The sequence below is a fragment of the Sciurus vulgaris genome (genome assembly GCF_902686455.1).
Source record: "Sciurus vulgaris genome assembly, chromosome: 8".
Classification (NCBI taxonomy): Eukaryota; Metazoa; Chordata; class Mammalia; order Rodentia; family Sciuridae; genus Sciurus; species Sciurus vulgaris.
This window is the reverse complement of record NC_136468.1, coordinates 61,921,365-62,065,543: the sequence shown is the minus strand read 5'-3', so window position 1 is coordinate 62,065,543 and position 144,179 is coordinate 61,921,365. Positions and strand designations below refer to the sequence as shown.

Below are 144,179 nucleotides of genomic sequence, written 5' to 3'. Positions count from 1 at the left end.
ATAAATCTAATGCATTTCTATTCATAAGTGATGGATCCTCTGAAAGGGTAATTAGGAAAACCACTCCATTCACAATAGCCTCAAAAAAAAAAAAATGCTTGGGAATCAATCTAACAAAAGAGGTAAAGGACCTCTACAATGAAAACTGAAGAACACTAAAGAAAGAAATTGAAGACAATCTTAGAAGATGGAAAGATCTCCCATGTTCTTGGATAGGAAGAATTAATATTGTCAAAATGGCCATTCTACCAAAGGTGCTATATGATTCAATGCAATTGCAATTAAAATCCCAATGACATTTCTCATAGAAATATAGAAAGCAATCATGAACTTCATCTGGAAGAATGAGAGACCTCAAATAGCCAAAGTAACCCTGAGCAGAAAGAGTGAAGCAGGAGCTATCACAATACCAGGCCTTAAACTGTACTACAGAACAACAGTAATAAAAGTGGTGTAGTATTGGCACCAAAATAGACAGGTAGACCAATGGTACAGAATAGAAGACACAAAGACAAAAGCACAAAAATACAGTTATCTCATAGTAGACAAAGGAGCCAAAAACATACAATGGAGAAAAGATAGCCTGTTCAACAAATGGTGCTGGCAAAACTGGAAATCCATATGCAGTAAAATGAAATTAAACCTCTATTTCTCACGCTGCACAAAACTCAAAATGGATCAAGGAACTAGGAATTAGACCAGAAACCCTGCACCAAATATAAGACAAAGTAGGCCGGAATCTTCATGATGTTGGCTTAGGATCAGACTTCCTTAACAAGACTCCCAAAGCATAAGAAATTGAAGCAAGAATCAATAAATGGGATGGACTCAAACTAAAAAGCTTTTTCTCAGCAAAGGATACAATCAAGAATATGAAGAGAGACCCTACAGAGTGGGAGAAAATCTTTTCCACACACACTTCAGATAGAGCACTTATCTCCAAAATTTATAAAGAATTTACAAAATTTATACCAAAATACAAAGACCCCAATCAATAAATGCACCAAGGATCTGGGCAGACACTTTACAGAAGAAGATATACAGATGATTAATAAATATATGAAAAAGTGTCCCACATCTCTAGTAAATTTTTTTTTTTTTTTTTTTTTTTTTTTTGTGGTGCTTGGGATTGAATTCAGGGTCTTATGCTTACAAGGCAAGCACTCTATCAACTGAGCTATTTCCCCAGCCCCATCTCTAGTAATTAGAGAAATGCAAATCATGTACAAACAGAGAAACAACATGTATCACATTTGTTTACAATAAATAAAAATTTAAAAAATTAAAAAAAAACAGTCTAAGATTTCATCTTACTCCAATTAGAATGGTTATTAACAAGAACACAAACAATAAAAAATTCAGCCATAAAGAATAATAATATTATGGTATTTTCAGATAAATGGATGGAATTGGAGAATATCATGCTAAGTGAAATAAGTCAATCCCAAAAAATCAAAGGCCGAATGTTTTCTCTGTTCAGTGGATGATGATACATATTGGCGGTTGGGAATGGGGGGTGAGAGAAGAATGGAGGAACTTTAGATTATGACGTAGAGGGAAATGAGAGGGAGGAGGGGGCAGGGGTATGAAAGATGGTGGAATGAGACCAAAATCATTACCCTATGTATATGAATGATTATATGAATGGTGTGAATCTATATTGGGCACAACCATAGAAATGAAAAGTTATACCCCACTTTTGTACAATGAATCAAAATGAAATCTGTAAAAATAAAAGAAAATAATAAAAAAACTAAAGAAGCTGAAAGGAAAAAATAAAGTCAATTTTAGTTTACCATGTAATAAAGAATTTCCAGCACTAATGACTCAGTAGTGGGACCACATTGGGAAGGAATGACAGACATCAGGGTGGCTGCTCAATTTGTAAGGTCCAAAAATTCTTAAATACCTAATTAAATTGATATGAAAGAAAAGATACAAGCCTACATTCCAACAATTATTCCAGATATGACTTCATTAAATTTGGTAATTTTATATTTCTATCTCCCAGCCGCTAAGAAACATTTAAATTTGTATTCCAAACTGTGAGGACTGGAATTGACCCACTTTTGAGGTATTCCTTTCTTGAGTGAATTATGTAAAGGTCAGGATTTTTTTATAAAAAAAAAAGGACAAAAATCGTTACCAAGGAGCATTTTCAGGCAGTGCACTGCTTAACTTGTCTGAAGAAATTCGTGACTGCCTGGAGGGAAAGCAATTCTCATTCTTGCTGACCCTCTGCTGTTGTTGGCCTTAACCTGCTAGCAGGCTTTTGGAGGTAGGAAAATTTGATCCCAGAAATATATTTGGAAATAGTATTATTCTGACTTCAAGGAATGAATTCTGTTACTTAAATCGTCACCTTGTCCCTGCCTGTTAAGACGAAGGGCGCAGGATCTATCCTAAGTCACTCACCTGCTTGCTGACCTATTTTATTTAATACTATCATCTAAAGAGGAAAGAAACCCGGGACTTTGCTTTGTGAAAGCTTTAACATCTTCTTGTTAAGGTCTTGGGATTTACAAATATCTCAGAAGTCAAATATCAAATGTAGTTTCTAAAATGTATTAAGAAAATAATTTTCTCTATCAGTTATTCCTCTACCAAAAATTTCTACTTGTCTGTTAATTTGTATCCTGTTATTTTTAAAAATTGCATTTAATCCCCACAGTGTTATCTATACCTTCTTTCCTGAGCTTTCTCTCATTTCACTCTTGAATTGTAAAATTGTTTTGAACAAGCATCCCTACTCCCTCAAACACCTTACACCTGCTCACATTGACTGAAACTCGCCCTCTTCCTCTTACACCTGTCCCTCAAAGACCCAGGCAGGGAGAGTGCTCCTTTTCTACCTTTTCCACCTTCCATAAGCCACCAGGTCTCAGAACAAAGGTGATACCTCCTAATTCCCTAAGGAACCTTCCAAACCATGTTTTTTTCCCCTCTCAAAAATTATGTTAAATATAATTATTTTTATCAAAGTGATTCAGAGACAATACTTTGAATTTTTAAATACTTTTACCAAACTTATTCAGAAAGAAAAAAGTAATCTTAACACACCCAGGCCCGTCCTACACCCCAGAGATAAAACTTTCAATTCTTAGCTGTCTCTTTTTGGAATTTGACCTAGACTGCTAAATAGCACATATAAGCAGATTTTCCTTTTTTTTTTTTTTTTTTTTTTTTTTTTTCAGTTTTAGATATTAGCTTTTGGCTTCCTATAGAGGAAGAAAGAGGACTTACCTTTATTACATTCTTTTATTCCATCTACCCATGCATACTCAATCCCTTTTCTTCTATAGATTTATGAGTTATTTAACATGTTATTTCATCTTTAGATTGCAATTTACTCTTTGTATTATTATGACCATGTGATTACATTCGTAGCTGAGTCGTGTAGCATACTACACTTATTTTCTTTGTGTATTTCTCTTGTATAATTTTTCTTTCCCCTGTACTTAGTTATTTGGTCGATCTGCCTGTCTCATAGGTTTTCTATGTGCCTGGCACTATTTCATCAACTGCCTATCATAAGTGGAAGTCATATCATTAACTCTGCTCACAAGTTTTTATTCTCTGAGGCTATTATGGAACCTAATCAGTTCTTCAAGCTGTTTTCTTGTCTGGTCCCAACCATCTCTCCCTAGAGGTGCCATGTGACTTAATACCTGACTATATGCAGAAAGTCAGATTGAGAGGCCATAGTAAAATTCTAACCTCTTGATTACCACCTCACCTGCTTCCCACTAGCCCCAGTAGATAAGCATGCTTTTGTCTGACATCATAATTCAAAGTCCTTTGCTGCAGATCATGTCCCTTCAGTAGGTGCATAAACTTCATATTTAAATAGATTCAGGCCATTTCTTTTTAAAAATTTTTTTGGTAATTCTAGTCCCTTAATAATTATTTGTTGGATATTATTATCCTTAATAATTATTTGTTGGACAAAGATACAAATTAAACAATACATAATTTTGAGTAAAAAACAGTGCATGAGAAAATATCAGATGCATGAACAACAGCTAAGGACAGCAACTGGGAAATCTGACTACCTGGGTACAAATCTGGTTTCAACTGCATATTATTTTGGGATTATGGGAAAGTTATACAACATAAAGGTTACTCAGTTTCCTAATATGAATAAGGACATTCATTGCACTTATCTCATAGGTCATTAGACATTTAATTTTTTTTTCACCAGGGATTGAATCCAGGGGCTCTTAACAACTGAGACACAGCCTCAGCATTTTTTTTCTTTTTCTTTTTTGTGAGACAGGGCCTCGCTAAGTTGCTTAGGGCCTTGTCACGTTTCTGAAGCTGGCTTTGGACTTGTGATCCTCATACCTCAGCTCAGCTTTCCAAACTGCTGGGATTAGAGGCATGTGCCACTGTGCCCAGTTCTAAATTTTAATTTTTTTTAAATCTCTTTTATTTAGTTCAGAACACTTTCTGACATCAAGTAAGCTTGCTCAACCTTATTGTTAATACTATTTACATGATCAATTATTGTTGAATTTAAAGTTATTTTTCATTTATAAGATGTTATATTGAAATATTTAAAATTTCAGCTAATGTAAGGGGGATTAAATATTAGATCTTATAGAAACCACTTAATTTGATTAACTAGGAGTCCCTTTCATGTCATCTCTTATAGAAGTTAAGAAGAAAGAAGTAAAATATCAAAATCCTTATATGACTGAAATAAAAATAATTCCAGATTCCTATAATCAATGTTGATACACATGTGTTTCTGTGCACTATATGTGTATTATATATGTCATATGGATGTTTCTTTTTTATTGCCATTGTTATTATTTTATGGCTACAATTTCATTACTACCTCATACATAAAATTTGGTGTAGCAAACCAAACTTAAACCCACATGTTCAGTATTGGAGATGACAAGCAATCATACAGGTACATATGACAGAAATTACATAAGCAAATTTAATCATTCAGAGCATTTCAGAGATGTATAGACAACTGATCAGTGTTTGAAAAACAAGAAGGGTAAAAGATTGGGAAAGTAAACCAAAGATTGTGCCTGATTGAAAACATGTGGGATTCAAAGAGAATGCCTTCCAAAAGGAGATGCTGATTGGATGGGATATTCTTTATAGTCCAGGTCTGGTGGTAGTTTGTTTTTAAAAGTGATTCTTTTAAAGGGCTACATAATCTAACTGATGGAAAAATAATGAGTTTGCAGTCCATTCAAATGGAAAATTGTTGTTAATCAAAATAACTTTTTTTTTCCTATTTAACACACAGCAGAATTCTGCTGCAATGTATTTTTGTGTCTGTTCAACTAAAAATAAAATCAGGATGGAGACTGCAGCTTTGTTTTTTTTTTTTTTTTTTTCTGGGTATAAGCTGAATCTTTAGATTTTGAAATACTGTAGCTTTATTTCTGCCATCTGGTGGTTGAAAAATTTGATGTTCTTGCAGTGTGTGAAGCTATATTAATTCTACATACACACATTAATATACATTACCTTCCCCCAAATAATTTGGTATACTTTTCTGTACTGTATATCATTGCTCATGGAAAATTGGGATATATATATTTCCTCTCTGAATTCATCTTCAAATTTATTTTTGAGCATTTATTGGTCTCTCACTTTGGTAACATCCATTTTACCCTACGTCTTTCTAATTGTGCAAAGTTTATCATGTAGCAGAGTGCGTGTATCAGGAGTGAGGGACAAGAGACTACAGATATTTAAGTTATTACAGTGGAAATAAGCTTAAGATAACCCAGGCTACATAGTCAAACAAAATGTCTCTTTCCCCAGAATTAGGGTGAAACTTAATAGTTTACCTCCTTAATAGTTTACCTCCCTGACTCTGGGCTCATGATTGCTCTTAGAACATTTTGCTTTTACTGTTGTCAGGACCCCCTCCTGTCCTGTGGGTAAGAAAGAGGAATTGTCAACTCTGTGGGGGATGTCCTTCTCCTAGAATGGTCCTGAGGGACTTCTGTTTAAATCTTTGCAGCTGCATGTGCAACTGGAGTGGTCAGCCTGGACAAGTGCATTTTCAATACTGCCTGATGTTTTCTTTGCTGTTTCCTTTGAAAAACCTTTGGGACTTTTCTGTTTTGGTGGGAAAAGGATGTGGAATTTTGAAGCAAATTATCTGGATTCCAACCCTAGTTTTTCTGGTAGTTGACATCACCCAATGATTAGGGTTCCAGTAAACTCATCTCTAAAATGGGGTTGATGGGAGCACATACCTTACCTGCACTAGAATATTCTGATGATCCGTAAGTATACTGCTTATTAACGATTTGAAAAACTAGACCACTAAAATATGTAAATAACACTATTCTTTGTCAATATTTGTCCCATGTGCTTTTCTCTATCACTCTTTCCACCCAGTTCATAAAGGAGGAGGCAATGACATTTAATAGAGAAAGAAAATGTTGATTGAGAGAGAAAATTTTTCCACAAAGTTTCCTTTTATGTTGTAGCCTACGTGTTGGGAGCTGCAGAATGTGCTTTAAGAGTAACAATGAGGCCCTCTCCAAATAGCTACCACCATCTATTTATAGCTGCTCAACTCAAGTTGAAATTTTGCATTTAAAAATATATCCTTTTTAGGTCTTGATGACACCTCCTCTTCAAAAGGTCTCTACTACAGTGGAAGCACTCTCAAGGGGTCCGACATTACCAGTTATCAAAAGCTCCTTCACAAAAATGGAAATGAGTTCTGTGGGTTGGAGGCCAAGCCATGGGTGTGGGTAAGGAAAAGGAGGAGAGAGACCTGCTTTGTGTTTGTCTTCCCCTTCTTAATGGATTTTCCTAACTCTGTGTGCATGTCTTTTTTCCAGAAATTACATGTCTTCACTAAAATGCAATTAAGTATTCACAAAGGATATAAATACCCAGGTTTGTTTTCCTTTAATGTTTTTCAGACTACCCAATTTTGAATCTGTTTTTTGAAGCATTTTTTGAATTTGTATGGTATGCAATTATCACCGTGGCTACCTTACAAATAAAAATATCCCTAACACATGCTATCTAAAAACATATCTGTGGATAACCTTGATATGTTGGTGATAGCACAGGAAATTTTCCATTCCTATTTAAGAAATCAGGGTGATGATTTTTTATCTTTCCAAAATTATCCCCCACCAAATATATTTTGTTCACAACCATGAAAATGATGTTTAGGATGGTGACAGGTGGTGATCACAATTTTCTCTATGCCAAGGATGAATTTTTAAAAATACCATTCTTGCAAGATTGCCAATCATCATTTTATGTTCCTTTCTGAATGTATTTTTGAGAACTAGGTCTATGAAATGCTTCAGATATAAAGAAAACAACTACATCTCAAATGATATTTCTTCATAGTAAAATTCTCTTAGAACTTCAAATTAGAAGGGCACAAGAAATTATAAATATGGTCCTTCATTAAATACCCTCAGAATATCTGTTGACTCATTCATTCATTGTTAGTGCTCAGCCAGGAGTTCTGCTCTGTGCTACATATGCAAAGAAGAACCAAGTGCAAAGTACAAAGATGATATAGGTTGAAAACTTGGAAGATACATGTGGATATTCAACATGGATCCTGCCTTTAAGGAGTGCATGTATTTTAAGAGAACATCTAGGAGAGAGTCTACTATGTAGCATGATAAAAATGATATGATAGATATGTAAAGGGTAAAGCACAATCACAAAGAATGGTAAATTCTTGAGAAAAAGAATGAAGGAAGGCTATGCGTAATAGGAGATAAAAAAGAGCTGATCTGTGAATGGTGAATAGAATTGATGCAGTCTCACCAGATAGATGTGGTTTAGAGATGTAAGAGTTGGTATTCTGGATAGATAGGGTGACATATATAAGAATTATACATACCAATTTTTTAAATAATAGATTCCAAAAGGATAGAAATTGATTAATATGACATTAAATGTCTAATGACTCACAAGGTTTTATTGTAAAAATTCTGTCATTGGAGAATCAGCTACAAAAAGCACGAAGTTGGGCTGGGGTTGTGGCTCAGTGTTAGAGTGTTTGCCTAGCATGTGTGAGGCACTGGGTTTGGTTCTCAGAAATGCATATAAATAAATGAATAAAATAGAGGTCCATCAACAACTAAAAATATACATATAATTTTCTTTTTTAAAAGGATGAACTCAATGTAAAACTGAATCTCTAAATATTTTGCCTATCTGGTTTGGATCCAATATTTAAATGTCAGTGTGTTATAAATGGTTATATATATATGCAAGAAAGTGTTTGACTACTGAGGATGCATTTGAGAATTTATGAATCTTATATTCTCTCTTCAAGTTATGTTGCTATGTTATAAAATTAACTTTGATTTTTTTTACATTATGAATGTTTTTGTGTTTAAAAATTGTGATATGTGTTTTTTCAAATTTTAGGTAATTATGAAGAATATGATAAAGTTTTATAGGTGAATAGTAACTACCAAAGAATTTTTAAATCTTGCATGCAGGACTAAAGGGATCTATTTTATTAACAGAATAATTATTTATAATAGTAAAATACCAAACCAACTTAAATAGTCAACAATAGTAAAATAACTAAATTAATTAAGGTACATTCATAACTTGGAAGTACTATGCAACTACTAAATGCTGGTTTTCAATAATAATTGTTGGAAAATATTCAGGGTTAAATATGAAATTTTAACAAATTTCAAAACAGTTTTGAAATTTGTGAAAATAAATTTACCTATCTATTTTTCAGACAGTAAATCACAAAAGAAGGAGTGGCAATAGCATTGCATTGAGCTGGGACTTCACAGACAGCTTGGCTCCAGGGAGGTATTCTTACATACAGCCCAGTACTGCCCCTGGGGCAAGTTACTAAAATGTTAGTGGTTATTATCTGTTAATATGCAGTCATAACCACTGTTAATATTTTCTTCTTGTTTCACATATTGGCTGAACTTTTTGTAATTAGCATGTACTAACAGTGCCACTATAATAAACCATTATTTTTTGGACAAACACAAGTATAACAAAGAATTCATCAAGTAGAATAATTGAACATTTCTCCTTGTCTTTCCCACCTACATCAGTTACATTAGGACTAAAGAAGCAAAAATTACTTTTATTCATGTAAACATTACTTTTATTCATAAAATAGGCAAATGAAAAGAATCTGATCCATTCATCATTCATTGTGGTAGCTCAGGACTGATCATTGCATTTCTTATAGTTATTTGGTATAAATTATGTAAGTAGATTATACATTCAGTGTACAGTTTTGCAAAGAAGATATGTCCATTGTTCTTGGTAGTATCCTTCAAAAGGGGCACTATTTTTTACTACAGGGTTTAATATCTAAGTAAGCAGTAACATTTGTAATATTTAACTGCAAAGCTAATTTAAGCATATTTTAATCAGCAAAGATTTAGAATAATAAAACTAGGCTAGGCCAAATTAAGGAATTGTAGTTTCATCTTAAAGATGATATAATTTAGCAGCAAAATTACCAAACTGCCCGTGCACGCGCACACACACACACACACACACACACACACCCCATGCACATACACATATTTCTTAAGTGCACTGTGAGTATAAGGTCTTTGACTAGAAACATCAGAGGGAGAATATGTTACTTGGGAAATTTAAACAAGCAATAAAAGTAAACTTGGTAGTTATTATGCTTAATATTCATAGTTTTTAGAAAAATTGACACATTTTTCTTCCTAACAATTTGAGAATTCAATAATGACTTTATCAACTGTCTCAATTTTAAAAATTATATTTTCACTCTCACTATGATTAAATTAAGTACTGTGTTATATATCCTGGAACTCTCTTTCAATACAGATATATCTATGAATGATTCACTAAAATCAGTTTAGGAATTTGTCAGAATTCCTGATGCTCTAACCTAATCTCAAGACCAAAAAAAAAAAAAAAGAAAGAAATCCTTAAGAATATTGCCTTTCCTCTAGACAGGTCTCCATAATATCATTTGGCAACTGAACGTTGAGAAGTATTGAATGATGGTGTACTTTACTTTTTATTTCTCCCTGACTTGTACATACAGTAACACTTTTCTAGTTGCTGGTGAGTTAGATATGGTCATGCTGTAATGGACTGTTGTGTAATATAGAATTTAACTCTTGGTAGGTAAATGCCTACCAAGCATAAGCTTCTGAATAGAAGTGACCCCATTTGTTCTAGAAGGCCAGTCTAGACAGGTAAAGAATCGTGACTCATTGGTTCACATGTACTATAAGAACAGAGTTTGATGAGATTATTTTGGGAAAGCATCCAGAGGACCAGAAAAGTGAGATATGCAGTGTACTTGGAAAAAGCCAGAAGCTACTAATCCCCAGGGGGAAAAGGGAGACTTTGGTAGTCAGAAAGAAAAGGATTTCAAGAAATAACTGATCTAAAATATTAAATGTCAAAGAGGAACCAAATGGAGATTAGCCATTATTCAGGTAATTAGGAAGTGAAGATGGACAATGTCTTTGGCAAAGAAAGAGAGAATGCTATGCATTTCACTCTATGAAAAACATCAGTAAGTTCCTAGTTTTGAAAGAAATTTACCCTGGAGAAAAATAATTTGATGAGCTCTAGAGTAGATTTAGGACAAAGGTGCAGAAAATAACTATAATCTTAAAATGGGAGGGGTTTATGAAGTTACAGAAGGCAGAGAAGAGATTTGATGGAACAAGTCCTAGGGAGGTAGAGGAAGATATTCAAGATTACAAGCAGAAGACCTAACCCTGAGGAGCAGAAGTCATACCTCTGAAGGTAGACAAGGAGGATGGCTGACTGTAAGGTAAGTATGGAGGCAGTGGGAGAGGTTTTTTAAAGATTACCCTATAAAATTACCTATTAGTTTAGGGTGATTGGAGTGAGAACACAAGCATTTGCAGTAATGCTCAAGATTTTGAGTAGATGCTTTGAGAAAAGAGTTTTTGTGCTGATTAGAGTAAACCAGCAGAGTTCTGGACACATTACAGGCTGAGTCAAAAGAAAATATATGTATCAGTAATGATGATGAGATGCACATCTTCTGATTCTCCCCAGACTGCTTAGCAGCCTACTATTTGTAGTGAGCAAGGAGATGGTTAGATTTTCCTCGAGAGGCATTGTCAGGATCACTGTGAGGGAAAGGCAAATACAGTAAGGAGTTGTAATTGAACTGGAAAAGGAGACTCTTAGGATAATTTAAATGAAACTACAAGTGTAGGGATGCCAAACTAAAGACTGAAGGTTTATTGTGTTGGTTCCAGTTTATGTTTTGTACAATTTTTTCTCTATCATTTGATCACAATTTATTTTATCTCAGTTACGGGTTGATTTGTTCCTTAACTGAAATGCTGGGGACCAGAATGGTTTTAGAGTTCAGAATATTTAGGATTTTGGGATATTTTCATAGACTTTGCCTAAAGATCATCTCTAATTTAGAAATCTGAAATCTGAAATGCTCCAAAGTCGCTGGTCCCCCAAAAGGGACCAATGTGGCTGGCTATGACAGGTCAGAAGGCTGGAAGGGAGGGTGTGAGGGCATTTTGCTCTCAACTCACCCAGTCAGCCAGTGTGGCATCCACTGGATTTCTGGGACCCCCCCCCCCCCCAGGCCAGAGTTTGCTGGGTCTCAGCACCCTGGTCCCAAGATTGCTCCCTAGTCTGGCCACTGTTCCCCAGGATTCCCCAGGTCTGACACCAGTCCAGCACCCACCAGGGCACTCTGGCTTCTTACTCCCCAGATTCCAAACTCCTGGCCCCTGACCTGGCCCACCCTTTTGCTGACTAGGCCCTGCAGTATAGCCACCAGCCCACAGTCCTGTACACTAGACCACTGCTTGGCTGCCAGATCTGTCCCTTCTCGCACACAGCTTTACCTTTGACCTACAGGACCCAGTGCCTAGCCCTGACCCACCTAGGGCAGTCCAGATGGTTCTCTGGAAATGGATAGTCCCCAACGTGACCCACATACTACTTCGCTGCCAGACCTGCCTGATCCAGCACACAGCCTTGCCACTGGCCCACAGGACCCAGTACCCTGCCCTGACCTACCTGCCCCTCTACCTTGCGGCATGGACAGCTGCTTTGCCACCTGCCTGCAACCCAGCTTCCCAAGTTTTCCACTTAACCTACAGGCCTGCAGCCTGGCCCACCCACACTAATCTCCCAAGAAGAGAAATTGGAAAGTATTAAACCCCCAACCTTTAACCCAGTGACCAACACAATAAAAATGAAAGACACACAACCCATGGCACATACTCCTATGTTTAGATCATACCTCAAGAAGAAATGAAAAGAAAACCAGGTGGACACAGACAGTGAACACATGTACTCACTGACTACATGTATCCACCATAGTAGATAAAACTCCTTAGTTTCTTAACATTTCACCAAGATTTTTTGTTATTGCAGTTGTTGCTTATTTGTTGTAGTTGTAGTTTTGTTTCACTATTTGTTTTTGGATTTCTATACTGGGTGTTTGTTTTATTTGAATGTGTACTGACTGACTCAAGGATCATACACATATTCACATTTGTTTCTCCTCATTCTCATTTCTACCCTTTCTTTTCCTTTTTCTTTTATCTTTTCTCCCTCTTTCATTTTCTTTCTTTCTTTCTTTCTTTTTTTTTTTTTTTTGTTTTGTTTTTGGTGTTTTGTTTGTTTGTTTGTTTTGAAGATGTTATTTTCCCATACTCTCTGTATTTTGAAGGTCAGAGTTTCTGATTAGCTTATTTTGATTTTGTTTTGCTTCATCTTTATCACTACTCTGTCTCCCCTGTCTCCCTCTCTCTTTTCTCTATTTCCGACACCCAAATCCCATTCTCACTCTCTTCCTTTATAGTCTTCTCTTTTTTCTTCCCTTTCAAATGAACAACACATCTTAATTTACCACTGAATTGCCCTATTCATCCTTTGAAATTGCAAACACTTTGGTACCCCCTTTCTCTTCTTCTTTCCACATACTCAAAACTATCCTTAACACTTCTTAATACTAATTGAAGTATATAATGTCTACCCTGACTGCAAATATCACAGCAATAATTAATATGGCTGAAGTCATAGACATATCTATTGTTTGATTTTAGGCTAGACATAATGCTTAAATATTTACTGTTTTTACTGATGAAAGTTACTGATCCTACCAACCCTACATATTATACCAATTAACACTGGATATTAAAATAGGAACTAAGGACCTAGTCTACTGCTATATATTGTTTGCATACATTGTTGCTAACATTGGACTCCTCCTCCCCTGATCTGTGAGGTACACTATAAACTCATAAAGTAGAAACTCTACAATGTCAGATCCATCCAGATAGATGGAGAGACACACAAACAATATAAAAAAGCAAGGGATCAAACCAACCCAAACAACACAGAATACTTCAAGAGTAGATCCAATTGACATCACAGTGGAGGAAATGTCAGAGATGGAATTCAGAAAGTTCATGATTAAACTGATCTACACGGTAAAAGATGAAGTAAGAAATGAAATCAGAGAGAAAATACAAGAAGTGAAAGATCATTTCAATAAGGAGATAGAGATCCTGAAGTAGAATCAGTCAGAAATCCTCAAAATGAAGAAATCAATAAACCAAATTAAAAATTCAATAGAAAGCATGAGCAACAGACTAGACTACTTGGAATACAGAGTTTCAGGCAGTGAAGACAAAATATATAATCTAGATAATAAAGTTTACACACAGGGAAAATGTGTTAAGAGACCATAAACAGAACTTCCAAGAACTATGGGATAACAATAAAAGACCAAACTTAAGATTTATCAAGATAGATGAAGGCTCAGAGATAAAAACCAAGGGAATGCACAATCTTTTCAATGAAATAATATCAGAAAATTCCTCAAACCTTAAGAATGAAATGGAAAAAAAATACTGGAGGATTACAGGACCACAAACATACAAAATACAGCAGACCCACACCAAGGCACAATATTATGAAAATACCTGACATACAGAATGAGAATAGAGGTTTAAAGACTGCCAGAGAAAAATGACAGGTAACACATGAAGAGAAACCAATCTGGGTCTCAGCTGATTTCTCAAACCAGACACTCAAAGTTAGGAGGTCTTGAAAGAATATACACCAAGGTCTGAAAGAAAATGGATGCCAGCCAAGAATACTATACCCAGGAAAATTAAGCTTCAGAATTGACAATGAAATAAAAATCTTCCATGATAAACAAAAGTTAAAAGAATTCACAACTAGAAAGACTGTATTGTAAAAAATACTCTAAGATATTTCATGAAGAAGAAATGAAAAATAAAAGTGAAAAGAAGCAAAGGGAGGAACTACACTAGAATAATAGTCAATCAAAGGAGAAACTAATTCAAATTAAAAGCCAGAAATAAATCAAAATGATAGGGAATAAAAATCATATCTCTATAATAACATTGATGTAAATAGCCTAAACTGATCCATCAAGACATGGACTGGCAGATAGGATTAAAAAACAAGACCCAACCACATGTTGTCTCCAGGAGACTCACCTCATAAGCAAAGACACCCACAATATGAAGCTAAAAGGACGGGAAAAAATCATATCACTCACATTGATCTCATTAACAAGCAGGGGTTTCTATCCTTATATCAGATAAATTGAACTTTAAGCCAAAGTTAATCAGAAGGAACCAAGAAGGGTCATTTCATGCTGCTTAGTGGAATTATATATCAATAAGACCTAACAATTGTAATATTTATGCCCCAAACATTGAAGCACCTATGTATATTGAACAACTCTATAATGATGGCTCAGGAACAGTCTGTCTGTAAAACTCCTATAGCACAAGAAGTAAAATCAAGAATCTATAAATGGGATGGCATCAAAACTAAAAAGCTTCTTCACAGCAAAGGGAACAATCAAGAACATGAAAAGAGAGCCTACAGACTGTGTGAAAATATTTACCATATGCACCTTAGATAATGCCTTAATCTCCAAGATATATAAAGAACTCAAAAAACTTAACATCAAAAAAAAAAAAAAAAAACAACAAAACAAATAACCCAATCAATAAATGGGGAAAGGAACTGAACAGGCACTTCACAGAAGAAATGTGAATGGTCACAAAATATGTGAAAAAAGTTCAACATCTTTAGCAAGGAGAGAAATGTAAATTAAAACTACATTGAGATTCCATCTCACTCTGATCAAAATGGTAATTATACAAATACAAGTAACAATAAATGTTGGCAAGGATGTGGGGGGGAAAATGTTCACTCATACATTGCTGGTGTAACTGCAAAATGGTGCAACCATGCTGGAAAGCAGTATGGAGATTCCTTAGAAAACTTGGAATGGAACCACCATCTGACCCAGTGATCCCACTCTTTGGTTTATGCCCAAAGAACTTAAAATCAGTACACTACAGTGATACCACCATATCAATGTTTACAGCAGCTCAATGCACAATAGGAAAGCCATGGAACCAACCTATGTGCCCTTCAACAGACAAATGGATAAAGAAAATGTGGTATATATACACAATGGTTATTACTTAGCCATAAAAAAGAATGAAAATATGACATTTATTGGTAAATGGATGGAACCAGAGAATACCATGCAAAGTGAAATAAATCAGTCCCAATAAACCAAAGGCCAAATGTTTTCTCTGATATGTGGATGCTAACCCATAGCAAGGGACGGCAGGGTGCAGAAGCATAGAAGTTCATTGGATTAGACCAAGGGGAATGAAGGGAAGGGAGGGGAGATGATAATAGGAAAGACAGTAGAATGAACTGGACATAAATTTCCTATGTTCATGTAAGAATACATGACCAGTGTAACTCTACATCATGTACAACCACAAGAATGGGATCAAAATTGGAATAGGTTGCACTCCATATATGTATAATATGTCAAAATATATCCTACTGTCATGTATTTTAAAAACAACAAATAAATAATTTTTAAAAGCCACTTGGAAAATGACCCTAAGAGACTCCATGGACAATCCTAGGCAACATGCTCACATGAAAGAGGTCAGCACCAGGTACAGAAACTCATAAGAACTTTGATTCAGCTTGCAAAAAGATTTTGAAAATGTATGACATTGAAGGACTTACCATCCAAAAAGAAAGCAGAACAATTTGAGAAGGACTTGAATCTTGAAGTTATAAAATTTCTAACTAATTCCTATTAATTTGGTACTGGACTTATTAGATTAATCCTCTGCCTCCTCTTACAGCTTCTGCATTTCTTTTTTTCTTTTTGCATTTCAGTATATTTTCTGGAAAATTTTTCTGAGGATTATTTCCATCTGATAGGTAACAGACAGACATGAGCAATAGGAACATGAGGAACGAGGATATCACCCTAAACCTGGCCCACTGTGCTAACCTCCACATACTTTCTTTTAAAAAGCAGTTTACCCACATCCCTGCCTGGTCAAGTCAGTAGGGCATGCTACATACCTCAGCAAACAGCACACAATCTGTTATCTGAAGGAGATATTCAGACCCAAAGGACTCCTGTCAATATGAATACAAGTGTGTGTGTGTGTGTGTGTGGGGGGGTGGTTTGTGACATTTACACAGGCCAGATTCCCAGATTCCAGGTCTTGGGGAGTCAGGATAAAAACCCCCAGCCATAAAATCTCTAAGAACACATTCCAGTTAGAACCAATATATTTAGACTAGGGCGACTGAGAGTGACCATGAATCTTTATTTAAAATGTCATTTAGTAACTGATCTCCCCTCCATGTGGTAAGATCATGTGCAGTGAGTACTTGAGGAAAGTCTGAGGCAATATTGTTGTCGGTCAAAAATGAAGAAGGAGACCTTGGGAGGACGCTCTAGAAACTTCACTGGGACCTCCTATACAGCAGGAAGGGAGGGGGATTGCACCATACCTCTCTTCACTTGCTTCCTTGGGAGTGTCCCTGTTTTGTCTTTTCCTATCTCTTCTAATAAATTCATGCCTGCGACCTTTTGTGATTCACGTGAAAACCTTTTGACATGGCCACAAGGTAACAGAGGACCCCTCTGCTGCTCATCTTCCTAGAGGGACCTTGCTTTCTAACACATCTTACTAAATATTTAAAACAAATCTGCAAATATAAATTTAAACTCTAACAATGGCAGGTTCAGTTGCAGTTCCTTCTTACAGTGCTCTAGGTGAAGGGTCCCTCCTCTCCTATGTCAGCTGACACCATTCTCCCTGGCTTCTACCTTTTTGTGGTCCATTTGAATCTGCAGAAGCTCCCTATCCTTTGGCTTGCGTTGCTATGTGGGTACGTCCTTTTTCATTCCTTTCCTATCATGTTTTTGTGATATTTGAAAGTTCTCAAATGTGTGTGCTTGGTCCCAAGATGGGCACTAAGGTCAAAATGTAAACTTCATAGCTGAACAAATGTATTCTATGAGATACTTTGTGAAAGAATTCAGAAGTGGCAGGGAGCAGAGCAAAAGTGAGAAGTCAGATCTACTATTTTAACTTTAAACCAAATGTCATTTGCCCTGAAGAACAAAAACAAAAGCAGGGAAACCCAAGATAGTGAATGGAATGAAACCAAATATAAATAATTGATTTTTAGTTAGCAATATAATACATGTAACTGGTTAAAGCCTAAACACAAGTGGGCAGCCCCCAAAATTAGCTAGGAACATGCCTGCTGCCTGCCATGTGAATCAGGAAACTTGCCATTCCCTGGAAAGCAGTAAATTTGTATCTAATAGTTGGATTTTTGTGATTGTCCAATTTCTTTGATTTCTTCATGTGCCAATAATTTCTTGGATCTCTTTTTGTTCTTCATTTTATTATTATTATCATTATTTTGAGAGGGTTGTCGTTGTCTTGCTATGTTGCCAGGGCTGGCCTTGATCTCACTGTCTTCCTGCTTTACCTCTTGAGTGACTGGTATTACAGGTGTGCACCACCACACCTGACTTCTTGGATATACTTATGTGCTACAGGTGTTTACCTTGATAATTCCATCAAATCAATGGAGCAAAGCATCGTGATGAAATCTGGGGTTGTTTTGCATTTTAGATCATCACTGATTATGAGATCTTTGGATTAGGGTCATGATTTCATTATGGCCTCAAAGAAAAGGAAAGAAAAGAAAGGAAAAAACTGATCATTTCTGATTTAAATGGAGACTAGATTATGCATTTAGGCATCCTGGATGTCATTAGCTAGTGGTTTGGTCTTCTGCATGTATATGGGACATATGACTGGTACTGCAAAAAATAAAATCTGTGTCTAGTAAGTAATTTATAATTAAGTCTTACATTTCCTGAAATGCTGCAATTAACGGACTAGAGATTATTCTCTAATTGTGCTTATTAAGTAAAAGGATGTAATAAGTAATATTTTGGACTATCTGTTAAAAGTGTATGTAAAAAAATCAAATAACTATATAACTTTAAAACCATAGTACTAAAACAATTACAATAAAATGTATAAGCAAGTTGAAAATGGAAAATGCATATAGTTTTAAAATTCATAATAGGCAAGAGATTATAATGAATATTATAAAGAATAACATTACCTTATATCACTCCCCTGTGTCAATTAACAAGGTAATACGATATATAAACATAAAAAAATTTTAAATGAGATATAGTTTATACACCACAAAATAGACCAATTTACCAACTGAGCTATAAACCAAGTCCTTATATTTTATTTTGAGACAGGGTCTCATTAAGTTGTTTGGGCCTCCCTAAATTGCTGAGGCTGGGTTTAAATTTCTAATCCTCCTACCTCAGTCTCCTGAGCTGCTGGGATTTCAGGCATGTGCCACCACACCCAGCTAATTTCACGTAATTAATTATAAACACATGGGATGTGATTTGTTCTAATTCAGTACCCAGCACTTTCCTTACCTTCACAATTCTCCCTTCCCCATTCCCATTTCTCTACTGAACTTTCTGCTATTTATTTATATTTTTTTTTAATTAGTGTCTTGTGGATATACACAATGGTGAGATTCACTGCTGTGTATTCATATATGTACACTAAATATTTGGGTCAGATTCATTCCGCTTTTTTCCCCTTATCCTGTTCCTCCTCCCATCCTCTCAACTTGCGTCGCCTGCTCCACTAATCTTTCTTTTATTTTGTTGGAATCCTCCCTCCCCAAGTTTCTTTACTCTCTCTTTCTTGTTTTAGTCTATCTTCTACATATCAGAGAAAACATTTAACCTTTGACTTTCTGCATTTGACTTATTTTATTCAGCATTTTAGTCTTCAGTTCTATCTATATGGCAGCTAATGTAATAATTTCATATTCCCTTATGACTGAATTATGCTCCATTGTGCATACATATAACATTTTCTTTATCATTTATCTATTGAAGGGTACTTGTGTTGGTTCCATAACTTGGCCACTGTGAATGATGCTGCTGTAGAAATTGATGTCACTGCATTCCCAGAGTATGCTAATTTTAAATCTTTTGAATATATTAAAAGGTGTGGGATACCTGAGTCAAATGGTGGTTCCAGTCCCAGTTTTTGAGGAATATCTATTCTAACTTCCAAGTGGTCATTCAGGATTTTTTAAAAGGCAGCATCTGATATATATGTTAAAAAAAAAAATTCTGTGAACATTTTTGTGAACACCACATGAGAAAATTTTTCTTAACTAGGGAGCATAAGACATAACAATGGAGGGTTCTATTTGAAATTATGGAGAGATGTAATCAGACAAGGAAATAATAGGAATTGCTATAGTTGCATGTTATGTAGTAATAATAAGCTGTATTTGGTATTTGCCTGGACTTGTAAAACTAAAATTATAAAAAGCCCCTGGTGACATACCTGCTGTGTGGCAGGATGACACTCCTGAACAATTCTGATATGAACCTTTATCTATGATTTGAGTGGTGGCTCCTAGTATAGTCGTGTTTTGGTTTTTATCAATGAAGACCAGAGCATGTCTTGGCTGAAAAACACTATTTAAACCCCTGGACTTTTGGAGAAAACTGTCAGCAGCACCATGACCAGAGCACCCTATGTTGCTTTGTCTTTTGACTGCCCTGGCTGCTGTCCACACTATTGCTGATTGCTAATCAACAATTGTCACCAAGACCAAATGGCTAACCACCTCTCCCATGATGACAACTACCATCCAACCTCCAGCTTGTCAGTCACCTGAGGACATCCAAAGACATCTAAGGTGCTGAGAGAGGCTATGGCTGACAAAAATCTCCTTGGTCTTGTTGACTAAATTCTGGGCTAAGAGATGTTGCATTGAGTAAGTCCATGGGGATTGGACTGTAGGTGAATAAGGGAGTGAAACTTCTATGTATTTGTGACTTGCTATTATTAGGAATGTTAAGTTGAGTGTGCATTGCATGAATAAATTCCACTTGTTGGAACCAAAAAAAAAAAAAAAGTGTACAATTCAGGGTTTTTAGCTTATAATATCTGTTACAAGGTTGGGTTCAATCATTGCCATTATCAATTTTTTAGAATGTTATTGTCATCTGTGCTGTGATATGGATATGAGGTGTCCCCAAAAAGCTCATCTGTGAGACAATGCATGAAGATTTAGAGGAGAAAAGATTGAGTTCTGAGAGTCTTAACCCAACCAGTGAATTAATCCCCTGATGGGATTTACTGAGTGGTAACTGGAGGCAGGTGGGTATGGCTGGAGGAGGTCGGTCACTGGGAGTGTGCCTTTGGGGTATATGTTTTGTATCTGAAAGTGAAGTCTCACTCTCTATTTCCTGATCATCATGTGAGCTGCTTCCCCCTGCCACACTATTCTGAAGTGGAAGTGATGTTCTGCCTCACCTTGAGTCCTGAGGAATGGAGCAGGCCTTCTATGGACTGAGACCTCTGAAACTATGAGCTCCCAAATATCTTTTCCTCCTCCAAAATTGTTCTGGTTGAGTCATTAAGACACAGCAGTAAAAAAGCTAACTGAAGCATATGCCCCTTATATAGTCCCATAAATTCTGGGCCAATTAACTAGTTAAGTGGTCACCTCCTCCTCCTGTCTCTATGGATTTGCCTTTCTGGACATTTCATGTAACAGATTCATATGATGTGAATCTTTTGTATCTGGTTTCTTAATATTTTCAAGATTCATTCCTATTGTAGCATGTATCTATTTCATCACTGTTTATAGATGAATGATATTCCATTGTATAGATTTGCCATGTTTTATTTACAAATTTGGGTTGCTTCTATTTTTGGCTATTATGAATAATATTGCTATGAACATTCAAGTACACTTTTTTGTTTGAGCACATGTTTTCAGTTCTCTTGGGATATGTATTTAGAAGTATTATCATTGAGTCAGATGGAAATCTATATTTAGCTTTTCAAGTAATTACCAAACTCTTTTCGACAGGCACTGCATCAATTTATATTCCCACCAACAGTGCATGAAAATTCACATTTCTCCATAACCATACTAATGAATGTAAAGCGATATCTCATTGTGGTTTTGATTTCTGTTTACGTTATGATTAACGATGTTGGATTTTTTTTTCACGTGCCTGTTGGTTATTTATATATCTTCTTTGAAAAAATGTCTATTCAATTCTATTTCTATTTGCCCATTTAAAGATTGAATCATTTCTCTTATTGTTGGTTTGTAAAATCTCTTTATTTATTCTGGATTCTAGACACTTATTGGATGCACGAAGTAAAAATATTTCTCCCATTTCAATGATTATTTTTTTATTCTCTCGTTATTTCCTTTGATTCACAAGTTTTAAATTTTGATTCGTTTGTTTTTTCTTCACTTGTGTATGCTTTAGTTACCATATTTGAGAAAGCATAGTCTCACAAAGATTTACATTTACTTTTTATTCTAGGAATTTGATAACTTTAACTCTTGCATTAAGTCATTGGATCTATTTTGAATTAATTTTTGGTTATGGTTTGAGACATGGATATAACTTCATTCTGTTGCCTTTTAATATCTACCAATTCCAGCACCATTGTTGAAAAGACTTTTTCTCATTTAATCTACTTGATTTCTTGGTAAAAATTAGTTCTACAGCAATTTGAAAATATTTATGTAGAATGTTAGATTAGAATGTTAGATTCAGAAAGTCCACTTCATTTTTTATATCTCTATCTCATATTTAGTTATTTTCCCTTTCTGTAAAACTTTAGTTGATGTTTTAAAATTTTACCATAAGTAAATTGAAGTAGGATTTTTACAAAATCTCTATGTTAGACTTTTTAAAATTTATTTTTATTGTAAACAAATGGGATACATGTTGTTTCTGTTTGTACAGGAGTAAGAGCATACCATTACATAATCATACATTTACATAGGGTAATGATGTTTGATTCATTCTGTTATTTTTTCCTTCCCCCCACCCCTCCCACCCATCTTTTCCCACTATACAGTCCCTCCTTCCTCCATTCTTGCCCCCCTCTCATCCCCCATTATGTGTCATCATTCGCTTATCAGTGAGATCATTTGTCTTTTGGATTTTTGAGATTTTTGGGCTTATCTCACTTAACATGATATTCTCCAATTTTATCCATTTGCCTGCAAATGCCATAATTTAATTATTCTTTATAGCTGAGTAATATTCCATTATATATATATATATATATATATATATATATATATATATATATACCACAGTTTCTGTATCCATTCATCAATTGAAGGGCATCTAGGTTGGTTCCACAGTCTGGCTATTGTGAATTAAGCAGCTATGAACATTGATGTGGCTGTATCTCTGTAGTATGCTGATTTTAAGTCCTTTGGGTATAGGCCAAGGAGTGGGATAGCTGAGTCAAATGGTGGGTCCATTCCAAGTTTTCTAAGAAATCTCCACACTGCTTTCCAGAGTGGCTACACTAATTTGCAGCCCCACCAGCAATGTATGAATGTACCTTTTCCCCCACATCCTCTCCAACACCTATTGTTGCTTGTATTCTTGATAATCGCCATTCTAATTGGGGTGAGATGGAATCTTACTGTACTTTTGATTTGCATTTCTCTTATTACTAAAGATGGTGAACATTTTTTCATATGTTTGTTGATTGCTTATAGATCTTCTTCTGTGAAGCATCTGTTCATATCCTTAGCCCATTTGTCAATTGGGTTATTTGTATTCTTGGTGTAGAGTTTTTTGAGTTCTTTATATATTCTGGAAATTAGCGTTCTATCTGAAGTATGAGTGGCAAAGATATTCTCCCACTCTGTAAACTCTCTCTTCGTATTGCTGATAGTTTCCTTTGCTGAGAGAAAGATATTTAGTTTGAATCTATCCCAGTTGCTGATTCTTGCTTTTATTTCTTGTGCTATGGGAGTCCTGTTAAGGAAGTCTGATCCTAAGCCAACAAGGTGAAGATTTGGACCTACTTTTTCTTCTATAAGATGCAAGGTCGCTGGTCTGATTTCGAGGTCCTTGATCCATTGTGAAATAATTTTTGTCAGGGTGAGAGATAGGGGTTTAGTTTCATTCTGTTGCACATGGATTTCCAGTTTTCCCAGCATCATTTGTTGAAGAGACTATCTTTTCTCCATTGCATATTTTTGGCACCTTTGTCTAGTATGAGAAAATTGTATTTATTTGGGTTTGTGTTCGTGTCCTCTATTCTGTACCATTGATCTACCTGTCTATTTTGGTGCCAATACCATGCTGTTTTTGTTACTATTGCTTTGTAGTAGAGTTGAAGTTCTGGTATTGCAATACTCCCTCCTTCATTCTTCCTGCTAAGGATTGTTTTAGCTATTCTGGGTTTCTTATTCTTCCACATGAATTTCATGATTGCTTGCTCTACTTCTGTAAGGTACATCATTGGGATTTTAATTGGAATTGCATTGAATCTATATAGCACTTTTGATAGTATGGCCATTTTGACAATATTAATTCTGCCTATCCAAGAACATGGGAGATCTTTCCATCTTCTAAGGTCTTCCTCAATTTCTTTCTTCAATGTTTTGTAGTTTTCATTGTAGAGATTTTTTACTCTTTGGTTAGATTGATGACCAAGTAGTTTATTTTTTTCGAGGCTATTGCAAGTGGAGTTGTTTTCCTCATTTCCCTTTCAGATGTTTTGTCGCTTGCGTATAAAATGCTTTAGATTTATGCGTGTTGATTTTATAGCCTGCTATTTTGCTGAATTCATTGATGAGGTCTAGAAGTTTTCTGGAGGAGGTTTTTGGATCCTCTAAATACAGAATCATGTCATCAGCAAATAGTGACAGATTAAGTTCCTCTTTTCCTATTTGTATCCCTTTAATTTCTTTAGTCTGCCTAATTACTCTGGCTAGAGTTTCGAGGACAATGTTGAATAGAAGTGGTGAAAGAGGACATTCCTGTCTTGTTCCCGTTTTTAAAGGGAATGGTTTTAGTTTTTCTCCATTAAGAATGATGTTGGCCATGGCATAGCATAAATAGCCTTTACAATGTTCAGGTATGTTCCTACTATCCCTGTTTTTCTAGTGTTTTGAGCATGAAGGGGTGTTGTATTTTGTTGAATACTTTTTCTGCATCAATTGAAATAACCATATGATTCTTATCCTTAAGTCTATTGACATGATGGATTACGTTTATTGATTTACGGATGTTAAACCATCCTTGCATTCCAGGGATGAACCCCACTTGATCATGGTGCACAATTTTCTTAATGTTTTTGGATATGGTTTGCCTCTATTTTGTTAAGGATCTTTGCATCTATATTCATCAAGGATATTAGTCTAAAATTTTCTTTCCTTGATGTGTCTTTGCCGGGTTTGGGTATGAGGGTGATATTAGCTTCATAGAATGAGTTAGGTAGAGTACCCTCCTTTTCTATTTTCTAGAATACTTTGAGAAGTATTGGAATGAGTTCTTCTTTGAAGGTCTTGTAGAACTTGGCTGAGAATCTGTCTGGTCCTGGGCTTTTCTTGGATGGTAGATTTTTAATGGTTTCTTCTATTTCAATTGCTTGATATTAATCTGTTTAATTGTGTATGTCCTCCTGATTCAGTTTGGGAGGAGCATATGTCTCTAGAAATTTGTCAATGTCTTTGGTAGTTTCTATTTTGTTGGAATACAGATTTTCAATGTAGCTTCTAATTATGTTATGTATCTCAATGGTGTCTGTCGTGATATTTCCTTTTTCATCACGAATTTTAGTAATTTGTTTTCTCTCTCCTTCTCTCTGTTAGTGTGGCTAAGGGTTTGTCTATTTTGTTTACTTTTTCAAACAACCAACTTTTTGTTTTGTCAAATTTTTGAATTGTTTCCTTTGTTTCAATTTCATTGATTTCAGCTCTGATTGTAATTATTTCCTGTCTTCTACTAATTTTGCTGTTATTCTGTTCTTCTTTCTCTAGGGCTTTGAGCTATAATGTTAGGTCATTTAGTTGTTGACTTTTCATTCTTTTCTGGAATGCGCTCCATGCAATGAATTTTCCTCTTAATACCACTTTCATAGTGTCCCAGAGATTTTGATATGTTATATCGTTGTTCTCATTGACTTCTAAGAATTTTTTTTATCTCCTCCCTGATGTTCTTTGTTATCCATGTTTCATTCAGTAGCATATTATTTAGTCTCCAGGTGTTGGAGTAATTTCTGTTTTTTATTTTGTCATTGATTTCTATTCTCAGTCCATTATGATCTGATAGAACACAAGGCAGTATCTCAATTTTTTTGCATTTCCTAAGGGCTGCTTTGTGGCATAACATATCGTCTGTTTTTGAGAAGATTTCATGTGCTGCTGAGAAGAAAGTGAATCCGCTCCTTGATGGGTGGAATATTCTATATTTGTGTATTAAGTCTAGGTTATTGATTGTGTTATTGAGTTCTATGGTTTCTTTGGTTGGTTTTTGTTTGGAAGATCTATCTTGTGGTGACAGCAGTGCATTAAAGTCACCCAGAATTAGTGTGTTGTGGTCTATGTGATTCCTGAAATTGAGAAGGATTTGTTTGATGTACAGGGATGCACCATTGTTTGGGGCATAAATATTTACTATCATTACATGTTCCTGATTTAAGGTTCCCTTAAGCAGTATGAAATGTCCTTCTTTATCCCTTCTGACTAACTTTGGCTTGAAGTCCACTTTATCTGATATAAGGATGGAAACCCTCACTTTTTTACTGAGTCCATGGTAGATTTTTTCCCATCCTTTCAAATTTAGTCTGTGGATGTCTTTTTCTATGAGATGAGTCTCTTGCAGGCAGCATATTGTTGGGTCTTTCTTTTTAATCCGTTCTGCCAGTCTATGTCTTTTGATTGATGAGTTTAGGCCATTAACATTCAAGGTTATTATTGAGATATGATTTGTATTCCCAGTCATTTGGCTTACTTTTGGTTTTTAAGTTGGCTTGGTTTCTCCTTTGAGTGGTTTTTCTCTAAGGTAGTTCCTCCCTTTGCTGACCTCCATTGTTGTTTTTCATTTCCTCCTCATTGAATACTTTGTTAAGAGCATTCTGTAGTGCAGGCTTTCTATTTGTAAATTCTTTTAACTTTTGTTTATCATGGAAAGATTTTATTTCATCTTCAAATATGAAGGTTAGTATTGCTGGGTATAGGATTCTTGGTTGGCAACCATGTTCTTTCAGAGCTTGAAATACGTTGGTCCAGGCCCTTCTAGCTTTTAGAGTCTGGGTTGAGAAGTCTGCTGCTATCCATATTGGTCTCCCCCTATATGTAATCTGATTCTTTTCTCTCGCAGCCTTTAAAATCCTATCTTTATTTTGAGTGTTAGGCATTTTCATTATAATGTGCCTTAGTGTGGACCTGTTGTGATTTTGTGAATTTGGTGTTCTATAAGCCTCTCGTATTTGATTTTCCATTTCATTCATCAGGTTTGGGAAATTTTCTGATATTATTTCATTGAATAGGTTGTTCATTTCTTTGGTTTGTAGCTCTGTGCCTTCCTCAATCCCAATAATTCTTAAATTTGGTCTTTTCATGATGTCCCATAGTTCTTGGAGTTTCTCTTCATGATTTCTTACCATCTTCTCTGTTTGGGCAACTTTATTTTCAAGATTAAATATTTTGTCTTAATTTTCTGAGGTTCTGTCTTCTAAGTGATCTAGTCTTTTGGTGATGCTTTCCATTGAGTTTTTTATTTGGTTTATTGTTTCCTTCATTTCAAGTATTTCCATTTTTTTTTTTTTTTGAAACTGTCTCTTTGTTGAAATGATCTTTTGCTTCCTGCACTTGCTCTTTCAGCTTATCGGTATTATCACTCATTGCCTGCATTTGCTTTCTTATCTCATCTTTTGCTTCATGAATCATCTTAATCATGTATAATCTGAAGTCCTTTTCTGACATTTCTTCTACCATACTGTCATTGGATTCCATTACTATAGAATCTAGATTTGTTTGGATCATTTTCTTCCCTTGTTTTTTCATGTTGTTCATGTATCTTCCCCTCTAGCAGTGCAGATCTGGGGTATTGCAGGTTTCCTTTTATAGGCTTATAGTGGCCCTATAGGTTTCCAAAACCCTTTCTTTAAAGGGAGATCAATATTAGCAGTGGCCAGTTCAGACACTATGCAATCCTAGACCAAATAGCCCCTATGAGGACAATAAAAAAAATTGTCATAATAAACAGAATGAGTTCAAATATTATCTTCAGTAAAACAAACAGATTTGCAATAAGGTCTGCAGTTTCAAATGGAGGAGAAAGAGGATGCAGAGGGATGTTGAATGTGGCTCTTAATGGGATAAGAAAAGAATATACAGAAGTTCTAGATAATATAATGGGTGAGAGTGTAATCAAAAGAAATTGGATGTTAGCATGCAAAAAAGGGAGAAAGAGACTCTGAGGGAACAGGTAAACAAAAGGAAAAGAGAGCAAGAAAAGTAAAGAAATAAAAACTTAAAATTTTTCAATAAGGAGAAAAAATAAAATGTACAGAATAACAGTCATTGTCAGAGGTACCTGACAATGAGCTTCAAGCCTCCAGCAGGCATCTCAGGATGGGTTTTGCCCCACCTAAAGAACGGAGCTATAGCTTCCAGGATTATCCAAGATGGCCGCTCTGGCTTTGAAACGTGTTGGCAAATGGGGAGCTGCAGCTTAGGGTGTGGTTGTGGTCAGCAGGAGGTCCTGGAGGTGGGATGTGGTTGGTCAGGCAGGGGTCCTGCAGGTTGGGTGTGTTTGGTGTGGTTGTGGGATCCTGGAGGCCGGTTGCAATCAGTTGGTCTGGGGTCCTGGTGATAGGGCACAGTCAGTTGGTCTGGGGGTCCTGGCAGCAGGGAGCAGTCAGTCCTTGTGAGGGCCCCAAGGGAGTGATTGGTTGGGCTGAGGGATCCTGGAGATGGGGCTCAGTCAGTCTGGCCAGGGGTCCTATGGGGCCTGGCTGTTGTCTCAAGATGGTGGCAGCCATGTGTAATCAAACCTGCAGGTACTGTAACATTGAACTTCCAGACAACAGCAGGCAGCTGGTGCTCCACTGGCGGTCGGGCGATCAGTTTGCTGACTGTTGTCTGACGATTTGGGGGTGAAACTCCTGTGGTGGATGATAGGCGCCTGACAGTGAGCAATCTACACTCAAAAAATGCGTTGATATGCGTTGATATGCAGGCAGATTGCAGGTGATCACAGTAGACCAATGGGGTAAACAGCAGGGAATCAATAGGCAGCAAAAACTGCCTTACCAAGAAACAGATATACTGTGCTTGAAACCAGAGTTACGGAGCGACAAGGAAAGGCAGCCTCCCTCTAGTCCGCCATCTTGGGTCTCTATGCTACACTTTTATTCTGACATTCAAGCTTCAGCAGTTTTAAAACACGTCTACTAATTTCTGACATTCTTTCTCTCAAGAAGTGGGGTCTGTGTCTCATCTGCTTGAACCTGGGCTAGATCTAGTGACTTGATTCCAATCAGTAAGGTTTAATGGAAATGATGTTGTGGGACTTCCAATCTAGGTCATCAAATATGATGCAGCTCCTATAATGCTTTTTGTGGTGTTCAGTGTGTGTTGGGTAGGGCCAGGGGCAGACTGTGGTGTGTGGGTCTGTGCGCATGTTTTGAGGGGCAATGTGTTCCCTAAATATTTTGAGTACTTTTGAATGTAAAAAAATCTTTTATAACTTTCATATATGGGTTTTATTTTTCTTTGCTTTTGCTTATTATATCCTACTTAATTCTTCCATGTATGCAATATTATATGTATCTCCTCTGAGGATATTAATTTTAGAGGGTTTTTAAAATTATATTTTCTCTAGTTCCTCTAATTGTTCTTCGGCTGCTTATTTTATAAGGTCCATTTTTTTCCATCAGAGGAATTCCTTAAAAGCCTATTCATCTTTAGCTACTTGTTCATTGAAGTAATTTGCAGCTGCATGTGCAAAATTTGTTTCTGACTTCCAGGTTTCGTAGTAGATACTGTTTTTATTTCGGCACCATCTAATCCCAACATTTGAAAATCATGTTTTCTGGGCCAATCCATTTTCCTGGAGAAGAACCTATGACCTCCTGCCTATGGAAGCAATTCAGATTGTGTGTACTTGGCTGTAGTTCTTACTAGAAATGATGCAGCGTGGGGTCTTGAGAGTTTCACCATTCATTTAACTTTCCTTTCTCAGCCTCTTGCCACCTGCACCCAGTGTAGTTCTCCTACACTGATCTGGAAACTCCCTGACTTAGTTATCCCAAGCAATACACCATAGCCTCTTTGGGGGTCAGCAGAGAAATGTAGTCATTTGGGGAGTAGACCTGGAGGCTAACTACCATTAATATCGATTTTTAATAAATCTCCTTGTATATGCTCTGTATTCAAAGTTACCTTTATAAGACCTTGAACTCCCAAACTGTGAAGAAATTAAGCACCCCCTCCACATAACTAGGTCCCCAGGTTGTAGCTTTCTTTGCTTTAAAAAGTCAAATACCATTTGTCTGTAAGATTCGAATTTTTCAAAATATGTTGAAATGTCTCTATCCATTCTTCTCTCCTTTTCTCTCTCCTTTGTTATTGTGCTTTTATGTGTTTAGAATAACCTGTGATATTATTTTAATGGCATGTGAAAAAATAGCTTTCACCTCATTGAACTAAAATGTATGATTAACTTTTGAAAATTTGTAAATTATCAGTTTTTAGAACAACATTTATAATCAAGTGGGAATAATATAATTATATTAGTATAAATAATATCACTTTTGATACAACTGAACTTCTACAACATGTAGAACCATGTTCTTTGTAAAAGCAGAGAAAAAATATATGATATATATATATGCACATATATATATGATGAAAAATCATAGTATATTTTGTGTTTTGAATTACATCTGTATTTCAGAATATGTAGAAGTCATTTTGCCTCCCCCTCCCCCAGGGAGGTTGGAATCTGGGAATTGGTAAAGGAGGAATTGAGCAATTCTTTCACTTATAATGAGCAATTCTTTCACTCATAATGATTTGAGCCTGACTGGTAAATTAATTACAATACTTTCTATCTGCAGTACACTTGGGGAATTTATTTAGATCTGCTCTCAGAGCTGACCTCCCAAGAGAATATAAGTCAATTATGGTTCAAGCTCTTCTTGTCTCATTAGCTACTTGAATAATATATATGAATGATGGCCCAGGAGACTAGAATTAGGAAGTGCTTGTCTCTATCCCTGATGAGCTTCTGAGTCAGATAATCTTATGTGCCCATTATTAGTTCAAGCTGTGCCACAGGACTGACTCAGGGATGTTCTGCTTCAAGAAAAACTGATGGCATATAGCTTTTTTTAGTATATAAAGATTCAATTGTTCTAGACATCTGTAGCTTAGCAAAGTATGTTTAAGTCATCAAAACTGCTTCAAAATCAAGAGAAGATCCAAGTGGAAGGTCAATTTTGCTTATTTAGTGGTTATAAAATAGCTAAGCATTGTGTTGCAAAAAAAGTAGAGTTTTAAGGTTTTTAAAAATGACTGATTCCTTCTAGCCCAAAATAACATGCAGTGCTTGTTATCTTATTCTCATGTTCAGTTATTTTTGATGCATGTAGCAGAAATAAGTTGTGGATCTATCTATAAAATTCCAAAAAGGATTATGACTCAGGTCATTATTAAGTCAAAATTTTAAGAAAAATTATCGATTTACAATGTGTTTCCCAAATGCTGGGAAAAAAAAAGGGCTAAGTACAATAAATATAGAATGGTTGAAGTCAGAATTCATAAAGTAAAAATAAACTCCTCAGTGACAATATGAACAGTAATCCCAGAAGAAATAAGATCATTCTTTACAAGTTATGTTTAAGTGTCAGAATATGTAAAACTAAGAAACAGAATTAGTTTGCTTTTGAATTAATTTTTACTACACTCTGGAGAAGGTGGGATGAAGAAACAAAGCCCAGCACATTTACCAGTCCCTGAGAAAAGATGCTTCCTATGTGATTAGCACTTCATTTTGGTAACATGGTTAGCTGGCCCATACTCCTCATTCCTACTTTCAGTTACCAAATTGACAGATAACATATTTATTTGTCGCTACCTAAATTTTATGTTATCATTGAATCCTTCCTATTATATATAAACACAAATTTTTTTATGCAGAGACTAGCAAATACTAGAAAAGCCTAGATTTATTATAACAATCTCTACTATTTGTCTACAGTATTCATGAATTTTGTTCATGTTTTATATATGTTCATGCATATTTTTATATAGTGTGATATTGATTATATATTGGATTTCATGAGTTGATAGATTGTTCCAGGCATGTGAAATGATCAAATTGTAGGTGAGTCAAATTTTCAAATTGTTTTCGTTGTTTATAAACGGGGATCACCACACAAGCAGTTATCTGTGATGACTAATATTGACTAGCAAAGGAATTATGAAGTTTAGCATGCCTTTTGTAAGTTCAATCATCAAGGAGAGACCTAATTTCAATTAATGTCTCATTGTAAACATAAAGACTCAAGTAAAACAAAGATAAGCTTACTCAATAAGGAATTAGCATTATCCTATGGTGAGATATGTTTAATCAATTTTGTAGATAGGATTTGTAAACAAATTTAGCTTTAGTGCAATTATTATTACAGCATGTAAAAAATTTTTCTACAAATGTTTTAAGTAAATCCCTACTGGTAAACATTCCAACATAATAGACAAGCTCTATCCTCCAATCTGTTTCTTCTCATAATTTGAAAACAAATATCTTGGTCTATGTAAGTAGATGTTTTCTCATGCTAATAATGTGGATCTTTCTATTCTCATTATGTACAAGAGCACACTGCATGTATTATTCCTTGTACTCTGCTCACTTGAGTACTCTGAAAGCATTTTGCCTGGTTTTCAAAATACATGATAATTCTAATTGAACTTGGCAGTTGCTATGGACTGAACTGTATCACTACAAAATTCATATGTTGAAATCTAGCCCCCAGTGTATCTGTATTTGGTCATAGGGTCTTTAGGAGGTAATTAAGTTTATGTGTGGTCACATGGCTAGCATCTTAATATGATTAGACTTGTGGCCTTATAAGATAGAGAGGCCTTTTAACCTGTCTTTCAGCTGTGTGTGGATGCAGCAAAAATTGACCATTTCAAGCCCGGAAGTGCACCCTCACTGGGCACGGCTGGACCTTGATTTGGACTTTCTAACCTCCAGAACTATGATAAAATAAATTGTTTTTGGAGGCACTCCATCCATGATATTTTGATATGGCAGCCTGCGCTAATAGAGCAGTTTATAATTAGGTCTTCAGGCACATTGAACAAGCTGCATCATATATTTCAAAATGAACTGATTAATTAGGAGTTGTAATTAATTGGACAGTAGCCACAGAGAAAAGTCAACACTTTTTAAAATAATAATTACAGGATAAAAATCTCTTTAATAATGTCATTGCCTTATTTAACAAAAGTTCTAAAATGCTGTGCTTGTTATATGTCTGTGTAAGAACTTTGTAATATTTGTAACATTGTTTACATAACCTTAAGTTAAATAATTATATGATATAAAGCTCATATACATTGAGTGCTTACTATGCATTATTATTTAAATGCTACAGTATGAGGCAGATACTGCTATTTTTTTTTCCATTTCACAGATGATGAAATTGAACACTGATAAGCAAATGCTGAGAACACAGGGATTTTATCAGGTATTCTTAATGCTCCATTAAGTCATGGTAGCCAATGCTACGCCTTTGCCATGGAGATATCTACTACATAGAACACAGGTGGCATCCATGAGACAGGTTGTCCTGGGTAATGTCCTGGAGAGCCTATGCCAGTTTTCTCTCTCATTTTTCTATTGGAAGATGGTGTTTGCATTGTATTTTTCTCATGAACATACTTTGTCCTTCAGACATAGTAAGAGAATTTACCTAGAAAGTGTTTCCTCATTTATAATCACTTTCCAATTTTGCATCCTTGAATTTATGCTCAGAATTGTTGATTGAATTTGAGAATTTTTCTGGCACTTATGCTATTACTTAAAAAGAATTAACTTATTCCTTATGCATTGGACCCTTTAAATTTATTTACTGAGAGTACTCAGAGTTTTATTTCCTAACATGCCTTTTTTTTTTTTTTTTTTTTTTTTTTTTTTTTTTTTTTATGTCTACCTTGAGACAAAGAGTAAAGAAAGAGTGAGCCATCTGTCTCTTTACATCTCAGGAAACTTCTAAAGCAAATCAAGTATATCTCCCCTCTTAGATTCTATCTCTCAGTGAGTCCAGGCCTATAAAAACTCAAAATTTATGAGTGCTAACAGATAGGTGCACTAATGAACCATAGAAACCATTTTCAAAATGATGTTCAGCTTCTCCTATGCCATTAAGTGAAGGGCAGGGAGTGGGATTTTGGAGGTATTTACCAGGAGAATTCTACCATAGACCCACAGGAAATGGAGGAGAAGAAAACTGCTAATAAATACATTTGGAAGACAAAAATGCATGTACTCTCCTATGCTTCCTGTCATGAATTCTTTTGGGAGCATCTGTACCACCTGGCCCCTCATTACCCAGACAGCAGTTTCTTAGCCCAAACAAGCTGTTTTCTCAAGTCCAATGTTAATTATGTCACAGAACAGGCATTAAACACATAATAAGCACAAGCTCATCATGTAACGATATGGATGTATGGCATCCAATAACAATATTGTAAGTGTAACATATGCTTCAAGAGAATGATTTTCTCTAAGGGAAATAACCTGTTTTTTGTTAGGAGTTAGTTAAAGACATTGTTGGTTAAGCATCTCTTGAAAGGATATGAGTCAAACAATTATCTAAAGGGATAGCTAAGTCAGAGAGCTCTGATTTTTAGTGTCAACTTTGTCTAAGTGTCTAATGCATGTCCACAAATATTGTGATAAAACAATTTATAAAGTAAATGAGAAAAATAAATATAAATATGAAGCTAAAATAATAAATGGAAAGCAGATAGTTAAAAGGATTGAACTGAGAGAAAATAATAAAATAGATAAAAATAAATGAGTATTTTAAAAGAAGGAATATGTAATTTAGAAAATAGAGTTAGAAATTTAAAAATTTAAAATTAGAAAATTAATTAGAAGATAAAAAAGAGTTAGAATGCTAATTGATAAGAAAGTTGTAAGATGTAAAAGCATGCATTAAGTATATCTCATGAAATGTTACAAACAAGTAAACAGGTAGGATTCTGCAATGAGAATAAGAATAAAGGATTACAAAGTATTAAATACAGATTATAATATAAAACTATGAAAATAAACAAGACCAAGAAAAACAAACACAAAAACAAAGACAAAAATGAAGAGACAGCTAGTTAATAAAATGTGATAAAGATAAAAAAAGTCATTAGTCAAGACAATAAAAATTCTTCATTGCAGAAATTACTAATTCCACGAAATAAAAATTACATCTATGTGAATATACTTATCTGTTCATATTTTAGGAACTAATGTTTTAGAGCACATAGAAAAAACCTTATAACTCTTTCTGCAATGTGGAAGGGAAAACATTTTTTCCATTTGACCATATATATAGATATATATGATTTCTCATGTCGAGATCTTAGTTTGGGCATGTGTGTGTGTGTGTGAGATTATTTTAGAACCCAGGAAAAAATCTTTAAAGAATAGAATAATGAACTGTGTGAGTCAAATACATCTGTGTTTTAATTAAGATATGGTGTATTGAAGTCTACTTAGTCTTGATACTCATGTGATGTCCTTTTCTGGATAAAGAGAAATAGGCCAGCTCAGTGATTTATGAGTTCCACCTTTAGTCTTCCTTCAGCAGTGGGGAAGGATGTGGCAACAGCCTGGAGGAGGTAGGATGGTGAGCTCCTGTGAGCTATTAATATCTCCACTGGTTTGTATTAGAGAATCAAAACCAGAGGGAGGAGTAGGTTGAGTCCTGTGTGAAGCAGCTCTGGCACAGGTTGAGGAGGTCTGTAGGTAAGAAGGGTATTCTGCTGGTAATTGGGAAACTCCTACTGAAGATCAAAGATTGATGAATAAAATCCTTATTTTACAACTTACTTATCTTCTCAAAGATTGGTCCCCTGGAGAGATATCAGTAGGGAACAGAGTTTGGCTTTATCCCTGGTTGTCAGATGAGATGATACCACCCTTCCCCCTACCTTTGTGCTCAGTTCTTTTTTTTTTTTTTTGCAGTGCTGGGGATCAAATCCAGGGCCTTGTGCTTGCAAGGCAAGCACTCTACCGACTGAGCTATCTCCCCAGCCCCTGTGCTCAGTTCCTCTTACTGTCTGTCCAACGCCTCCTGATGCACCAAGAACCCCCACATGACCACCTCTGCTCTGTTTAAAACCTGTGCTACACCTTCTATCTCCACTCAGATTCTTAATCCTACAGTGGATCCAATGTCAGTCAGATTTACAAAGAAAAGCAATTAGATTACTCTAATTGATACCAGATGCAGGAATAATTGATAACATGTATCCACTTCCAAACATTTTGAAAAATATTGCATTTTCATATAATACATTTTAATGATAATAAATATTCAATTGGTCATGATTCAATCACTATGAGAGAATGGAAGAAAAGTTCAGGGATTGTGAGAAAATGTGTGAGAACAAGGGGCACATTAAATATCTTCTATGTATGAAGTACCAATGTTTATATGTAGTCTTGACTCACTTAATGACAGGGATGTGTTCTAAGAAATGCATCCTTAGGTGATTCTATTTTTGTGCTAACGTTGTAGAGAGTACTTACACAAACCAAGTCAACGATGATGTAACTAGGTAAGGTCATCCTATGGGACCATCATTGTGTATATGGTCTGTTGTCAACTAAGGTGTTATGTGGCATGTTTGTATTTGCTTCCAAATCTTATTTTTAATGCCAGAATTGACTTCTGTGCTGCTGCTTCAATATTGTCTGTGATGTTGTCCACTTTTTAATGTATTAATTAGTGTACCCTTTTAGGCACAAGACTAATCTTGGTTACATATTTGATGAAAGTTTTAGTGCTTGTTTGAAAGACAAATTATGAGGATAGTCTTGTCATGTTCCAGTTTATTTCTAGTCTTTAACAATAGTTTATGCTTATCAGTGAATGTGTATTTTTTGGTAGAACAAGTTTTATTTTGCAAAAAGGACAATGTCAGTATAGTCAGAAAGTTATGCACTTATAAATCTTCCATTTAATAAAGGTTATGTTTTGCAGATATTTCATATACAAATTTATTTCTAGTTTTTTTCCATAATCTTAAACATCTCACATTCAATAATAAACAATATTATGCAGCAGAGTTAAGCTGTATTTCCTGCTAGTGTCTCTCATTCTTCAGTTTAATCTTAATATAATCAATATGCTTTGCAGACAAATGGTGAGACTAGGCAAACAGGTGCAGAAGTACCATGAAAAGAATCCTAGAAGCAAGATTTCTGTTCAAAGAGAACAATATACACATTTTGTGGGTGAGCCTGGGCCCTACTATTTACAAGAACACACACACTCACACACAAAGACTATTACCTGTTTATTTCTACAGACTGGTCCTGAATTCTAATTCTGATTAGAATCTGACTTTAGACAAGTACTTTTTAAATCTCTGTGCTTCGATTTCCTAATATGTTTTACATACAGGTTTAAATGTTTTCTATGACTTGTTTACATACTGTTTGGAAGAATAAAATAGAAAAATAGATGTGAAACTTTTTGTACTATTAACTTATTTAAGCCCCAAGTTTATTCCTTCACAGAATTTCTCTCAAGAAGTAAATAGTAATAGCAATACTATTTAAATTGTTAAATATTCATTTCTGCTGATCTGGTTTATCTAGACCTATAAAAACTACCAAGTCAAATGAACAATTATGCATAAAAGAATAATCATTTTATCAGTATTTCAATAAATTATGTTTTACTGAATCCATGAGGTGGAATAATATATGAATATTCAATTGATAATAAAATGTTTTTAAAGTAACAGGGAATGATTTACAAATAAGGTTTATAAGTAGTGCACAGTGAAGTAGATGTTATTGTTATGGACTGAATATTTGTATTCCCCAAAATTCATATAGTGAAGTCCTATCCCTTAATAAATTGATAGTATTCAGAATGTTTCCTTTGGGAAGTAATTAGGTTCAGATGAACCCATGAAGATGGATGAATGCCTTATAAGAAAAGATACAAGAGAGCTTGCCCTGCCTCCCTGTCGCTGTGCACACACAAGGAATTTACATGAGCATATAGTGGCCACCTGCAAGCGCAGAGAAGAAACTCAAAACAAAACTTGCCTTGTTGGCACTTTGATCTTTGACTTCCCAGGCTCCAGATCTGAGAGATATAAATCTCTGTTGTTTAAGCTGCCCATTCCATGGTATGTTGTTACGGAAGCCCAAGTTAAGTTGCTTAAACAAGTTTATTTTGGTAAAAATTCTATGTGTATATTAGAAGAAAATGAAAGAATGGATATACATACTTAATGATGGTTAGCACCAGAATGTAAGAATTCATGATGCCTCACTTCTTACTCTAAATTTTATATTGCTATTTTCTTATGTGCATGTATTATTGTTCTCATTTATAAAGAGAAAAAAAGATACTTTTTAGGAAACATAAGTCAAAATTAAAATTTTAAAAAGAATACTATAAGTTTAAAATAAAAGGACTTATATTATTATTGATCATTTTACTTATAAACCAAATACTTAAACTTCCTAACCTTCAATATCTTTATTTTTAAATTATATCTAACAATAATTACTCTACCTAAGATCTGGAAATTTTGTAGGGGAAACAGATTAAACATATGAAAGCTTTCAGAAACCATAAAAGTGCTTTTCACATGTGTGATATATTACAAATAAGTTAGTCACTAAATCTGGGTAGTTCAATGTTTATAGCAGCTCAACTCACAATAGCTAAACTATTGAACCAACCTAGGTGTCCTTCAGTAGATGAATGGATAAAGAAAATGTGTGTGTGTGTGCGTGTGTGTGTGTGTGTATATATATATAGCATTTGCTGGTAAATGGATGAACTTGGAGAATATCATGCTAAGAGAAATAAGCCAAACACAAAAAACTGAAGGTCAAATGTTTTCTCTGATATGGGGATGCTAATTCTCAATAAGGTGGTAGAGGGCTAGGGAAGAATAGAGTTACTTTATATTAGGTAGAGGGGAGTGAAGGGAGAGGAAGGGGTATGGGGGTAGGAAGAAGCCAAACAATCCAAACCTATCTGCTTTCTTGACTGATGCTGAATTAACTTCAGCAATGTCTGTAGTAAGATATTAAAAACCAGCCACGTTGAATGCTGAGCAGCTTCATTGTATATTTGACTATCATAGAGTAAAACAGACATTATTACCTCATGTACATATATTACTACATGACTGATGTGATCCTACAATATGTACAATCAGAAAAGTGAGAAATTATACTCCACTTATGACTGACATGTAGAACTAATTAGAACAAATAAAATAAATGAATAAGTCTGGGTAGAAAATATTTCTGAATAAGAACAAGAAAAAAATCTTCAGTTATGGACACTTTAAGAACTAAACTAGCTAGCAAAACACAGAGATGCTTTTAAAAATTCTCTTCAGATACATTAAAATGGTAAAAATTGAAAATGCTAACATTGCTAACCACGTCTAGGAACAAAAAGTACTTTCCTATTATTCTGGAATGGCAGATATTTGCAATGATGGGGTTCTTACCATCTCCTTTTTAAAAATGTAATTCAGATTTTCTCTCTGTTAAACTTATCTTTACAATTTCTCTGCATTTGAATCTTTATGTATTTCAGAAAGTTGAGAGGTAGCATCTTTAGTTCTGATCAGACTGTGTTAATCAAGATCTGTGGTTCTTGCCACTTTCAATAGTTCAATAAGACTTATCAACAGAGAACAGTACTCTGAATTTTCCTGAGAAAAATAATCTATGCCATTAAAAAAACCCAAACAATCCAAACCTATCTGCTTTCTTGATTGATGCTGAATTAACTTCAGCAATGTCTGCAGTCAAATATTAAAAACAAGCCAGGTTGGATGCTGAGCAGTTTCACTGTATATTTGGCAGATCATTCACTTTGAAAAAAGTCGTACCATTTTCCTGTCACTTACCTTCACTTTATTGTGGGAGTAAAATCTTGGTGAAACAAAGGAAGGTCATATTTGGTGTGAAATAAAAAATAACTGACATTGCTTTCTTAGAGGACAAGTTTTCTATTGAATAACTGGCACCTGTATCTAAAAATAAGTTTGTCCTTGGGGTCATCTTTTCCTCAACAAGTAAGTTACCTTGTTAGAAGATGTATGGATACCCCGTTGCATGTATATGCTCCCAGACACCCAAATCTGCATATTTTCCATCTGCAAATTAGGAGGATAGAAAATTTCCAATCTAGAAGATTCAAGGTTACAGGCTTTGAGTTGTCAATGAAGATTAAAAAAAGAAGTATGCCTGTTTCAATATTAAGTATAAAACGAATCCAGTATTCAATGAATTTTCCTTATCTGTGATTTTCTGGGAAAAAAATTAAGTAAAGACAGAATTCTCTATCTAAGGTCTCTAGGCCAGATCATGCCAAATTAGATGAGAAGTAGATATTTGTAAAAAACACAGAAAGATATGAAAGTCACAAAATTGAGCATTTAGAAATGAAAATGGGGTTAATTCATAGAAGCTACACTTTTTTAAATATAAAAAAATTTTTTTTACAGACTGCATTTTGATTCATTGTACACAAATGGGGCACAGATTTTTATTTCTGTGGTTGAGAAGTTACACATTTAAAGAAAAATTTTAAAAACAATTTTTAGAAGTTTATTTGGCTGCATGGTGATTTATTCTAAATGCTTCATTGGTATATAATTCATATACTATGTAATTCACTTTTTAAAACATACAATTTAGCATATTTTTGTATCTTCATGCTTGCACAACCATTATTACAACCCATTATAATCTAATTTCTTCCCTCCTAAAAGAAACCCTATACTTCTTAGCAGTCAAGCAGATTTGCCACCCATGCTCACCCATGCCGCTGATCATGTACTAATCTATAGTCTATCACTGTGGATTTGCCTATTCTGAATATTTCATATGTATGGAATCATACAACTGGCTTTTTTATTGATTTCTTCACTCAGCATAATGTTATCAAGGTTCATATATATTGCTCCATATACCAGGTACTGTTTTTTCATTGCTAAATAGTACTCTGCTGTACAGATATACCATTATTTTATCTACTCATCTGTTGATGGACATTTATATTATTTCTACTTTTTTGGACTCTTACAAATAAAGCTACCATAAATATTTATGCACAAATTTTAGGTGGATGTATATAAATTGGAATGGAATTGCAGGGCCATATGTTGATTCCATATTTAAATCACAAGGAATTGCCAACACTTTTCCAGTGTGTACACTATTCTATTTTTCTGCTAGTGTGGTTTGGGGGTTCTGCTTTCCCCACTTCCTCACTACCACTTCTTACTTGCTGTCTGTGATTTAGATGGTAGCCATTCTAGTCATATGCCACCTCATTGTGGTTTTGATTTTCATTTCTGTAGTTACTAATGATGTTGAACATTTTTAAATATGCTTATTGGTCATTTGTATAGGTTTGAGAAATAGCTATCCAAATCCTTTGCACATTTTTAAACTGTGTTATTTGTCTTTGTATTATTGAATTTTAAGTGTTTGTATATTCAGGATATAAGTTATCAGAATTGGAAGACTTTCTCCCATTCTGTAGTTGTCTTTTGGCTTTACTGAAGTTTCCTTTGACACACAAACTTTTAAAAGTTTGATGTGGTCCAATTTATCTATTTTTGTTTATGTTTTGGTATCTAAGAAGCCATGGCCTAATCTAAAATTACTCCTGTTTTCTTCTAAGAGTTTAATAGTTTTAACTCTAATATTTGGGTCTATGATTCATTTGGGATTAATTTTATATATGGTCTGATATAGAGGTTTCATTTCATCTTTTTGCACATGGATAGTCACTTGTCTTTTTAGTATTTTGAGTAACTTGAAATGTACAAGCTTTTATCAATACACGGAAAATTTTTTATTCCCTAATGTCACATAGCTATGCTCCTATTTAATTTTTTAATAAATCTTATCACATAGTATTTATCATTCAAAGTAAATAAGATATTACTTGGCAATGGCAAAGTAAAAGAAACTTCTACTTAATGATAAATGTATGCAAATATAAACAGAATGATAAAGTATAATAAAATGTCCATACTGGGACAATATATTTAGCCATATTTATTTCTATGGTAACATACAATAAAAATAAAAATAAAATTATTTTAAACTTTTATGCTTGAGAATAAAGTATTAATAAGCAAATGCGTGCTTATTAATTGGTTTTCTTTCTAATAGGCTTGTGTTACACATTTAAACTTATAACCAGATTTGAAGTTACAGAAAACCAACCTAAGTTGATGAATGTATCAGGGAAAGCTCCATTGATGGGTCTTGCCTCAGATACAGTTCACTCCAAAGTACACTAATGTCATCAGGTCTCATTTTCCTTCTGTTTCAGTTCTTCTCTCTATGTAGGATTCATTTTCAGGCTGGCAAAATGACTACCATCAGTTATAAGCTATGCTTCAGTGTTCCTAATCCATTTGATAAGAAAACTTTTTTTTTTTTCATCAACCTTTTCAATAAAACTCCTGTGCTTGACTGTGTCTTGAATTGGGCTTCACATTCACCCCTGAAACAATTCCTTCATACAGCTTGAAGATGATGGTGACCTTATTGGATAGGGTAGAGTCACAAGTTAACTCTAGAATTTAGATATAGAGCTCATTCCTTTCAAAATTTGTGTGATAATTTTACATGTCAACTTAACTAGGCTATGGTGTACAGTTATTTAATCAAATACCAGTCTAGGTATTTCCATGAGATATTTTTAGATATGAAAAATAAATGAATTAGTAGACTGTTCAGTAAAGCAAATTGCCCTTCACGATGTGGATAGTCCTCCATCCCATCAGTTGAAGGTCAGGTGAGCAAATACCATGGTCACCTGAATAGGAAGAAATTCTGCCTTGGGAGCACAACATGGAAATTTTGCAGGAGTTTTGGGTTTTTTGACACAAGACTGCCACAACTCTCAGAGTTTTCAGATTGCCAGCCCACTGTGCACATTTTAGACTTTCCAGACCCCACAATTATATGAACCAATTCCTCAAAATAAACATGTCTGTGAATGTGTATGTGTGTGTGCATATATGTCTATGTCTTATCACTCTGTTTCTCTGGAGAATCACATTTAATATAGCACATGATTTAAGTTATGGGGGATGTGTCATATTAATCATCAAGTTTTTAACATGAGGGAAAAGAGGGATAGAATTTATGTTGGATGATAATATCAAGGCCAATATTTCTGAAATTTGCTAGTATTTTGATCTAATATTCAATTTGTTCTGAAAGTTTCATTTGTAATATTACTTTATGTATTAATACCAACAAGAATAACAAGTGTTTTCTTTTAAAAGATGGAGGAGAAACCTAATGGGTGTATTATATTCTCTTTCTCCTATGAAGACATAGCATCTACTAATTATTTTTTTTCTTGGATATTTGGGAAGAGTATGCAATCAGATATTACACAGTATGAAACTAATATATTTCAATATGCAAAATGTCTATGATATACTTTTTGTGAATTGTAGATGTAAATACTTCGTACGGATTGTCCAGGGCAGGAAGTGGGGGGTGAAGAATAAAGAGGAATATACAGAGAAAATTGGCTCCAAAAGGCAGCCAAGCACTTCTCTAAACCAAGCTCACAATGTCTTTTACATTTACTTTAAATTTATTAACTGGTACAGTTTCCCAAATAATTCCGGAATTTGAATTTATTAGATGTTGTAATGCTCGTTCTCTACAGATTACTGGAAGCTTATCTACTAAAACAGTTTATGTACACAAACATAAACACACACACACAGACACTTTTGATCTGAGTCTCATGGAATTCTAGTGAGTGCTATGTGGAGCTATTCAAAAGCTTTAGAAATAACAAGGGATATGGAAATATGACAGGAATAATAAGGCATACAATGTGAACCTATGTAAAGTACAATCCATTTTGTTCAATATCTGTCATGGGTAACACTTGTGCTTGGTGCCAGGGACAGAAAGATATGAAGTAGTAGTGTCCTTCCTTGATGTAAAGGTCTTCGTGGGACAGAGAACAGAGTTATTGCTGTATTTAGAATGTTTTACTCCAAAAGTAAGAAAGCATACAAATTGTTTTGGGTTAAAAAAAAATGATATATGTTGCAATGTCACACTCTGAGGGAGGGAGGACGAGGATGACTTAATCAACTGGCTCTGCTTCCCTCGATTCTCTTGGCTCTGTTGTTAGATTGGTAATGGGATGAGGTTCATATCCAGGAATTGTAATTTGTACAAGAAGAAGAACACACTAATTCTGAGTTCTACCATTTCAGGTCAGAGACCTGGATAGTGCCTGTACTTGGAACTAGAAACACTACTGTCAAACCACAAAGTGGCTGTACAATAAAAGAGGACAGGAATGGGTTACTATAGGAAAAGACTCAACTTTCTTATTAAATACAAAAACATAAGTCATGTGTTCCAAATTTAAGAGGAACAACAGAATTATTGCTACCATAGCTCAGAGGAAATAATAATTACCAGGGTTGGAATCAATGGGAACTCATAATAAAGGATATAGGATTTGTGCAAAGCTATTATAGCAAAGATAGGAAAAGAGAAGGAAAACAAGATAGAGTTTATTCCCAGCAAAAATAACAGTGTGAGCAAAGTCACAGAGAACCTTGCACAGGATGTATTTAAGGGCCAATGAACAGATCATATCAATGATACTAGATGCCGCGTGCAGAGAGTTTGATATACCCTGACTACAGAAGGTCTCATGTACTAGTGTAAGGGGTTTGTATTTACCCTCTTGACAGCAAATTATATAATTGCACTGAAAACTCAGCTGATCTATATGAAGCCTACATTCTAGTTTGCTTCTGACTAGCTTTGCCACCTTTGGCAAATCAGGTAAATTGTCTAGTTCTAAGTTCCCTCATTTTATTAATAAGTTAGAATAAGTGATTCCTATCTTACCTTCAAAACTGTATTTTGTTTTGACCCTATAAAACTGAAATGTCATCACTATGACGTTTTTAAAGTAAAGGATGAATATAGAAAGTACTGAGCTGAAATGTTGGGTCTTATGGCAGAGTTTGAATCACTTTGAATGGAGAGGTCCTGGCTTCTGAGAGTTCAAATAGGAGTTGATAATTCCTTGGGCATCATGTAATAAGAACCCTAACTATAACTGCAACTATGCAACTATGGGAATAGAACAACAACAAAAAAATGGGTTGGTTTTGAAATGAAAACAATTTTGAAGGAGATTTAAGACTTTTGACAGACTGGATGATGGAAAGAAGGTGAAGTAAATCAAGATCAGTCCAGGAGTGTGAGCCTGAATAATGTATAAAATGTCAAAAGTGTGGAAGTTAAGTGCAGAAGTCAATTTGAGCAAAAGATGTCCTTGAGCTCTTTAAATGGAGATGAACCTCAGAATACAGACCATGCCTGAAATGTGGCTGGGAATTGTAGATTTGACACTCATGCGTGGACAGGCAATGAGTCATAAGATGGAAATAAAGAGGCAAAATGCCATCTCAAGGATAAGTCCATGTTGAAGTGGTCGATGTCAAGGCGAAGTTTAAGAAAAGATGAAAACAGAACTGTGTTCTGAAACTGACAAAGAAACTCATGTCAAAGCTGCAAATAGTTCATGGAGAACAAGAATAGAGACATAGATATTAAATGTGGCAAGGAGAAGATGCAGAATTGGTGACCTTGGAGAGAATAATTTTGGTAGTGTGAGAAAAAATGTACGAGGTACAACAGTAAGAGACAGGGAGGTGTCCAGTGCACATTAGTATTTTAAAAGAAAGACTGATAAAGTTATAGTTCAAAATGGAAAAGCATGTTTGTGTCTTTTTTTTTTTTTTTTTTTTTGGCACTGGGGATTGAACTCAGGGGTGCTTAACCACTAAGCCACATCTCCAGTCCTTTTTTAAAAAGTATTTTATTTAGAGACAGGGTCTTGTTGAGTTACTTAGGGCCTTGCTAAGTTGCTGAGGCTGGCATCTTCCTGCCTCAGCCTCCCATGTCGCTAGGAATACAGGTGTGTGCTGCCAAACCCAGCATGTTTGTGTCAAGAGAGGAAAAGTCAGTACAAAGAGGAGGAATTTAAACAGGGAAGGAATTATTAGTTGAGAAAAGCATCAGATGATGAACACCAGTGTAAGGTAGAATGTTTGAAAGAGTAAGATGCCTTTCTCATAGATACATGTTAAGAAGAGGTGTTAAATTGTTCTTGGAGAAATTTTTATTTTGGTTGTAGAAAATATTAAGTAGCTCTGTGAATGATCATTATTATTTTGACATTTTCTAAACATCATTATATTCCAGGGTCCACAATAAGTGCTCTTTGCACCAAATGCAATTTTCACAGCAGTCTTATGGGACAAATAACATCAGTAGGGTTTAGATATTGGTAAAACTGAGGCACCTAGTATTTGGGCAAATTACCCGAGATCACAGAACCGTGGAAGTATGATTTAAACCCAGACCTATCTAATTGCTTTTAATCATTATAGTAGTCCTTCTGTTATGTGGCCTTAATCTTTTTCATATTTTGGAAGAGGATATCCTTTCCTGACATTTGGAATGAGTGTGGCATACGTCTGTGAACTAGATTTGTGACCTATTTTATTTTACCTTGTGCTGCTAGGGATCAAGTCCTGGACCTTGCACATGCTAGGTTAGCACCCTACCACTAAGCTACACCACCAGCCCAATTTGGGACCTGACCTGCTATTTTCCAGGAACATAGTCTAAGATGGACATAAAATATGAAAGCTTAAGTATTTCTAATTTCTAAATTTCTATCTTCTACAGAACTGGGAAAACGATGATAAAAACTGTAGGCTTTTTGAGGCAGTGCAGTGCTCAGGAATTCATGGCTTTGCCCTCCAGCAGGGAGCAGCACACACCATCATATGCAGCTGTTCACTCCACCTGCAAACAGTGCAATCAAAGAAAGGTTTAAGAAGGCTCCTCTGCACAAAAGTGAAACAAATTGAACCTCTGATAAGAATAATCCAGAAGGATTTAGCAAAATTCATAGATTGAAGTTTTTCTCCTTATTATATGTTCATTAGTTAAAAGAGCTATGTTGTCAGTTCCACTTGAGTAATAGGGAGTTTCTTAGAAATAAAATTGGTTTTAGATTAACCTCCACATCAAATATTTTTTAACTTAAGATCAAACAAACACAATTCTTTAAATTTAGAGAAATAAGGAAAAGCTTGCTTCATCAATACATGGAATTGATGCATTAAAGATTTTCCAGCATCTAAAACTTTGAAGTATGAATAAGACAGTTATATCTGCCATTATCTATATGAAAGAGAATATGGAATTTCTACAAGACGGATTTTTTATATTAGAAGGCCACTGGGGAATTCTAGATTTTTACTTTGAATATGACATATCCTGTGTGTTTATTATTTTATCAACTTGGTTCACATCACTGCTATTACATTAAATACTTTGTATAAACTCAATTTTTGGTTTAATGGTACCATTATTAAAGTAAATATGAAAAATCATCGTTGTTTCTGAGGGCACAGATGAGAACTTGAGGAGATAGAAGAGAAAAATCAAACCACCTAGTGACTAAGTTTTAAAGGTTAAGAAAAAAAATGTGATTCAAGAAAATCTTGAACTTTTTTCATTACCAAACACAATATTTAAAGATTAAATACATTAGTTCCAGAGTTTGAATGTGAAGAATTGCCTGTAGGAAATAAGGTAAGATTTATTGAAAAACTAAGAGGAGTTTTATGTAATTATGTCATTTGTTATTTTTTTTTACTTTGGTTTTCGTAGTGCTGAGGACTAAACCCAGGGCCTAGGGCATGCCAGAGGAGCACTCCATCATGGAACTATGCCTCCCATTGATAGATCTATTTTACTGATGAAAGATGGAGGCTATAATAGATTATGTACTTTATCTAGTGTCACATAACTGGTGAAATTAAGATTCAAATATGGGCCTAGCTCATTCCAGATCATCTGTTCAAAATACCACACCTCTCTCTCATGATCCCAATATACTGAATGAAGAATCTAAAAGGAATTGAGAACAAGATGGCTTAGAAAACCAGCAACAAAGTAGACTACCTTCAAAACTTTCCCTTTTTACTACTCTATCCATGTACTTCCTTTCAGATGATAATCCCTAAATCTAAAGTGGAGGATGAGTTAGGAGATGTTTACATATAGACAGTGTCTATCATGCAGAAAAATGTTTAAAAGCTGCAGCCTGTAGGAAATACATCCTCCTTTTATTCCTATGTGCCGGTGAACACTCTCCCCCTCCTCAGCCAGTTTCCTTCTAGTCCCCTGGTATACGCCCTTTAATTTGCTATGCTGGGCTGACTTCTCTAACTAGTAGCTTCTTCCTAATCTTTCATACAGGTTGCACCCGGTCCAAGGATGAGGTTCTGAGTGGGGAGTACTAACCAGTCAGTGAACTACATAAAATAAAGCCTGCAACTTCCTGTAAAGTTTTTGAACTTTTTTACAACTTGAAACCCAATGGGCTACATATATGTAAAGTATATAATTTGATTAGTTTTACTGATATATACCTGTATAACATCTCATTTATTAGGATAAAAAATATTTGAATAATTCAGAAAAGTTTTTTAGTGCCTGCTGCAATCCATCCTTTTTTCTACTTCTGTCCCAAGGCAATCACTGATTTGCTTTCAGTTCTTATAACTTTGTTTATAATAGCTAGATATTATAGGTAGATTTATAAAGAACATAGAAATAATATCATTGTCAATAACCAGATGAAAAGTTTTTCAACATAGTCATCAGGGAAATGGAGAGTAAAACAATGATTAATATACACTTAATTGAATAGACAAAATTAAAAAGATCAATGACCATATCTGTGTTGACAAGGAGATCAAGCAACTGAAACTTCAGTGCACTGATGTGGGAATATAAAATGATACAACCACTTTGGAAAACAGTTTGACCTTTTCTTAAATAGTTAAACATATATCTATCATATGACCCAGTCAAGATATTAACCCAAGACAAATGAAAGCATATGTCCACACCTATACTCATGCATGGATACTCATTACAACTGGATTTGTAATAGCCTCAAACTTGAAACAACTCAGATGTCCATCACTATGTGCATGGATAAACAAATAGTGATGTATTAATACAGTGGAATATTACACAGTGATAAAAAGAATGAACTATTGACTTGTGTAACACTACGTTTACACTTTTAAAGCCACTGGCTTGCCTTGGGGTTCTCAGTGAGGGAAAAGGAGGAGGAAAATAAGGAGGAAGTGAGATCTAGATTTAATATAATAATGTTAAGTTTTTTTCTCCCAAAATGTACAGCCAAGAGAGACTCCATTATATCAGAAACAGAGAGAATATAAAAGAAAGTATATTAGTAGTCTTTCTTCCTGCCTCCCCTGTCATCCTTCTTTCAGGAATCTTCAAACGTGGTCCTAGGACATCTAGATACCTTGTACTTTCTTGGCATGGCTTTAATCAAACTGCACAACTCTCAGCTCTTAGAGTTAACTCTAGATATTGACAACATTGAAGTATCTATTATTTTGAGACTATAAAAGGAAAGACTCATGATGAATGACAGATAAGGAAATCCTCTGGAGCAGATAGGTGTACTTGAATTTCCGGGGTCCTTGTAGGGTCCAAGCAAACCTGAATCCCATAGTATATTTTCTTTTGGGCAATATTACTTCAGAGTTGTTCCACTTTGAAGAATCACACTGACTTGATGTGAAATATGAGCTATTTAACATATAAAAATATCATTCTATTCCTTGTAAGACTTATTTCTCTACAACCTAATTTCTTTTTATAGTTTGTCATCCTTTCATAAAACTTTCCTAATTTCAAAGGGCCTCTGACTATATACTCATTTAGAAGCTCTCTTTTTGCTATTCCTTCTGAACAAAATAATTTTTCTTCTTGTTATTATGAAAATGTCTTAATTATGGATTTTCATGGAATGTTTGTCTAGGTGCTTCTAGTTGACTCATGAAGACTGTGACCTTTATTTCTTCTCATTAATAGCTATTCCCAGCTCCTCTCAGGTTTGCAATTAGAGCCATTAAAAACCTTGCTTTTCTTTACCCTTTCCCTTTTCCGCATTGTGACTTCATCTTACACTGTTCCAATAAACAAAGTCACATAATTATTTCTCAAGCTGATAATATGGCACATATCCAGTGAATCCTGCATCTCTATATGTGACCTAGATGAAGGCTCTTGCTCCTCAAACTGACCTTCTATATTTCCATGCATTTCATATTCCCTGGTTCTATATTTTTGTTTCCTCTAGATGTTTTGTAATGGTTCCCATTCTCTCTTTTTTTTTTTTTTTTTTTTTTTTTTTTTTTTGGGTGCTGGGGATTGAACCCAGGGCCTTGGCAAGCACTCTACCAACTGAGCTATCTCCCCAGCGCCCCCCCCCCATTCTCTCTCTTAAGAAAGAAGATTCCATAATATTAATTAAGAGTAATATTCTGCTTGGATCAGCTAGACCAACTTATGACAAATGAAAACCTGAGATAACCAAAGAACCAAAATCTTTCTCCAAACTTGGAGAAGGCAGAGTATTGGGAAGGGTATAATCAGCATGTACTTCTCACAAAGTGATAGACACATAAAAGTGTGATATAAGACTAGAAGTAGAGAGAAATACATAAACAATTCTATAAACTGAGCAACAAATAGGAATAGAATCATATTTTATATTATTTTTAATATGGGAGGCATTTTAATTCAATTGAGGTATTTATTTCTGTAAAAACATCATAATTTCATAATTTCAAGCTGGAAATATAATTATTCTTAACTGTCTGTAATAAAACCAAATTATACTGAAACAAAATGCTTTTTAATATGTATTATGATCTTCTATTTATTAGTTACCATTAATAGCCCTACTGACTCAATAATCCAAAAAATAAAATCTCTAATATTATTAGAATTCTTCAAATAGGAAACTGAAGCTCAGAGAAAATAAAATAAAATAGAAAATAAATTTCAGCCAAGGCCAAAAAGTCATTGTAAGGGCACAGTTGAACATAAAAGAAAAAAAATCTGCTCCCAGGGTGAGAAATGCCTCTATCTTTATCATTATGAAATGCTTCTGGGAAAGAAGATGTCTCTATCTTTGGAAGGAAATAAAATATATAAATTTCCCAGAGAAATTTTCTTTCCTGGCTTCTGCATATGCAGGCATTCCTAGAAGGGTAGTTCTGGAACACACTGGCTTTGAATGCCTGGAAATGTAAAAACACAAGCAATTTATGGAGAATATTTTGTCTCGAACAAAAAAGAAATAGTTGAAAGATGTTCAATATGTTTATTCAATGTAAATACAAAAGAGACTGAATTCAGGAAATTAAGGACATTTTTAGAGTTTGGGTTATCTGAGACCTACTTTGAAAATGTATAGTGGGCTCAAGGTCATAGTTTTGATAATTTTGCAGGGTTAGCTACAGGAGTTTGGAATATTAGGAGATATAAAGGACAGTTCAGGTGGTTCTCAGGATACTGCTAGTTTTCAGCCATTCCAAGAAGGGTAGATCTTCAGCATTAAAAGAAAAAGAAGAAAAAAAAAAAAAAAAAAAAAAAAAAAGAAGAAGAAGAAAAAGAAGGAAAGAAAAACAGGGAATAATGGGTCCTGAAAAGAAGAGAGACACTGAAGTTCGAGGGAGGTTGTGTGGAGGAATGGAGAGAGTGAGCAAATGTGAGCACAGCATAGTTATTTGAGAAAACCTCCAACTACTGTAATTCTGTGAGTGTCCCCTGCCTCCTACATTGCTGCCACCACATATGCCATGTAAGAAACAACTGGTTTTTGAACAATAGAAATCTAGACAGATGCTCAAATGATCATAAAGACATGACAGCTATCATGCTAACTATAAATGGAGAAGGACCTTGACATGCAAGACCCTTCTTGAGAAATTATTTTCCGATCACAAAGTCTTTAGTCCAAAATCCCAATTTGTAATTCTCAACCTGAGTGAATTTAGATGAACAGGGTTGGAGCTAAGGATTTCCCAGACTAAGCAGGTCTCAAGGTCGAACCTTGTTCTTATTCTTCCCATTGAGTGACAGGTAACAACACCAGACCTCCAAAATTATTGAGAGCTTAGAGATATTGTATAGAATTAATTCCCCCAAAAAAGAATCAAAGTGAAATTTCCACAGAAATGAATCCCAATAAAATGGTTAAAGAGATAATATCTCAAGCACACTAGAGATTTCAAACCTTTCTGACTTGGAATTCTAAATTCAGTCCTTGACTCTTTCAGTTTTTCATTGATTCAAATGAAAACAAACAAACTTGAAACAACACAAATTTATTATCTTACAATTCCTATGAATTAGGAGTCTGTTCAGCATCTCACTAAACTGAAATCAAGGTATTGGTCAATGTTGCATTCTTATCTGAGTCTTGGATCCTCTTTCAAGTTCAGATTTTGATACAATTTAGTTTCCAATGGCTATATGAATGATTCTAGGTTATCAATCATAGCAATTCTTTGCTGTGCCCGATGTGGTGGAACACAACTGTGATCTTAGTCACTTAGGAGACTAAGACAGAAGACTTGCAAGTTTGATGTAACCCAGCAACTTAGACCCTCACTGAATCAAAAATAAATAAAATAAAAGGACTGGGGGTGTAGTTTGGTGGCAAAGTACCCCTGGATTCCATCACCTGTAATGAAACAAAACAAGAAAACTTCTTTGCTACGTTTGTTTCCTCTGAAATTTTTAAAATATTTTTCCTTATCTTTTATTTTCTGTAGTTCAAATATGTTATGCCTAAATATATTTTATTTCTGGCATTTGTGCTCATTGTTCTCAGATCTTCCTGGAACTTTGGTTTGGTGTCTAACATCAATTTGGGGAATTTTTCAAGTTATTATTGCTTCAGATAACTCTTCTTTTCCTTCTATCTTTCTCCATCTGATATCATTATGTATAGGTTGCACTGTGTTTGTCAACATTTTGTGACTGTGATCAAAATATCTTCCAAGAACAACTTACAAGAGGAAAAGGTTCTTATTCAGAGGTTGAGTCCATGGTTGATCAACTCCATTTTTCTGGGCCTGAGAGGGGTGTTATAGAAAATCGTGTCGGCATGGCAGAGAAAAGTTGTTCAGCTCAAGACGACTAGGAGGCAGAGAGCGAGAGAGAGAAGGGGCCATGGACAGGTATAATCAAAGCCACACCCCCCCAGTGATCTACCTCCTCCAGCAGTGCCCCACCTGCCTATAGTTAGTCAATTCAAACTTTATGTCAGTAAATGTCTTAATCCACTGATGAGTTTACAGCTCTTATAATCTATCATTTCACTTCTGAATATTCCTGCATTGCCTAACACATAAGCCTTTTGGGGGCCATTAAAAGATGTAAACTATAAAAGGCAATCTTTGTAGTTGTTCCACAATTATTGCATATTCTACTGTTTTCTCCCCCAAATGTTTTTCATATTTAGTTTCTATTGATGTATTTTCAGGCTAAGAAATTTTTCTTCAGTTATATCTCGTTTACTAATGAACTCATCAATGACACCTTTTAGTTCTGTTTTTTGAGCTCTACCATTTATTTTATACTCTTTTTAGAAATTGCATTTCTCTGCTTACATTGTCCGTCTATTCTCCTATGCTGCCTACATTTTTTTTTCAATTTGGGCCCTCAGCATATGACTCATAGTTGCTTTAAGTTCTCAATCTGAAAATTCTTACATCTCTGCCATTTTTGAGCATGATTTTGTTGCTTGATCAGTCTCTTCAAACCGTGACTTTTGGCTTTTAGTATGCCTTATAGTTATTACTTGTTAGCCAGGTATGATGTACTAGTAAAAAGGAATTGACATGAATAAACTTTTAGCAATGTGTTAGAAAGGGTTAGAGTAAGAAAGATTATAGGATACTGGAATGGGTTTATTTCCCTTCCATAAATATGATTTGGAAAAAGCTCCAATAATTAGGATTTAGAAAAATAGTTTCAGAACTCTGGCATATTTTAAAAATGGTTCCTTTCCCCCTCACCTTCCAGGAGCACAAAAAGTTTTTTAGCCCATATTTGCTGTGAAAATGCAGAACTGTGGGGATCCCCTTGTAATTGCATCTCCTAGAATTTTTAACTCTTAGCGTTGTCCACATGAGTCACCCACAAATTGTCAGTTGTACTTTAGACTTTCATACCCCAGAACTGGTTCCTGCAGAAGAATTTGCTCATGGATTTCTACTCTAGAACATTGTAATTTTCTTTATTCACCTATCAATTTCCGATATATGAGGTAGTAGTTTGCTCTTTGACCTCACTTCTTTTATTTGTCCAAGAATTGTTGAATTTTGTCTTTGAGCTTCCATATTGCTATGAGTGAACACATTGGGCATCACTTTTCCCTTGAGACTTAGCTACAGTAGATAGAGGTCTGGTTTACCTGATATAAGATAGATATCTTCTGTTGACCAGTCAAGTCAGAATTAGATATTTTTACTTCATTGCTTCTTAGACGGGTACAATCAGTTATACTGGCTAACATTAGTGCAATGATTAATATGTACTGGGTGTTGTATTACGTGCTTTCAATACATTCTATACTTCTTAATATAAATCAGTGGCTTAGGAGGCCATTATTATGACCACATACAAGATGAAGAAAAAAAAGAAAACAAATTTCTGCATTAAGTCTACAAGATGAAGGAGAAAAAAAAACCAATTTCTGCATTAAGTCTTAGAGTTAATAACAGAGCTGGAGTTTGAACCAAGGAGTGTGGCTCCAGATCCATATTCCTGAGCACTCAACTAAATGGACTAAGATTATATAGTATCACTTCTTTCAAAGCAGTAGGTAGGGAGGAGTAAGGAATAGATAATTCACCATAAGTGAAGTACTATAATTTTTCTCCTTACTTTGATTTATATCATTAAAAAGCAGAATATTAAAATCATCTTCATTTATTATTGTTGCCTCAATATTTTTCACTTTTGGAATCATTATTTATATTCTAGAAAACTTCCCACTTCATACCTCAAAATAAAAGAGTATAAAGAGACATTCCTTTCACTCCTATTCACTTTGATAGATCACTTCCTTTTAATTGAATTCTGTTTGAAATTTCAAAAACTTATCCTTCTCAGCAATGGAAAATATGCACTTTTTTCTCCATTCATTCATGATTTCCTATCTTCTTTTGTCATAAAGACTTGGATTTTTTCTTCTGCTATTCATCTACTTTTTCATACATAGGTTTTCTTTTTATTTTAATAGGTAAAGCCAAGGGAGTTTAAGATGATTTATTTCCTTTCCTCGGTCTAAAATATTTTTGTTCATTGCTAATATTAAAAATAAAAATGGTAAAGGCAAATTTTAAACTGTATCTTGCATTTTTGCTTGGAAATTTATAAAATCCTTCTTTTGTAAAAAAAGATTATAAATTAAATAAACAGATTAAAGTCAATCACTTAATATTTCAGTAAATAATAATGTTATTGAACATTATTAGAACTAAACTACCCCCACTTAATATGGTTTATAAAAAGCATATTTTGTAGCTTTTTCTAGTAATGTGATGGGGATGATCATAAAGTTTAGAGCACTGTATCATTATGACTTTGCCTTAAGCTGAATTTCTATTCAAAAGTTAAATTTCTTTCCAACATTTTATATCATTCTACATGTACTTACTGAGTATAAACTCTTTATAAAAACTCTTTATAAAACCCCTTTTTCTTCCTTATGTAAAACTTTAGATAATCTCATTTGCTAGATCAATATCATGCTCAGATGAATCACATTTAAATTCAACTGATAATCATTGAGAACTACAATATTCAAGAACTGTAATGAACTCTTTAGATTTACTATCTCATTCAACTTCCATGAAAATCCATGAAGTAAGAGATACTCTTTACTGTTAGTTGAGTAAACTCTATTTAAGAAATGTTTAATTTTTTGTTTGAGGTTGTCTTCTCCCTTTCTTCCTTTCTTCTTTCTTCCTCCTCCTCCTCCTTCTCCTCCTTCTTTTTTTTTTTTTTTGGTATATATCACAGATTGATAGCTTTTTTTTATTGTAAACAAATGGGATACATGTTGTTTCTCTGTTTGTACATGGAGTAAAGGCATACCATTTGTGTAATCATAAATTTACATAGGGCAATGTTGTTTGATTCATTCTGTTATTTTTTTCCCTTCCCCCTACCCCTCCCACCCCTCTTTTCCCTCTATACAGTCCTTCCCTCCTCCATTCTTACCACCCTCCTTAACCCTAACCCTAAACCTAACCCTAACCCTAACGCTAACCCCTCCCTCCCCCCATTATATGTCCTCATCCGCTTATCAGCAAGATCATTCATCCTTTAGATTTTTGAGATTGGCTTATCTCACTTAGGATGATATTCTCCAATTTCATCCATTTGCCTGCAAATGCCATAATTTTATCATTCTTTATGGCAGAGTAATATTCCATTGTATATATATGCCACCAGTTTCTTTATCCATTCATCAATTGAAGGACATCTAGGTTGGTTCCACAATCTGGCTGTGGTGAATTAAGCAGCAATGAACATTGATGTGGCTGTATCTCTGTAGTCTGCTGATTTTAAGTCCTTTGTGTATAGGCCAAGGAGTGGGATAGCAGGTCAAATGGCAGTTCCATTCCAAGTTTTCTAAGGAGTCTCCACACTGCTTTCCAGAGGGGCTGCACTAATTTGCAACCCCACCAGCAATGTATGAGTGTACCTTTTTTCCCCCATCCTCTCCAACACCTATTGTTGCTTGTGTTCTTGATAATCACCGTTCTAATTGGGGTGAGATGGAATCTTAGGGTAGTTTTGATCTGCATTTCTCTTATTACTAGAGATGTTGAACATTTTTTCATATATCTGCTGATTGCTGTACATCTTCTTCTGTGAAGTGTCTTGTTCATTTCCTTAGCCCATTTGTTGATTGGAGTATTTGTATTCTTGGTGTAGAGTTTTTTGAGTTCTTTATATATTCATACTTCAGATAGAGCACTAATTTCCAGAATACATAAAGAACTCAAAAAACTCTACAGATTGATAGCTTATAAAGAAAATAAATTTGCTTCATACCATCCTGAAGGCTGGAAAGTTCGAGTTTGCAGGTCCGGAACTTGTGAGACTCCTCTCGCACATGTGATTCTCTAATGTCCCCATGTGACATAGGTCATTATGTGGCAAGAGGGACCAGGTATCCTAGCTCATGTCTCTTCTCCTTTTATAAAGCCAAAGTCCCACTTAGGTCCCCACCCCTTTGGCCTTATTTTATCTTAATTACTTCCAAAAAGACCCCCCTCCAAATACCATAGTTGGATTATGTTTTTACCTTCTTAATACCTCAGAATGGAAATTGATTTTTATTGGGGATATTCAAATCATGGCAAGTTGTTAACTAAGTTGCAGAACTACAGTGAAATTAAGTCACCTGCTTACCTGGACACAGAGGAAGGCAGAAACTAAGCAGGAGTGATCCCTTTCAACATGCCATGAAGAGGAATGAAACCACACTAGTCTTGGTAGAAAGGGTGCTTTAGAATGAGATTATCACCTTCGTGGACAGAGAGGCTCCTGGTATATTTAATAGAAAATAAATACATTAAAAGGGTGAGTAAGTAAGTAGAGATGATTGCTGGTTTAAATTTGGGACATATTTGAAACATTGGCATTTGCAATCAACAATACCTTATCTGCTTCCTACCAAAAACATGTTGTCAGTACTCACTGCCACTCAGGAGTATCGCTTCACCATCACTACAAGATGCATCTCTTTGCCAAAGCTCCATCAATGACATCGGCATCATTAATTCCAATGGCTGTTTTCCAGACCTCACCCAGACTGAACTTCTTCCATACTTAATAGGGTTCATTGCTCTTCTCAGATTTTGAAATATTCTCCCCTGTGTCTCATCACTGCACACTGCCTCTCTGGTCTGGATCCTACTTCTTTTATTTTTTCTTTCCTTTTCAGTGTCTTTTGTAGTCCTTTCCTGTTTGTCAAGTAATTGTTATAGTCCTTCAAGTCTGTATCCTGAGCTCCTTGGTTTTCTTCATCTATTACCTTAGATAATCTCATTGGCACATATGGTTTCTATTACAATCTATCCCTAATGATTCACAAATGTCTTCTCCAGCTCAGACTTCCCTGAGCTCCACACAAGAATTTCCAACTGTGTCCTCAGCTCTCCTTAGGTATCCCCCAGACCCCTCAAAGGGATCATGTTCAAAAATCTCTGCCATGTGCGCTCTCTTCCTCAGATTTGGTCCTCTTCTACCATTCCCTACCTCAGCAAGCCACAGCCATTCCTGAATCTTCTTCCCCTGCAACTGTCAATGTATGCCCTCCTATATCTTATTGTGATGAATTAATCACCAATGCATGTAGAGTGACCCTCCAGAATGCATCATCCCTCTGCCTGCTTTTTTATTCTCCACCCCTGGTGGCCTTGTTCAAGCTAGTATTGTCTCCCTTTGGGATATTTTGAGCAGTTTCCCATTCATCTGTACAAGTCCATTCTTTCTGTCCTTAGTCATTTCTGCACACCAGAGTCACAGTGACCTTATTTTTTTAAAACCAACTCTGATTCATTGATTTATATATATATATATAGTTTATATATATATTTATATATATATATATATATATATATATAGTTGTAGGTGGACACAATACCTTTATTTTATTTTTATGTGGTGCTGAGGATTGAACTTAGGGTCTCACAAGTGCTAGGTGAACGGGCACTCTACCACTGAGCCACGAACCCAGCCCCAAGCCCCCACAGTGATCTTTTTAAATAATAAATCTTATTATGCTATCCCATTACTGAGCACTTGTTTTCAAAATGAAGTAAATGCCTCAGGGCCTTTGAACCTGTGTTTCACAAGGCCTAGAACAGTTCTCTTCCTCCTCTCATCTTATTGTTGCTCTTCATCCTCAGTTTGAATTTATTTACTGCCAAAACCCTACCTGATTGCTCTGAGTAGTTCAGTTTACATGCTCTGTACTTAGGGAATCACATTCATTGCTTTCATTAACATGTTACATTTGATTTTTATTGTGGCATTGATTTGTACAATAGCTTTCTCTCTCAAAGACTGGAAGTTCATGAAGTTTGAACTTGGGCTTATGTTTAATCACTATTATAGCCTCCTCATTTGGCACAATGCCCATTCTGTAATAGGTAAACAGTACATATTGAGAAAATGAATGACTTAATGTGGTAGAGCTTGGAAATATGATCTTTGTCATTTATTTCCTCTTGAGATACATGATTTGCTTTCCTTACTACAATTGACTGTAACATTTTGAAAATAAATACTAGTCTTATCTACTCATGTTTCCCTCAAATGCCAAAATTTGATTATGTTGTTTGTTCGCATTTAAACTGAAATAATGAGTGGAAATAAAACAATGCAAATCAGTGTTTTGCTTAGATATTTAAAGTAGTATCTCTCCTACTTCCTGATCATAAAAATCATTAATTCTTTTTCCCTAGTACAGCAGAATCAGAGTGCAAATCTGTAAATCTCCACTTTTAAACAATCATCTCTGGTGCTAGGAAGGCAAATTTGAAAAATAAAATTTAATACATTAATGCATTTGCATTAATAATAAATATCATGATATGAAAAAATCCAGTAACATTGTTCACACATGACTTATAGGATCTAGTTTCCTATCTTCTTTTCCTTTTACCGTTCTTTCTTTCTTTTTTTTTTCCTTCCTTCCTTCCTTCTTTCCTTCCTTCCTTCCTTCCTTCCTTCCTTCCTTCCTTCCTTCCTTCCTTCCTTCCTTCCTTCCTTCCTTCCTTCCTTCCTTCCTTTCTTTCTTTCTTTCTTTCTTTCTTTCTTTCTTTCTTTCTTTCTTTCTCTTTCTCTATTCTATATTCTTGTTCACAGATCCTAAAATAAAAATTGAGTTTATTTGAAACTGAATTGCAAATCTTGTTTTCTTTATTCCTGATTCAGAAGTGCATGTGGATTTCATCTGATCCATGTTCTTCTAAGGCAGGAAACAGGCTTGTCCTTTTCCATGATAAGGAAGTTGCTACTTACATCTTGAGGCATAAAATATGCTCATAGAGGTTGAATGCAGATAATGTGCTTGTATTTAATAATACATGATTTATCCTAATCCACCATGGTGTGATTTTGTCTCACACATTTTATTGCATGGTCTCTTGAGAAATCTTGACCTAAATGCTAACATTTTTCTAGGTTCAACTGTATGGGTTAAATTGTCTGGAAAATGACTTGGCCTAGGAAGTCATGTTAAGATTATTACAACACCATTTTAGTGAAAAATTAGAGTGCCAGGGAAGAATTTTGCTCGGATGAATAACCTCACATTGATTTTATACAAAGGGGCATGTCCTTTCTTTGAGAAAAAGAGAGAGAAACTTTTCTTTTGTTCAATATTTTAAAATCTTGATAAATTAGATTAATAACATTGTAATGGTGCCAATTTGGGAACCAGTAATATTTCTGCTAGAGTAGGATTTGTGTTTAAGCATTACAATTCTATAACTTAAATACAACATCTTCGTGTTCTATAACTTAAAGATACTCATCTATATTTCATGCTGAACTCACCATGGATAGTCAGGATGAAAGTCAAGTTTGTGGAGAATGCCAAAGGGCCTCTACTTACCCTCTATTTTCTAAAATTTATTTTATTTTTAAAGAAATTGTTTCACAAAATCTTTTCCTATGGTAACTAAACTCCATTTGGTGTTGGTTACTAGCATAAACCATTTCTCATGAGGTGGTCCAACCAGCCCAAGACAAAGATCCGTCTCCTGAGAACTGGACTTTCTCGATCATCAAAGATGCGCTTTGCCATGAGAAATCTGTTTCCCGTATATGGTGTATCTAAAGTAATACAAGTTGTGCCTTATTTCTCTGAAATTTAGTATGTGATCACATCACTTTATGAAGAGCAGAAATTAAAGCCAGTCAGTAAGTAGAAAAAATATTTGAGGCCCTTGCCCCTCCCCACCAAAAGCAGTCACAAAATTCATGCATTAATTTTATTTCTGTTTCATATTATCTAATATTTCCCAATATGTATTTCTCAAAATACTAGCTGAATAAGTAAGGGCTCCATAAAGTAAAAAGGAGTTCTTGTACTACTTCTTCCTCAAACATGCAAAGCCTTAAGGAACATGTTTCATTTTATTTCATCTTATGTGTCAAAATCTTGTTCGATGAAATTAATCTCTTCTTAGTTCAGTCAGGTTACTGAAACTGAAGTCCATAGATTAGGTGGCTTACAAACAACAGACGTTTATTTCTTGGGAAGTTCAAGATCAAGTTGCTGGCAAATTTGTAGTCCAGTAAAGACTCAGTTCCTGTGGGCTATCTTCTTTGTGTGTCTTTATATGATTGAAGGAGTTAGGAAGCCAGCTGGGGCCTCTTTTATAAAAACACTAATCCCACTGACAAAGGCAAACCCTCATGATCTATCATTTTCAAAAGACCCTCCACCTACAAATACCATCTCAGGATTTGGCTTCAACTAATTTGGAGAGATGCTTTCAATCTATAGCATCCTTTGACCCTGATTTTTGCTGAAGTAGTCCAATGTGGGAAATTATGCAATAATAACTTGAAAGCATCTTGGTAACAGACACCTCATATTGAACATTATTCCACAGTGACTTTCAAAGTGCCCATTCACAGTAGTTTTGCTGAACAAAATCTAATGAATAAATCAGTAGATGGATGAATACACAGATGGGTAAACATGTAAATAAATGAGTAAAAATAATTCTTAGGCCCAACATAATGAGTATAATTATTAATATAGTTATATTAAAGATGAACTAATGGTTTCTAAAGTCAGACGTTGTCAGTTAGAGAACCAATATTTTTAATAGATATTTAAAAATTTATCCTGTGACATACTCCCCCTAATCAAAGCATTAATCTTTGAGAACATGCTGCTTACAAATTTCTTTCCCTTCTGCCTCATGTCTTGTATCACTTCCTCTTCCACAAGCAAGCCTATTTCTCTAAGTTTATGAACCCTGCTTGATAACCTTCCTGCCACCTCCATGGACAATTGCTCATCTCCAACACACACCAGGCCCTCTTACAGAGACTCCACCTACATGGACTCACCCCTGTACTCAAAGCTGTAGCTGTTATCATTTTTCTAATTTTATAGATGTGGAAAATCTCACTCTAGGCCACACAAGTAGTAAGTGAGAGAATCAAGATATTGGACCAAATGTCTAACTGAAGGACCCCTATATGGCACCACTTTCCTCTGTTTATGTTCTCTCAAAAAGAAAAGGTGTTTCTCTTTATTTGCTTGTCTCTAAAGACAAGGATTGTTTTCTCCTGGTAACTTAGTGTTGGTTCCTTATATATATAAGGAACCTATAACAAAGGATAAAAGTAAAACCACATGTCTAAACTGAAATTCAGGGTACCATTGAATTATAAAACAATAATTATTTTTCCTCATAATGATTATGAACATTAAGGAAAGGAGAAACTAAGTTGAAACTATTCTACCTCAGAAAACAGAATATAGTAGAACTATAATATATAGTAGAACTGTTCATTATGGTTTAACATACCAGAGTTTGAAAAGAAAATCCTCTTCTAGTCTGAAAACACTCTTTCAAATAAGAAATACCCCATATAACCTAACCAGATGGTCAAAAATTAATAATATTCTTTGAGTTCTAGATGGTGCACATTTAACATATTGTGTTCATACAACTTGTATATCAAAACAAGAGCTTTTCCCACGTCACAATTTATAAACCTCCATACTTTCCTTCCTTCTTGATATCCCTTGTTGGAACAGTAATAAAATATGGGTCTACATGAGTACTTGATGAAGTGATTTAAAACAACATGTTCCTATATAGCTCTAACATCCTCAGTCAGCTGACAGTTGGAGATTAATGTCACAATTAGTATGTGGATATTTAATATGCCAACCCCCTGGGTTTGGAGCACTCATAAAATGCTATGGACTCAGCTGGGCATTTTGTTGTCATTGATCACAAAGGTAATACAAACAGACATCTGCTGTGTCTCGCTGAGATGGAATTTGAAGATAAGCTTCTTATGGAGTAGGACTTTAGGCTAAAAAAAAAAAGAAAAAAGAAAAAAAGATTTCAAATTGAAAACATAGTTTTCAGCAGGTAAATATCAGTATGTGTTGTATAGACTGCTATATGATTATTAGAAAGTCAAATTGTGTACATTCACCACTCAGGCTCTGTGTGTTTTATAGATTGCAAGCTGGTTGTAATCTGGTTTGGTCATTATGCATGGGGAAAAATTTGCCTTTTAAATCTCCTTAAGAATAGAAAATGATGCTATTTATATTTTGGGAACATAAACAGAACTGAGAACACAATGGGTACAGGAGCAGTAAAAATTCATTGAATCTGTCTCAGAAGTTTTTACTCAATGTTTCATTAAAAAAAAATCCCAGTAATTTTTTACAAAAGATGTACAACCCTTAATCAGTTTAACTTGAAGTTTTGAACTTAGAAGGACTAAGTAAATGGTAGGTTTCACTAGTATAAAAACACAAAACACTTCTATAACTATATTTTACAAAGGTGATTTACATGAAACAAGAGATAATGCCATTCATTATATTCAGCAACTTGACTGGATACTTTACAGCAGGAAGACAAAACCTTTGCAAATTGCTAGGCTTGATCAGTTTATAAGTGAATGGAAAGAAAATAGAAGGAACTGAAAAATTTAAGATGATATCCCAGAATTACATATGTGTGTGTAATTTCATGTGAAGTGATCCTCTTATCAGCCCTCAATATTTAAAAAAATGGTGCACAATAAAATGTTATTAAACTGTATAATTCTCTTATCATACATGCATGAATATTCATTCAACATTTTAGTATTAAATACATTGATAAACTTTCTTAAAGTTCTTGATTTTCAATTGAAGTTTCTCATATGCAACTAAATATTCTTATACACCTCAGTGAAGAAAAAGATGTTTTAAAATGAGAAATTTAAAAGGAAACAAAATATTTTATAGAAAACTACAAATAAGAGATGCATTATTATCTACTGAATTTGTAGACATTATAAAGGGTTATTAGCCTATACATTAATTATGCAAGTCATATTGCAGTTTTAAAGTATAAGCATATTCCAGTGATAGGACTTTGATCAAGTACATGGTTTGTAATCTCTTAGAATGGTGCAGAAAGTAAACACAGTAGAGGCTCTGATGGACTTTAGAAGCTACTGATATTTTGGAGAAAATATGTTTTAGGTTTATAAAGTGGTTTGGTATGCAGTTCAAAATCTATCCTTTAATAAGGAGACTAAAACCTGCTCTTAAAAGGCTCAGAGAACAGGGACAAATAAAGAATATTAAAACTATAGTCATAACTCAAATAGGTTACCCTCCAATTATTGTAAAAATGTTATCAAAAAATTAGGAAACAAAATGTCTGAGAATTTCAAAGGTTCATTCCTTTATTACTGTGTTCTGTTGTTTTGAAGATAGTGCTTCATATCAGATAATTCTGCTTTATTTTTAAGCCAACTAAAGAAATGATCCTAATCACATTTCAGGGTTAATGTTTCTTATATGATGAACTGATTATTACAAACTGTTGTGATGTCCTGCAGTTTGTCATCCAAAGCCTCAAAATTCATTTTTCTTGAATGTCTGTTCTAGGTTCAACCACTTCATCCCATGCCTTCTGGGATAGCTAGACAATTCTCTATCTACAGAAGCATCACTGAGAGGTAAAGGAAAGAGTGGTATTGCTTTCTTCAAAATTTCTTTAGAATTCTGCTATTATTCCATTGAATAGCAATGGGGTTGGTGTCTTCTCTAGAAGTATGTATGTCTCTTTATTGACACTAATGGGATGTGGTTGATGGATCTGGGAAAGCAAGATTGCTGATATATTTATGTCATTGCATTTGGAATATAAAATAAAAACGTAAGATTTACCAATTAGAAATTTTACCAAATGAATTCAGGAGCTTTTTCAGTTCTCAATTGGGTAGAAACAAATGATGTCTTCTTACTCATGGTCTGTTAGTTTCTTGAGGCATTTCTATTATTCCTCCTTTCCCTTCCAAGAACATTAATACATAACTAGGAACCTTGAAACATACCTACATATGCATACACACACGTGCACACACACACACACACACACACACACACACACACACACAGAGTGACAGGGAATTCACATTACTATGCTTATTCAAAAGCATGTTGTCTGTTTTGTATACTATTCTCAGTGGCTGAAAAAGATTTCCTTGACTTTGTTATCATGACAAGGCCTAAGAAGAAGAAGGAAATAAAGTGGTCAAAGAGCACACATAAGAGATAGGTAGCCAACACTTGGCATGTGAGGGGAACACTTTTGAAGAAAGTTAAAGCCCAAATATTGAGTTAATCAGATAATGAACAGGGAAAAGAAAGGTGTTCCAGGATATTAAAGATCAGCAAAATACTGTGTTATAGAGGAAAAAGGTGTCAGATCATGGAAAAGATTTAAATATTATAAGAGTGGAACATCAGCATGGAGAACTATGGAAACATTTGAATTTGTGTGAATATTCTACATTTTAGAAAGATGATCCTGGGAGTTGGGTGAAACGATTGAAAGTGGCAAAAGTGGAGGCAATATGAGCAATTAAAGACACTGCGCCAGGAATCTCATGGAGCAAAGCAGACAATTAAAGAATGTTTAGAATGTGGAATCAATAGTAAGTGTTGACCAATTTGAGATGGGTAAGAGATGTATGGAAAGAAGGTTTAAACTCAACCTGGCTTATCAACTGAGAAATCATAAAAGGAGGGTTGACCTGGTGGAAGGGAAAAAAAACACAAATATAATTTTGAAAATACTGTTTTATTTGTGTTTGGGGGTGTGTGTATGAGAGAAAGAGAGAGGGAGGGGAGGGGAAGAGAAAAAGAGAGAGAGAGAGACCTTCCTCTGCTGATTGATTGTTTTAGGGACATATATACATAAATGTATTTATTTATTTTTCTCACTTTTAGCATTTTTAATGTAGTTATTTTTTCTTCTTTTGAGGGTTAGGGTTTTTTGGTGAGTGTATTTCGGTTTTGGTTTGCATTGTTTTCATGTGTTTGTTTCTCTTGTCTGTCTTTCTCTCTTTTCTTCTGCTAATGGCCAAATTGTATTGTCCTTTCTTCCTCTCTCTCATCACTGTTTCTCCTGTTTTTTCTTTTCTTTCCTTACAAAAATTACCTGTTACATCTCTTCTGCATTCTCTCTGTTCACTTCTTGAAATCATAAACTCTTTTTAACCTCCCTAGCACTTCTTTTCTCTAAATTAATTGTCTTTTTACCATCTTTTACAAACTAATTGGTTTTCATAACCACTGTCCCTGTCCATAATGCTGATGCAAGTATTATTTGTGTGAACAACACAGTTGACACCTGTTGTTTGCCTCAAAGCCAGATCTACTTCATGGTTATTGTTTTTACTGTCGATAATTGCTGACCCCACCATTCCTGGAGTGTGTGCGTGTGTGTGTGTGTGTGTGTGTGTGTGTGTGTGTGTGTGACTGTTAATGAAAACAAGCAGGAGTAGTGACTCTCATATATGACAAAGCAGATTTCAAACCACAGTTCATCAGAAGAAACAAAGAAGGTCACTTCATATTGGTAAAGGGAACAATCCAACAAGAAGTTCTCACAATAAGGAATATTTATTCCCCAAGTGGGTGTAATTAATTACATAAAAGAGACATTACTCAAATTAAAACTATAGATAAGACCCCAGTACATTAATATTGGGTTATTTCAACACAGCCCTAAAATTTTTGAAGGAATAAAACACCCAGAATAGCCAAAGTAATTCTAAGCATAAAAGCAATAATGGAGGCATCACAATACCTGACTTCAAATTATACTACAGAGCTATAGTAACAAAATGTATGGTACTGGCATAAAACACACACATTGACAGCAGTACAGAATAGAAAACATAGAGACAATCTGTGTCATCTATAGTCATCTGATCCTTGACAAAGTATCAAAAACATACACTGGAGAAAAGACATCCTTTTTAACAATTGATGCTGGGAAAACTGGTTATTCAAATGTAGAATAATTAAGCTAGACCCTTATCTCTCACCATGAACAATAACCAACTCACAATAGATCAAAGACCTAAGAATTAGGAATTCCTAGAAGAAAACATAGTGTCAAAACTCCAGATTTTAGGCACAGGCAATAATTTTTCAATAGGACCCCTAAAGTTCAGGAACTGATGCCAAGTTAAATGGGATGGCATCAAATTAAAAAGCTTCTGCACAGCGTAGGAAACAATTAGGGATGTGAAGAGAGATCCTACAGAATGGGAGAAAATCTTTGCTAGCTACTCTTATGACAGAGAATTCATATTCAGAATATATAAAGAATTCAAAAAACTTTATACCCCCCCCAAAAAAAAACCAATTAGTAAATGGGAAAATGAATTAAACAGATACTTCTCAAAAGAAGAAACTAAATGATCAACGAACATATGAAAAAAATATTCAACATCATTAGCAATTAGGGAAATACAAGTCAAAACTACACTGGGATTTCATCTCACTCCAGTTAGAATGGCAGTCAGCAAGAATACAAATAATAATGAATGCTGGAAGCCAGTCATGGTGGTGCATGCCTGTAATCCCAGTGGCTCGAGAGACTGAGGCAGGACAATTGCAAGTTCAAGACCAATAAAGATGTAAGCAACTCGGTGAGAACCTGTCTCTAAATAAAATACAAAAAAGGGATGAGGATGTTGCCCCCTGAGTTCAATCCACAGTACAAAATAATAATAATAATAATAATAATAATAATAATAATAAAATAATAAATGCTGGAGTTTGGAGTGAAATAAACACTTTTACACTGTTGGTGGGACTGCAAATTAGTACAACCACTAATTATAAGGTTCCTCAAAAGACAAAACATGAAACCACCACGTGACCCAGCTGACTCCTCAGCATTTATCCTGAATAATTAAAGTCATCATACTAGTGATACAGGCACATCCATGTTTATAGCAGCATAATTCACAATAGCCAAACTATGCAACCAGCCTATGTATCCATCAGAGGATGAATGAATAAAGAAAAAAAATGTGGTATTTATACACAATGGAATTTTATTCAGTCATAAAGAAAATACGTGAAATTCAGAAGGTTAATGGTAATATGTTTTCTTTCACATGTGGACGCTAGAGAGAAAAAAGAAGAAAGATGTGGGTGGATCTTATTACAATCAAACGGATATCAGTAGAGGAAAGAGACCAAGGGTTGAGAGGTGTAGAGGGAGGAGGGAAATACTGATATTGGTCAAATTTTATTATATTATTATATTATGTATTGTGTGCATGTAAAAATATGTAACAACAAATCCCATCAGTATGCACAACTGTAATATACCAATAAAAAACAAAGGGGAAAACGAAGTGAATGAGTGGGAGAGAGCAGATCTGGCAAATGAAGTTGCAAGTGTAAATATGTGAAGGTCAGGACCATGTGCCCTCAGTGCTGGAAGTACTCCTGAAAGTTATTTTAATACAGGAATGATCTCAGCTTCCAGGAATTTAAATAAATAATTCTAAATTATTACATTTAGGCAACCAACCATGCAGCACTGTAGACCTAGATAGACAGGGATGTCAGAGTTTAGAATATTTCTATTTCAGGTTGAGAGGTCACTAAGGAAAAATGGACTCATCCATTATGAATTTAAAACTTTTAAATTTCATTACATGTGTGAGACACTGTGGGAAAAAGTGAATAGCATAATATACTTTATAAAAGTTGCCTTTATTGTTATAGTTTTTTTGTCTTTTGGTGTTTTGGTACCAGACTTTGAACCCAGGGATGCTTAAACACTGAGCTATATCCCCAGTCCTTTTTATTTTTTATTTTGAGACAGGATCTCACTACATTGCTTAGGTCCTTGCTAAGTTGCTGAGGCTGGTTTTAAACTTGAAATCTTCCTGCCTCAGCCTCCTCAACAAATGGGATTACAGACTACAGGCATGCACCACAACACGTGGCTATTCATACTGATCTTGGAGATTGGGAATGGGTCCTTGTTCCCCCTGTGTTGAAGATTAAACACCCGAGAGACACTGAGGCAAGTGTAGAAAGCAAGTTTTATTTAAGAAAGGGATAGGGACAGAGTTCTCCAAAGTGAAGGGGCTCCAGAGCTGGGTATCTGAAGGAGGGGTAGGTCTTGCTCTTTTATATACCCCAGGACCCCCCCTCCCCACTTTTAATTATTGCCTTCTCTTTCTTCTCCATGTATGTGCCTGGGAGCAGGGACTCCAGGGGTTAATTGTTAGCAACCCAGAGTTCCCAGAAGCATGATCACAGAGGTTAACAACTGTGGAGAGCAAAGATTTAAATCATGGTCTTTCTGACTGCCTTGTGGCTGTGTTTGTGCTGGGAACTAACTGTGCAAAGGTGCAGGTCAAGATGCTCCAGTTGCTATGGTGACACCAGCCCGAGAAAATTCTGCAAAGGCTCAGAGTGATCAGTTGGGATCCTGAGTTCAGGCACCAACTCCCAGGGGTAGAGCATTCTGAGCAAGACAAGATGACCCTAATATCTCGCCAGTGCCGTATCCTTCAGATTGCCTGCTTTGCTAAAACTTTCCCACAAATTACCTCTTGATGAAACCTATATAATAAACTTGCTGAGCTAACTCTGGGTCAGTCAAACTCTGTCAGAGTTTGATGACCTGCAGGGCTCCAGTTTTTTCTCTGTGTGTCTGTTTGTCTTTTCTTCATCCCATTGCCCCTGTCCAGTATATCCTTAATTAACAGCCACGACTGAGAGTTGGGCCTGTGACAAACAAACTATTGTTTACTCTTTGATAACCAGTCCTTATCCTCTCTTGACCCCCATCATCTATTACCTAGGCTGACTGCCTGGTCTTCACACCTGCCTCAGTTTGCAGAGGAATGTGACATATCCTGTCCACTTAGGCCAGGTGGGGCTGCAGGCAGATTGCTGTTTTTGTTGGGGGTGGGGCAAAGAAAGTATGTGGCCCAGTTTATAGAATTATTCTCTTAACCTCATGTTCCCACCATCCTCATTTTTCTGTCCCCTTAACCATTGTTGTAATTAGTCTTTGAGGGAAAATTTTTATATTCATCTCTTTTAAGTGTACAATTCAATGATGTTTGGTAAACTTAGCAACTTTTCATGCGATTCTTTAATAAAATTTTTATACGTTAATCAATGCATCTTCCCTCCCTTGGATGGCAACATATGATCCATCCAGGTTTAATAACAAAATGGTGCCCTTGTGAAAGCATTTACAAGGGGCAGTGTTCAGTGCCTAGACCTTCTTCCTTGGAAAAAAAATAACACACCAAAGCCCTCAATTTTAGCATGACAAGGAGAGGAAATGACAGTTTTTAAATATTTAAGTCATATTTCAAATGTTCATTAAAAATCGTTTTTTAATAAAAAATCTTCCTACTTCCTACTTTCTGTAAAAATGAAGCTCGCTCTGGTGTCAGTTTTTAAAATAAACTGTGAATTCAGAAGATTAGTTTACAATTGTCTGTAGTGACTGGGGATTCAAAATGACCACTAAAGTAAATGGGCAATGTTTAATGTTCCCCAGGGGGTGGGTGATAGAAATGGAATTTAAAATCAATTCCTTGAGGCTAGCTCAGGGTTTTCTAGAGTGACCATCTCACCTGTCCCAGCAGAAAAAATATAGTTCAGGAACTTACTGTCACAGATTTCACCATGAAACATTTGATTAGCAATTTGTTATTGGAGTTTCAGAATTTAACAAAGACTTCTAAGAATGCTAAGTCCAAAGTCCAGAATATAGTTGTCTAGGACACTTCTACTACTGTTTTAAGGTTAAAACAGAACAGAACAAAAATCCAATAAAATCATAGCAAAATAGTATGCCTGTTGCTTAATATCATGGAGAAGTCATAGGGGAAAAATATCTTTTCCTGAACTGTTGCTTGGTTCATGATTGAGACCCTATGACAGAAGACAGGTTAACAAGAGAAAAGCATCCAAATTTACTTAATACAAGTTTTATGTGACATTGGAGACTTCAGAAATGAAGACTCAAAGAAATAGGTCTTTCATGAAGACTGGACAGTGATGTAGAAGTTCGATTGGACAAAAGGGGTCTGAACTAATAAAATAGGCTAAACATAGCAAGTCCTGTTTGTTTAGACTCTTGTTTGCTTTTCTGACTTAATTTCTTCCCACTGGGGCTAGAAGGCTCCTTCCCTGGAAGAAGGAAGTCAGAGAATTCCTTAACAGCTCAGAAGAGCATGGTGGGAGAAGTTTCTTGTTTCTGCTGTTTTCTCAAATACCAAGATTGCATGTTTCAAGGTAGAGTTCCTGAACCTCTCTCAGTACCTCATTTCATATTTACAAAGAACAGAATTATGAAAAAGAGCAAGCTCTGTGTCTGTTTTTGTAACATCAATGGTTAATATACATTTTTATAAAATTCTTTACCTTCTTTTTCAAAGAGCGGAGATGATTACTTTAACTACGGTAGGTATTGGTGGAGTATATATCACATACGTGAATAAAGATGTCTGGTTGTTTCTTTACTTGAGGGGACTAAGCATTTGTGAGCTCACTGTGAGCTGAAAGACTCTGACTCTAAGGGAAATAAAACTGTTTATTTGTGGTAAATTATTTCACATACATTGTGCTTTATATAAATATGTACTTCTATACCAATATTTTTAAGTGGAATAAATATTCAGATTTTTCGTTGAATAGGATGAGTGTAGTATAGATCATCTTTTTCTCTGGCATTCTGGATGGGGTGCTTTTTATGGTAACTCTTCTACAAGTACAATCATTTAAATTGTTCTTCCAGGGTAAGGATCTTCATGCATTAAAATATTCTCCACTGTCCTTGATGTTACAATGTCATTTAATATTTGACCAATTGTTTTTTTCAGGACAGAAAGCTCACAGCAATATACATCAGAAAAACAATTTTCAATCATATGGTTGCTTGGTTTGTTTCAATTTGACCACTTTTGAAAACATAACTGTCTCCCAAATAAAATAATGGCTTTGGCTTTATGTCTCATATATTACTCCTTATCTGTGGGGTATAATAATTACAGGGCCATTATTGTTTCTATGAGGTGAATTAGGGCTTTTTTATTTCCCCTTTCTTTCATGTGACTCTATTTATTACCTAACTAGTGTGACAAATGTGGCTTGAAATAAAAATTGTGCTATTATGAATGCAAAGCATGTTAGCAGCGGTGGTGGTGACAGCAAATGCCATGGAGCACTCATTTTCCTCTTGACTTGGTGGAGTGGTAGTTGAGGTAAAGTCATAATGAACAGAATAATAGAATGGCTCATGCTTTAGCAGAATGGAATTTTACTTTGATTTACTGAAAGGACACACATTAATAAGCAGGCAACTGATTACAGCTTACAAAACACAGTTTCAGACATCAAATTATTTTTCTTCTACTTTACACTGTGAGCTAATCAGGATTTGAAATACAACACAGATTAATGGAAAAACACACTTACATAATTAATGATTTCTTAGATCTAAGGAACAGTTTGAAACTGACAAAAAATAACAGGAGCAGAGAAGAGAATCTATCTGTAAAACACTACAAATTCGAAGCTGTTTGATGAAACTTTGTTATTTATGAATTTGAGTGAAATATTTGCATATTATGTTTATAAGATTATCATATACTACTGAACTAGAAGCACAAAATGAATTATGATTCTTAATAAGATTTATTATTTGTCCCATTAAAGTTATTGATAATCCAAACTCGTGTTTGCAACATTTGGGTTAAAAACACATGATGTAAGTGTGCCCCCATGTGGTTATAGATTAGTTTGTAAGAATGTCAGAAAAAGCATTAATGGAAAAAGCATTAAAGTAAATATTTACTAGAACATCCAAAGCAGAGGGGTTGTCTCCTGTTTAAAAAAAAAAATAATATAAATTACAGAATCTACAACTTCTCCCATAATTCTTACAAATATTTTATGTTTAGCAGTCATACATTTAACCTCTGATTTGGAAGTTGTAAAGACCCACTTATCAGAACAAAAGATTTATTTTTCCTCATAGATGTGGTTTTAGTTGAATCAAATTTCAGCAATTCTGCGAAAGTGTTTTACAGTACATTTTGTGGTTAAACTGGATGATGGGATGAGGTAAGAAAATTTGTTCTAGGGCAGGTCCGTGATCTAAACAACTTGTTTGTTCATGTGTATGATCCACATGAAGACTAATTCGTTTCTTAATTTTTTTAATCAATAAGATACTCCATATTTATAATAAATATTAGCAATCCCACAGAATTCAAGACCCTCTGTGCACAGAGTTTCTTTGTGGAGCTGACAATTTCCAGGACATTTTGACAAAAAAGTATTATTGCCCAGTTAATCCTCTTCATTTATAACTCTAGTCATTAATCCCATGATACAGTGTCTTGTCTGCCAGCCAGTTCATGCTTCTGGAAGAGCTCTATAAGGGTTGATTGTTAATGATCCTGTTGGGTAAGCCTACATCAGATCCCTGAAGTAGTGCGGTGTGTCTATGTTGGGCAAACAGAAATGATTGAGTTGAGTGTGTTACAAATCTAAGGCAAGCAGGACTGGGGAACATTTGTTTCAGAAAGATAAACCTTGAATAATTGAAGAAGAAATTTATCAGAACAATGCTAGAAATGGATTTGAGTGGCATTTCTTTTCGTTTGTTTGTTGCTTGCTTAGTTGAATGTCTTTCATTTGTTTCAACCCAAGGCTGCTTTGGGATTCTTTAAACTCAAGGCACAGACTGCACAGTTAGAAGACTACATTTCCAATTGAAATAGGTGTTTCAATCTTAACCAACCTTAACATTGCTGTTCTCAGTGGGAGTTTCTCCAGGTGAAGGCAATTCTTCCCATATTTTCATTTTGTTACTACCTTCTGAGCACCAAATATTGTGCATATACTCCAAATTTTTATATTGAAAACTAAGAAAGTAAAGTATAGATTCAGTTTTAAAGACTGAAATCATAAACAAATAATAAGAACCTTAATAGCTTTCTTTACCAAAAGGTATTCCTTCTTAGTTAAAATTCATTGGTTAGTATTCAAGAAAAGGTTTTTGAGTTCAATTATAAAGATTGGAAGAAATTTAACAGTTTCTTTTAAAATATTCTAAATTGACTTTCATTTTTAATTTGCTCCTTTAATATTCTTTAAAAAGTCCTCAGATAATAATACTTAATAAACAAATATTAATAGCTGTCACTTTTCACATAGATCAAAATGAGTTCTGTATTTTTAAAACAAAAATTGTATCATTTTCACTCACTATTTCCATGTAAAAGAGGGACCTAAAGTTAAGCCAGAGTTAAAAATTTAAATAGCAATAATATTAATGTTTCAAATAAGATACTTTTTTCATTTCTAGAAAATTCTTGTCACACTAAAGATAAATAGGTTTAGAAACAGTGTGTGTTGGGGGTAACGAAAGCAATGAATGAGATTATATTATTTGTAGTATTAATTTAAAATTTCATGGTATGGAATTCTAGCAAAATGCTGACTTGTTCTCATATAGATATTAGTTTCTAGGAAGAAAACATTAATGGATGCTTGAATGAAATGACTGCTTCTGTTTTTTTGTGCTTGATATCTTAGACTCCTTAATAATAATTTATATTCTGCAAAAGAATTTCAAATATATTCTTAACATAGTTTATTTTTTATTTGAACATGTGTGTGTTTTACTTCCTTTGTGTTTTTTTTTTTTTTAAATTGAAAAAGCCATGGGCATTCTAGTCAAAAGTACTTATTGAGTTATAATCATTCTTATGTGTATAGAATGGAAATGTGTTACACAACAATGAAGTTATTACATCAAGAGAGAGAGCTACTAAAATTCACCTGAACTGCAGATTGGCAAATTGCTTAATTTATGATCCCTGAATCTCACCTTGTGAAAATCAAATCAATTCTCTTTAAAGAATCATTATAAATCTTATGCACTGACTTAATAGTTTGACATATATAAATTTTTACTAGAAGGATAAATGATATTGAAACATGTTTTGAGTTTATTTTACAAATGGTAGACACTTTTAAAAAGAAAAGAAATTCAGTATTTTTTCTTCACAAATGACATAATTTAGTTTGTAAGCCCCCAATTTAGCTTTGAAAAAGTAGACTTTGACCATTAGGGTACAATATACTACTTAGAGTGGATAATTCAGAACTAATAAGGAAGGTCAACAGTTCTTTTAAAAATCTATCTGATTGTTCCTACTTGCTATTTATACTCACAAAATATAAAATACACTAGTGCTGAGAAATCAAAAAAATATTTTTCTCTCGTGGTCTAGTATTGTTATCCCAAAGCCCATGTGGTCATCAACTGTAATGATGTTCCATGCCATTCTGTAATAAGATGTGGGAAATGGGTACTCCACTGAAGACTGTTAGGCCACAACGCTTACATTTTGTACTTAATTATACATTTTTCCCTCTCTTAATGAGAATGGCGTTAAACAGACATTATTGAACTTTTCAACTCTAAGCATGATTTGGCATTAAGGATTTTTAAGGAAAAATGTAGCAGATATAATTGTACACAATTATTTTGCATATATAATTGCCCATCAACAAGATTATGTATAGCGAACATTTCATTTGCAGCTACTCAACTGAGCTACAATTAACCAACAAAATACTTTGTACCATTCCTTGAATAGTCTCTATAGTATTAGTCCAGTTATATTATCAGTAAAAGTGAATGCCTTTAAAAATCTGGCCAATGGAAATGATATGAAATACTCTGCATTTTTCATTACTCTATGTTTAAAAATAGGCCACTTGCAGATGTTTATGTCTAAGAAAATTCAGTGTCACTAGTATGTACTGTTAGAGTTACCAAAATATATCACTTTTTTAAACCTGGGGATCAGAAATTACATTCTTCAAGTCACAGAAATATTGAAACTTACTAAGTATAGGTGATGATGCATTCAATTTTTTTTGTGTGAAAATGCTTGCTTTATAATGCTAGCTATATTTCTAGATAAGCTAATATCTATTAAAACTAATCACATAGCACCTTTTATACATGTATGTCTTGAAAAGAGTACACAGAAAAAGTAGAAAAAAGGATTGATTAGAAAAGCCCACAGTCTTTTAGATTCTCTTTGATTATTATATCTGTAACTGCATCAAACACAAACTTAACATTTTGGGTATCAGTAGCACAGGTCATGTGAGAATAAATTTCCTTATCTTCTTTCTTTAAATTCAGGTCTAGAAACTGGTTCTTGATGTAGTTCCCTGCATCTTCAAATGTATTTGGCCCTAATTAAACAAAAGCAAGTAAATATTAATTGTTACAAAGGATAAAATGTAAATGATACTAGTACCTATTAGGATTTATTTTGTGTGCTCCTATTTAGTATACTCAGTATTGCAAAATTAAAATAAGAAGCATCAATCATCTGAGATTTATGCAACATACTTGGTGTGGGGAACTATGCTTCCCAGTGGAGGAAATCCGGGGCTAAAATAGAATCTCTGTAAAATCTGTAAAATCTCTGTAAAAAATCTCTGTAAAATCTTACAATATAGTAGAAATACCAACATAGTTATACAGCAAGTGAGCAAAGCAAACATATATACATCAAATACTGTGAGTTGGTGTTTCTGTGGATGTGCATGTGTTTTAATACAAACTAATAAAGAGAATGGAACTGTTAGATGACAAGACTGAAGAAGGTGGTCTTACTTGATTATATCTTGCCAGAGAGTTCAGAAGGGAAAAGGAAAAAAGTATGAGTGAAACCGAACACTGCAAGGCTAGTGCTACCTCTAGCCTTGAGGGTAGAGTTGGGGAATGAATTTAGAGTTGAAGGAGCTTTTCAAATGGAAGCAAATGACTTTTGTGAAGGAATTGAAGTAATCAAGTTGAATAGATGATATAAGCCAGATTATGGGCTGTTACTAACCAAACACAGGAACCAAGATGAGCTATGGAAGAACTCTATATAGAACTCTTCTTGGCTGATATTTTCACTGAGCAATAATATGAGGAAAACTGTGCATGAGAAACCTTACTATTAGAACATACCTTGGATCAGTTGAGAAAAATGAGAAATAAAATAGGTTGATGAACAATACAGGGCAGCTAAAAGTGGCATATTAATTGGTTTTATAATCAAATATGCTTTGAAAGGACTTGACATAGGAGGGACCATAATAATTTCCCAAGGAAATAAGATTTAGTCCTCCCTGCTTGGAGCAAAATTCTTTGAGAGACAATCTTTAACACCAAATAACATGGGTGGCTTGGGGTGTAACTCAGTGGTAGAGTGCATATCTAGCACCCAGCCCTGAATAAAAAAAGGATAAATATAAAGATAGGATACAAAAATAAAACCATAAAACATGGCTAAAGTCCAAAACACTGGCAAAATCAAATGCTGATGAGCATGCATAATCACAGGAATTCTCATTCAATGCTGGTGGGAAGGCAAAATGGTATAGTCATTATGGAGGGCAATTTGGCAATTTCTCACACAGCTAAATATAGTCTTATCATGCAGCCTGGCAACTGGACTTCTATGTAGTTGCCTAAAATATGTCCACACAAAATCCTGTACTTGGATATTTATTACCACTTTTTAAATAATTGCTAAAAATTGGAAGCAAGCAAGATGTTCTTCAATAAGTGAAAGGATAAGCAAACTGTGGTTTGTTTATGGATTGTAATATTATTTGGGAATTAAAAAAAAGCTTGCATAAAATAAAACATGGAAAAAACTCATGTTCATATTGCTAAAACAAACAAGCCTGTCAGAAAATGCTACCTACTGTGTTTTTCAGGGTATATGATATTTTGGAATATGTCAAACTATGAAAGAGTAAAAGGATCAGTGGTTTCTAGGGGTCGAAGGGCAGGAGGATGGCATAATTGGGTAGTACCCAGGGAATTTTTAGGCCAACAAAACTGTTCTGTGTAATATGATGATCATGTTCTAGTTTGGATCTGCAATGTCCTCCAAAGGTCTATTTGTTAAAGGCTTTATAAACCAACTTGGCATAATTGGGAGGTGGTAGAAATTTTAAGATGTGAGACCAAGTAGAAGGTCTTCTAGTCATTGAGGGTATGCCCTCAAAGGGGACTGTAGGACCCTTCTTCCTTCTTAGCCATGATAAGCATGATAAGGTAAACAGACTTCCTCTGCCACACATTATCACCATGATTTACTACTTCACCAAAGGCCCAAAGCAATTGGGCTAACCAGCCATGAATTAAAATCTCAAAAACATGAGGAAAATAAATCATTTTTCTTCATAAGTTGATTGAACTCAGATATTTGTTAGAGTAGCAGAAAGCTTACTAATCCAGGTAGATATATGTCATGCATATGGCAAAACACATAGAATGTAAAACAACACAAAGAGTAAACCCTAATTAAACTTTGAACTGTAGTTAATAATGTATCAACATCAATCATCCATCAGTTGAAACAAATACACAACAGCAATTCAAGATGTTAACAACAGAAGAAACTGTGGGAGGGGTCAGGAAAGCACATCGGAACTCTGTGCTTTCTGCTCAAAGAGTTAATTTCTCTGTGAACTCTTTGAAAAAATAAACTCTATTACTTAAGTGTATATAAATAGCCCCTAATTGTGTCTACATTTAATTTATAATATTAAATATGGTATCATGCTTATATTTGATTACATGATAAATGTATAAACAAGTAAATAGTATTTATGATCATGTAATAATGATATAAGCACCATTTTTTTAGATTAACAAGTGTAAATATGTATTTTTGACAGAATGTTGTATACCCAAAACATCTGAGCTATACTACACAAATAATGGGTAAAATTGGTTTTGTATTTTCATTTAAATTATAAATATTTCCATCCTACATAATTTCATTAACAACAGGGCATTCAGTTGTTTACAAAATAGGAAGTTGTATCTGAATTTGAAACAACACTGCTATGGAACTTGACCTTAATCGTCACTGACTAAGAGGATTGAGTCTAAAATTCTGGGACCTAGAGAAACCAGAAAGATGGCACTATTTTCAAGTTCACTGACGCTATCTGTCTGGCACAACTTAAACATTGAAGAGTCACTGAGACCTAACATAACATTACTTGTTTTCGTTAGGATGTGAAAAATGCCCATCTGGAATAAAATTTGCATTCCTATTATGTTGAAGCTAAAACAGTTTGAAGTATCGCCTGAAGTATTCAATAGTAACTCTCATGTAACATTTCCCAGTTTGTTCAGTGGGGATATGCTTTAAATAGTATGGAGAAGATGACGTTTTATTTGTAAAAATAAACTGTATTTTCAATTTAGATCATATACATGACTAAAATATGATCATGGGCCTCATCCTTGTAAATATTAAATGTCAAGATTCAGACAGGAAAATTTATACCCATACAACCACGCATAAATGTGTAACGAAAGGAAAAGAATCTTACCAGTGTATTCTGGAAAACAAATGCTAAGATGCACCTTGTTTACTTTTTCTTGAAAGAGGTCTTTTTTATTGAGAAAGAGGACAATGGAGGTGGTTGCAAAGTACTTGTGATTACAGATACTGTTGAACAAGTGGAGACTTTCATGCATTCTGTTCTGTTAGGTATAAAAGAAGAGAATGTGCAGGATTATTATTTGTGAAATGTGACAGTTGAGCATCCTAAACAAGGATCTAGAAGTGACATGTATCTTGGAAGGCCTTCATTGAGTTGGGAAATGCCATAGCACTATTGGACAATCCAAGTGTTTGGTTTTTTACCTTGGTCTTGTTTTCCTTTCAGACTTACCACTTCTTCATCTTCTACTAGGACCATGTCATAGGCACTGAGAGCAGCACAAAATATAATGCATGTAACTCCTTCAAAGCAGTGAATCCATTTCTTTCTCTCCGATCTCTGTCCACCTACATCAAACATTCTTTTAAAAAATCAAATGAAAAATGAATCTCATAAAGGTCCTCCAAAATGTACATAAAGGTTGATATAATTATAAATGGATGGCCTATATTGTTGAAAGATATTCTTTTGATTTTTATTGATTATAAAATGAATCTTATTCAGTCTACTTGCATACTTGCAACTCAAGGATGACAAAAAAAAGAAAGTTCATTTTTTTTTTCCTATCTCTGTGCAGAGTAGAGTTAAATAATTTCCACACTGAGCAACTGGAAATTTTAAAGCAGCTTCAATTTACTGAAAAGTGTATTGGCCTTAGAAGATTTGATCAGACTTTATATATATTCTCTAAAATGAACAGAAAGTTCAAGAAGATGGGATGCCTTTATAGTTTTGATGCCATGAAGACTCTTGCCTGATTTCTTAGTCCTTCTTGTAAGCGACTGTTTGCATCCTGTGGTCTAGACACTGAGCTACATCTGCTTACACAGAAAAAGAAAAGATGTGGTCACTATCTTCAAAGCATTTGCCATCTGGTTGAGGGAAAAGTAAGGAAGTTGTTGTCATATTATGAAATGAATATTCTAATACATGGAAAAATGTCAGCACAGAAGACCCTGAGGGATCATAAAACTTACAGGAAGAATTTGAAAACTTGATCTTACCTCTACTTCTGTATTTTCATAAAAAGGCCACCTCATGGATGGAGAAATTCAATAATAATTACTCTTAATACTCCCTTTCCCTTATCTCCAAATACTACATATCCAAAATGCACTACCTAATTCATCCATTTCTTTCCAACTCCTCTCCTCTGGTGCAAGTCACCAATATTTCTCACCAGAACCCCTGCAAAATGTCTAACTAGTCTCTCTGTTTCTACTTTTGCAGTCCTCAAATTGATTCCCACAGCACTCAGAATTTTGTTTCAATGTATCTCATTTGATATTTCAGGGAATTTTGCAAATTCCTTATCATACCAGATTTCTGCCTACAACTTTTCCAAGGATCTCTTTCCCTTAGAACAAATTACAAACTTGTGATGATTGATGAGACTTTAGTTGTTCTGGTTCTTGCTCTTCATTCCAAGCTTATTTCCTTTCACTTTCTTCTCCTTAATACTGTCTAACCACAAGGCTATTTTAGAGTCTTTAGTATAAATCCAAGTTTTTGCTGTCTCAACTTTTGCATGGTCTATCTCTTCTTCTTGTCAAAGGAATTTCTTTCTTTCTTATGTGACTGTTTCTTTCACAACTTTCAGATCTTAGTCTGAATGTTTCCTGCACAAAGGAGGCTTTCCGAAAGTTCACGTAAATTGCATCTCTCTTCACCCTCCATTTGCTATGACATCACTCTTTCCTTTATAAGTCATCATAATCAATAATTAACTTTGTAAAAACATTTTTCCACATTTGATATCTGTCATCTCCCTAATAGAATAGCAGCCCCACAATGACAGGGACTCCCATCATATAAAACTGCTTTTATTTCTAGTGCCTTGGCACCATGCTGACACATAACAGACATGCAATAAATTCCTTCTAAATAAATGAATAGATTCCATGTTAATGGAATGGAGGGGGAAATTTTACACAAAACACATGCACATCATCAAGGCATGAGAGAATTTATCTTGTTTGGGGTCAAATGTGGTTTATGTATTTAGAAATAAAGATTAAGATAAAAACATTGAGATAATTATCATTTACTCATTTATTCACAAAATATTTATTGAGCTCCTTTTGTATGTCAGGCACCAAAGGTTTAGCTTCAAGAAGTCCCTAATCTTGTGATGGGGATGGCTGTCCTGGTGTTTGGAAATGAACCTAAAATACCCCTATAGTCTAGAGAAGGTAGGGCTATTACTAGAAATGGAGTGATCCTTAACTATGGAAGATGACATGTGTAAAAACCTAATAAGAGATGAAGGATTGGGCTCAGCAGAAGTCTGGGGAAGAATGTTCCAGGTGAAGGCGGCAGAGAAAAGAGAAAGCAAAGTGTTTGAGGAGAGAGGATCACAATAGACATGTTTGGCTACCAATGGATTAACTGCATCTTTCATGTTACATGAGAATTTTAGATTTTATATTGTCATTAGAGGGGGACTGTGTGAGGTGTTTCTGGTATGGAATTGGCCTTGTGTGTGTGTTATTATCACTTTGAACTGATTACAGAAGATCGATTTCATGAGGAAGAGACCAGAGGCAAATAAGTTATAAGGCTGTTGTACTACTTTAAGACCAAAATATTAATTACTGAAAAGCATCTAAGTTATAGTCTTCAAGGTAAATAACTCTGCTTGTGATAATAAAGACCAACCAGCTGACTTACTGGAGATAATCAAAAGTATTGTATGTTGTACTTCACATTTTCCATGTGAACCAAGTAAAGAACAGATACATAGAACTAACATACCTCAAATGCATATTCAGACATATGTATGTATCTAATGTATCTACTGATAAAAGGGGAAGAAAACTGAGATGTCCTAAATTTAGTTACAGGTCAGAGGATACAGGAGAGGAAGGGATAAGAGAAGCAATTCAGCTAACAGGCTTTGGGCCAAATCAAAACAGAGAAAGCCAAAAAAAAAAAAAAAAAAAAAAAAAACGTGTGACAGCTCCTATCCATATGTTGAACCCTTACCTCAGAAGTCAGGAGAATTATCAAGGTGTCATTCCCACTTACTTACATCCCCAACCAGCTAAGAAACAAATACTTCTTACAAACTCTTCTCCTAACCTAAAATTGCCCAATTCATGTTGTCTCCCCTGTTATTTCTGGGCAATGTAGGTTTGGTATAATAAATCTATGTTTTCTTTTACCCAATTTTTCATTATAAAATATGTTGACTTCTTAGATCCAGTGAACAGTTTTTCAATTGCTACCCAGCTATGCTGCTTGTGACTTAAGAAATTTGTCCTGGGACTAGTTCTTTCTGGCTTCCATTTGTTATGTTTCAGTAAATCCTTTTATTTCAGAGTTTGCATGTTCTCCAGAATTTTTATTACACCATTAGTAGTAGATGAAAAGAGAAGAAGCTCACAATATTGAATACAATGGTTACAAGTTATGTGGATTATAAATTTAAAATCTATGTCAATAAAGAATATCATATGTGCTGCTAATTATCAAACCCTCTACAATTTTAAACATGTAAAACAAATGAAGAAAGAGAACTGAAATTTGACTTTAAGTTCATATTTATGTGAAAGTTAACCAAGAGCTTCAATTTCTAGGATAATAGGTATATATTCTGACATTTAAATATATATTCAAATCTTTTATTAAATCATAAAAGCAATCTTGGGGGTTTTGTTGTTGAGGTTTTGTAAAATAGAAATTTATCTACTTTTATTGGAATTACCTAAAGAGTGGGGGAAATGGAAACAGTTCAAATCTTGGCTCTTCTTTACTCCTCAAATTCCCATATCACGAAGTATAATACATTGATCTTAATTTAATTCATATATAAGGGTTTACTATTTACTAGACATGCAATCATTGTGTAGCAACTAACTCATTTAAACCTCATCATGAACTTACAAGGTTGGCACAATTATTTTCTTGTTTTTCACATGAGCTCTTAAGCAACTTGCTCAAGGTTTATTCATTTTGGTTAATATTTGTTGAGGCTGCTGTGTTTTAGGCATCATGATAGGTTCTGGGATATGTTTGTCATCCTGTGTAAGTTATTATCGCCTGAGATATAAATCTATTTATTTAGACCAGAGGTCCCTATAGCTCTCACACCCTTGCTAGTAGACTGGAATCATCTTCATTGTGAACTCCACCCTTCTTTTCCCAGCCCAGAGAGTAGTACTGTGTTGCCAAATAAGTCACTGTGAAAAAATGTAAAGCTCCTTCCTTCTGAGATGTTTTGTTCCAACATTTAATGAGCATCATATAGATCTTCTGGATCCCAGGCATTCTATATATTCTCTATTTGATTATATTATGGATCATTTTTATTTGTTGGCAAAAAATGTGATACTGGAATTGAACAAAAGTGTATTAGCTAGTGGAATTGGGTGAACTGAAAGCAATATACATCACTAGATTTAAATTCATGGTGGGGGTTTTTCAAACTCAAACTACCACTTTAGTCCCATCCACTAGATTTTAATAGATAAGAACCCCCATCGCTCTAGCTTCTACTTCTGTTCTAATCTCTCCCCAGGGGTTGCTAAAGGCAAAACTAGTTGATCATGGAACCTGGATGAAGGTGACTGGATGAATGAAATATCTGTGCTAGGGGAACCCAGTGTTTAGTTTCTACAGTAGAAATGACTGTGCTGTAAGAATTAAACTCTAGGACACCTTGGTTAAGTTTTCTCACAAAACAGAACTTGAATCTGCCTTGTTAGCATTTACTTTTGAGTCCATTTTTCTCAGTTTAATTTATGCCAACTATCTATTTCCCTTTATTTTGACTGATATTCTTTTAATCACTCATATTCGAATCTCAGAGGTCTGAGAAAAACCTCTTTTCAAGGTTATTTTGAATAACTGCTCAAATTCCCTGCATGATGAACAATTGTTTTACCTCAGAGAAAAAAAGAATATTTTTTTCTCATGTTAATGGTTTTGTTTTGTGTTTTTCAGGTGGTCTTTAATAAATAAAAATAATCATAAGAATTATCAAGTTCAGTTAATTTTAATTTATGGACTCTATGGAGCACATAAATTGCATAGGACAAGGAAAAGGGAACTTCATACATTGCCCACATATTTATTTCCTACAACACAATAATTTCAAATGACTTTCCCCAAAATTGAAACATGTAAGGAAACTGAGATGAAAATCAAACTGAAATCAGGGCCAGCAATCTCCCTGGCTGTTTGCTGACATTCTCTTACGATCTGACTTCTTTGCAGCCTACTAATGACACATTAACACAAGGTATAAAAGGTTCTTCTCTTTAGGAAAATGTAAACAACTGTGATAAATAACAACAGTGAGAATAATACTTTGTGGTATAAAAGGTTTATTGGAATTGTGTGATCTCCCTGAGAAGTAAATTCATTTCTATACTTCCTCTTGCCTGTGTTTATGTCAGAAGGGAAAATAGTACTGTACCCATATTAAAGGTGAAGAAACTGAGTCTGAAAAACAAATGGTTTGTTTTCAAACTCATAATTAGTAAGGGCAGGAACTTGTGCAGTGTGGCTCTTAACCCAGTGTTCTTTTAGCAAATTATGCAGCTTGGGGGCTTAGGAAGCATCATTCTCTCTCAAGGAAGGGAGGATAAAGATTACTCAGTCTTTGTTAGTATTAATGAAATGGCTTCAGAAATTCAGAGCAAAAATGTTTATAATCTCATTTATGACTCACTTGATAAAAGATAATTTTTTCTGCACAGATTAATGTAGGAGATATAGGTCCAGGGAGCAATGAACATCTCTCTAATGCCCTCTGCTATTGTGAATTGAAATACTTTTTAACAATTCAGACCAAGGACCAGAGTTTTGCTTTTGAATCGATTCTCCTGGAAAACATGTAAGCTCTAAAAAAAAAGTAACTTTGTTTCACTATCATTGTAGGAATTTATTTTTCATATATTTCTTCTTAATTTTAGCTTTTCCTCTAAATTTTAATACAGGCCTATTTTTTGAGAGATGAGAAGAATTACAACCTATTAAAGTAATTTGGAGATTTCTAAGTGGAGTATTTACTTATATATTTGACTATAGAAATATTCTCCAGTGTATGTAGAAAAGCAAAAACAAAACAACTCCATCATGATCATTCTGTGGAAAAACAAAACTAAAATCAAAGAAAAGCATAGATACTTGCTGCCTGAATGTTTAGATTGATGAAATATAATGAACAATTAATGTTTGGATCTCCTTAGTCCCTTTAATAAAATAACCAGAACTTTAAGGATATTGAATGGAACTTACAGTTCCAATTTTGTGGACATTTTTTGATTTATTTAGTTATTTTTTTTTTTTTGAGGGGGACAATATTTCCTTATTAAGTCTGTTGTTTAAGCTAGGATTCTTAATGTTCAAAGGAGGCTTATAAATGACTGATTATGAGACAGCTAAAAATTAACAGACCAGCTTTTAAGTGATCACTGGATATTGATTATGTGTTAAATTGCCCATGATATTAATATAGGGTAAGCCCTCAGTGTTGTAAGACTGTATTAAACAGTTGACTGAAGAGTTGGTTTTTATAGTTCTGTTTTAAACAACTGGAAAGCTGTTGAGTTTTATGGGTTTATGTTAAACAGTTGGGTAAATATATGACCTTACAAGATTATTCAGTCCTCATATTAAAATAGATTATTATGATATAATCTTCCCTTTATAATTCCTGAAAAATTATTGCATAATATAGAATAGCTAAACATTAATAATAATTCTACAGCTAATTTATGTTATATGCCTTTGTTCATCCGAGAAGTATGTGATTATTTGAAAAATAATCACCATTTCTAACATCTTCTTCTGTATACTTAACCACATAAAATAAGATCTAATCTGAGTATGAATTTGTTTTAAACACTTCTGTTGAATGGGGTTTATTTAAGAGGTCTGGCTCTATCAGAGTTGGGATAGCTTCCTAAGATGACTGCATATGAGGGTAACCAGTGAGTCTGTGTCACCACTACACAGCTGTAGCAAAATACTCTAATTAAATCTTTCCCTTATCCAATTTCTGAAAATAGAGAAGGGTAGATAATTATAGACATCAGAGATGTTCACAGAGGTCATTCTGAACCCCTTAGTTCATCATGATTAAAAACAAAATTGAAAGTATTTAAAACCATAAAGAAACTAGAATCTCTGTAATTGTCAATGCTAATTTACCATTATCTACCTTCTACCGAACATGTGTCTATGTATTTGAAACTTTAAATGCTCATTAGATAATTCTCTAATTATTATATAATGTAATCCATAAAACCATTAAAACAAATTCTGTCACTAGGAAAAATTAGACAACTTATACACATACTCTTTTGGTAATATTCATCATGAACGTATCTAAAACAAACATAATATACACAAGTTAATGTTCTATGAGACCTAGTGATCTAGTAGAGAATAACAAAGCTTACTGATAAGCTGAAGTGAGTCACGTACCACACAAGTGAATGCAGTAAAATGATTTAGCTCCGTATATCAGGAAAACTGTCATTTATCTTGTATCACAGATCTGCTCAAGTATTCTTGAAAGCAGTTATGTTAAATTTACAAAATTTAAAGCTCCATACTTGCTGACCCCTTTTCTTTGGTTCCTATATAGTATAAACTACTTTCAATTCTATTTTTTAAATCATGGCATGTTTAGGAAGAAAGTGACTGCTCTATAATTGCTTGATAAATCATTGTGGATCTGTTTCTAAGGAATTATTTTGTAACAGTAGAAGGGCTTGCACTTGCATTGAATTTTCCACTTACATAGTACTGCAAACATTTGTAAAAATAATTTCAGTTTGACAGTTGGAACTCTGGTTTGAGGAGAATTCTAAGGTAATTTCCATTAAATCAGATGATACATGAAGATGATACACTACTTTGTCAGAGAAAATTTTTCATTTTGGTATTACTATTTAAAATTCAAAGTTCTCTTATTTAAAATGTAAATGAAGTCTTTAGTTTTAAATAGTCATAAGGATGATTTGTGCTATATGAATACAAATCAATGCTAATGTAAAATATTTTACCACCTGGGCAACTGCTGAAATGAAGCTGGAAGGTACATTATTCTTATGCTTACTATTTTGAAATGTAGAATTTTACACTACACAAGGTTGTGTACATGTGGACTATTGTGTTCAGCATGTGAAAGAAAGGCGATTCAACTGTGAGATAAGTTATATTCCATGTATGTATAATATGTCAAAATACACTCTACTGTCATGTATATCTAGAAAGAAAAGTCTTTATTAAATGTTTAATATACTTCAGGTGTTATGACTAAAAATGTTTATAAATGATTGAAAATATCTCCATAAGAAAAGAAATCATTAAAAACTATATCTCCCTAATAAGCTATTTTATCCTCCCTTCTCTTTCTCGCTGAACATAATTGCAAATGACCAACAACATCATGCTAAAGAAGAATTTACTCTGCAAAAGAAAATGATTTTCAGCCCAATTTATCCAACAACCCACCAGTGACAGTGTAGAACACGGTCTTTAAAAATATAAAGATGGGCATTTTGATCCTTTGCACTTTTATGTGAAAACTTGGGGAAATCTTTCACCTCATTTTAACCTCCATTTCTTAATTCTTTTCCTATCCAAGGATAGCAATGTCCAACTTATGTTACTTAGAAGTGTAGAGATTGTATACATAAAGTGCTTGACAGAGTACATTTATTCATTCAGCAATAATTGACTATATGCTTACTTCATGCTAGTCACTATAATAAGTACTGGAGGTAGAGCATCAGCAGACAAGGCCCCTGACCTCCTGCAGTTCAGGGTGTATGAGGCAGAAACAGAAACAAAAAGAGAAAATGAATAAAGAAATAAAGCAATTTCATATATTGATAATTTTTTTTAAAAAGAAGAAAGTAGTATGATATATCAATATTGTAATGGAGATAGATAATACTGGTGTGACTCATGACAGCTGTTTATTTACATTTTTTCCCAACTCTGCATTTAATGACATTTAGTGACATAACATTTGTAGGTTGAAATTGGCCACAGTGGATGTTTACTCCAGAGAAATTCTCAAAGGCCACAAATTGGGTCCTTCCCACCCTTCCTTCCTCGCTAACTCAATCCACTGCCCAAAAAGCCTGCTCTTAAATGTCTACTAGCACACTGCTGGGTTGTAATGGTGGCAGAGATATGCAGGGATTGTAAACAGCCAGAATGATCAAGGATCCAAGAGTTCATGGCATTTGATTTGGAATCTTCAGGATAAGAAGATAGTCCTTGCCAAGACCCAGGGGCAGAGTCCTTAGGCAAAAGCAAAACAAAACAAAACAAAACAAAACAAACAAAAAGAAAACAGCAAGCATGAAGGCCCTAAGGCTTGGAAAGATAGAAAAGAAAAAATAATAATAATTTATCAATGATCATTTCTGAGAAGGTACTAAATTGGTCAGTATATTAGGGAGTTACCAGGGTTGTGAGCTTTTAGAAATTCAGTAGATAACATTAATTTCCAAAACTGATTTGCAGTCCAGATGATCTGGAACCCAGAAAAATCCCATTAACTTATATAACATAAACTACATCTAGTTATGTAACTCTCTGCTAGGACTCACTTGATCTAATCTTTAGTACAAACCTACTAGGCAAGTTTTTCTTAACTCCTGTTGCTATTTATCAAAGAACATGGGATTAGAACTTTGAACTGATTGACCATAGGGCCCACACACAGTTCTAGTGTGTTAGTTTTAGTCAGGAATTTGAAGAGAAGAAAGATGAACAAGACAGAAAGCAGAATGCATTGAAAATTATCAGTCAGGGTTAAGATAGGCAGAGGGGAGAAGCAACTGGACTTGGGGTCCCCAAGGAAAACTCCAGAAACTGGACCAAAGGTCAGCAGTCTGAAGAAAGTAGTTGCCAAAGAGGGACTGTACAACAGTGGAGCCAGGACTGACGACAAACTTTTATTACGTTTACCCAGAGAGGATGTTGATTTCAATCTGTTCAGTCCCTCAGCCCTACATGATCTTTGGCTTACTTTTCAGAAAATTAACTGTTTGTAGGCCTGAAATTTCATGTGGATTTTGGAAAGATTTCTTTCACATTAATTGAAAATATCCTATCTACAAAATAGCTATTCTAATTAGATATTATATATAACTAGTTTGCATACTTAAAAACTTTATCTCACTGCAACAAATATTATGATATTAATTGCCATTTGCTTCCTTTTTGTCATAAGTGGATATAAATGATTCATGCCAGGTTCTCCCTAGTTTTTCTACTCTTTAGAAATGTTTTCATTATTGAATGCATGAATGGCCTTATTAATTATATTGTACTGATTTTTTCCATTACTAAAAGATACAGTCAGAACCTGATATTAATGTTTAATGTTCTACTTTGCCCACAATCCATAGAGAAAAGTGTTAAGTATCAAGGGATATCTTCTCATACTATGTTGTGGATTTTCATGTAGTCAGTGATTTTGCAGTAGAGTTTCTAGGAAAAACTTAATCCACAGCAATAAAAAATAATGATTCATTTTCATACCCCAAAACATGCTATAAAATATGCCTTGTAATTCTAGTAAACAGCACCATATTCAAATAATTCTTTTTCATCATTTGCATTTTTAAGGCAAGGAAACAGATTTAATACAAATATTTCAAGCAAAGGGGAAAATAAGAAGGCAAAGGATATAGGATTCCTTGCACCTGTTGCTTAAATGTTATTTAAATATATTTCCTTTTTTTTTTTAAATCCAAAGTACAATATCAGTTTCAAATATAAGAAAAACAAAATCTAGCTCCCCACCTGCTTGTGACAGAAGCAATTTAGCCTGAGGTGGGGAGAAAACTAGACTCAGGATGAGGTTGGGGTGAGGGATCACAGGAATAAAGGATCCTATTACTGAAAGTTAACAGACTAGTAAGCACACCCAAGGACTCACTGCACCTGACTATTGGTTAGAGATTTTCTTAACCTTATACACCCTCCTGTCCAACTTAGAAGAGACATTTGATCATACCTGAAGTTCAGGTCTTTAAAGGAGAACTGAGTTTCAATGATGCCAGTAGTTTTCACTCGAGAATGCAGAACATCTTGCTCATTTGGCACATACCCAGGAGCTGTTATTCTATCTAAATCATTAAGGTAGCTAATAAAAACAAAAGGAGACAGCATTTATATGCATTTAACTTTTGCATTGGAGAATATCGGGATTCAGGACAAGTGAATTTTTGGTTTAGAGTTCATTAAAAATAATATACTCCAGATTGCTGGTGCTCTTCAAACTCTACTTATCTGAATGAAAAGAATTTGGTAACTGTGATGTTGCAGAGCTGCTGTGTAAGCGTGGCACACAAAGGTGAAACCTAATAAACGCCTCCTTATCCTGTATTTTAAGAGGCTTAAGTGATAAATTTGCTGGTATACAGATAGGAGTATAAAAGATAATTCTTCTTTACAGGGTTTGGAATATATATGCAAATAGATAAGTATATTGATTGATTGTCTTGTTATGCTTCTAATGATAGTTGATAGATATTCAACAAAATTCTGCAGTTTGATTTAGGTACTTAAGCTTTTACAGAGTAATTGGTTTAAATATGGTAATTGGAAGCCTGCTTGTTAGTTTGGCATGGGTTGCTCCCTTTAGGACTCACCTATTTCCATTAAGTGCCATGATGACATACAGATAGTTCAATAAAGGAAGTACCTGGTTTTATATTGCTGGTCCATACTGGAACTAACTCATGAATTTGCTGACCTACCCTGGATAATACTACTGGGATCAGAAGGCTGAATTCTACTGTCCCCACTCCCATTCTCCCCTGTTAGTGTGTTTTTGTGCCCTGAAGCCTGGAAGAAGGCATGTTAAAGATTCCTCCTCTTAGACTGAATACTGTCTTTTTTCTCCTCACAGGATCTTGGGTGAAGAGCAGGAGTCTGATTAAGCTGTGTATTCTATGTATCTGTTGGATTGAAGGAAGGAAACTGCTCTTATTTCTTCATCCTTGAAACCAGATGATATCTATGGATTAAAAGTAAGTGTTTTATTGCTTACATTTATTTGAAAGCCACTTTTCTAAACTTGTGACATTAAGGCTGTTCACCAGTCTTTCTGTGAACATTTCAAACTCAAATAGTAATCATATGGTAATGTTTTCATGGCAAATGTGACCATCACATTGAACCAAGTTTGCATATATCACTCACAGAAAGGTTAAGATTAGTGTGCTGCCATGGAGACAGAGTTTGAGAAGTGAAACCCAGCCAAATGTTAGTCATTGTTCAACAACTGAATTTATTCAGGGATTAAATTGAGAGACTCTTAGCATCTAGACCAATGACTTAAATTTAAAAAATATATTTAATTTAAAGCAACATAGGCAATTTATTTCTGGAGGACCTTTCCCTTTTAGGCAGAAACAAACAGAATGGGAAGGTATCCCAAAGGGATCTTGGTCAGGTGCAAAAAGAAAATTACATTTCAGAAATTTCATAGTGTGAAAATTTACCACCATTTAAAAATTTTAATAAAGATTCTTTTCTTTAAAAAATGATGAATAAAGATATAAATGTATCCAAGAAAGTACTAGCAGATTCTGCTAGCTGTTTTTGTTTGTTTTCTGTTTGGAGAAGCAAATCTCTTTTAAGTGAATTTTCTGTTGGCTTACTCTGTTATGCAGTGGGTATACTGTTGATTACTTGGTTCATGCCTGAGTAAAAACATTAACTAAACAAACATACCTACCAAAGTAGAAATTGGATTTGTTTTAGTAACAGCTAAATAAAAACTTCAGTAAAGAAACATTTTAATGCACTTCTATTTGTGTGTATAAATGATTTCAGGAAAAAGCAGAGGCATTAGCAGACTGACCAATTTGCTTTTAAAATGCTTATTTTAATAAACAAATGTAGGATTTGCGTGCTTTACCCACAGTTTAAAGTTTAAACCAAACAGAGGCCCTTAAAGCATGTGGATCAAATCACAATAAAAATACTTGGTTTTCCAGTCACGTAAAAATAGTGTTCTTCCCAGTGAAGTTCATGTTAATTCTTAAAGCATGTGGAATTTAAATAGTACACAAGGCCCCACTCAGCCATGCAGTCTTAACTGAATTCTTTGACCTGCTTGCCGCCACTGTCATGTCTCCTTTTTAAATTTTTTATATTTGCTAGAACTGATGGGCTGTTATGGAACCAACCATAGCAATTTTTATCTTTACCCCGATGAGAGTCAACTCTTTATTAGGCTCTTTGGAGGATCTGAGATTTGAGAAAAAACAAATATCTTACTTTTGATATATACACCCCCCCCACACACACACAAAAGGCAAGACAGAAATATGGAAGCCTTGCTCTATTTAATATCTACATAGTATTGATCTGATTTTATATTTAGTTTTACAATGCCAGTGTAATCCAGAATTTGAAAAAAAAAAATCTGCTTTAAATTTTTAAAAGAAAACCGTCCAATCACTAATTTTTCTTAAACAGAGACATGGGGGGAATTGCCATTTCTGCTACTCTATAGCTATGACAATTATCTGGGTAGTCAATTAACTATGATAAAGTGGACAACATTCACAACCTCTGCAAGTTGATATTGTTTAGCTATAGTTAACTTGAAGAATAGATAAATATTTTCAGTATGAATCTATATTTGCGTAGAAAATAATTTAAGCAAAGGAATAATAGAAATTTTAAAAGGATAATAAAATGTCCTTTTGATTTCCCCTTTTAGCTATGTGAGTTGTAAATGGCTCTTTGCTATCAAAGAGGAAATAATTTGGTAAACACAGAGGTAATATAATTGAAGTATATTTCTTTCAATATTGTAAGAAAAAAATGATGATCAATCAATTAAAATCTAGTATCCAAATCAAAATATATTAATTATAGTTTGCTCAGATGGATCTTTTTTCTTTCTGCCTCCCACCATCCCCAAAACTTGACCAAACAACATTTTATGGGAGTATTCTGTAAGTTATCTCCTAACACGTTGACTGCTTTGACCAGTGAATGGAAGGTAACCAATGTTTTACATTTACTGCAGTCAACTGCAGTGATCCCTTTTACTATTTGAATGCTAAAACACTTATACAAGTAGTTTACCAGTTTATGTAATCACAGAGTGTCATCCATGCTCACCTTCACCAGAGAAATAAGAACAGCACTTCCCTCTAAAAGCAATGTGCCCACTGGAATCTGGGGTCTATAATAATGACAAATGGGTAATTACTAAAGACTGTGCCCCAGCCCTGAAATTTATATGGCTCATTTTCTCTCCATAATCATTTTGTTCATATGCATGAACAGAAAAATAAAATGGGTAATTAGATCATATTTACATACATGTGCACACATTCTTGGAAATATATTTATATAATGGTGGGATAGGTTAAGGACCAATTGCTAAAAGGAAATATGAATTTATGTCGATATTGAAATTATAAGTAGTGTTAAAACTGCCTAAATTTCTTATAGCTAGTAAATGCTTACTGGATAATAGTAGATGTGAAAATCATATCATTCTTGAAACTCCAAAAGAATGCCACAGTATACAAATGTTTTGGAAATTATTACATTATTTTCTTCTAGAATTTTGTATTTTTCTCACCAATCCAATGAACCACAGCATGTGTTAACAATAAAATCATCATAGGAGATGATTTCAGTAATATTGATTGAATAGCCCAGAACTTCAGTGTGCATGTTACCAATCTGTGAATTTTGAGCAGGATGTAAAATTGTTTATTCTTTTTAATTAAGAGAAGATATGTGAAATGTATATATATATATTTTTGGGGGAGCAAATAGTTTCAAAATTGGTTATTTTTACATCTCATTTATGCTACCTTGTTATTTTTTGTTTCTCATTAATTGCTTTGTAGTTTGCTATGATTATATGTAAAGCCATTTACTTGCTTCACTTGTAAACACAAATATACAGTACAGAATGATGAAATTGTAAATGTTTTAACTACAATGCCTGTCCAAGTGAGCTCACTTACTAAGCTGCTGAGTCATTGAGCTGGTATTCAGATGCTCTTTCAAAGCACGCTTGAATTCCTGGATCTCCCCACAGTCGTTTTATTATCTCAGCCAGTTGAGATGTCATGGTGCCATCTTCCAGGGTATTAGCCATTACAAAAAGTTGTTGCTGGTCTTCCTAGAGAAATGTTTGGGTTGGAAGGATAAAAATGTGTAACTTGCAATCACATCTTGCTCTCTAATAGAAATTCGATGATTTTTTATTTTGATCCTTTTGATAATGATTCTACTGAACTTCTTTTTAAAATGTATTAAGATCTACAGAACTGAAGTTCCTTATAATGGTTGGTGGAAGTCCAGTAAAGTATTCCTCTGCAAAATTGTAAAATGTTCTACATAGAAATTACTATATTTTGGTATACATCCCTGACTTCTGAAGATGATATAAAAATGATAACTCTTTGGTGTATATCTAGTTCTCAGATGTGAGAAGGCTAGTTAAAAGAATTGTACCACTAACTGACAATTCATCTTTCTTAGATGATAACCATATTAAAAAAAAATGCCAAGAAAGAATTATAGTAAGATCAGGAAATAAATTCACTATTTTTGATTTATATATATTAAAAATTAATATATAATATTAGTTGCCATTAGGTACCTCTTTGTAATTATATAAGTAAACAATGCTAAACACTCAGATCCACAAAAATTTTTGAAAATCCCCAGAGGTGTTTTTAAGTGCATGTCTTTGGAACAAGTCAATAGAGCAGAGGTGAGAACTGATTAAGAAACAAAAGAAAAGCAAGTATTATGTTAGCCTTCTTATGATATTTAGAGGCTACAAGGGAAAAAGGATATAGAAGTTTACTATGTAAATAAACTCGGTTTACAGTACTCTAAAATTTATTTAAACTAACAATCAAAACTCTAGTGATAAAAACGTCTGTTTTAAAGATTAGGAATTTGAGTTTCAGAATCCTTGAGTTGATCATAACAATAGCTCAGGCAAGTGGAGGAGTCTGGGCTCAAATCCTAGCTGTCAGACTCCAAAGCTTGCATTCTATCAGGCTTGTAATTCTTCTAGTGAATATTATCACTATATTGAACATCACATAAACTCTGTCACATAATCCTCACAATAACAGTGAGATAGACACTCTGCTTTCTCCCTTTACACTCAAAACTTAATTTGCCAAAACAATAAACATAATAAGCCTCAGAAGAGGAGTCAAACCTAAACATTTTGTGTAATGTCAGGATGCTATGAGTGAATTAAGAATCTGCTGCTCTGCTGATATGATTCAATTTATTTTTATCCTAAACTCATTATAGGTTTGTTGCATCATTTTATTAAAAATCTTCTGTTTGTGTAAAAATCAAGGACGTGTCTCTTATTGTTAATGACTTGTAAGACTAAAAAGCCTTATTTCATCTTTCTTCATAATCAGGTTTTATTATTATAACCAAACTGATTAGATGATCTTTGGGCCAGTTGTTAAATGGCCCAAATCAGGAATTGATGCCATTTTCTTGCATCAATATAGGATAAATTTGAAAACCCCTTCTTTCCTATTAGTAAGATGTGAGAGAACTGCAAATCCAGTGAAATATGATCCGGTCACTTTTGCTGGCAGCAGCCTCTGTGGCTCCTTCCACTATTAAAGTGCCTTTTAGGACAAATGATGCAATGAAACAGCTGCTCACACAGTTTTATCCCTAAAGGGAACAAATTACATGCCTTGTCAGCATTCCTTTAGAAACCAAACGAGTACACTCTTCCCTTTCTTTTAAAATATTCCATTTTAAATTGAAATATGTTTTATTTGTATAGGTATCACTGCCTTTTTTTTAAACCATAAATAACATTTTATTCAACAAAATACATTTCAGTTCTTGATGTACTTGTGTACTTATTGAAGCACTGATATTACTTAAAGAATCAAACTTCATGTTTTTAAGGGTTTGCATCTACCAATCAAAATTTGCATTTTTAAAATACATATCACCAGAATTGATGGCTATTGTGAAAAGTTATTGTGAAAAGTTATCCTCTACATCACAGCCAAATTGATTGAAAACTGAATTCCTTCAGATTATTTACTTTATTTGTTATTATTATTATTTATTATTTACTTTATTCCTGTTATTAAAGGAATATTTTAAAAACTCCAGTAATTTCCCACCGAACTACAAAAAGAACCCATGTCCTTTTCTCTGGTTCCCCAGGCTCTACATGTTTTGAGACACATCTTTTCCAACCTTACTTCCTGTTCTCCTGTCTCCTTTGTCTGTCTTCTCCCTCTCCTCAAGCCTCAAGAAGCACTGGGCTGCTCCTTGAACTCAGCCAACCCCTTTGCAGAGAATTTGAATCTGTCCCTCACTGCTGTTTCTGTGGTTCACTTCCCCTTTTGTTCAAGGCTCCTCAAGGAAGCCTTGTCCTACCATCCTTCCTTCCATGGTTTTATAACTCCATATCCTTTCATATTCTTCTTCAAAGAGCTTGTTAGTATATATAGCACATTTTTCTTCATTTTGTCTTTATATTTAACTGGAAGCACATGAAGGCAGAAATTGTATGGTTCATTTCTGCATTCTTAAGATGGAAAACAGAACCTAACATAGTACATGTCCCTGAAATGTTGTTGAACAAATGACCCCAAATGATCAATATGCTCATTAGCCCAGAGCTCAGGTTTGGAGAAATGTTAAGGGACCTCCAATAATCTGCCATATTTTTCAAATAGTGCCTTGAGGGTTGTACTGACATCTAAAGAAGAAATTTTATTTCCTTATCACATATTTGAAGAAGCTGAGGAATTATGGTGATTCTGGAATGGCTCTTTCTCTCCAGGTTGTGTAGCTCTGGAATTGCATTGTGTAGAAAATGAAATACACATTTTTGTATTTTAACCAGGACTTCTTTATCAATATTACTCATCTCAGGTGGTTTTAAGATCTCATGAAATACATTCTCAATCCTGGAGTCTTAGTCTCCAAAATCATATCAAAGAAAGGAAAGGATATATACATAGTCTAGTAATTTTGAGAAATGCTAGATTAAAAATGCCAGATTTGGTCAGTAGTGGATTTTCAGTCTTTAAGTATGAATATTGGTTGCAAATTTCTAAGTTATGGTGTGTGCGTATCCCAAATTTCTTTAAAACTTTAATTGTAGAATAACTGAGGAGTCAGTGTTCATTGGTTCATATTATAGGTTCACTTTGTAAAGTGCTGCACCAAAGTCAAACTACACCCAAACCATGTAGGAAAAGTATTATAAGTTTGTCAGTCCAGTGACTGTTGTAGATGGTCTAAAATATACAATAAGAATATTCAGAAAGAATTAAGTAGAAATTTACTAAGTGTCTTTATTATTTCTATTTTCTTGATTCTTTAGCTGTACCTTCCTTAAGCCTTACTCTACTAATAAAGTCGATCTATCAAATGCTAAACAAGAAAATGAAGAACAAGTCCCCTTTAGCTGCCCTTCCTCCAACCAAGCATCGTATCCTCTCCTACTCTTCAGCTCCAGTTGCTGAAAATGGTGTCTTTAAACTGTTCTCATTTCTCAGCGTACTGTGTTGGATTCTGAGTCTACCATTCTTCTGCACCTTCTCAATAATTCCCAGTGACACCATGTTGCTAAATCCAATTGATTCTTTTAAGTATGCTTTTTAGACCTCCTCTCAAGACCTTTCCACTTCAGTAACCTTCATTGGGAACACTTCTCTTGAATTCCCACCCCATGTAGCTCTGATTTTCCTTTTCCATTTATTATTCCACCCTCACCTTTGAAGTTAATTATTTCTCTCAAGTGACTAGAAAATGTGGAAGACTTTTTCTTTTAGACACTCTTACTTAGGTTTTATTCTCCTCCATATCCCTTTCTTCTCATTCTGAGCACCAAAATGCCTCCTTGAGCTTCAATTGTACAAACTCAATGCTTCTAAAAAACCAAACAAATTAGTTCTATACCATAAATATTTAATGTTTCTATTTTTTAGTAATTCTACAAATAAGGATCTCTAGAGCTCCAATTCAGCTGTGCTGCCCTTATGAAATGACAGATACTTTGAAATTAATATCAAACTTTCCTCACCTGAGGACAAATACTATTACCATCCTGATTATTTTTTTAATTTCTTTTTTTTATTTTCTACAGACTGAATTTTGATTCATTGTACACAAATGGGGCACATCTTTTCATTTCTGTGGTTGTGCATGATGTAGATTCATACCATTCATGTAATCATACATGTACATACAGTAATGATATCCGTCTCATTCCACCATTTTTCATACCCCCTCATTTTCCTCTATGTAATCTAAAATTCCTCTATTATTCTCTCAAGTGTTCATCATATCTAGTAATTAGAGAAATGCAAATTAAAACAACACTAAGATTTCATCTTACTCCAATTAGGATGGCTATTATCAAGAACACAAACAATAATAGATGTTGGTGTGGATGTGGGGGAAAAGGCACACTTTTACACTGCTGGTGGATTTGCAAATTGGTGTAGCACTTCTGGAAAGCAGTGTGGAGAATCCTCAGAAAACTTGGAATGGACCCACATTTTTACCCAGTTATCCCACTCCTAGTTTTATACCCAAAGGACTTAAAATTAGCATACTATAGTAATGCAGCCACATCAATGTTTATGGCAGTTCAATTCACAATAGCTAGATTGTGGAACCAAGTAGATGCCCTTCAACAGATGGATAAAGAAACTGTGATACACACACACACACACACACACACACACACACACACAATGGAATATTATTCAACCATAAAGAATAATAATATTATGGCAGTTGCAGATAAATGGATGGATTGGAGAATATCATGCTAAGTGAAATAAGCCAATCCCTGATTATTCTTCAGTATTCAGTGTATCAAACAAAACGTAGGCCACAAAAATAATGGTTTAATTTAAAATATTTTTCAGAGGATGTTTGATGTATAGATTTCCATACATAAACTTTAAGATTTTATATTATATTACATATTCAAGATTATTTTTTAAAAATAATAAGATGATAAGACCTAATATTACTGGGAACTCACATTCTGCAATATTCTGAATAAATGGATTACTTATGCTTTTGCTCTTTGAATAGTCATTTTGATTCATTGAGAAAATCACTAACATTTTGTGTATGAAGAAACTAAAACTTGGAAAGATTAAGTAACTTGTCCAAAATTAGAGAACCAGAAACTAATACAGTTTATGTAAATTTTTGTCAGGAGTTTCTTTGAATGGCAATTTGTGCAATGATGTGCACATGGTTACAGAAAAATACATTGACTTGTATAAATAAACAAATCAAAAGTTAATAGGAACTTTGAAAGTCATGCATTTATAGTGTTCAGTAATTAATCTGTTGAATAAACAGTTTCCATCAGGTAGAGAGAGTATTAATCTTAAAATTAAACACTAAAGAACGCAATTGAAACTCCAAGTGTTTACATCAGTTGAAATAAAAATATGAGCTGGGCAATGTCTGACAACCATAATGTTCTGACATTTGACTTCCTGGGAAGTCATGACAATTTCTTAGGGCTGCTTAAGCTGCATTCTTTACATCAAAGTACAGTTTGAATAAATTATACTGTTTATTTTTGTGTCTGTATAATGGCAGCAATGTACAGAATCTTATTTTCATTCTACTTGTATATCAGATCATTAAGACTCTGGTATTTAGTGAGATATGGCATCTCTGATTTGCTAACATTGGGCCATATGAAGAATGCATATTTAAGAAAAGCAGCAATGGAGCTGGGCATGCTGGCACATGCCAGTAATCCCAGTGGTTCAGGAAGCTGAGGCAGGTGGATCACAAGTTCAAAACCAGTTTCAGCCACTTAGTGAGGCCCTGAGCAATGTAGTAAGAGCCTGTCTCAAAATAAAAAATAAAATTGTGAAGATACTAGCCTGCATTATAACAGATCATAATGGAATGATATTAGAAATCAATGATAAAATAAAAAAATAGAAGCTACTCCAACACCTGGTGACTAAATAATATGATATTGAATGATGAATGGATAGTAAAAGAAATCAGGGAGGAAATAAAAATTTCTTAGAGGTAAATGAGAACACCATTATAGCATATCCAAATCTCTGGGACACTATGAAGGCAGTGCTAAGAGGAAAGTTCATTGCATTGAGCTCGTCCATTAAAAGAATAAAAAGTCAACAAATAATTTGACCTAACATTACATGTCAAAGCTCTAGAAAAAGAAGAACACAGTAACACCAAAAATATTAGAAGTTGGAAAATAATTAAAATCAGAGCTGAAATCAATGAAATTGAAACAAAAGAATTCAAAAAGTTGACAAAATGAAAAGTTGGTTCTTTGAAAAATATTGATAAACCCTTAGACACACACACTAACTAAGAGAGAAAACTCAAATTACTAAAATTTCTGATGAAAAGGAAAATATCATAATGGACACTACTGAAATATAGAAGATAATTAGAAGCTATTTTGAAAATTCACACTCCAATAAATAAAAAATCAGTAAATTTCTAGAGACATCTAATCTACCCAAACTAAATCAGGAGGACATACACAACATGAATAGATCAATTTCAAGCAGTGAAATAGAAGAAGTCATCAAAAGTCTACCAACCAAGAAAAGCCCAAGACAAGATGGATTTTCAACCAAATTCTGCAAGACCTTCAAAGAAGAACTAACACCAATACTCCTCAAATTATTCCATGAAATTGAAAAGGAAAGAGTTCTTCCAAACTCATTCTATGAGACTAGTATCAACCTGATAACAAAACCAGACAAAGACACATCAAGGAAAGAAAATGTCAGACCAATATCCCTGATGCAAAAATTCTCAATAAAGTTCTGCCAAATTGCATATAAAACATATTAAAAAGATAGTGCATGGCTGGGGCTATAGCTCAGTGGCAGTGTGCTTGCCTAGCATGTGTGAGGCACTGCGTTCAATTGTTAGCACATTAAAAATAAACAAATAAAATAAAGCTATTCTGTCCATCTACACTACAAAAATAAAATAAAATAAAAAAAAGATAGTACACCATGATGATCAAGTGGGGTTCATCCCAGGAATGCAAAGTTGGTTCAATAGACAGAAATCAATAAATGTAATTCATCACATCAATAGACTTAAAGATAAGAATCACATGATCATCTCAATAGATGCAGAAAAAGCATTTCACAAAATACAACATCACTTCATGTTCAAAACACTAGAAAAAAACAGGGATAGTAGGAACAAACCTTACTTAACATTGTAAAAGCTATCTACACTAAGCCGAAGGCCAACATCATTCTAAACAGAGAAAAATTGAAAGCATTCCCTCTAAAAACTGAAACAAGACAGGGATGCCCTCTTTCACCACTTCTTATTCAGCATACTCCTGGAAACTCTAGCCAGAGCACTTAGACATATTAAAGAAATCAAAGGGATATGAATAGGAAAAGAAGAATTCAAACTATCACTATTTGCTGATAACATGATTCTGTATTTAGAAGATCCAAAAAATTCCACCAGAAAACTTCTAGAACTAATAAATGAATTCAGCAAAGTAGAAGGATATAAAATCAAAACCTACAAATCAAATTCATTTCTATACATCAGTGATGAATCCACTGAAAGAGAAATTAGGAAAACTACTCCATTTGAAATAGCCTAAAAAAAACAAATACTTAGGAATCAATCTAACAAAAGAGGTGAAAGATCTCTACAGTGAAAACTACAGAACACTAAAGAAAGAAATTGAAGAAGACCTTAGACTATGAAAAGATCTCCCATATTCTTGAATTGGCAGAAAAAATTTTGTCAAAATTGCTTACTACCAAAAGTGTTATACAGATTTAATCAATTCATATTAAAATCCCAATGTCATTCTTCATAGAAATAGAAAAAGCAATCATGAAATTCATTTGGAAAAATAAGAGATCCAGAATATCCAAAGCAATCCTTAGCAAGAAAAGTGAAGCAGGAGACATCACAATACCAGACCTTAAACTATACTACAAAGCCATAGTAACAAAAACGGCTTGGTATTGGCACCAAAGTCCACATGTCGACCAATGTTACAGAATTGAAAACACAAAGACATACCCATATAAATATAATTATCTCATACTAGACAAAGGTGCTAAAAATATACATTGGAGAAAAGAAAGCCTCTTCAACAAATGGTCCTGGGAAAACTGGAAATCCGTATGTAGCAAAATGAAGTTAAACTTCTATCTCTCACCCTGCAGAACTCAACTCAAATTGGGTCAAGAACCTAGGAATTAGACCAGAGATCTTGAGCCTAAGAAGAAAAAGTAGACCCAGATCTTCATCATGTCAGCTTAGGACCTGACTTCCTTAACAAGACTCCGAAAGCACAAGAAATAAAATCAAGAATCAATAAGTGGAATGGATTCAAACTAACAAACTTATTCTCAGCAAAGGAAACAATAATATGAAGAGAGAGCCTGCAGAATGGGAGAAAAACTTAACCACATGCATATCAGTTAATCTCCCAGATACATAAAGAACTCAAAAAACTTAGCACCAGAAAAACCCCAAATAACCCAATCAATAAATCCATTAAGGAACTGAACAGACACTTCACAAAAGAAGATACAGAATCAATCAACAAATATATGAAAAAATGTTCAACATCTCTAGCAATTAGAGAAATGCAAATCAAAACTACTCTAAGATTTCATCTCACTTCAGTAAGAATGGCAGTTATCAAGAATACAAGCAACAATAAATGTTGAGGAGGATGTAGGGGAAAAGGTACACTCATACATTGCTGGTGGGAATGCAAAATGGTGCAACCATTATGTAAAGCAGTCTGGAGATTCCTTAGAAAACTTGGAATGGAACCACCATTTGACCCAGCTGTCGCACTCCTTGGTTTATACCCAAAGGACTTAAAATTGCATACTACAATGCCTCAGCCACATCAATGTTTATATTAGCTAAGTTCATAATAGCTAAACTATGGAACTAACCTAGATTCCCTTCAACAGATGAGTGAATAAAGAAACTGTGGTATATATATACAATGGAATGTTACTCACCCTTAAGAAGAATGAAATTATGGCATTTGCAGGTAAATGGATGGAGCTGGAGTATATCATGCTAAGTGAAATAAGCCAATTCCAAAACACCAAAGGCCAAATATTTTCTCTGATATGTAGGTGTTGATCCATAATGGGGTGGAGGGTGGCTAGGGAAGAATGGAAGAACTTTGGATTGGGCAGAGGGGAGGGGAGGGGAAGGGTGTAGGGGTGGAAAGGATGGTGAAATGTGAGGGACATTATTATCCTAAGTACATGTATGATTGCACGAACAGTGTGATTCAGTATCGTGTATAGCCAGAGAAATGAGAAGTTGTGCTCTATGTACAATGAGTTGAAATGCATTCTGCTGTCATGTGCAACTAATGAGAACAAATAAAAAATTAAAAAATTAATTAATTAAAAAAATTGGCTGTGGATGTGGTACAGTGACTCAGTGGTTCAATTCCTGGTACCAAAAAGAAAAAATAAACAAACAAACAAACCAAAAATAAGTAGCAAAAGGCAAGGTTGTGATTTCCATTTTCCCTACATAAATAAATGAAATACACATGCAAATTCCAACATCATTAAATAATTGTCAAAGAAATTTGGAGGGTACACAATTATTATGAACTATTATTGCCTGGAAAAAATAATCCTGATCATTACAAGCATATGAAAAAAAAAATCTCTTTATAGGAGAAAGCACTGTAATAGAAGCCAGAAGTGGTTTTTACCCTAAACTTGAGCTGTTTGAGGCAAACCAATTAATCCTCTTTGGACCTTATCTTACTCATCTTTAAATTAAGGGGGTGATACTAGGTTATCACTTAAAGGCCAGTTTAAAATCCTAGGTCCTTAGGAAAATTCAAGGTGAGAGATAAGTGAACTACCCTTAAATAGAGCTGGTCACTAAGCCACACAAGATAAAGAATTATAGGATATTGGACTTTTGTTCCTCCAAGTTCTCCTAATGCTAGTACAGGAAAAGCTAGACAGGAAGTCAGGAGAACCCGTGGTCTAGGCCTTACAAACTATCTGTGGGAAGAGCATACTTAGCATTTCCTCCTCCTTCGGAGAAAGGTATCAGGAGAAAGGGGGATTTGACTTTTTATTTAAAATTAACAGTACAGAAAATACTTCTTTTTTTTCATCCTAAAGACTTGTAGAGCCATGTGGCCTTCTTCCTTACCCTGATTATACTGTTCTTACACTATTCCTATAATTTTATTCTTTCTGTAGCAAGATATCTAAGAATACATTGGAACAGTTCAGTTGATACCCCCTGGAGGTAACCAGCTGCTCCTAGGGGGATCATATGGACATGGATGAGCTCTTCCTACGGATTATAGTCGATTGCTCTTTTATGAAGGGGGATCAATGATTGTTCTTCCAATAATAATATATGTTTCATTTGTCAACTAGAATGGTTTTATGTTTTCATATAAATTTTTAAAGTAAGTGAATTTATATTTTTTGTAATGTGAAGTAATTATACAATATAAATAGAGATAATATAAAAAGGTAACATTGGATGTTACCTTATAAACAAAACTATAATTACTGGAGTGTATTTAGGATGAAAGTATTTTATTTACTTTCACAATTTTTAATTCCTTTCTAGAAAATTTACATTTTAAAACAAGGGGTTCCCTGTTACCACATAGGCTTTACAATTATCATTGAACATTAATGATAATTGTGGTGTTAATATTAAAAACCTTAAAAAAGTTTCCATGAGATGTCCATGAGACATCTCTTTTAACTAAGAAAAATGTAGGAATATTGCACATTGAATTTTATGCAATAAATTCTTTAATATTTATCAATCCTTAAAAATATTTCTCTTCATTATAGTGCAGTATTTGATATTAGATTTGATCCTTGGGAACATAGTTAATGTTGAATAGATTTATACTACACAGTGAAAAGATAAGTTTTATTTAAAGGAAAATGAGAATCTAAAGCTGAATAGATTTAATGTTTCCAAAATTAAGATTTCATGTTCTTAAATATTTGATGTTGATTAGAATGACATTTTAATTCCTACCATCTTATGACTCAAACACCATTGTTGAACCTGTAATTATTATTATTTCTGTACTTACAGCACTTCTGGGATTTACATAATCAATCCCAAGGGTGTTCATGGCTTTCACAATGGCTAGGATGGATTGCAATGTGTTACTGTAAATTACTGCTTTGAACTCCATGCATTCTTGCTCACTATAACCATTCTTATGGATGATCCTGTAATTTAAACAAGAAAAGCTTTTTGTGAGTTGGACAATTGATTGTAACACTAAAGCACAAACACAATAAGTTCCTAGAATGAATTTATAGTATATATTTATTATAAAGAAATAATTTTAACCATATGTATATGCTAAGCCCTAATGACTTTATGCCTTTGTATTTATTATCATTATCCTTTAATATAATGTTTATTTCTGGGCTACCCATGCTAAATATGAAGAGGATATAGATTTTTTTCTAGATAAGACTTTTTAAAATGGGTAAATTATGATTTTACTTAGACCATACATTTTTTTACAGGAGGAAAATTTCCAGATTTCTAGGGTAAATCTATATCAGAGTTCTGAAACCTGGTGTAGTGTTTATAGCATGATGTCTAGAGGAAGTAAAGTCATTTAGTAGGACATTCATGTCTTTTCCTATCACTTAAGACACCCTGGAAAATAGGAGTGCCTACTTTCTATTTACAGCATGAACAAAGTCATTTCTTTTTTTCTTTTTTTTTTTTTCCTACTTTTTTTAAATGCAGGTAATTTCCCCCTCTTAAGCCCTGTCACTCCCCTCTGTGTACGTGCCACTGTACCTCAAGCTGAAATAGCCAGACACTTTATTTGGTTGAACTCTTCCTTCCACTCAATGAGTCACAAGTCAAGGTTTTACTAATAGTTTTGGAATAATAGCTAAAAATAGATTTACCTATTAAAAGTTAAAAGTTTTGCTTGTACTTACTTGACTTTATCTTGCAATTTTCTTTCATAATATGTTCTTGTTGCTTTCTGTTGTTTTTTTCTTATTGAATTTGAAGTGCTATATATTCATTTTATAAAGATTTTTGTTGTATCCAAAGACATAGAAACTTTAGCACAGGGAATAAAATGAGCACAAAAGCCTCTACTAGCTTTGAAGAAATAAAATATGGAACTGGAAGGAGTGATGACTGAGCCTAAATTTCTATTCTTTCTTTCTTTCTTTCTTTCTTTCTTTCTTTCTTTCTTTCTTTCTTTCTTTCTTTCTTTCTTTCTTTCTTTCTTTCTTTCTCTTTCTATTTGTTTACCAATAAATGCTGCATTTCTACTATAAATAGGTCCATGTTTGTTTTGCTGCATTAAACAATTAAATAACTTCAATAAACAAAATGCACAAAGATTATAGAAAATGCAGTGACATGTCTTTATGGATAGATCAGGGATAAGTTAATTAATGAAATACTGGTTAAAATTGAAACTGGAGAAGTATTTTAAATTTTAAACTAAACAGTAACTATGAACAAAGTTGGGTCATTTATGTTTTCCTGGAAAAAATGATAACTATTTTATCAAAGAGGAAGACACATTAAGGAAAATAATAAAAGCAGAATTAAAAATATTCAGTCGAGGGACTAAGGTTGTAGCTCAGTGGTAGAGTGCTTGCCTGGCATGTGTGAGGCACTGGGTTTGACTTGGAGCACCACATACAAATAAGTAAAATTAAGGTCCATTGACAACTAAAAACATATTGAAAAAAATATCCAGTTGAAGGAATTTGAGCAACAATGTTTTTTTTTTTTTTTTTTTTTTTTCTGGAGCTGCATACATTGATTTCCATAATACAGAGCTCTCTAACTATAAGTTAGTTCCTTCAAGATCTGTTCAAACGAATAAGCTTTATTGGGCATTTTCTGTAACATACTGCATTATTTGCTGAAAAGAATGAATGAATCATACTAGTCTGTCCTCCCCCAAAATATATAGACTAGAGACCTATATACAATACTCTAGACACTAGTTATGTTATTTAAAATTAAAAATAAAAAATTTAGTTCCTCATTCACACTAGCCAGTTTTCAGTGACCGTGACATGTGGCTAGGAGCTACAGGTATCATGCAATGTTCTGTTGGAGAGTACTGTGTTATAGAAAGGAAGAGATTATAAACAGGTTTTTTTTTGTGTGTGTGTGAGTGTGTATGTGTGTAATGTGGACATTTGTAGCAACATCTATGTGTGGTAAGAAGCATTAAAAAAGGAAAAATTTAAGAATTCTATTATGAGTGGGTACATGGTTGGTGGCAGGAAAAATATCCCAAGAACAGTGATAGGTAGCTGATTATTTAGGTATAAATAGTTTTTCCTACATGGTAAAATGGTCAAATACTCATTTCTAGAAGATAGTCATAGATGATTCTAGGCAGAAGGATCAGTATGAACATATAATTTCAATTACCAAGCTTTCAATATATATCAAGCACTGTAGTAAGTAAAACTCTCACATATGACTGCATATTATAATTGAAGGATGAATAGATCCATAATTTTACAACCTATTTACCTGTGTTTTCTCCTAATTCATGGTACTTTATTCTACCCTATATTTCATCAATTTAATTAATGATATAAATCTCCTTATACATTTTCATAATTTGGATATTTAAATTATTTTATCTTTGCTTTTACATACTTCAAATTGTTATTGAAATAAGAGAAAAAAAAAAACAAGCAATGGTTTATATTGTAACCCAATAGTTTTATCATTGACAGGATCATTCCCTAATTTAATATATCTGAAGGAATAAGTCTCTTAAAATGTGATTTTAAAATATTTAAAAAATTTATTTCCCTCTCCCTTCCTCCTCCTTCTTATACAATTGTCCTTTAAAATTATTTAGCAGGGTCAGAGCCAAGGTTTCCTTCATTTATCTTAATTAGTCTACCATCATTTTATTCATTTAGATCTTGCACTTTTTATTTTTAGCAATTTTTGTCCCTTATTTCTTCATTAATAAATTCAGGTCTAGTTACTTAATTATAAAGGAAAAAAACACATAGAAAACAGAAATAAAAGTACATTGAAATCCATTATAGTGATAATTTAAGTATGCATTTCATTTCCACATAGACAAAATGCCAGAGATTAAAAATATTGTTTCCTCAAATGGATAACTGACACAATTTGAAATGTTTATCTCTTATGCCATAGTAATAAGGCCTCTAGAGCATTCCCAGACTAAGATAATTAAAACATGGCTACTTTTAGTTATCCTGTTAAGAGGCAAAATTTTTAAAAATAGTAATAGCAGTATTACTCATCTGTTAGGCTTTCTGTTGAGGAAGGTAGGGAATATTTGCCTAGAAACTGGGATAGTTCTATCACTACCTGTGGAGATTAGATTAGATGAGATTACCAATAAGCATTTCTCAAAGCATTTACTATAAGAATGGTCAAATATATGAAGTGACATCAAATATTAAACATTTTACATAGTTCTGTACCTACTTCATTTGTTTAACGATTGTACTTTTTCCAGATTCACCTGCTCCTGCAACAAAAAGAAGAGAACGTTATCAAGCAATATACCCAACTTGAATAAATATTAAAGCCTGTCACATTCTCATATGTAAATTTTAACAGATGCTTCACCTAATAATATTTTCTAAAGCAGGGGATGTATACTACTAGAACAGAATTGTACCATTGCAACTGAACAATTTGAGAAGTTAATATCTCCTGGCTTTGCAAGCCAAGGAAATAGGCCACAATTTCTCAGTCTGTAAGTTGCTCTTGCTCTTCCAAAATGTCTTCTCATACATCCCATTTCAATAAATGTCAAGAAGAAATTAAAAGAACTAGGTGATAACTTTCTATTTCCAGAACTCTTCAAAGCCTATTCTAACTAAAGGATGGGCTCTTTTCTCCAGCATCCTATTTACCTTGGAACACTGGTACAACCTCTTGTATTTAAGCAAAGAAAGCAAACCTACGGAGCCTGTTGGGTGAGAATTGGTATGAGAATGTCACAAAGTGCTTTGTGTGTTCCAAGGTGCAGCCTAGGAGGGGGTGCCGGGGATTGCAGGTGAGGAAACAGCAGTAGTTCTATAGAGAAATATATTACATTTATCTGGTATATATATTTTAGTTGATGATATACAATATAAACTTTATCTTGGTATCAAGTCAACCCTACAAGCATCATGTAGCAGAATATATAATGCACATGATTTTTACAAGATAAAACATGAATCCTGAATGAAAAAGGAGTTAGTTGCTCCTGGCTACATCTCAGAGTCTTTGGGGGATATCTCTTAAATCTTGTTTATCATTAATGAGTATTTATTTGGGAAATGAAAACTAAGAAATGCTAAAGTAGAATGTGATGAACAAGGTTTTGAGGTTTACTTCCATCTCTTTGTGTGAGTGTGTCACATCTTCAGAAAATCTTTTAACCCCTTAATTTTCTCACTTACAAACTGAGAATAATTACCTCCAAAGAACACTAGAGGATTCTTATAAGAAGCATGGAATTCTTTGCTTGCTATAGTGTAACTATACACATGAAGCAATGTTATATGAGAATCCAAGGAGCTAAAAACTCTGCAGTATTTCATAGAGAGAATAGTCTAATATCCTATTGTGCATATCCTACAAGTGCTTAGCAAGTGAAGTTGGAGTAACTGGATAGCTATATATAAAAAGAACATTGACTTACATCCCAATGTACTAAAAATTAATTTGAAATCATTCATCAACACATGCAAAACTCATAATTATAGAAGTCCTAGAGAAATTCATAGAAGAAAAACTCTTCACAATCTTGAATTAGTCAAATTTTCTTAGATATAAATTAATGCAGAAGCAAAAAGTTGAAAAATGGGACAAATTGGATTTAAAAAAAAAGAGAGAATAGCCACTGACCAAGAGAAACACTCACAACTTACGTATCAGACATAGGCAGGTATTAAACAGTCTAAATGCAGTGGAAATTAGCAGGGAAATAACATGCAGGATGTTTAAGAGAGCAAGAACACAGATGAAAAGATACTGAGATTAACAATGAAAATGAGAAAATTTGATGAAAATATTTACTTATTGCTACAATTAGCAAATGATTTGTTTTTGCAGAAACTCATGTTGAAATTTAATCCCTATAATGGTATATTAGGAAATGGGGTCAGGTGGGACCTTCAAGAGTTGATTAAGGCTCTGCTGGATAAACCTCAGGAATCAATTAATCCATTCATGAAGTAAAGGGTTAATGGGTTATATCAAGAGTGGGACTGCTATAAAAGCCACTGTGGCTAGGCTTCTCACACACTCCCTGCTTCTCACCATGTGATGCCCTGCACTGTGTTGGGAGTCTGCCAACAAGAAGACCATCATCAGATAGGACCTTCACCTTGGACTATAAATATGGGCCATGATAAACCATTTTTTTTCCTTATAGCTTGCCAGGTGTTGGTATTGTGTTATTAGCACTAGAAAATGAACTAAGACACTTATCTATGAATCTTAGACACGTTGGGGATAGGGTAGGAAAAGAAGTAAATTCAGGCAACATCTTGGAGTTTTAACTTTCTGATAGGAGAAAAGTAGAGAGTCACCAAAAATGAGTAAAATGTAATAATGTAAATTAGATCATGAAATTTATGTGTATTATTACTAATAAATCTCTAAAGTGTTATAGATGGAAACTCAGAATTTTAAAATTAATATGAAATCATATCTTAAATGTGTCTCAGTCTACAACTGTCATTTATTAACAAAACTATGATATTGAACCACATGGACCAAAAGCATGATCTAAAATGTCAGAAGTAGAGTTTTGCATTTTTGATACTAATTTCTGTATCTCGAAGAGAAGCAAAGGTCTTAATATATTAGAAGCAGTTTCAGAAATAGGGTCATAGGACATCTTTGAAGTGTAAATTTGCCTTCTTATTTTGGACAGATTTCAAATTTACACAGCTAGGGCTATTGTCCAATTTCTCAGGAAAAGCACAAATTCAGGGTAACAAATGGACATAAATATAAAATATACCTTTTACCAGCATGGCAGCCAACTGCCCTGTTTTACCTTTGCTTGCATGTGTACATAAAAAAATGTAACATGACTTTTGATAATTCCAAATCTTGAAATTTTATTCAAATTATGCTAATATGTGTATAAAATTAGAGAATCCTGACCACCCTAATTTGGATTTTTACACACACTCCCAACCACTCAATCATTCTTTCTCTACTTTAGCTTCACTTTTTTTTGCTAGCATTTATCTTCTTCTGCATGTTTAATCATTTTTTCTGTCTGTCTTCTGTCAGGTCACTGAAAGGTAAATTCTGCAAGGACAAGGATTTTTATTTTGTTCATGGATATATCCAAAGCATTTATTGCCTAACTCAGTAGATACTCAATGAAGCAAATTTTTTAAACTCATACTTCAAAAATAAGATTTGTCCTCTGTACCATATGTTATCTTTTCCTTGTATGATTAAAATGTTTTCTTAAGATTTGATGAACAGATATAGTTACACCTAAATTTAATTCTATTTCATAGCACTTTTTCTTGTCCCTGGCCTATCTAAATGTAGCTATTTTCTGCACTTGTCTGAACCAATGTCTATCTTATATGATACCAAGGAAACAACAGAGCTGAAAATATAGTAAATAATATTTCATTGCCTGGTGATTGTATACAGATTCTTTTTGCTGGATAAGCCTCCAGAGTTCTTTTTATGCTTTTGTGTCAGTGGGCTCTATATCACAGGTAGTGAAATTTAACAACAAACTTGATGAATATAAAAATCAACCAAAGTAATTTGCTAATATTTCTTTAGAGACTTTACTTAGCATAACCAAACACAAACTGTCAGATTGGGTATGACTGTTTTTTTTTTTTTTTTTTTTTATTGGAGACAGTTATGCCCAAGAATGAAATATCTAGGAATAAAATACAATCACATTAGACTGTCACCTTGCCCATTTTCAGAAGAAAAATTGTTTTATTATTGTGCACGATTTAGAGTTTTTGTTTGAGAGAGCAGCAAGAGTCAAACGATGAGATTGTACAATATTCTGGTTTGCTGGGTTTAGACAGTTTGCTAATTTGCTCTAGGATGTACATCACATTGAATGGAAAGTTATCCAATAAAATTATAAAACTTCCCTCAATAGGATTTTAAAATCTCTGATAATAAAAGTGAATATTAGAAATTATAGCATCATCCTGCACAGATTACAATTTTCTATACTATCTTACTTCTCCATATATACATATTTAGTTTTACAGATTTGAAAATTACAGATATATGGAAATATGAGAGAAAAGTCAGTGGGTTCAGGGAACTCCACAACTAGCCCATGCAGGTGTATTTAGTGTATTTTGTTCATAGTAGAAATACTGGGGAAATTAGCTGTGGGGGAAATCTGAGATTGAGTAAGGAAGATCTCATTCTTAAATATCAGTTAAGTTGCCTTAAGTAATTCAATATTATCTATGATTTCTACAATCAAGTCAAAACTAGATAATTTTCTCTTAAATGAAATATCTACATTGAGAGAATACTTGTAAGAATTTTCCAGAATTGGGACTGGGGTTGTAGCTCAATAGTTGAGTATGTATGTAGCATACAGAGGGTCCTGTGTTCAATTCCCAGTCATCACAAAAAGAGGGAATTTTCAAGAATTGTATGAGCATCTGTATTATAAATAAATATTGTATCAAAAACTACTATTGGTCAGATAAATATAATCACAAATTTCATTTTATGCCTATTATAGACTAGTTAAAATTTATCATAATTTTTGGGAAAAGGTGATTTTTAGACTATGTCAGAGAGTTGATATACATTCAAAATGGGTTCCTATCATTCCTGAGTACCATAGCAGTTTACCTCTAATAGCCTTTATAGATATTAAAGTCCTTGAATGCTCAGGTTCCTTATTTAAGATGACATATTTGCTCATATCCTGTGCACATTCTCCCCACATTTTAAATCTTTTCTAGATTACTTACAGTCCCTGACATAATGTAAGTGCTATGTAAATCATCTTTATACTATATTGCTTAGGAAGTAATTGTAAGAACAATTTTGTACCTGTTTAGTACAGTTGCAATTTGTTTTTGAGTGTTTTTGATCCTTGGTGTTTTGAATTCATACATGTGAAGCCCACGAATGCTAAGGGCAACTGTATGGTCAGTTGGTAATCATACTAATGATACTAAAACCTGAAATTTCTGAAAATTGTCCTAAGACAAGAGGGTATATCATTACATGCCAGTTCTTTGTAATTTAGCTGGAGATTCATATTGTATCTAAGGTAGGCAGAAAAAAATGACTTGTAGCTTTTAATGAAACTTTATATTAAGAATTAATATTTATCCCTTAGAATACTTTTCAAAAGGTCTCTGGACCATTCTTGCTCTACGTAGTGGCTTCACTATTCTATGTGAAGGTCCAGAATAATCAACTATAAAATTAGTGTGAAAAATCTTAAAGAAAAAAAAAACTATCTAAAAACTATCTTTGATTATTTGAAACTCTATTGCAAAGTTATTTTAGAAATGAACTGTTCAATCCCACTCTCACATTGATTGTAGGGTTTAGTTCACAATCACCATTCCATTCTTGCAGGATTAGATCATGTTACAGAGTCAAATATAGATACCATAACAGCATGTTCACATATGCTGACAGTGTCCTGAAATAATCTCTTCCCTCCCAATTGTGGTCATAACTAATATTATTTTCTAGGTCAAGGGGTACCAAGGGAATTTTAGTATGATACGCATTTGTATTTCTGAAGCAGATAATGTTTCAAATAACTAAATATTTTTCTTTGTACTTATCTCACACTCTAATACTCAATTTGTGATAGATAAAGAAGGGATTTTTATTCTACATTTTTTATGTGTAAATGTCAAAAACAATTTTAAAGCTGCACAGTATCAACATCTATAACAACTCCAGCTAACCACATAAGGCTGGATTGCTTATGGTGTACAAATTGTTAAAATAGGTAAAATGACATTAAGCACTTAGACTTATAATCAAATGTAAGCTTTTTTTTAGATAGTCTCAGAAAACATATAATTATAGAGTAGAAACTTTAGGAATCAGCCAGTTATGTACATAATTTTACTCCGTGCATGATAGAAATGATGCAGTAGAGATTATGGTAGTTTTCCAATGTTCTTAATCTCCTCAAAATAGAGAAGCTATTCAGTCAGGACTCCCTCCTTAACATGTTGTCATATCACTTTCTTTTTAGATATGCACTGATAAAGTCAGTGTTAAAATTGTTTCAATACTTATTTTATAAATATTTTTGCTCTTATTTTAAATTAGTGTGAAAACTGTGCTTTCATAGACAAATTGTATAGCAGTATTGACTGGTAATCTGTTAGATGTTTTAAGTAGTCTTTTTTGAAACAATGATTTTGCTGTACTCATTATCCCTCCTTCCAATTTAGCAACATTAAAAATCTCTGTGTCTTCCATGTAACAGCCATTCAAATAGTCTGGACTCAGAGTAGAAAAATGGAATAGGCATATTCATGGTTTTGGGATTAAATATGAGTTTGCCCTCATTTCTGTCTATGACTTGTTGTCTTCTTTAACTATAATATCTGTGAGAGTCAGTTTTTTTCTTTTATAAAATTTTATGGGTTGTGGGATTAAATTATGGATATAAATGACTTGGAACATAGTGTTACATAGAGTGAGCTTTCAATATTTTCTCACACTTGAAGAATGTACTCCCATCTTTATAAAGAGACTTTCCAAGTGCTGTGTCTTCCAGTCCTTTAATTCTTTTACTGGAGCATGACTTTTAGACCTCTTATTCTCTGAACCACATTTCATGCAAGAGCCAACATTGTTCTGAAATGTGAGGAGTGAAAACTGTGCTGCAGATACAATATTTTATGAAGAGCACTGACATCCTGATGTGGTAGGATAGGGGTGCAAACTAAGTTTGCCTCACCTGATGTTTGTTTTTAAATAGAAGAGTCTTCATAATAGAGACTTGATTTGTTTGCTCCCTTCCCTGGGTGCTTTGTTGCTGTATCACATTTTCACCTGCATGGAGGCTGCAGTTCTTAAAATTTTCCTATTCTTTTCATATCAATTCTTTCTACTTTTTTCACATAAATTCTTACAACTATATATGTAACTTGTATATATATAATGTAATATATATGATTGGTGTTTTGAACATCAATAAGTATATCTATTAAACTGCTTTGCTAATTTAGAATACAGGTTTCTATTTTCTCAAAATTCTATGGGTTTTAAAATTATAAAATTTTGGATTGGAGAGAATTTAAGACAGGAGAATCACAAATTTGAAGATGCCTCAGCAATTTAGAAATGGCTTAAGCAAAATAGTGAGAACCTGTTTCAAAATTTAAAAAATTTTAAAAAGGGCTGAGGATATAGCTCAGTGATAAAGGATCCCAGGTTCAATCCCAGTACAATAAATAAATAAATAAATAAATAAAATTTCTGGGGAAAAAACAACATTGGATTATTATTTGTATTCTGGCAAAAGAAAATATGCACATTTTTGCTGCTACAGAACATTTAGAATTTTGACTTGTTCTGTCACTATATCCTTCCAACTAAATCTTACTTGAGTTTGAAACACATGTCTTATCCACCTTCACCCAAATCCCTGACAAGAGTGTTGGAGAGGAAAAGGTCAAGGGCAGGAAGCTCTCATAACAGTCTATTCTGTGAACAGGAAACCCATTAATCATTGTAAGTTCTTGTTCACTATATGTAGTCAACAATGCTAAATACGTGGCATAAAGCATGATGAGCAGGAGGATTTCTGTACATACTGTTTATTTGGTTGAGGGAATTCCCTTCTCTTCCCAGTTTGAAAGTGTTATTAGGGATGAGTGAAGAATGTTATCTGTTTTGTATCTCCTGATATAATTATGGTGATTTTTCTCCTTTAGTATGATAATATTGTAAATTATATTAACTCATGTTCCTGTAATATTTCAACCATACATCATTCCCTTCTTCCTTTTTTTGCTACATTTTATACATTGTTGACATCAGTTAACTAGTACTTTGCCTTGGTTTGTGTATCTCTGTCTGTGCAAATGAATACTAGCCCTTATTTTTGTCAGATTTTTGTCATCAAGTTCATCAAATAATGAACCAAGAATAATTTCTTTAAAAAAATTTAGCTGGACATGGTGCTCGCCTGTAATTCTAGCCACTCAGGAGGCTGAGACAGGAGGATCATGAGTTCAAAACCAGCCTCAGCAACAGCTAGATGATAAACAATTCAGTGAGACCCCATCTGTAAATAAAATTCAAACTAGGGCTGGGGATGTGGGTCAGTGGCTGAATGCCCCTGAGTGCAAACCCTGGTACAAATAAATAAATAATTTTATGATGATGAGGTGATCTGTCCACGGACTGGTATAATTTACTTGTAAAACAAGATTAATACATTTTCAGATAAATTTGCATGTTTTCTTTGCCAAAAATAAAGAATAACACAATGTTTACTTTCCCCAAACTTATAGTTGTGATAATTTTAAAGCCTACAGAAGTCTGAGAGAATAGTACTTTAGAGAGCTGTATTTTATGTTGACTTTATCAATTATAAATGCTTTGCCTATTTGCTTGATTTCTCATTAATAGTCATATATATATATATACACACACACATGTCTGTATACATTTTATATCCTTTTTTGTGATCTTTTGAAAGCAATCAGACAATTGAACCATAAGATTCATAAGAATGCATCTTGTAAGAATGAGGACATTTTTCCTATAAAATACAATACTATTTTCATGCTTACTGTAAGAAAATGTATATTGATCCAAAATGGTACCTATAAACACTACATATTCAAATTTAACTGTTCCAAAAAATGTTTTTTATGCTTTTTGTATTTCTTGCATTCAAGATCCAGTTATAATTCACCCTTTTCCTTTACAGTTATGTTATTTCAATTCTTAATTTAAAACATATTCTCTTGTAATATATTCAATTTTGTCCTGATGTTAGCATTTTCCTAATGTATGGGACTATTTTCACACATAATACTATGTCATGTCTGTTAGATTTAATGTAAATATTTTAGCATAAATAATACATAAATCATAGCATGGTATTTCAGTGCATCACATTAGTAAGTGTATGGTATCAAATAAATTTCTAAGATTATTGGTATGTTGAGTACCTATTTTTGTAACATAGCAATGATAAGCATCATTAATTTATAAAATTCCTCATCATCCAAACTATTTAAACATGTTTTTATTTATAGTGAGATATATTGTATTCTATCTTTTTGAAATTGATCTTTATTTGAATATTCTACCTTCTGATTTTATGCTTCTTAAAAAAATTGATGATAATATTCATAGTACCTATAGTTAATACTACTGTTTTGTATAATTAAACATTTGCTATTTTCTAGATATTTTGATCTTATCATAAAATAATAATAGTAATGGATAAGAGGGTGGTAAAAATTTTTGGAGGTGATGGATGTGTGAATGGCATAGATTGCCCTGGTATTCACTAGTATATACTTATCTCCAAACTCATCAGATTGTATATATTGAATACATACAGTTTTTTTGTATACAATCATATATCCATAAAGTGGTTTTTCAGTGCCGTATGAGATTTCTTGGATTTTGAAAACTTTATTTTTTGAATATATATTGTTTTTCTTATCTGATATTATCTTTCGGCCAGTAAATAAAGACACTAAAATAAAGAATTTATTATTCTTTTTCCCCAGTGCAGGCTTATTTTATATAACTAAATAGCTACTTGTCCTAAGTATTCATATTTTGGGGAATAATCACAAACACAACTTTTATTATAAATTAATATTTAAATTTAAAAAGCCCTGATTAATTACTAGGTTGGCTCTGTTGAGTGGATATTGGGAAAGGGAAAACACAGAGGAGAAAAGTAGAGGCTGAATATATCAAATACATAGCTCTTTCTTTAGTTATCCCTCCTAATTTCCACACCCATATATTGATATAATAGGTGTCTCCATTTTTTTGTGCTAAAAAAAGTCACAGATTTATCCTAAATTATGACTCTTCCATTCTTCTCCAGCCTCAGACTTGTCCTGAATTTCACATAGTGCTGAGTTAAGTAATCCCCATTCCCAGCTCTATCCCATTCCCTCCTTTCCCTTATCATCCATATGCAATCAGTCCCCAATTCCTGTTACTGCGTCTCAGAGATCAGTGTATTTTATGAAAAATGTGTAATCTATATATTATTTTAATTCTTTCAGTTAAATAAATGTTTATTGAACTTATAGTTGTTATGAAACATTGCTCTCCATTTCAAGTGAATGAAAAAATAGAAGAAACATAATTCCTGACCTAAATGATACATATGTATATGTTCTAAAAGGATTAAATGCAGTGTTTTTCAAGTGTACAGGTAATAACACAGGTAATATTCAGTAACCTAAATAATATTTTTGATATAATTTAAAGTACCTTGTCAGTACTCTCTAAATTACTTGAGACTAATTGATTTTTAATAGCACAAGTAAATAATGTATTAATTTTGGTGTCAAACCACTCAACCCATCTCTCTTCAAACAAAATAATATAGCTATTTATAACTTGTAATTGAAGAATGTTTTCAGCATTAAAATGCTGACATTGAGAAATAACTAGGCTGTGTACATTAATAAATGTATAAGTTTTATTTTAACAGCAAATTGACAAATTGAAACATCTGATAAATATTTACCTCTTAAAAATATATACTAAAATATTTCACAAATCATGAAATATTTACAGTGCACACAAATTCTACTAAGATTCTAAACACATTTTCATAATAAATTTCTCATAGGGTAATACATTTGAAATTAAAGTTTGAGAGAAGTAAGCACATCATAGTTGAAGACAAGTCAGGTTTTGAGAGCAATGAGAAAAAATATTACCTAACAGCAGCAACTTTACAGTTCTTGCTTCCCGCTCAGCATCTTCCTGAAGCTTTTTCTCCAACTCTTTGGACCTTTTGGCTGACTCCTTGCTTTCAGAACTAATTCCGCTTCCCATCTTGTGGTGTTGGATGCTTGTCAGTTTGTGTGCTCAAACTTTTTCAAATGCAGAATACAGCTCTGGGTTGGATATAGGATTTAAGAGCAGTGCTTGCTCAAGTTGCCAGCAGCTCATTCCCTCACACTCTAGGATCCTGCTTTGCCTAAGGAGATGCTTTCTGATCTGTCACCTGATCGAGGGATAAAACCATACACCCCTGATGAAAGCCGAAGAGGAAATTCATTATACTTTCAAATGAAATGATCACTTCTGGCCCACCTGCAAAAGTATGTCATCAGAGTAGCATAAAATAATGTAGTTATCAAAGTCTGTACACAGTATGATCTTCTATGTGATGTGCAATTCAGATGGAATGTTTTTCATTAATAGGCAATCTTTATTACTGACATTAAAAATTATTAACTGACAATGTTTGCATCTAATCTTCAGATATTTGGTTCTCTAAAATTTATCATAATCACTCCTGTGTCACAATCAGAATAATTATCTTATCCAAATTTGATGGTCTGCCAATGCTTGGATTGGCAAAGTTGTTGGTACTTTCTTAATATGTCATTAAATTAGAAAAAAATCACATATAGTTCTTAAGTTTATACATATTCTATTGCTGAAAACATAGAATTCAAGAAACAATTTTCTTAAGTTATTGATTTTAGTTGCATAGACTCCATCTCTATAAATTATGCTTTTGCTGCCTGTGGGAAAGTCAATCCATCAACACTAATTGAGGGCCTACTTAGTGTAGACACTGACTTGTGTTCAATTTAGGCAGTATATTAACTCTTTAGGACCATTAAGCAACAGCTGCTGTGCTGGAAGGACATTTTATTGCTTTGGTACCAAGGGAATAAGAACCAATGTTTTTTGAAACCGTAGTAATTTGGTTCTTCCTGAAAAGTAAAAACAGTTAATACACATAAATATGTCTCTATCTTTTTGCAACCCAACAAATTCTCAGGTACTACTTGAAAACCTGCAGACTTCAGGGCCAAGAAAATGTTGCAGTTTTTATTTTTATGAAGCATAAAACACTTAGTGGTAGTTAATCAATATTTTCCTTAAAAATACAGTTGTTTGCCTAAGGTAGCAGGTAGGTATTTCAAGGTACATTTTGGGATTGCTGAATACATGTAACTAGAAATGCTATGGTATTGTTAGTTCATCAACCTTTCAGTGCTGTGTCCAAATTGAACAGGTGGGTTTTTGAATATGCATACAACAAAGAAATAGGCTGCCAGATTAAATATATATTTCTGCTTTGTTTACTTTTCCACATTAAAAATATTGGTTCAAAAATACATAAACATAGTCAAAACATTCTGCATTTTATCCCTCCAAAGTCATATTATTGATATTATAAACGTTTGGAAAGGTACATATGCAAAGATTTGTGCAAATCATGGTATTGCTTTTACAATGCAAAGGACCTATCCTGAGAGAATGAGATTTGTGCTACCTACTTTATTTATGCTCATCCTTGGAGAGAGACCACTCTAAAAGCAAAACTCAGCATTTAAGATCACTTTTTGCTCATTATTTTTATATAGAAATTGAATACACAAATATTCAGGATTCTTGAATGTTCCATAGCAGTCAGTGAACTGACAGGATACATTATACAAATTGCATTCAAGTGTAAATATACCCCGTAGCTTTTTGACAGGGATATACCTTGGTTTTGAGTGGGTCTGTGTTTTTACTAAAGGCTTCCTAATTGATTACTAACTCAAACTGACCAACTCTTCTACAAGAAAAAGCATAAAATTTCTGCATTGGATAAAAACGAACTTCAATCTTTCTGAGTAACTAGATACATTGTCAACTTTGTGAGATTACTATTATTTTTTCCATCAGTGGTTCTATCAGTCCAGACATAGTATTTTGGGTATATCTGTACGATGGGGAGGGAGGCTGGGGCAAGACTAAAAAGAAAAAGCCTCCTTTTTAGCCCTCTCCCCTAGGTACCTGGGGCACAGTACCACCAATTAATTGTAATTATTAATACAGGTTTTAGTTCATATAGTTTCATGTTGGGTTGTAGATTTCTGTACATAAAGAAATGGTGAAAATAAAAAAAAAGGTATCTACTATTAACTTAAATGTTCACAGTATTTGTCAAAGACTTGCCATATGAAGTGTTGGAAAATTATTTCATGCTGACAAATTGATAGAAAATGGAAACCTTTCCCTTTCTTGTGCTCAGTGACAGTGTGGGTCTCTCCAAGGGTCAGTGTCATGGTTGATTAATCACAACACACTAGAAGTTTCAGAGACTAAAAAAATCAATAAAAAAAAAATCCCAATTTTAGTCTTAAAGAGCCTCGAAATATCCAATTTCAACTTTTAGTTCAACATTCACACATCCCCCTCAGCCTTAAAAATAATAGTAGCATGTTCCACTTCAATTACTAAAAATTATTACACATTTTAACCACTGAGGGAAAATTGATACAGGATGCTAATAGAAAAAGGAAACAATTAGATGCTCTAAGCAGAAATTATTTTTGTTCTTGAAAAAAGAAGCTTAAAACTATTCAAAACAGCATCACATTAGAGTTGCTATAAATTGACCCCTAAGAGAGACAGATTACACACATGCACACACACACAGACGTGCATACACAAACCCATGTGTACACACAAAAAAGCAAGAGTGTGTTGGAATGCTGTGTGTGGTAATCTTTACAATCATCATTGACAATGACTTTTTCTTTCTTTCTTTCTTTTTTCCTTTTTTTTCTTTTTTCTTTTTTTTTTCTTTTTTTTTTTTTTTTGACATCACAGTATTAGCCCAAATGTGGATATCATCCTTTGGCGTTAGCTTGCAGGAAAAAAAAAAAAAATGCTTGAGGTTGGATATGGAGAATAAGGCCTGAAGCTCAAAGTCACTGAAATACCCCAATATTGGGTAGTGTGAATAATTTTTCTCTTGATATTTTTGGTTAGGTTATCTGTGGAATCTTCTGAAGTGGATATTAGCTTTTATAAAGTTTGAGTGATCACTACATTACATTCTGAATTCCGCATATAGTCTGAGGTGACCTGCTTTTAATAACCTAATTTCAACCTGTGTTCCAGACAAAAAGACACCTGTCTTTTTGTCAATATTAATTATCTAGGTTTCTACAGTCAACAATCTAGATTTCCCTTGGGTTTATTACAGGTGACTGACCAGTGAGTGACTTCAGTGGCTCAGCTCTTGCTTAAAGTTACCAAGGCAGGCTGTCATCTGTGTTATTCTTTATTTTGTTCCCATATCTTATAAGAGGTGTTGATTTCAGGCATTGGATCCCTTAGTGGTTTGAGTTCTGGCTGTCTTAGTGATGACCTTTGTACTTGTATATTCCCATGACATTTGAGGCAAACCATACTTCTTTTGCTAATGGTATTCAGATGTGCACTTCTGGGAGCCTGAACATGGCATTTCAACTAGAGAACGCATGCCTCTTGGGGTTTCCTAAGAGCAATCTTTGGATCTTGAGGGAATTGGGCAAAACTTGATGTTTCAAGTTAGTACATTCAGATGGTATAATAAGTTTATGTTGCCTACATTAAGCAACTCTTATGTCTTAATGCCCAACACAGAGATGAATTTTATGTTCATTGCAATTGATTTCCACCTTTACTTATTCTACATACTCTCCTTTATGGAGTTGAATATGGTTATGTATAATCATTTCTCAATGAGAGTCAAAATTATTTCCCAAATTCTGAGATTTTTTATGTCTCTTAATCACATTTGCATTGATTTCCTTAGTAACTTCAGTTAGACTTATTGCAGTATCTTCATCATTAAATTTTCTAAGTCCAGGCTCTGATTTATCCCCACCTAACCTATTCAATTGTGCCAGGCTAAATCCCCACAATCCCAGGATTCATTATTATTCTTTCCTTCCTGGAACAAAACAAAGCAAAACAAAACAAATGGCTTCCTACTTATCACTGCTTTCTACCTTATTTCTGCTGCGATACACTCAGCAATTTATTTAGCACAAACTAACTCTCCAAATATATTTCTCAGTACTTCTCATAACACACTTTCTGTTGTAGCTGGGCCTTTATCTCTTTCCTAATGAGGCTTCCCATCTTCATTTTCATTCACACTTTTTTCCTCACTAAGAATATCTTTCTCCTCCACAGATGTCTTTTTTTTCCCCATGCTCCCCATTCTTCAGAAAAGACTTTGTGCACATGCTCTCCACTCTCCTTCACATCCACTACCACCTGTTGAGTGGTGGTTCTCAGGTTTCTGAAAGACATCTGCTGCCAGTAGGTTTGTTCTTTCCCATTAACTCTACAGTACACTTTCTAGTGGCCATGCCTGATAGTTCTTCTCTTCCGTTTACAAGCTCTAAACTGATACTGCACATAAGAAAATCTTGTTTATTGAAATAATTAGTGAACTGTGGGTGGTCAATATAGTACTTGACAACTCTTTGCTCCATCTTAGAAATGCAGGATTTTTTCCACTATATTCTCTGGAAATTAACTTTAATATGAAAAACAATGCAAGAAAAAATTAAATGCTAGAATCTAATAGGAAAGTATCCTTTGGATCAACTCATGCAAGTGAGTGAGGTTATACTGGTAGAGGAAAAAGCAGGATTGCACTGGGATTGCAACAGAGAACTCAGTCAATCCATGAAACTGAGATGGTTTGTCAGGTCTATACTGAAATCAGTCAAGAAGCCTGGGTCATTGTGTGCCTTTTAAGAACCAAATATTGGAGGTTGGGGATATAGCTTAGTTGATAGAATACTTGCCTAGCATACACAAGGCCCTGGGTTCAATCCCCAGCACCACACACACACACACACACACACCAAAAAAAAAAAAAAAAAAAAAAAAAAAAAATCAAATATTGTATGTGTATTAGCCGAGAGGCATTATTTTGAGTAAGATGGATATTATGACTGAGGAGGGTAATTTCTGAACAAGAACCAAGCTGTGACCTGTCAGTCAGGTGAATGATTTCATCTTCAAAGAGGGAATCTGGGAAATGCACCTGAGCTTTCATTAAACTACAGCCCTTATACCACTTGAATAGAAAAAAAATGCTTGATATATTCACTATGTCTGGACATGTCCCAAGATTCTGATTGTTCTTTTTTTGCTTGGGAAACTTACAAGAAGAAGTGTAGTGAAACAAACTATAGTCTTCAACTCTGTGGATCAACTCAAAACTGCAACTGTTATTCATCGTTTCCCTGTTCTGCTACCCATTCCAGGTTTCCCTCCCCTAGTTTAGAATCTGGGTGAATCCAGGTTTTTCAAGGACTGAAGGCATTCCTGGGATTTGTGTCTTTCACTTTTAAAACTGAGACAATGCTGGGCAAGCAAACCAATTTTCCTAGGAATATGGAGTTTCTTGGAATGGGGATTTGTAGTGCTATGCAAATAAATGGATGGAATTGGAGAATATCATGCTAAGTGAAATAAGCCAAGCTTGAAAAATGAAAGGCCAAATGTTTTCCCTGATAAGTGGAGAATGATATATAATGGGGGTGGGGGGTGGGAACTGAGAGAATAATGGGAGAACTTTAGAATATGTAGAAGGAAATGAGAGGGAGGTGGGTATGAAAAAATGGTGGAATTGTAAGGCCCCCAAAAAGGAAACCCCAACTCTGTCCCATGGATCGATGGCAACCCCAATCAACCGCAGGAGGTGTCACTTAATGCAAACCGCAAGAGGTGTTTATTCCAGCGCGTTGGGACCCAACTCGAGGAGTTGAGTCCCGAGCAAAAAATCTTGTAGGTTTATAAAGGCAGAGACCACACATCGGGAGGGGTCGCACATGAAAGGGAAAAGGGGGACAAAGCTGCTGGGAAATTTCAAAGGGGGTCTGGGTTTGCTGATAACATACAACATGTTTCACAATGTTTTACAACAGGGCGTAGATTCTGGTCAATAGTTTCTGATAATCCTACTGTTTGAGCACTATCTGGCTATCTGGCTCAATTTTCCCTGTTTGGGGCTGATTTCTGGAACAGCGTTAAGGGCTTTGTTCCCGTCACTGGGAGGGAGACCTTAGGGAGTTGAGATAAAACAGACAGCTTAAAAAAAATGTCCATTCTTTCAGAATGAGACAGACATCATTACCCTATGTACATGTATGATTACATGAATGGTATGAATCTACATTGTGTACAACCATAGAAATGAAATGATGTACCACATTTGTGTACAATGAATCAAAATGCAGTCTGTAAAAAATTAAAAGCTAAAATAAAAATAATTTTAAAAAAATTGGAAACACCATGGAAAACTGAAATGAGTTGGTCATATTCCTGACACAGTTGCATTCTCTTGGCTTATTTGTGAGATGTTGATGTCTCTTATCACTGAGTTCTTAGCTCTTGGTCATCACACCCTCCTTAGTCTGTAATTGCTGCCCTTGCTATTTACTAATAAAATTGAGCAAGTGTGTCAATGAACATCCCACCAGATAGCTTAGCTGCCAAGTGTATCATTGCCTTGTTTCATTGTATAACAGTAGTCAGTCCTGCTCCAAATGATCAGAGTCAGTTGTTCCTTCCTTGCTGATTTTTTTCCTTGCCTTCTGGGCTCTTGGCATAAAGGAGTCTGAAGTGATGAAAAGATAAATTCATATTTAGGATGTGTGTTGATTATAATCAAAGTGAATGGATGTCTCTTCTAGGGTGAAGATCATACAGTGTAATCAATTTGCTAATGGCTGACTGGTCTCCTGAAAGGATAGCACTATATAGGGAGTTAGTTAATTTTTATTATTTATTATTCATTTTATTTTATTATTTATTATTTATTGCTTATAAAAACATCTGGCAGAAGCATTTTTTACATAAGTCTTAGTGAGTGGGAGGTCATGAGATCAGGTTTAAGCATAGTCTTCATCCCTGTCACTATGACTTCTCCATTGCTACGTCCATTGCTCTAACATTGGGCAGTTTGTGACAAAGGCTGAATTAACATCAACCAGGGGGGTGTTTCTGCCTATTGGTTACTTACAGCCTCTTTCAATGATGGATACTCATTATGAGGTGTTAACATGTAATATAAATCTTCAGCAAGTTCATTCAATCCCATCACCAGACCTCTTTGTCCCTGACTTTCCAAATATTTCATTTCCAGGACCCAGCACACCCAGACACTTTATTTATGACTACCCATATACACAAGAAAATACTCTTATTCATGGTAATTTATTTTCACACAGAAGGATAATCAGGTACAGTTACCACAGCCTTTGAAGGAGCTCTCTTCACAGATGTCTTTCAGTTCCATCCTTGGGTAGGGAAATAAGATAGAAATAATTTACTATTGGTTTGCTCCTGCATATCAAGCTGACCTACCTGTATCAAACTTGGCCTGTTTCTTCCTGCTTTACTTGGCTACAAGTATCAGCTAAGGGAGGAGCTTTGGCGACTTAGACTATTGATTATGTAGCTTACTCATGCCCTTTGGTCATGCATGAGACAAATTCCAGTAATACTCCCACCAATCAATGGGATTCTGACTTGGTGAGTCTTTTGGAACCCATCCCATGATAGGTAGCTCTGGCCACATAGTCACTTGATGTCCTACAGTCATATGTTCCATTTTTACCAGCCCAATAGCATAAAATAGCTGTTTTCAAATGGTACATATTTCTGCTGTAGGTGACATAATTTTGCTCTGTACAGGTCTGTGTTATAATTCCCCTATTTTGGTTTTCTGCTAACTCTACAAGACATAGCTTCTCACTCTCACCTAATGGTTTTCAACTGCCAGTGCTGTGGCACCCCAGTGTGTATTTGTCAATATCTAGAGACATTTTGGTTGTCATAAAAAGGTAAGGGAGATTACTACAGGCATCTAGTGGCAACTGTTAAGTTTTCTACAGTGCACAGAACAGCCACCTCTCCACCCAGCAAGGAATTATCTAGCCTATCTGAAAACAGTCTGAGGTTGAAACACCTTGCTCAAGCACTGGAAATCTATTGAACACGTTCATTCACATAATAGAGCTTCTTATGTGACTCCCTAAACCTGTTGCATATCCTTTTCCTGTTCTGAAAGTCCTTTGTATCACTTTATAAATAAGTTTGAACTTACAATACTTTGGTCTATAACTGCTTATATTGTCTCTATGACTCATAGAAACCTACAAGGTGTGGGTTTCCATTTTAGTGACTAGTTGCAAGGGACAATAATTCAGTTCTTTATTTATAGAGACCCTGGCATATTCCAGACTACTAGATTCTTAGAAATTTCACTGATCTGGCAGAGGCTCTGGATCTTTGTAGGATTTTCCATTCATCTTCTTGAGCTCATTATGACTTACCAAGGCTACCAAATATACTTACTTTTTATCCAATTAATATGTTGTGTTCAATGCAGTGAAATATTCAGTGTTCTGAGGAATGATAAGATGATAGAGAGCTCTTTGGCATAACTATGACAGAATATGAGAAAGTTAACATAGGCCCTAGGATAAATCAGTCAATGCTTATAATCATTTGCTCAACATTTATGCAAACTTTCTGTTTAATATTAGATAGAAATGGAAAGAATATTTCCACTGAATCAGCAGCCACTTACTATGTACTTTAGTCTATTTTGATTTGTTTTAAAAGAGATAAACCAATGAACAAGACATCAGTAACTAGTCTTGCTACTTCACTCAGTTTGTAGCCATCCACTACTGTCTGCCAGGGGACTTTTGTTTCACATTGCTAAACTAAGTTAAATAGGATATGATGTAGTCCACCATTTCCAAATCTTTATATATTTAAATTGACAATAATGACTACTTTACTCTAAAGTTCAATATTGGTTTCATTTAATTTAATGGCTGATGTATTAATCTGTTTGGGTCGCTGTGACAAACTATCACAGACTGAGTGGCTTAAGCAACAAAAGTGGATTTTCTTACAGTTCTGGAGACTCAAAGATAGATAAAGGTACTGGCAGGATTGGTTCTGGTGGGATCTTTCTTCATGGTTCATAGATGGCTGCTTTGAAGAATGGCCACTCTTATCCTCCTAAGAATGATCTTTGCTTCCTCTGATTGTTTAAATTGAGTACACTTATCAGTTGCTCATTTATTTTGACTCATATAATGCTGTGTTCTATTAAACAGTCCCATAGGACTTTGCATGTCAGGCTTTCCCATTTGTCACTCTGACCTTGGTTCTCATGACACTATACCATCTTTGGTTCTCATGGTTAAATGTTGGCACCTGGCCTCTATTTATTTTGGAAACCTTATTCCATTGATTTGAGGAAGACTTGGTCTATAACTGTCTTTTCTGTCATGAACACTTGCCTGTAAAAAATAGCTTTAATAATACCAAAATTCCTTTCACTGGTGTATTCCTTTTAATTTTAGTACCTGGAAAACTTTATGTCAAACTCCTGAAATCTGATTCACTTCCAAGCCTTGTGTATTATTCATTATAACATACCCACTTCTCTGAGTTTTCCTTGCAACCTCTATCATTTGTCAACACTATATGCAAGCTTCCATTGACATCCTGGAAAACACTATCTCTCAGAGTGTTGAATCCTGAATCATAGGAAGGATCTTTTGGATCATAGCTCTCCTTTACTGAACTTCATATTCCACCTTCCTTTGCTTCAGAATCTATACCAATACCTATGCCTGTATAAATGGAGAGCAAATAAAAATAACAAATAAACAAATAAATAAAAGATTAAATATGAATATGAAGGCTGGAGTTGTGGCTCAGTGGTAGAGCGCTTGCCTAGCATGTGTGAGGCACTGGGTTCAATTCTCAGCACCACATATAAATAAATAAAGAAAATAAAGGTCTATCAACATCTAAATAATTATCTAAAAAAAGGAATGTGATATATATATTATATATATATAATATATACTCTTTTATATCTATCATCTTCATGTTTTTGGCCTCTGAAATTGCACTTAGGCTAGGGTTTGCAGCTTTTTCGGTTTATATTGTCTTTCTTCAACTAGCAGTTCTAGATCTTTCCCTTGTTAGGCATGTTGAAAGTAGATTATAGCTATTGACTTGATCTCTAGGAGAAGTAAATGTAGATCCTCACTAAAGTACATGCAATCATGTAATACAGAGGCCTCTGAATTTTCTTCATACAAGGAGGGGGCTAGCTTTTAAAATGGAAAAGTGAACTGCTTCTGCCAGCCCAGAAAGTATAGGGGAATTTAAGGATTCAAAAAATTTTGAGGTGTTTCATCCAAGGCATCCCTATTTTAAGTCTTAGCATCCCTGTCTTTCCTGTCTTGACCTCATTGCAGTTGATTTGCAAATTTGAAGATTCAATTTTCTCTGGAGCTTTGTTATCCTTATGATTAAGCCCTACATTTCATCATCTCCACTGTAAGAGAAAAGTTGTATTTTTATGTAGTCAGGAATGCTCTCTGGGTTTTAGATGTTGGATTAAATTGGTCATTAATCACTACCATTGACCTTTGTCTTTATCTAGTGAATTCATAGTTGCCAGCAACAGCCATCAATATTATAGTCATTATACTTTCTACTTTCCCTATATCCCTCAAACATTGAGATTTGTTATACCTACACATTGTCTCTTACTAGTATTCAACTGGAAGCCACTATCAGTGGAAGCTTTAAAAAATTGTAATGCTACTGGCAAACCAGGAACAATTAATAATATACCTACCATGAAAAATGGAGTTCTAATTACCCAGCTGACTGGAAGATGGATGTAGGTAGTCTAGTCCCAATATCCCATTTTAGAGTTTGCTTCCTAGTATCAATCAGTCACTAAATACCTTAGATTAAGTTTCCACAAATAAAATAAGAGACAGAGGTTTGCATGAATAGAGGAAATGACAGGTATCCTTTGGCACATATTCTCATGTGACTAAAGGATGTATGACTGGGCATCAGGAAAAATTGAATTACAGGACAATTTCAAGAGACACCTCAGTTGATCTTACAGGGAATCTATAGCTGGAATGACTTTAGATTTGTGGAAAAGGAGGATGAACACCTGTGCTTCCAAATTATCCAAACCATTGAATGTGAGCAACCCTCTAGTAACAGCTATAGTCTTGGTAGAGAAGATCCTTTTGGTTCAAGTAATTCCTAGAGATAGACACAGACACCAATACTTCTGGTAGTTAGAAGAACATCTCAGTGATGAAAAAGTTCTGGGAAGGATACCAGTATGTTCACTCCAGTGACTTTTAAGAAAATATATTAAAGAGATAAGGAAATGAAAGACATGAACAACTCAAAGGAAGCAAAGGGAAGTAAGTGCAGGGGTTGAGGAAGACACTTGCCTAGTGTGTTTGAAGAGCTGTAAGAGAGCTAGGGACGTTGGAGTAAAGTGTGTGTGGAAGACTAGAAGAGAAAAGCAGAAAATTAGAGGGTGTGGGGGTGGACTGTGGGACTATCCACAGCTTTTTAGAGCAGGTTAAGAATTTGGCTTTTACTCCATGAGAGACTGAAAAAACATTGCAAGGTTTTGAGCAAGGTTATGACCAACATATAGAGAGAAGCATTTTGGACAACTTGTTTGGCAATATACTGAAGAGTTGTAGAGCAAAATCAGGAAAATTAATTAGAAAAGTTTTATAATAATCTGGGTGAAGGTGACATTATTTAGGCAAAATATTGCAATGGTAGTAAGTGGTCAGGTATTCGATACAAATTTCACAGGTGTAATTAGCAGGATTTGCTGAAGGATATGATGTGGGATTATTTGAAGAAAGAGGGGAAACTGAGTGTAAGAATGAAGGCACTAAATATTGAGAAGGGAAGAGGGTGGACATTAGCAAGATAGCAGAATAGGACTTTCTAGCACTCATACCACCATAGAAATATAAATCTGAACAGCTGTCCATAAATGAAAATACTTTCCCAAGAGCTAAGGAAACCAAGGAAAAGATTATTGCATCTAGGTTTAGCACAAAAATAAGAGTTGAAATGAAGAGAGTTGAAAGGACAGTTTACATTACCATACCTCACCCCTGTCCTAACTCCAGGTAGCACAGTGTGGAGACAGACTTTCAGATGGAGGAAGGACAGAAAAGCAGGTACTAGACTTAACCTCAGACTCCCGAACTGGACCTACTCAGCAAAATCCAGCGCCAAGCAGGCTCCCATAGCCCAATACTCCAGGGTGATACCTATCAATGAGGCCTCCAGGCCTAGCCTAACCAGTCTGACCACAGGGTCCTAGTCATCCCAGCACTGGGCTGGCTATAGGGGCTTCAGGTCCATCACAGCACTCACACAGCCACTATAGTCCTTGACATAGCCTATGCTCATGTCAGGTCAGCCCCATGGACCCAGATTTCAGGGTCAGGTCAATTTACTCAGCCGCAGTCCTCAGGTCCACTTTATAACCAGGTTGGCATCCCTTTTCTAAGGCAGTAAGTAGCCTGTCACTCACAGACGTAGGTTCTAGATGCTCTCAGTTTGGAGCAGGTCCCAGTGGCTCCATTCTCCAGGCAAGCTTCTATGGCCCTACAATCCAGATGACGGGGTCCAGGCCTCATCCAGTGCCAGATTGATCCCTATGGACCCAGCCACGTTCCAGGCCAACCCCCAATGAACCAGGTGCCAAACTCACCTACCTGATGATCCAGGCACCAGGCTGGCCTCAATGAGCCTCCAACAGCAAGCCTACCTACACATCAATCTGAAATGCCTTCATAGAGTCTCTGAATGGGCTCACTGGTGAAGGACTTTCCTAGACAAAGCCAGTCTACAAAGACTGAAAAAGTCCCTACATTTAAAAGCATGCAGAAATCAACACAAAGCCACAGGATAAAAAAACAAACAACAAACAAATAAAGTCTAGGAAACAGTATTACAAAAAGAATAAATAAATTACCAGTAAAGAATCTGAAAGAAACAGAGATTTATGAATGACCTGACAAAGAATTCAAAATAATTGAGACAGGACAAACTGTGGAGTGAGCAAATGGAAGAGAAAAAAAAAAAAAGTGCTCATTTTTTATTATCATAAGTTTAAGTATTAGACAGCTAAATTAAGTGTTCAAGCAGATTCATACATGATTCTAATGCATGACTCTATATTAGATTCATATATGTCTTGAATATAATTTAGGAATCATCAACATGACCATTAAAGTTACAAAAGTAGATGAGATAATCAATATGTAAAGATAGAAAAGAGACGTTCAAAGACAATCTTGAATGTCTTAAAAAGTTAAAAAGTTATTTCCAGTTGGGTGCCGTGGTTCATGCTTATAATTCCAGCTACTCAAGAGGCTGAGGCAGGAAGATTGAAAGTTTTATGCAACCCTGGGTCACCTAGCAAGAACTTGACTCAAAAAATAAAAAAGGGCTGGAGATGTAGTTCAGTGGTACAATGCCCCTGAGTTCAGTCCCCAGTACCACATATGCACACAAAACTTATTTCTAATGTAGAAGTTAAAAAGAAGAATATATTCTCCTCAAAGACACCAAAGATAGGAACAGTTTGAAGAAACAGGAGAGATCCACTCTGTTAAATTCTGCCAATTAGTCAAATAAAAATTATATTGATATTTAATCATTGAATCTGGTCAGGTTTACATTTAATATTTTCAGGGTCAAAATATAATTTGAGGCACATGTACTACATGCCTAAATATTTATATTTTCAATCAAGTTAACAAACTATTAGTGAAATATGTTATTTCCTCTTATTTAAAGAAGAAAGTAAATTCATAATTCTGCAAAAGGTCATGTTCAAATTTAGAACCCTCTGACTCTTTGAGTTCTATAGTGAAATGTGAAATGGTAAAAAACTTGACCCAATTAGCCTCATAGAAGCTTTTCTGAAAGCAGTTGTCCATAAGGGTTTTAACAGAGCTTGGACAAAGCTTGCCTATGTAAAGGCTCTGCCATGGCAGATCACAGAGTTCACAGCTGGAGGAGAAGTAGTGTTCCCTGAGTTCTGTTTGAGCTAGGACATCAAGTCTTTTCCTGCTCTTAGTGATCCTGTTTCTTGGGCTTTCAGACTCTCATAAGAATTTATATCATCAGTTCTCTGACTCTCAGGACTTTAAACTACATCACAGTCTTTCCTGGGTCTACAAGGAAACAAATGATGGGATTTCTCAGGCGCCATAATGGTGTGAGTAGATATCTTATACTAATTCTCTTTAAGAACTTAGTGAAATTATTTAAATTATTCATATGTCTAATTTACTACTGATACTAATGATAAGATGAAGACTTTACAATGAGAGATATCTGAATTAAAACAGGAGTTTCATCATTACTTATAAGTGACTCCATGAATCATTACACTAGGTACTGCCAATGTGATAGCATTGAAAGGGGGGAATTAAAGAAGTAATTAGTCCATAAGAGCTCCTCTGATGTAGGATTAAGGCCCTTATAAAAGAGACTTCCTACAATATTTGCTGACTTGTCCTTCCACCTTCTGCCATGTGATGACATAGCATTATTCCCCTTTAGAGGACACAGTCCTCACCAGACAACGAAACCTTCTGACACCTTGACTTTGGATTTCCGAGTATCTCCAACAGTTAGAAAATAAACTTCTGCTTTTTATTAATTACCCAAACTCAGGTATTTGTTAGAGTAGACAAATGGACTAAGATATACAACACACCTTTTATGTGTTACCCTTTCATGAATATCCGTAGGGAAAAAGATGGGAAGAGGGCTGGGGATGTAGTTCAGTGGTAGTATACTTGCCTAGGGTGTGTGAGGTCCTGGGTTCAATCCACAGTACTAACCAAAAGGGGAAGAATATTATGAGGAAACATAGTTTAGATTTCACAAATGATACTGGAAATATTTGAACTTTGAGGCAAACACATTGTAAAACATGCAATATTAAGAAGTTCGTTTATTACTTACAACATGAGCAAATGGAAACTCTTAAAGTATCTGATAGAATTGAGAACGTTTTTGGTAAATTTAATCTGTCAATCTTAATAATAAGAATCTAACCTAAAGAAACAAAAGTACTATTATATAAATATGTAAGTTTCCTTGGGCTATCATAACACAATGCAACACACTGGGTACCTTAAACAATAAAAATTTATTTTCTCTCTGTTCTGAAGACTGAAGTTCAAGATCAAGATGTTGTCAAGTTTTGTGCCTTTTCAGGCTTTTCTCCATACTCACAGATACCATCTTCTTGAAGCAGTCAGGAAAAGAAATTAATTTGTTTCAATGACTGCATCTTTCTTTCCCTTTCTTGTTCTGGTGAAAGAATAATTTGATATTTCTGCTGAGCCATCTTTTCTCCAGTGAATCCTCAAATGACTTTTCTTCCTATTAAACCCTACTTACGTATCTAATGAAATTTTGAACTGTTGTCTTTGTATAGAATGATTCTCCTGAAGAATATTTAGGGCAATACACAGGTATAAATACATGATTAGAGAGTACTGTTATAATGGGTTTTGGTAATTATCAAAGAATCACACACACAAAAACCATTTGAGGAGATCAAAGGACAGATCTATTACCATTATATAGAGCTTGAGATACATAAAGAAGTTATTACTTTAGCTGGGCTTGAATTACAAATTCAAATTTTAAATGGCTAAAAAGATACAGATTCAGAACATAATATAGAATACTAGAAGGTCACAGAATTTTAGGCTACCCACCAGGCAGACACAGTGTTCTCATGATTTTCTGTAAATCTCATAACACCTATTGACTTATTTTCCCTTCTTGTACAATAAGAGACTTACACATATCTCTTGAAAGTAAAAAATGTCTGTAAAACTCTTAGCATGGGCCCTGGAAGATCAAGATAGAACAGCATTTATGACTTTAACAGATGAAGGAAATTGCATGTCCTGCTACCGGGAGGGAGGAATTCCCACAGCCACAAAAAGATTGAGAGGCAGTACAGTGAGCTGCCATAAACATCACTGGTTTGAGAATTGTGTGAATCTGAGAGCAATATTAGACAAATATGGAAAAGTGTATTCAAGTAGAATTGTGGAGATTGTTGAATTCCAAGTTAGGAGTTATTGTATATATAGGAAAGAACCAACCAATATTTTTGAGTAAGCCAAATGAAAGCAATGTTTTCAGAATAGAAAATATCTAATACCATGCTATAAGAAAGCAGAGCAGAAACAGAGAATCAAGCTAGTGTAATAATTAAAACATTAGAAAATGGAAATGAGAATTAGGGTACTGAATATGGGAGAGTGATTTTAAAATAATGTACAAATACCAGAACAATATCAAGAGAAAGATAGATAATGGGTGCATTATGGAAAGAGGAACATGAAATGGAAAGTCTCCCTTCTGAAACCTCCATTGATTTTGGAGGCTTGATATTCTAATTTCTCCGTTATCTGATTCCAGGATGCCCTTCTAGTATCATTCCTTATCACATTTTCTGAAGTTCTTTGCTGTATCAGGCAAAATCTCCCAGGACTTTACAGTGTTCATTAAAATAAAATCCTTGCCTGAGGAGATGAAATGTCTCAATAAATTTCATACATATCCAGGATACCAGGGTATATTCATTTTTAAATTAAAAATATATGCTGTTACTTTTTTTCAAGGCAAGCACAGAACCAGCAGTCAGGGTATTAGATTTGTATCACATTATGTGTTGACTCAAACAGTTTGGGTTATGGGCAATAATAAACCACTGGCAGAAGGTAGATACATTCCTCTGTTATCCTGCATAATATGTGCTTGGAGTAGGCATTTACTGATCACTACATAATTATTGGTTTTATTTTATTTGACCTGCAACTAATCCCTTTAAAAAGAGAGCTATTATAATGTATATTGAGTCATTATTAGCACTATCTTATTGCCCTCTTGACAGTTTATCTCTCCTCTTTCTCCCTCTCCTCCTTTTTGCTCCTCTTCCTTATACGTTCTTCCTTAACAGCTCAGAGGTTTCCAAGCACTTCCCAGTTTCCAAATATCACATTTTTTTCAAATCCTCCCACTCAACAGAACACTATAATTCAGACCCGTGAAGCTCAGCCCTATTAAAACTTTCTTAGCAAGCAACATGGGGTAATGGAAAGTCAAGAAGAACTCACTAAGCTTAAGTCTGTTACCTAAAAATAAAGATATCAATATCTATTGTCACAAGAAAATGAAAATATGAGAGAATGGTAGCTCAACACTTAGCACAAGGCATTTGTTACAAAATGGAATTATTCCTTGTCCTGTGCCAGAGATGTGTTCTGAGAGCATTAATCTTAATTACCAGTGCTGATTATGTTCCCAACATAATTCTTAAGTGTCTTAATGGATGTGTTTACCAAAATTTCCCATAAATATCCTATTGTGCATGCTGGGCCAAGCTACCTAGCACAGAACTTACTCCACTCGTTTCTAGAAATTTGCTGCCTGGTAGTTGAGAGCTGTCAGTTCTCCCCAGAAATTGCCCACAACTGAAAATATTTACCTTACCCTCTCTGGGAAATATTCTGTATGCAATGGTTGGTTTCCCAAAATAAGACAAATCTGGAGGCCCACCCCAGCCTCAGTTCTTCCGATGAGGTTGTCTCAGACCTCAGGATTACTACACTGCAGCCCGGCTGCAACCCCACTTATCACTCTGCTTCACTGTGCTGCTTTCTGTTTCCCTACAGATGATCTGAGAGCACTCCCTAAAAAGCTTGCTTCACACTGTTTCAGAGCCATTTTCACAGGGAAACATACCAGCAACATGCTCCAGGCCAATGATGTCCAAACAGACCATTACCACCGCCTCTTTCTGCAAACCTGCTCTTCACACTGACTTCTCTCCGCTGAACAGTGCCTTGACTCAGTGGCCCAAAATATCCTAGACATTCACTCCTGCCTCATTCCCACATCAAAGGAAGCAGTCTTTTTACTTTTCACTTTGTAATTTCCCTCCAACATATGACTCTTTCCACTCATGTTTTCATTACTTTTGTTCAAAAATTTATTTCTTCCTGTCTTATTATAATACCATATGAACTGGTGTTATTTTTTAATGCTTCTTCTTCAATACATTTAATATGTATTATTATAGATTCCTGTATTCTTTAACATATAGTGATTTCCCTAAAGCTCATCTAGACACTTGTGGTTTACCATAATTTTGAGGAAAAATTCTGAGATTGTGTTAAGAAGCACTGCTTCTTCCATACAATAAATACATTATTAAGAAATCTATAAACTTTGAAAAAAGTTCAGATAGATGTCCAAGAATGTTGCCTTGCCAGAAATGGAAGTCATTTGAGATGATATTACTCTTTCTGCTTTGCAGTGAGTGAGCTGAAGACCACTTCCTAGAACTAGATCTCACTAGGAATTAAAGGACCATGAGAATTTAGAAGCATGAGAAGAGTGGGACCAATTCAGTGGGAGAAATTGGGAAGAGTAAGTAACTAGGGTCACAAATGATAATAGTACATTTCCATTTTACTGAGGAGTGATCTTCCCATAGATTATTTGCTCCTAAACTTAATTGGCATAGTTTATCATGATTAGTCTTATCATCTTTCAAAAACACTCCCTAAGTGTTTTTGAGATTAATACACTTGTGATTTTTACCTGGGGTAACAGTTACCCAAGTTAGTCATAGTGCAAAATAGTAAGTTAACAGCACATGTTCAAACATGTGCTACTTCTGGGAAAGAACTTGTTTATGCAATGTGTGGGCACACGTGTGTAGATGCATGCACTTGCATGTGTGTGCACACATACGCACAAACTTTCACTCAGCTGCCATATAGAGAGCTTTCTTGACCTGGCTAATCAGTTCAATAAGCACTGGCTTGCCTTGTTATAGTGTGTAGAGTCTTGCATGACACAAACTATTTCCACAAAGCAATAATTGGAGTACCAAATATCAGCTCAAGTGATTAATTGCAATGTTAATGAAAAGCTCTTGGGTACAAAGGTTAACTTGGAACTTTTTTTTTTTTTTTGACAGAACATCATAGTAACTTTCAGAATTCTATCGCCAATTGCTTCTCTGAATTCACCTTGAATCTGCTAAGCTTTTTAACATGAACTTATTTCTCTGATCAGTTCCTTCATTGATGTGACCATACCTAGTCTAATTGGCCTGGATCATTATCTCCCAAGGCCATTAAACATCTTTAAACAATACAAAAACATATTTATGAATGTGTGCTATTGCTTTTCTTTAAAAGCATATAAGACATTATTATGGCAGAAGAGCATCAGGTCTGAGAGAAAACAAAGGAATCACCTGAAAAAATTAAATGAAAATTTCAGAATACTGTTTAGGAAATCAAATAATTCCAAAGACTTACTCAAATTTACATTTAATTGCTCATTTACTCATATTATATAAGATATTATAGACAAATGAGAATGAATGTTTTGATTTTTGTTATCATTTTGGCTATACTATTTTTAAAATAATTTAAATAGCTTGAAAGGTTTACAGTGAAATCCTAAGCTGTTCATTTAAATCTTTTTGATACTCCATAAAATGAACTTCTTGAATTTGTTCTTATTAAGCAATATAAATGCAGAGGAGGACTTTTGGTCATCATAGGACTTAAAAGAATCTCTAAAATATTTTTTTTCTTTGACTACATCAGCAATTTGCCTTTAGGCTGATTTCTTTACAGTTTTTGCCTGTTGACTCATGTTCACAACTAGCCAAAATAATTCAAAGCAAACACAAAATGAAAAGGCACAATCATTAGTTTCTGCATTCCTGGAAAAACCTTTCCAAGTACAAAGTAGTTATTATTATTATTACTATTATTATTATAGCTAAAAATCCCACCTTTAAAAATTTATGGAGTAGAAAAATGGAGAGTTTGGGGTTTTTAAATTTTTGAAACCTGTTATACCTTCCTGAGGCTCTAATGTCCTACTTCCCCCTCTACTTCCTGAGAAACAAACCGTAGAAACTCAGCTAGAAGATTCTTCAGAGCAGGACTATATTGCATTTATACTTTTTATCTCAGTCTTTCTGAGAGTCCTTGAGGCACAGAAGACCATAGGTAATCACTTTCTGACTGTCTCACTGATTAAATGTAGACATCAATGAAAGAATCAGTGATGAATAGACATAACCCTTGTTACATTAAATCTCTCACCTTGCCCTCCCCTTATTTTTTCAGGTTACCTGAAGAGTATGGGTATGATTGGCTATTTGCTTACTCTTCATTGTATTTAGAATTTTTAAAAAAATTCTTAACATTATTTTGGCTTAAGACTTAATACTACATTAAATGCCTTAAATTTAATATTATTATATGGAACTTGGGTATCCTTTTAATTCTTTGAAATCAACCTTGTTTTCTTTTTCTTTCTTTCCTCTTTCCTTTGCATTTAGAAAACATTTGGTCCAAAGAAAGCACATTCTTCAGGTTGTTGCATTATTTTTCAGAGGGAATCATATCAATTTTCTTGTGGTGTTTCTGTCTTACCCTGTAAGACTTTCAGGAGGCAATGTCAGGAAACTGTTATCCTTAAAAGTTGAGTAATTTAAAACTGAATTTTAAAACTGGTATGAAACAGAAGACATTTTACAACTTCTTTGAATAATAAGAGGAAATGAAAGAGGTAATAATATATTCTTAGAGGCACCAACAGAAAATGAAAGTAAAGTAAAAAATATAATGAAATTCTTTCTAAAAGGTGAATGAGCAAAATGGCAAATAAAGCATACTATGAAATAAGATATGGCATTAATTCTAAATTTTCATAATTATTTGAGAAGAATATGGTAGTTTATTATAACTGGGAAAAGCCAAAAGCTTGAAATTTTATGGTTATTTCATATTTATAGACTACATAAAAGTATGTATTAAAATATTTTATATTTGGGATTTGGATAATTTTCTTTTTTTTATGATTATTTTTTCCAGTGCAGGGAATTGGACCCAGGGCCTGGTACATGGTAGGCAAGCATTTTACTGCTGAGATATATCCAAAATCCCCTTAATTTTCTCAAATAAACCATCAAATGTAAGGCCAAGTTTTCTTTAATTAAGAGTGATTTCTAAAAGATCTTCTGCACACAAGTTCTCTGTCTTGCCATGCGGTGCCATATCCATTTCATAACGTAGCAAGAACATCCTCATCAGATGTGGAGCAGATGCCAGCACCATGCTCCTGAATATCACAGGCTCCAGAACTATAAGAAAATGGACCTGTATTCTTTATAAATTACTCAGTTTGTAGTATACATCTATTGAAACAGAAAATGAACTAATGCTGTGTCAGTAATGCAATTCGTGGAAGAACAGACAAACGTATTGAAAGAAGGGAGTTGCTCCCTGAATAGTACTCTTCTGAAAAAAATCAACATGTAGATTACCCATGAAGACCTTTAGCAGAAAATCACAGTTATCCAGGTATTTTAGTCAGATTTTTCATTGCTGTGACTAAAAGACTTGACCAGAACAATTTTAGGGGAGGAAAAGTTTTTTAAGACCTCACAGTTTCTTGGTCCATACACAGCTGATTCCATTCCTCAGGCTTGAGGTAAGGCTGAATATTATGGCAGAAGAGTGTGGTGGAGGGAAGTGGCTCACTTGATGATCAGGCAACAAAAACATTCTCCACTAGCCAGATACAAAATATATACCCAAACACATGCGTCCAGTAACCCACCCCTCCAGCACAACCTACCTACCTTCAGTTACCATTCAGCTTATCCCATTAGGGGATTAACTCACTAATCGGGTTAAGACTCTCATAACCCAATCATTTCTTCTCTAAACCTTCTTGTATTGTTTCATACATGAGCTTTTGGGGGATACCTCACATAACACCATAACACCAGGGTATGGTGATCCTGGAAGAGGATGAGCAAGATGTAGCCTTCTGAATAGAATGCAAGGAAAGCGTCAGTGAGACATTCATTAGAAGAACAACTGGTACATGCTGTTTCCTTGAGTTCCATTATCACACCAAGACAAAAATTTTTGTACCCCAAAAGAACACAGTTTCATCTTCAAGTTTGCTTGCAACCATATCTACAGGAGAGTTCCATAGTTACCACAGTTTTAAAGCCCAGTTCAGGGAAGTAGTTGGAGTCTGTACCATAGTTTTGTTTTACAGAAGGAAGTCATATAGTCTCCTCCCCAACTCTTATAACCATGCTGCCAGGCTACCCAGCCTGACCTACCAATAGGCTGAGAGTATACGTTTCATGCTCTACCTCCCACCAACAGCTTTTGATGCTAGGCCGCCCATGGCCTTTTCCCACTTGGCTCAATGGCACACACATTATCCCTTTTCCCTGCTGCCATCATTAAGAAAATATCTACTGAATTCCACGTTGCTGGAATAGCCATAAATGGGTGGCCTATGTCTATAGTTATCTGCATTGTATTCATTTGGGCCACTAGAGGAACTTCTCCCCTACGTGGCCCCCAGAGACAGAGGGTTTTCTCACTCTGCTGTGCCCAAAGCCACTGATTATAGTGAAAGATGCCTTACAGGAAGATTATACTATGTTACTCAACTGGACCCATATCCAACATAGCAATCTTAGGAACTGAGCTATTGTCTTATGGGAGCTGATGCTCTCTCTAGGGAGAGATACTGTCAGAACTGAATTGGATTAGAGGATATCAGCTATTGTCCACCATTGCAGAATTGCCTGCTTGCTTGCTTGTTGGGTGTGGAAACCCCCTTACCTCTGGTATCAGCAGTGATCTATGTGAGTAGGGAGTAGGGAGTAGGGAAACAGTCTAAGTTTGATTTTGGAGTTTGTTTTTCTTAACACATTAGGTGTTAGAAGTATAATTCACTAGAATAGCCATGACAAACAGAAATATGGGGTTTGGAAAGAGAAAGGATAAAAGGCTGACAGACGAGAAAACTTGGATTCCTGGGTATCCATGTGGTCACCCATGTTATGGAGCAACAGCTACGCTACAATAAGCTATTAAAGGTAAAAGTTACTAATGAAATTTAAGATGGATTCAACTCCTAGGGAGTTGGCTCACTGAATACATAAAGAAATTAAAACCAATAAGAAAATAGCAAAACATATAGTCCCTTTGTTATTTTTATCTGTATTAGCTAAGATAAAGATAAAACATAGCACTGTGTCAGGCCTTGAAGCTAGACCAAGATGGTAGTCTGTCCAAGCTCAGGCTATTACTCCTAAGACACTTCTGAGGGAAAAAATTATGCCAGAGTGACAGAAGTACCTCTAAGATCTTTGGTCACCAAGAAGGAAGTTAATGTAGGAAAAGAACAAAATCAAGAAATCATCAAAACTAGAAGCTATAATGTGAAGGAGTTATCTCCTTTTATAGATCGGTATAATCAGCTTCCTGATGAGCTTTTATTAAAATGGATTGTTAAAGTAACTAACAGTGTTTTTGGTTTGAATGCAACAGAGCTGAAGAACATGCTTGGGTAATGCAGGACCCACAATCCATTATAAAACAAACACATGTAATACAGACACATAGGAGTTTATTCCCTTGGCAAACTGGATAAAAGCCACTATAAGGTCTGTTTACCCTGAGAAGGTGGACTGTCTGATTTTCCCTATAAAATGCCAAATGAATGATACAGATGAGGAAGCTTATATTCTTCCTATCTGAGCCATGTTGGATTGACTTTTTGATGATCAGGATATTCAGCTGCTGCATATGCCTATGACTCAGATTATGGTAAATGCTGTGGTAAGGAGACTCCTTCTCCATGGGAAGCCCACATAATCTTATGGATAAAGAATTAAGCTACAGAAAAGCCTGGTTAAGTTTTCTTTCTCAGCTTCCCCTCATTAATTAATTAGGTTAGTTAACAAGAGATTGGTAAAAATCACAGGACTTTTCCAAGAAAGATAGATATTTCTGAAAGCTTATTAAGAAATAAGGTAAGTACAGAAAACATTCTCAGGGATGAAATTAAAAGATAAAAGGAAAAGAACAGTGACGGGCTCTTCCCAGCAAAGTGGAAATGTTTATATGGCTATTAGGAAATATGATTGAACAAATTGTAAATTGATGAAGTTCAAACAAAGTTTTAATACACCAGTATGGAAGGTTATGTGGACCAAAGGGAGCCTCTGCTTGATTCCCAACATTAAAGAACTCCAGACAAGTTTTTTTGTGTTTACCACCATTTGGAGGAATTTTTAAAAGGAAGAAGGTAGATAAAATAATGAGAAATTTGACCCGAGGCAATGGTCACATGGATTAGTCATGGTGAAGAATTATTGGGTCCCTTGGCTCTTGCTGAAGACCCAAATCCTTTTGCACAGGAGAGTGTAAAACGGTCTGGGGATAGGGAAGAGAACTTTCTGGACTGGAATATAACAAGTAATGGTTGTTAGGATTATAGAAGTTGGAATGTTTTAATAGGCTTTATGTAAAGAATTGTGTCACCTCATGGATGTACAACCAATTGATTCTTGATGGAGGCATCAAAAACATATTGGAGAAAGGACAACCTCTTCAAGAAATGGTGGTGTGAAAACTAGATGCTCATGTGCAGAAGATTTACAGTCTTTAGAAGATCAAAGATGTAAATGCAAGACCTGAAACTATGAAACTACTAAAACAGAACATACGGGAAACACTTCAAGCATGTGTTATAGTTTGAATATGAAGTGTCCCCCAAAAGCTTACATGTGAGACAATGCAAGAAGGATCAAAGGAGAAATGGTTGGGCTGTGAGAGTCTTAAACCAATCAGTGATTAATCCCCTGATAGGGATTAACTGAGTGGTAACTAAAGTGGTAGGGTGAGACCCGAGGGGTTGGGAATTAGGGGTGTGGCTTTGGGGTATATATTTTGTATCAGGCCTGTGGAGTTAACCTCTTTCTCTGTCTGCTTCCTGATCATCAAGTGAGCTGCTTCCCTCTGCCACACTCTTCTGTCATGATGTTCAGCGTCACCTCGAGCCCCAAGGAATGGAGCCAGCCTTCAGTGGGCTAAGACCTCCGAAAATGTGAGCCCTCAAATAAACTCTTCCTCCTCTACCATCCTGTTGTTTGAGTCATTTAGACACAGCAGTGAAAAGCTGACT

At 34.6% G+C, this 144,179-nt stretch overlaps 1 protein-coding gene across 2 annotated transcripts; it reads right to left on the bottom strand.

Annotated features, from left to right (window-relative positions):
• Positions 1-60,467: 60,467 nt before the first annotated feature.
• On the bottom strand, positions 60,468-122,048 carry GNAT3 (G protein subunit alpha transducin 3). 2 transcript variants are annotated; one of them, XM_079150572.1, is made up of 8 exons: positions 119,126-122,048; positions 108,669-108,711; positions 105,271-105,412; positions 94,124-94,281; positions 90,133-90,261; positions 79,371-79,500; positions 79,026-79,179; positions 60,468-62,596 (listed from the first exon to the last, which is right to left on the bottom strand). In XM_079150572.1, the coding sequence occupies exons 1-8, from the start codon at positions 119,241-119,243 to the stop codon at positions 62,592-62,594; spliced, it is 879 nt and encodes a 292-aa protein (XP_079006698.1). In that variant the 5' UTR covers positions 119,244-122,048; the 3' UTR covers positions 60,468-62,591. The 2 variants fall into 2 exon arrangements, with proteins under 2 accessions (XP_079006698.1, XP_079006697.1); XM_079150571.1 differs by lacking the exon at positions 60,468-62,596 and adding an exon at positions 73,867-75,866.
• Between the last annotated feature and the right edge of the window lie 22,131 nt (positions 122,049-144,179).

Coding starts and splice junctions, on each gene's coding strand:
- GNAT3 (XM_079150571.1), bottom strand. CDS start 119,243: ATGGGAAGCGGAATTAGTTCTGAAAGCAAGGAGTCAGCCAAAAGGTCC. Junction 108,712..119,125: donor TGTAAAGTTGCTGCTGTTAG/GTAATATTTTTT, acceptor TTTTTGTTGCAG/GAGCAGGTGAATCTGGAAAA. Junction 105,413..108,668: donor ACAATCGTTAAACAAATGAA/GTAGGTACAGAA, acceptor TTTAAATTACAG/GATCATCCATAAGAATGGTT.